This window comes from Emys orbicularis, chromosome 3 (assembly GCF_028017835.1).
Source record: "Emys orbicularis isolate rEmyOrb1 chromosome 3, rEmyOrb1.hap1, whole genome shotgun sequence".
NCBI classification, from domain to species: domain Eukaryota; kingdom Metazoa; phylum Chordata; order Testudines; family Emydidae; genus Emys; species Emys orbicularis.
In genome coordinates this window covers 148,608,619-148,752,797 of record NC_088685.1, presented here as the reverse complement: position 1 = coordinate 148,752,797, position 144,179 = coordinate 148,608,619, and the positions used below count along the sequence as shown (strand labels likewise).

At 46.0% G+C, this 144,179-nt stretch overlaps 3 protein-coding genes across 3 annotated transcripts; 2 read left to right on the top strand and 1 right to left on the bottom strand.

Annotated features, from left to right (window-relative positions):
- Nucleotides 1-34,759: 34,759 nt before the first annotated feature.
- NANP (N-acetylneuraminic acid phosphatase) lies at nucleotides 34,760-41,642 on the bottom strand. Its single transcript, XM_065401106.1, has 2 exons — nucleotides 41,504-41,642; nucleotides 34,760-38,655 (listed from the first exon to the last, which is right to left on the bottom strand). Exons 1-2 carry the CDS (start codon nucleotides 41,591-41,593, stop codon nucleotides 37,930-37,932), a joined length of 816 nt encoding a protein of 271 aa, XP_065257178.1. The 5' UTR covers nucleotides 41,594-41,642; the 3' UTR covers nucleotides 34,760-37,929.
- A 17,243-nt stretch (nucleotides 41,643-58,885) lies between these two features.
- On the top strand, nucleotides 58,886-78,640 carry LOC135876139 (sulfotransferase 6B1-like). The gene is made up of 7 exons (XM_065401335.1): nucleotides 58,886-59,162; nucleotides 62,725-62,846; nucleotides 66,345-66,434; nucleotides 67,195-67,321; nucleotides 72,202-72,296; nucleotides 77,847-78,003; nucleotides 78,510-78,640. Exons 1-7 carry the CDS (start codon nucleotides 58,886-58,888, stop codon nucleotides 78,638-78,640), a joined length of 999 nt encoding a protein of 332 aa, XP_065257407.1.
- Nucleotides 78,641-107,962: 29,322 nt separating this feature from the next.
- On the top strand, nucleotides 107,963-131,374 carry LOC135876101 (sulfotransferase 6B1-like). The gene is made up of 7 exons (XM_065401280.1): nucleotides 107,963-108,203; nucleotides 118,884-119,002; nucleotides 126,796-126,885; nucleotides 127,571-127,697; nucleotides 129,865-129,959; nucleotides 130,649-130,805; nucleotides 131,244-131,374. The coding sequence occupies exons 1-7, from the start codon at nucleotides 108,008-108,010 to the stop codon at nucleotides 131,372-131,374; spliced, it is 915 nt and encodes a 304-aa protein (XP_065257352.1). The 5' UTR covers nucleotides 107,963-108,007.
- The last annotated feature ends 12,805 nt before the right edge of the window (nucleotides 131,375-144,179 follow it).

Sequence of the window (144,179 nt, the reverse complement as noted above, 5' to 3'; positions counted from 1 at the left end):
GGAGCGGGGGATGGGTGGTTTTGGGTGTTGGAGGGGCTAAGGACTGGGGCAGAGGGTTGTGGTGCGGGGGTGTGGGCTGCGGGGTGGAGCCAGGAATGAGGGGTTCAGGGTGTGGGAGGAGGAGGAGGCTCTGGGCTGGGGCAGGGGGTTGGGGTGCAGGAGGGGGTCAGGACTCTGGGCTGGGACTGCAGGCTCTGGGGATGAGGGGTTTGGGGTGCAGGAAGGGACTCCAGATTGGGGAGGGGCTCAGGGCTGGGGCAGGGGGTTGGGGCATGGGGTTGGGGCATGGGCTTACCTTGGGCAACTCCCAGTCAGTGGCACAGCGGGGGTGCTAACGCAGTCTTCCTGCCTGTCCTGGCACCACGGACTGTGCTGCACCCCGGAAGCAGCCAGCAGCAGGTCTGGGTCCACGCGGCTCTCACCTGCAGGCACTGCCCCCCCAACCCCCATTGGCCAGGAACCGGCCAATGGGAGTGCAGAGCTGGTGCTCGGGGCGGGGGCAGCGCGCGGAGCCCCGTGGCCCCCCGCCTAGGAGCTGGACCTGCTGCTGGACACTTCCAGGGCGCAGCGTGGTGTCGGAACAGGTAGGGACTAGCCTGCCTTAGCCAGGCAGCACCACCAACGGGACTTTTAACGGCCCAATCGGTGGTGCTGACCAGAGCCACCATGACCCAGTCCCTTCCATTCCGCGACCCAGTTCTGGGTCACAACCCATGGTTTGAAAACCACTGATCTACAGTACTGGAACCTAATAGACATATCCATCCAGTAAAAACATCCTGCTAGTGCCCAGAATGCAGTGAGCTACCTGATTTGTGCATCAACCATTTTTGGCATAACATGCTGGAAATGTATTGGCTTTAGCCAGATCAGATGGAATTCAGTCTGTTGTAAGAATTTCACACTGAATTCTTTACAGGGTGTTTTCTCGAGCCATTATCATCGGTGCTGATCCTTTGACAGCCACCATTTTGCAATAAAGGTCAGATCTTCAGCTGGTATAAATCAGCATAGCTAAGTCATTTTAGTGTAGCGATGTCATTTTACAGTAGCCACAGTCTGCATGTTCAGTAACTCTGCAGATGATTATCATCATTTGCTATATATTCAATTGCCACCATGATTTTTTGGCTTAACTAGCACAGGCACAGGTGCTGCAACAGTCTGACTGATGTTTGTTTCTTGGAAGGGGGTTTGTGGATCCTCCGAACCCATCAGAGACCTGAAGATCTCTCCATTTTCTCTCTTTTACTGCCCTGTAGGGTGACCAGACAGCAAGGGTGAAAAATCGGGTCGGGGGTGGGGGGTAATAGGAGCCTATATAAGAAAAAGACCCGATTTTATAGGGACAGTCCCGATTTTGGGGACATCTGGTCACCCTACTGCCCTGCACCTTTAGATGCACAATACCACAGGACTCTTCCCACCTGGGAGGAGAAATGGACAAAGCTCCCTTCAGAATCCACCATAGAACTTGATTGTTTAATTTGTTAGTTTAAGGTTTACAAAGTGATATGGAGGCTTGAATGATATAGGTTACCGGAGCATTAGAAGCTCCTAAGAAAGATAGACAGGTATTCAGATAAAGAGTTATATACAGTAAGCGCTAAGTATAATTCTCCATGTCACTCCTTCATGAAAACGCTTCCTAGCCCTACGGTCTGACCTTGCTACCTCCCCGTCACTGCCAGCCTCTGAAGGCCCAGAAGAGACAGACAAGTTCGGACCCAAACTCTGATATTCCTCTTTGTGGTGTTGCACTGTATGGCTAAGCCGCAGCATAGCGTGACTGACTTGTTAAGATCAAGGTGTAGCATGCCAGGAAGGCTGCCAAGGCTTTTGACTATGTCTTTGTTGTCTTTTAGCAGGTAGTTTGCCAAGATATGCGGTTTGGCTGAGTGGAAGTACTTTTTGTTTCCGTATGTCAACATAGTAGGCTGGTTGATCAAAATAAATTATTTATAAGTTCCTACATGCATGGGATACTGGCAGATAAAGTGGTTTCCATATCCTTTCAACAACAGGATGTATTCCTGGCCCTGATGTTTGCTTTCAGCTCACACTGGATTTAGGAATATTAGCATGATTGTAACTTTATAGCCTAGACTTAGAGCATCAAGGTCCTGGGGAGGAGAAAATGTCCTTGATGATGATGTTTGGGGTTGAGAGGAAATGAGGATGTCAGCCACAGTTCTTAGCAGCAGGGTGATTTATTTAAGAAACCTTCAGGAATTAAAAATATATAAACAACTCTTAAAGATTTATACCCAAATGATATAGACATTGTTCTCTTGAACTCCTAGAACTAGAGAGGCATTAACAGGTCATATAGGGATTCCTACAAATGCAGGGATCTTGCTTTGGTTAATGACTGCTTTCTGCCTCCTTTTGCCCTCCAGTCATTGCCTCGCCACGAGGGCCCTCTACGTTGGTCTTTTGTAGTCCCTTTTCCAACGCCTTCCTACATGCCCACTCCTCTGCCTGCTGCACTGTAATTAAAGTTGAACTATTTGGAGCTTTTTATAATCCAATCTCTGTTCAAAAGCTCCTGGGCAGAAGCAAATGCAGCCTCCTTTTCTCTAAAGCTCCTTTTCTCATCAATAAAAATAGAAGGTTAAAACATCTCTGAGAGAAGCCGGAGTTAGAACTGCACTGATTTAGAATAGGACTGTCATTTTAAAAATTCTGATTGTGTTTGTGTTCCATTTGACTAATATTCATAAATACGCTGACTGTGAGTGGACTAGGTTTTGATAATGCTACTAAAAATTGTGTTACAAGCGAAACCATGGGGCTACGGGTTTACATGCTTGAGTTCAGTTTCCAGCTGTAGTTTTCACTCCCCTACCCTTCAGGTACTGGAAATTCTGTACAGACTGTGCAGTCAAAGGCTGGAGGCTGGAAGAGGGAGTGACTAGCGTTGCTGCCTTCCAGAAATCCTTTTGTCTGATCTGAGATTAATACCGAGAAGTCTGATTCACCCTCATTTCAATTTAAAAAATGCCATTACTCGGTCTTTCAAGGATAGAGGATAATCTGCTCCAAAACAAACTAACTAACAAACAGATAGAGTTAGGCAGTAGAGAACTGATCTTGTTCCTATTGACGTCAGTGCTAAAAGTCATATCAATCAATATGGCACATATTAAATGGATTAAATTCTGGCAAACTGATAGATCTCAAAATGTAATTGTTAATGGGGGAATTATCGGCTAGTGGGGAAGCTTCTAACCGAGTCTCTCATTGCTGATAAAAAGTTGTAGGTGGCACACAGGAGTGATGAATAGCAACAAAGACAGGTCACTGATTTAGCATGATCGTGTTCCCTTGGCTAGGTGGGTGCAATCATACAACATGCATTTTAATGCAGCCATATAGGAGGCCATGCATCTGGGAGAAAAAGAATGTAGAATGTATTTGCAGGACTGGGGACTGCATTCTGGAAAGCAGGTGACTGAAAATGACTTAGGGGCCATTGCAGATAACCAGATGTACATGAGCCCCCAGGGCAATACTGTTTGCCCTTTTTTGCTACACGACACTAGAGATTTTGCATCAGTCTTTTTTCTCCCGTTTTTCCACTGAAAAGGGATAAAGGGGATGGGAAAAGAGAGAGAAAAGGAGGAAAAACCCAGAAATTGAAAAAAAAATTGTTTTAATCAAAAATCAAAATGTTTCATTTTCTGAAAAAGGACAGCTCTCTCTTGGCTATATTAACAGGGGAATATGGAGTAGGGGTAGGAAAGTGAATGCTTTGTACACAGCATTCATGAGACCACTGCAGGAGCTGTATCCAGTGGAGGTGTTTACATATTTAAAAGAATATTGAACAAATTAGAAAGGGTTCAAACAAGAGCTACTTGAATGATTTTTGGCCTAGAAAACATGTCTGAGAATGAGACCAAAGGAGCTCAATCTGTTTAGCTTATTGAAGGGAAGGCTAAGAGGCAATTTGACCAGTCTATAAGTACCTACGTAGGGAGTAGATATCTGGGACACTACAGGGCTTTTTAATTTAGTAGACACAGGCCATGCAAGATCCAACGGTGGGAAGTTGAAGTCAGCAAAGGTCAAACTAGAAATGAGATGCGAATTTTTAACAATGAGAATAATTAGCCACGGAAACCAAAGGATGTGATAAATTCTTAGTCTTTAATAGACTTTAAATCTCTCAAGAATATGCTAGAGTTCAGCCACAAATTGTGGGATAGATGCAGTAATAACTATGCAGAAGTCAGACTAGACTGGGGACTGCATTCTGGAAAGCAGGTTCAGTAGCAGGTTGAGAATTATTCAATAAGAGTCTAATATTATTGTTATTTATTTGTATGGGCCTCGGAGTCCCAGTCATGGACCTACTGGGCTAGATGGTGTTGTACAAACACAGAACAAAAAGACAATTCCTGCCCCCAAAGAAATTTTTCCCACCAGTTGATATAATACTACATGTAAAAGAAATTGACTTCTCTTTCTCTCCTTTGAAATATACCTGCTGAAGGATTAAAATAATATTTAAAACATCATTTACCTGATCTCCAGAAATAAATTATCTCAGAAAGATAAGTTAATTTTTGTTTTCCTTTTTCATTAAGTAGTAGGAAACACATTATAGGAGTCTGTCCAAATGGGTGTGTTTGGCTGTTCTTCAAACTAAAATGAGCCTTGGAAGATTAAAGTGGAGTTTGATTCAGGATCAGGTAAATCAACATGTATATAATGCCACTAAATGGCCTGCAGGACAGTCTTCTGTTCTACAATTACACAAGCTCGCTATGCAAAGGAAGTTATTTCATTTCTTTATCTGATACAATTGAATATGCTGTGTGATGAAACTGCTGAATGTTTCTTTGAGACATCTAAGACTGTGTAAGTATTAAGAGTAAAGTTACACAAGACAACTTTCAGTTGATATATGGTCTTGCAGTTAAGGCAGAGGACCGTGTAAGGGGTACACAGAACAGATATGCTTTGAATGATTAATAGCTCTTGATTCCTTCTGGCCCTCAAAAACTCAAAAAGCACACTGAGTGGACTAAGAGATGAGTGGGGGAAGCTGTGAGTGAAACAAACTAGAAATAATTGGCGGTGAGACTGAAGGTCAAATAGGGCAAACTGCCTGTTACTCCGAGAAATCTAAACTCCATGTTTTTCACCCAAATTATAAACTGTATGTTTGTTTGCCATTCTAAATCAAATATAATATGAATAATCGATTTTGTCCAATCAATGTCTTTCACTCTGAATTAGAAGCTGCTCCTTTCTCTGCCCTATGAATCAGATAAACTCTCTCTGTGTGTGTTGATAATGTCTTTGTTCTATTGTAAGCCCTAAATAATGTGAAATGCTTATATACAGTCAAAGAATGGAGTATATCGACCAAATTTAGAATACTATGATTGATTTTGGTTTTTCTTTTCTTGGTAAATGATTGTTGCACTCTGGAAGTGATAGGCATTGTATAGTATAAAAAGGAAGGCTGAAAGATAAAATCACCTGACCTGCATTATTAAAAGAAATTGCTTAAAAGGGTGAGAAACCCAATTAATGACATAGGCGAATACTGAAATAAAATCCTGGGAATAAATTGTCACAGAGTGCCAGGAGCCTAAACCTATCCAGCTCTGGTCATTAAGGGTGCTAGCTGTTGCCCTCCACCCCCATGAGTGGATTTAATTAGGAGATGGCTGCTTAATGACTTAATTAGGCAGAAGGCTAATGAGAACAATCAACCCATCAGCTGGGAACAATGAGGTGAGGAAAAAAGACAAGGTAAGAGACTGGTAGGAGCCAGGGGATACAGGTTTGCAGGAGGATGAGATCTTTCCCTTTCTGGGCTAAGGGGAAAGTTAATGTCCACTTGTATGTTGTTGTACAAGGCAGTACTGGTGGTGGGGACCTAATAAATAACACACTGGTGCTTATAACCTGGAAAGTGCCTCGCTTCTTTGTGGTGGTCTAAAGGGCAGAGGAAGGAGCCCTGCCACATGAATCAAACATAAAAAGCCTCCGATAAGAAAAGGACTGAAGAAACCTGTTCTACACCAATGCCATCTGCTGGATACCAATGGAAGCAGCAGAGAAACTGAGAGCTGAGCACTCAGTTGGCAAATGGCCAGTGGAAATCAGAGGTGGGTGGTGTTTTATTTCATCTAAATATGAAATGGGCTAAACACATTCACATAACCCAGTCACTGTCCAACATTAAATAGTTAAACAAGGTTTGCTATACAGAGATCTCAGCCTGCTTATTACCATGGCAAACACACATTAAAAGCCCTTTTAAAGATACAAAAAGACAGAAAATTCAATTCTTCAATTCCCCATCAGTAAATCTGGGATACTACTTCCTTTCTCTCGCCTTTGCCTGTCTTGTCCTTTTAGTCTGTAAGCTTTTTGGGTAGAGACTGTCACCTACTATTTGTATGTGCAGCACCTAGCACAATGGGGACCTGATCTCATTTGGGCCCTCTAAGCATTTTAAGTAATTAATACAAGTGGAAGGAATGTAATGCAGGTTAGCACTCAGAAAACTTGGGCATGGGTGTGCTATAAGAACCTTGAAAGTTACATTAAAAGAGAGGAATTACTTATTAATTAGTCTGTTTTTAATTCTTGGATAAGAAATGAAACCTGCAATTGAGAAAAGGGTTTGGGGCTAAGAATATTTTTAAAGAAGAAAAGACAATTTCTAACCATTTACACAAATGGCATAGAAGTTGCTGTGCCACAGCTGCAGATCCCATCCCAAGATTTTTGCAAGAAAAAATAACTTCCAACACATGTCATGCTGTGGCGCAGGAAAAAGCGGAGACGCATGTGTTGGTTCCAACCCTAGTAAGTGATTTATTACTGGTAACCTGGAAGTGACATAGATCATCAACACTACTTCCTGGTGTAGTGACAGTGTAAGCCTTTTAAGAGCCTTCTCTATCATCTCCCCTCTTTTTTAGTTTTAGAAATGCTTACTAATATTGGGGGGGGCTGGGGGGGGGGGAGGCCATTTGAGAGACACCTGTACTTTGACGGTAGATGAGGCCGAATCCCAGAACCTTTGAGCCGGTGAGAGGATTAGCCTGCTGCAGATCCATCTGGCTTTCTGTCAGTGTACTGCTTCTTTCTTCTCTGCCTCTCCATTTTCTCCTCCTTTTCTGCTGGAGTTTGGGCTTAACTTTTCACTCTTTAATCATTTTACCTGTAGGCCTGGACTCTCCTTTTTTTCTTTTTGACTTTCACTTTAGAATGGGTCTTTTTCTTTTGCTCCCTTTGGACTTTAGGTCTGATCTTTTCTTTTCCTTTTTCTTTATCTCCTCCTTGACTGTAGGCCTAGTCTCTTCTCCCTCCCCATTTCTGGCTCTTTACACCCTTCAAATAATTATAGACTATTATGCATCCATTCCCTTCACCCCTCACTGATGTTTTGCCAAGAAATACCTATATGGCTTTTTAAATCTTTCTTTCCCGTTTTATTTAGCGGTTAATTAGATTGTGCTACGTACTCCCTCTTGCAGATCATTGTTAAATAACGCTGGACCTAACCCTCTGGAATCGCATCCAATATCTCCCTGAAACTCAGTGCAACGCCTTTTACAATTGCCTTCAGCCACTGTTGATCTACATGATTGTTCGTATCCAAACCAATTCAATTTAATTTTTTTGTAAGATTTTGTGAGTCATTAAATACTTTCCTAAGATCCTGATCAAGTTACATCTCCTCTGTTCCCCTCACACAGTAAACCCTGCCAGATCATCACTTTTTTTTCTTAGGAATAATTGTTTCCTAACCATTTTTATCATATTATTGTTCTTTATTCTTGTTTCTAAACTCATATGAGATTTAAATGTACTGAGTATTTTGTCTGCTTATTACCCCCCAACCATCCCCCAACTTTTTATGAAGGCTTGCGGTATTACAATCTAAGTACAGTGTAGTCTCATCTCTTGAACTTGCTAAATAACCTTTGCTAAATCCAAAGCATCCATTCAAAGATATCTTGTCCTCTATACTAATACCACCTTGCTATAAAATCTTACTGTATCTTCTGTAGGATATTTTGCAAGTTACTTGTACTTACACAGTAATGTTTTATTCTTTATTGCAATGCAATATAGTTGTCTTTGCCTCAATCATTTGAAACAGCAGAGGCAGAATGCAGCCTGTAGTTTATCCTTGGGAAGTTAGGCCAGTTCGTTATTGCCGCATGCTTGGGAAACATGAAAACAATGTTTGAACATGGGTGGGGATGGGCTGAGATGCACAAACCCATGATTTTCACTGCCCCTAAAGGCTCATAGGGAAGGGAAAGGTGAGTCGAAAATTACAGGCATATATTTTACTCAGAAATTAGCTTTAACAATGACATTGTTACTGCATAATCATATCTCTGGGATCATAAATGAGGTGGGAAGTTCATTAGCGCTGCATGCTCGGACATTTGTGAGCATGGTATTATGTTTGAAAGTTGCCTACAGAGCATAATAAAGTAAAGGGAGTACTTTTTAAATTTTGAGTTTCACCCACTCATATAATCCTACTAGGAGAAGTAGTACTTGACAACTGAGAAGAATGCTGTGAGCATTCAGCTACATTACACAAAGGAAGTAGTGTGTATGTGTGTGTATTGAATTATTGTATCTGTCCATATGCAGTGTACACCATATAATTTATTATTCCAGTTCTGTTCAGGTTTTAGTTTTAGCTCTGTTTCAGCTGCCCTTCTGCTTGACAGGCCTTCTTCAGTGAGTATAATATACCTTTGATGCCTGATTGGATCTAGATCCAATCAATCAAATTCTTATATAGCCAGACTAAATTCACAAGAAAGTAAATAGAAGCCATAAAAGTTTCTGTAAAATACCCTGTACCTTTCATTAACTTAAATGGATGTTGATCAGTAATGAGGTATTGCAGTTAAATGAAAATAAGCCTTGGTAATAGCAAAACCATATCTGTCTTTACAAAGCTTCTTTAGCAACAACATCCCCATAGGAAATCACAAGTAGGGCTGGATCATGGCACAGTCTTACTCAGTGTTTTCCCCAGGAATTGAAATTAGGGGGGATGTTGGACTATTCAGGGGGGGGGTCAGGGCCTACGAGGGTTGAGACCGTGCAAAGGTGGGCTGTATGCCACACCATAGTAAAAACTGAAAAATGTTTCACTACCATTTTATTAGTTTTAACTCCTGTTTTAAAAGCCTTCTATGAAGCACTACATCTATTTCCGTCTTGTTTTTTTGTTGTAATTTTGCAGTCTTTGGTGTCTTCTTGTCTGTCCGTTACTTCCAGGCTTTCATGATATTCTCATGATCAGGCAGAAGGTGACTTCTTTCAGAACACAAAATTCTATTCAATGAGAAAAAAGAATGCTCAACTATCACCATTCTCTCTCTTGTAAATCTACTGTTGAAACCACTTGGGTCATTGATTTCCTCTGCATGATCATAGCAACTAGATAATAAACCTGTTCAGTTTGAGGGAATTAAAGCCAAGTAAATATTTACCTGCACAAATTTTTCTCCTGCGACCAGGCAGAATAGGCACATTAAACTAGCTATTCACTTTTAAAGACTGCATTCAAACCCAGATCAAGCCAGAACTAAAAGAGCATGAAAAGTTTTTTTGCCACTTTATTCCTCAAATTAGAAAGGCCGAGGCCTGGAATAGCAGGAGGAACCTGAACTGTGCCAGTAGCACTCTGATGGACTCTACTCACAGCTACGTTTCAATTTTAAGACCATAGTAATTGTTTTATAGAATGCTTGTGACTGGGAGTAGCACATAGCACAAAGATTGGGTCGAACCACTAGTGAAGATAAAGAAGTTGAAGTTAAATCTTCATTTGTTCGTCATCTGATATTCCACTCTGTGTTCAAAATTCTCTATTCTGTCCTGATCACATGGCAGCCCTATTGCTGGTAGTGCCTCACTCCACTGAATTATAGGTGTTTTATAAGACAGGCATCTGTAAAAGCTATGTGGAGGTTGAGTAGAATCCAGAAATCGCTACTGTAGATTTGTAAGAATCAAGTCTGTGTACTTTTTCAGCTGGCTTAACAAACACTTCTTGTCCTCTTCACTTAAGGAGTCAATATAAATGCCTTCATTAGTCAACTTCTGCACTGAAGTATTTGCTTCTTCCAGTACATTTTCAATTGATATCTCTGATTGATCCAAGGGTAGCTTCTGTTGCTGGACAGAGATCTACTACTGTTGTAGCAGATGCCTGGATGACATTGTTTAATGACCCAAGTGGTTTCAACAGTAGACTTACAAGAGAGAGAATGGTGATAGTCTTCTCTGAACTTAGTAACAAAAGTTACTATTTAGATCTGTCCTATCTTGGTGGATACTTTTCAAAGCCAGTAATAACGGTTGCATTAATTTTAAGACAACAGCCAAGAATCGCTCACGAGACAGCCAGCAGGTATCTTCTATTTGTTTCCAATATGCTGAGTCCTTTTGGATTCTTGCTGAAAAAAAGAGTATTAAAAAAGCCATTACATTTATGGCTTTTTAATTTCTTTTGAAGATTCTGCAGCTTGTACTAGTGCTAGTTGGAGTAGATGGCCTCTGCAGTATGTATAGAAGAGATTAGGGTTACACTTTTCTCTGAGCAAAGCTTGTATGCCACTATGTCTTCCAGAAAAGTTTGTAGCTCCATCAAATGCACAAGCAGCCATCTGTTTGGGGTCCAATTGACAAGCATTTAATTCTTCTAAGATGTCACAGATGCAGCTGATGTGTCTTCTATAACCTGAACATCTAGAATGCATCTACTGGCCTACCACGGATATCAAGATAACATATGCAATGACTTAATACTTGATGCCTATTTGCATTGGAGCGTTCATCAGCCATGTATGCACATATTTTGAATATGGTGACAGAGTTCTTCACTTTTTGAACTGCTGAGTCTTTCACTGTTGCACTGCATGCTTCTAGAGAGTCAGCTGAGTTTTTTTTCAGAAAGATAGCGAGCATTTGCCAGTCTTGGACACTGGTTTCTAACAACTTCAGGATTAACAAGTGACAATGCACTTAACATTGGCCTCTAGTTTGTAGTGTGTGGTAGCTCTTGCTTAAATAGAAAGTATGATGCAACAGCCATGTTGGTTCACATAAACTGAGTTGTGTCTCCAGCATTTTTAACAGCCTCATTAAGTTCTTCTAAAACTGGCTTTGACCGTGACTGGCTTATAAGGCTTTCTGTATATTGATGCAGTCCAGAGACATTGTGTTTTGCAGCCTTTTCATATAGGTTGCCAGTATTGGCTTAGCTGATCAGTCTGGCAAACCAAGCTCCTCCACTTTTAATATATAAATCCATGACATGCCCACAGCTTGAATACTGCGTACAAGTCTGGTCATGCCATCTCAAAAAAGATATATTGGAATTGGAAAAGGAATAGAGAAGGGCAACAAAAATGATTATGGGTGTGGAACAGATTCCATAGGAGGAGAGATTAAAAAGATTGGGACTTTTCAGCTTGGAAAAGAGATGACTAAGGGGTGATATGATAGAGGCTTATAAAATCTTGATTGGTGTGGAGAAAATGAATAAGGAAGTGTTATTTACCCCTCACTTAACACAAGAACCAGGGGTCACCCAATGAAATTAATAAGCAGCAAGTTTAAAACAAACAAAAGGAAGTATTTCTTCACACAACGCACAGTCACCTGTGGAACTTTCTGCCAGGGATGTTATGAAGGCCAAAATTATAACAGGGTTCAAAAAAGAACTAGATAAGTTCATGGAGGATAGGTCCATCAATGACTATTAGCCAGGATGGGCAGGGATGCAAAACCATGTTTTGAGTGTCCTTAGTCGCTGTTCGCCAGAAGCTGGGAGTGGACGACGGGATGGATCACTCGATGATTCCCTGTTCTGTTCATTCCCTCTGAAGCACCTGGAATAGTCACTGTTGGAAGACAGGATACTGGGATAGATGGACCATTGGTCTGACCCAAATGGCCGTTCTTACATAAAAATAATTATAATACTAAAAACGTTTAGTACAGAAACTCTTGAGATAGCGACAATGTGGGATAATGACCTTGGCAAATAATGCATTTTAAAAATCTTGGCCTCCTAGGAAACATATATTTATATAAGTTTCCCAGTCACAAATCTAGCATTCTGTAGTGAAGTCACTAAAACATAATCCAGTGCTCTGGCTGCTGCTGTTTGTCGTGCCACCATTCACTCTACCGCTCCATCCCCAATGGCCCTGCACTGTCACCTGCTGCTGCCACCTGCCACTGTGACCTCTGCAAGTCAGTCTCTTGAGGTTCCACCAGCTCTCAGTGATTTCAGCTCTCAGTGGGGGAACCTCACTGCCACTGCAGGCTGGGCTGTCTTTCCCCAGAAACACCGTCCTGCAGCAGGTCTAAGCACTTAGACCTGATTATCAGTGATTTCAGCTCTAGTGGTCACTTAACAAACCAAAAGACTCTCTATGGAGCCTACTCAGCTCTATCTCTAAACAGTAAAGAGGGGCAGGTCAAATAGTACCTGTGACTCTTAGGCAGAGCCCACACCTGTGCCCCACCCTCTCTCTCTCTCTCTCTCTCTCTCTGCACTAGGATATGGCATCCAAACCTCCTGCTTAGGGAGTGCAGTTCAGTTGCGGGTGACCAGTGCTTAATTTGTAATGAAAGAGGTGCTGGGGCTCAAGCAAGTTTGTTACATTCATAACTGATGGGACAAGCCCAGAGGTCCCAGGACTATGAACCGCCGAGCCTAGAGGTGCCGGGGCTCAGCCCTGGCAAGTCCTAGCACAAATTAAGCACTGAGGGTGACCCCCCCCCTCATGCAGTCAGGCTAAGCACAGTTCTGCTGCCCTTTACTCATACAATAAGGATAACAACATTTCATGACCCCCACATTTAATACTTAAGTGATTTGTAACCAACACCAACCAGATTGATCACTTGGGCAGCACAGCTCTGTCTGCTGGATACCTAGGCAGAGTAGGTGAGTTCATGTAAATACGTCTGGTCCTGAAGCCTTTCCACCCACCACAGGCTCATCACTAGGTGTCAGGGGAGAGCTCATTCACACCTTGCTTATAAATAATAATTTGAAATTATTACGTAGGCCAATATAGCCAAAACAAATGTGCCAACATTGTCATAAATAACAGCTGTATGAGGAAACTAGTTTTTGTTCAGACTTTTCAAACCTATTTCTCAGGTACAAGTATTTTCTCATATACTGCATATGCTTTTAAAGTGTGTATTAATGTTTCAATTTCAATTCAAATTTCCAACCAATGACTAAATTGGCAAAACTGCATGTAACTGGGGGGGGGGGGAGGGGGTTAGGGAAATTCAGGGGGGTCTAGGGAAATCCCTGGGCTCAATCATGTAGGGGCATATAAGGGAGGAACCCTCCCCACCCGCCAAACACATACATTTAACTGTGTGGCCTCCCACCCTAGACTCCAGACCCAGGGGGAAAGTACCCTCTGCATCGCCACCAGCACCCTGCAAGCAAGTGTGCAGAGAGGGGAGAGCGACAGGTAAGGAGTGGAGGGGGCCTTGGCCGAGTCCTCCACTGAGCCAGCCAGCCAGCTGAGTTGAACTGGGGTGGGGTGGAAATAATCTGTGCCTGGGGGGGGAAAAAAAAAAAGCAACATCACCAATTACTTCACCTGGGGCTGGGCTGGCTCAACTACATCTCACCCCTTTCACAGACCACCATGCAAAGGCTCCATCTGAAACTTAAATAGGTCATATTAGCTTTCCTTGTGTTGAAGTCGCTCAAGTCTGAATAGCATAAAAGAGCACAACACTGATACATTGAAATAAAATCTAGGCACTTATTTTTTTTGTAATTATTATGTACACACACACACATACACACCGCCCAAGTACTTAGGCTAGAAAATGAGAGCTAATGCAATGGGATCAGGGCCGGCTCTAGCATTTTTGCCGCCCCAAGCACACACCAAAAAAAAAAAAAAAAAGCCACGATCGGCGGCAGCTCTACCGCCGCTTCATTCTACAGTGGCAATTCGGCGGCAGGTCCTTCACTCCGAGAGGGAGTGACGGCCCCATCGCCGAACAGCCGGACGTGCCGCCCCCCTCTTCATTGGCTGCCCCAGGCACCTGCTTGCTACGCTGGTGCCTGGAGCCGGCCCTGAATGGGATGCTTCATGGCTCTTGGAGGATGAAATCTGCTAGACAGCTTTTGTATTATATACAGTACTGTGCTCAGGCTGGTAAAGTAACCTTGTGCTTCATGGTCATGAAGTTTTTTCCATTTTCTCAAACAAGGCATTAAGTAATTTTACACAGGACATGTACACTTCACCAAATCAATCTACTAAGAGGAGAAATCAGCTGATATTAAACAAATCTACTGGTATTATGATGCATTGCTGTATTGGGCAATTTTACACTTGCGCTGTACACACAAAGGGCCTGTTTCTCATTTATATTAGGGTCCCTTTACACAATCCTGGAAGTGTAAAGGGGCCTTAAGGTATAACTTACACCCATTGCAAGGCCCCTTTAAATTGCCAGAGCAGTGAAAGGGGTATTAATGTAAAGGAAAATCAGGCCAAATAGCAACAATTTCAAAATCCACTCTTAAAAAAACTGCTAGCTGCACTATAAAGACAGAATCTAATAGTCTTTGAGTTTTCCCTGCTTACGTGTAACTAACCTCAGTCTGTTTGCTCTTTTCTTTTTAAAGAAAAACTCAAGAAACTGTACTGAGAACAAGCGAGGTAAATAATGAGCATCTGATCTCCAAGAATATACCTGAAATATAAAAGTCCAGAGAAGGAGAATGAAAATAATTAGGGGCATTAAAAGACTTCCATACAAAGAGATATTGAAGCTAGTAGGACTATTTAGTTTAGAAAGGAGACAAATAAGAGGTGACATAAAGGAGGGAATATAAAATACTGGATCATTTAGAAGTCAGTTTAGTCTCTATTTAGACTTTCTCAGAATACAAGAAGGGATAATATTAGAAAGCAACAAACTGATGTTTTAAAATTGTTTAATATACACAACAGCTGTAATATGTGGAAATCACTGATACAAGGTATTAGGTACAGAGCCTTAATAGCAGAATTCTCAGAAAGGATTAGTGAGACGCACTATTTATACGATTAAGAATATTATCTAGGGTACAATTTATAAGGAGTATCAGTCCTCTTTTGCTTCAGGACATGAGCCAATAAAGCACTGCCAGGTGTCCAGATGAAACTTCTCCCATAAGCATGTTACTGTATAATTGACCATTTTGGCAGCTTTACACTCTCCTCTGCTGGCAGCTGCCAGTCTATGGGGCTAGATGGACCATTGATCTGACCTGCTATAGCAATGCTTGTGTTACTATTAAATTAATCAAACATAATTATGTGTTCCGACAAAATAGATTAGGATTTTGCTCCCTCTTTCTCTAGTAGAGGGATGCAATCATGAGCAAGATTTGAATGTGAAGAGAAATTACCACCAGGGATATATGGCCAGAGCCTCAGCTCGTGTAAATCAGCATAGCTTCACTGACTTCAATGAAGCAATACCAATTTACCCCAGCAGAGTATTTGACCCATAAAATGCAAATTTCCCAAGAGTTGCCAGTGTTTAAGGCTCAGAAGAGAACTGAATAGGGTGACTCTTGACACAGCTCATTATACAGAGTCTTTTAGGTCAGGCACAAAATAAATCAGAGAAATGTTTCTATAAAACAATTGCTATGGTCTTAAAATTGAAACAGGTAGCTGTGAGTAGAGTCCATCAGAGTGCGACTGGCACAGTTCAGGTTCCTCCCGCTATTCCAGGCCTGGGCCTTTCCAATTTGAGGAATAAAGTGGCAAAAAAACTTTTCATGCTCTTTTAGTTCTGGCTTGATCTGGGTTTGAATGCAGTCTTTAAAAGTGAATAGCTAGTTTAATGTGCAAGCCTATTATTCTGCCAGGTCGCAGGAGAAAAATTTGTGCAGGTAAATATTTACTTGGCTTTAATTCCCTCAAACTGAACAGGTTTATTATCTAGTTGCTATGATCATGCAGAGGAAATCAATCTAAAACTAGGTATTATACCAAATCATAGTTGTGGTGGTGGTTTTGGTTTTTAAATATAAGGGTTATCCGATACTTCTAGCTCTAATTAGGTAACCCTTTTATACATTTTTTGGAACAAGAAAAAGCAGGGTTGTTAGCTCATGGAATGGTCTTTAAGTTTCAGAGCCTATTTAATGTGCTGAATGAAGCTCTTTTCTTGTTAATATGTGCAGCCTATTTACCATAATCATCTGCTATTTCAGTTCACTAAACTAGGTCTTTATTTCCTATCTGCTGGATTCTAAAAATAATAATAAAGTGAATATTTTAGCCACTATGAAGGTAAATTATTTTCAGCAGGGGGGAAAAGAGTTCAAACACAGACTAAAACAAACTTAGGATCACATTGTGGTTCCAACATACAGGTGCAAATAGCATATTATTTACACCACATTGTAATTATCTATTTAAAAGAAAATAGTGAGTAGATTTTAGTGGCCCACAATGTTAAAGTTGATTTTAAACAGACTTCCTTTTAAAAACTTCTCTCTGCTTGTGGCTGGATCTGTTGTAGCTGAGTTGGATGACATATCCTCGACAGTTTGAGAGACAGCATATTTTTTTTAAGCATTCAAAATCTGAGAACTGCTAGCGTACAGGATAAGGTGTTTTATTTTGCTCAGGAATAGTCGAAAAACAATTATTCAGTTATTGATTAGGTATGAGATGGCCGTGCCAAAGATCTGTTTTGTTTTGTTTTTATAAATCATAGAACAGTCTGAATTGTAGAGTTTTGTCTATTTAGAATTTATGCTCCTCGGGGCAGGGACCATGTCTTATACAGGATTGAACATATTGTTGATGCTTAACAAATATAAATAATTGCTATTTCCAATATGTAAAATAGGAATTCCTATTGTCAGCTTCTGAATGACAATTGGAGTTATTTTATTGTAGCATTAGAACGACATGTTTTCTATAACTGTTTACCTAACCCACTGATCGCAGAACATATTTCTGTTCAATCCTAAAATGTCACACTAAGGCCTGGTCTACACTACGAGTTTAGGTCGACTTTAGCTGCGTTAAGTCGACGAAGCCCTTTCTTTCGACTTAAAGGGCCCTTTAAACCGGTTTCTTTACACCACCTCGACGAGGGGATTAGCGATAAAATCGGCCTTATGGGGGTCGGAATTGGGTAGTGAGGACAGAATTCGACATTAGTGGCCTCCGGGAGCTATCCCACAGTGCTTCATTGTGACCGCTCTGGACAGCACTCTCATCTCAGATGCACTGGCCAGGTAGACAGGAAAAGCCCCGCGAACGTTTGAATTTCATTTCCTGTTTGCTCAGCGTGGAGAGCACAGGTGACCACGCAGAGCTCATCAGCACAGGTAACCGTGATGGAGTCCCAGTCCCAGTCCCAGGATCGCAAAAGAGCTCCAGCCTGGACCAAACGGGAGGTACGGGATCTGATCGCCATCTGGGGAGATGAAGCAGTGCTGGCCGAACTCCGAAACAGTAAAAGAAATGGCAAAACATTAGAAAAGATCTCCAAGGCCATGAAGGACAGAGGCCATAACAGGGACGCACAGCAGTGCCGCGTGAAAATTAAGGAGCTAAGGCAAGCCTACCACAAAGCCAGAGACGCAAACGGAAGGTCCGGGGCTGAGCCGCAAACATGCCGCTACTACGAGGAGCTGCATGCCATTCTAGGGGGTGCAGCCACCAGTAGCCCAAGCGTGTGCTATCAGTCCCTCTCTGGAGACAGGGAAGCGGGTTCGGCGGACGAGGAAGATGAGGATGGAGAGAACATCATAGATAGCTCACAGCAGCAAGGAAGCGGAGAAACCAGTTTCCCCAACAGCCAGGATATGTTTGTCACCCTGGACCTGGAACCAGTAACCCCCGAACTCACCCAAGACCCTGTGGGCACACAGGGGACCTCTGGTGAGTGTACCTTTGTAAATATTACACATGGTTTAAAAGCAAGCGTGTTTAATGATTAATGATTAATTTGCCCTGGCAATCGCGGCCAGTACAGCTACTGGAAAAGTCTGTTAACGTGTATGGGGATGGAGCGGAAATCCTCCAGGGACATCTCCAGAAAGCTCTCCTTCATGTACTCCCAAAGCCTTTGAAAAAGGTTTCTGGGGAGGGCTGCCTTATCCCGTCCGCCATGGTAGGACACTTTACCACGCCAGGCCAGTAGCACGTAGTCTGGAATCATTGCATAACAAAGCATGGCAGCGTATGGTCCCGGTGTTTGCTGGCATGCAGACAACATCCATTCCTTATCGCTCTTTGTTATCCTCAGGAGAGTGATGTGATATTCACGGTCACCTGGTTGAAATGGGGCGATTTTATTAAGGGGACATTCAGAGGTGCCCCTTCCTGCTCTGCTGAACAGAAATATTCCCCGCTGTTAACCACGCGGTGGGGGGAGGGGTGAAGTGACCATCCCAGAGAATTGGGTGTGTGGGGGAGGGGAGTTAGTTGGGTTTGTGCTGCATGTTAAACCTGAAACCGCAGCCCCTCCTTTTACATTGCAAACCCATTTTAAATGGCCAACCCAGCGGGTGCTTGGTATGGTTAATGAGAGCAGTACTGTTTTAAACCATCCCCACTTGTTAACAAGGTTAAAAAAGCCAAAAGACTGTGTCTTACCATGGCTGCCTGCAAGCTGAAATCTGTGGCCTGGAACTGCGTGAGTGATCTCTCACACCAAACCGGCAGGCCCTCAATATAAGAGGAAAAATGCGACCTTGTAACGAAAGCACATGTGCTGTGTGATGCACGGCAAAATCTAAAGTGAAAGAGTGTACCCATTGTTCTCAAAAATGTATCTTTTTTAAACAACTCTCCCTTCTCCTCCACCAGCTGCAAATGTTTCACCTTCACAGAGGCTAGTGAATATTCGAAGAAGGAAGCGAAGGACGCGTGACGAAATGTTCACTGAACTACAGACTGCCTCCCACGCTGACAGAGCACAGCAGAATGCGTGGAGGCAGTCAATGACTGATTTTAAAAAAGCCCAATATGAGCGAGAGGAGAGGTGGCGGGCTGAAGAGGAGAAGTCGCGGGCTGAAGAGCAGAGGTTGCGTGCTGAAACGCGGGCTGAAGAGCAGAAGTGGCGTCAACTTGTACTCATAAAGCAAGAGTCGATGCTCCGGCTGCTGGAGCATCAAAGTGATATGCTCCTGCGTATGGTTGAGCTGCAGGAAAGGCAGCAGGAGCAGAGACCGCCGCTACAGCCTCTCTGTAACCAACAGCAGGAGCAGAGACCGCCGCTACAGCCCCTCTGTAACCACCAGCCCTCCTCCCCAAGTCCCATTGCCTCCTCACCAGACGCCCAAGAACACGGTGGGGGGGCCTCCGGCCACCCAATCACTCCACCCTAGATGATTTCCACAGCAATAAGTTTTAAAGTTTTAAAGTGCAGTGTGTCCTTTTCCTTCCCTCCTCCCCCACCCATCCCGGGCTACCTTTGCAATTATCCCCCTAGTTGTGTGCTGCTTCCCTCCTCCCCCACCCATCCCGGGCTACCTTTGCAATTATCCCCCTAGTTGTGTGCTGCTTCCCTCCTCCCCCACCCATCCCGGGATACCTTTGCAATTATCCCCCTAGTTGTGTGCTCAATTAATAAAGAATGCATGAATGTGAAGTAACAATGACTTTATTGCCTCTGCAAGTGGTGCTTGAAGAGGGGAGGGTAGGGGAGGTTGGGGTGCTTGGTTTACAGGGTAGTAGAGTTAACCGGGTGCGTGGGGGGGGCTGCGATTTCATCAAGGAGAAACAAACAGAAGTTTCACACCATATCCTGCCCAGTCACAAAACTAGTTTTCAAAGCCTCTCTGATGCGCACCGCGCCCTGCTGTGCTGCTCTAACCGACCTGGTGTCTGGCTGCGCGTAATCAGCGGCCAGGCGATTTGCCTCTACCTCCCACCCCGCCATAAATGTCTCCCCCTTACTCTCACAGATATTGTGGAGTGCACAGCAAGTAGCAATAACAATGGGGATATTCTTTTCGCTGAGGTCACAGCGAGTCAGTAAGCTGCGCCAGCGCGCTTTTAAACGCCCAAATGCACATTCCACCACCATTCGGCACTTGCTCAGCCTGTAGTTGAACAGGTCCTGACTCCTGTCCAGGCTGCCTGTGTATGGCTTCATGAGCCATGGCATTAAGGGGTAGGCTGGGTCCCCAAGGATCACGATAGGCATTTCAACATCCCCAATGGTTATTTTCTGGTCCGGGAAGAAAGTCCCTTCCTCCAGCTTTCGAAACAGAAGAGAGTGCCTGAAGACGCGAGCATCATGTACCCTTCCCGGCCAGCCCACGTTGATGTCGGTGAAACGTCCCTTGTGATCCACCAGGGCTTGCAGCAGCATTGAAAAGTACCCCTTGCGGTTTATGTACTCGGTGGCTTGGTGCGCCGGTGCCAAGATAGGGATATGGGTTCCGTCTATGGCCCCACCACAGTTTGGGAATCCCATTGCAGCAAAGCCATCCACTATGTCCTGCACGTTTCCCAGAGTCACTACCCTTGATATCACCAGGTCTCTCATTGCCCTGGCAACTTGGATCACAGCAGCCCCCACAGTAGATTTGCCCACTCCAAATTGATTCCCGACTGACCGGTAGCTGTCTGGCGTTGAAAGCTTCCACAGGGCTATCGCCACTCGCTTCTCAACTGTGAGGGCTGCTCTCATCCTGGTATTCTGGCGCTTCAGGGCAGGGGAAAGCAAGTCACAAAGTTCCATGAAAGTGCCCTTTCGCATGCGAAAGTTTCGCAGCCACTGGGAATCGTTCCAGACCTGCAACATGATGCGGTCCCACCAGTCTGTGCTTGTTTCCCGGGCCCAGAATCGGCGTTCCATGGCATGAACCTGCCCCAGTAACACCATGATTTCCACATTGCTGGGGCCTGTGCCTTGTGAGAGGTCCATGTCAATTTCCTCATCACTATCGTCGCCGCGCTGCAATCGCCTCCTCCTCCTCAGCTGGTCCTCCTGGTTTTGCTTTGGCATGTCCAGGCTCTGCATATACTCCAGGACAATGCGCGTGGTGTTCATAGTGCTCATAATTGCCACGGTAATCTGAGCGGGCTCCATGATCCCAGTGCTAGCTATGGCGTCTGGTCTGAAAAAAGGCGCGAAACTAGTATCTAAAGACCAGGGGAAGAAGGGAGGGAGGGAGGGGCGGGCGACTGACGACATGGCGTACAGGTACAGGGAATTAAAATCAAGAAAGGTGGCTGTGCATCAGGGAGAAATACAAACAACTGTCACACAGAATGCCCCCCCCCTCAGAGATTGAACTCCTAAGCCTGGGTTTAGCGGGCCGTTGATTTGACGGAGGGAGGGGGGAAGGAAATGAATACAGAACAAATCTATTTTTTACATCTTAAGACGACAGTGCAGCATGACTGATAGCCCTCGGCATTTTCTGGGTGCTTGGCAGCAAATACTTGGCAGCAAATAGTATACTACGACTGGTAACCATCATTGTCCAACGAGGACGGTTAAAGGCAAGTATTGTCTGCCAGCACCCAGATCGCCCTCGGCCTTTTCTGGGTGCTTAGCAGACAATACTTGGCAGCAAATAGTATACTACGACTGGTAACCATCATTGTCCAACGAGGACATCTATGAGCATTTCAGGCAACCTGTAAATTTACTTGCTTTCAGACCTGAGGAAAGCTCTTCTTGCAGATCTGCTGAGCACCCAGATCGCCCTCGGCCTCTTCTGGATGCTCAGCAGACAATACTGACAGGACGGTTACCAGTCGTAATAAACCATCTACTGCCAAAAGGCAAGGGGCTGGTGCAACGCAGCCCTACGGCTGCCAGCCCCACAGCTACCAGCATCCCGAGCGCCGATGAAGGCTACTACTCATGCTGCACCGTCTACCGCCAAAAGGCAGTAAGCTGCTGCTGCTGTTTAGCAATGCAGTCCCACGTTTGCCGGCACCCGGAAGACATATGGTGATGGTGAGCTGAGCTGAGCGGGCTCCATGCTTGGCGTGGTATGTTGTCTGCACAGGTAACCCAGGTAAAAAGGCGCGAATCTATTGTCTGCCGTTGCTGTGACGGCGGGGGAGGGGCGTGACGCAATGTACCCAGAACCCCCCGCGGCACTGCTTTGCATCATTCGGGCATTGCGATCTCAACCCATAATTCCAATGGGCGCCGGAGACTCCGGGAACTGTGGGATAGGTACCCATAGGCACCCATAGTGCAATGCGCCGGAAGTCGACGCTAGCCTCGGTACTGTGGACGCGGTCCGCCGACTTCATGCACTTAGAGCATTTTATGTGGGGACACACACAGTCGGCTGCATAAAACCGGTTTCTATAAAACCGGCTTCTATAAATCCGACCTAATTTTGTAGTGTAGACAAGCCCTGAATGTGTTACATTACTGCAGGAATTTTACTACCAGATCTGTATTAGCCCTACTAAAAATCCAATAGGCCTATGAAATTAGTCAGTGAGAGCCCATGCCTATATGTTCCAACCCATTTGTTGTCCTCATTCCTCTGAACAGTCTTCTTCACTACTTTGTGGTTGTCTGCTCATCTCCTCCTTCAAAGCCTGCACTCTCATGTCTTAGGACTTGGCTACACAAACGCTTTGTTTGCAGCTAACTGGAGGGGGAATGTACCCTGCATAAATCTGCCACCTACAAAGTATCTGTGTGGACCCTGCTCCCATGCATTAAAATTTCCCTAGTGCATTTTGATCGAAATTGGGAGTAGATCAAAGTGTACTAGGGAATTTTAGTGCATGCCAGCAGGGTCCGCATGGGCACTATTTAACTAAATCAGTTTTTGAACTCATTTAAAGTTAGTGGGGTGACTTTGAATAGAGACATGGCCTAGAGAAAACAGCATAGCATCAGTATGAGTTTGGAAGATTCAGGACTTTCCTTAGCCCCCAGAAGGCTAGAAACTTTATTCTTAATGAAATCTTGGATCCTGAAGAAGTTGATAGATTTTTCCTGGGAAGCTTCCTCCTTGCCTTGGATGACTGGAGTTTTCCATCCCTGATTTGTACTGTTGCACTTCATCTCAACAACCCTTAAACTATATCCAAATAATTTATTTAAAAAAATAAAAAAGGGCTTGCTGGCAATTGTACAGTTCTCATGAAGGAGCATGTTATCTCTAAGTTTAAGTCATTTTGGGTGTTTTTTATTTTTTAAACTGAAGTTTATTTACCCCAACATTTAAAGAATCTGACTTGTGTATATGAAAAAGCTTTTTAATCAATTACTGCTGAATCGCTCTGTTCCCAGGAATGCAAAGGGGAGATCTAGTGAACAGTAACAGAGCTTTGCAGATGCTACTGGCTATCAGACAACAGAATTAGCGTACCTGTAGCTTTTTGCCAGGGAATTTCGGTCTTTCATTCCCACACTAAGCCGTGACTGACAAAAATGTCTGTGTAATTCTCAACATTTGGAAACAGTAGCCATATCTGTCTTTTCTTTAGGAAAGTTCTTGTTTATCGCTGTGTGATGTAACTATGTGATTGCATGCTAGGCAGATACTGGGAGTGCTGTGAGTTAGCAGACACTAGCTGTTACTATAACAACAGGACTAGTTCACAAGTGCTACTAATTGCTACTTTCATGCCTCATTCCAGAGAACTACAGACATCTAATATAATTTAGCCCTAAAAAGATACATTGGGAGACCACTGACTCGCAGCATCTAGAAAATGACACTAGCAAAATGTCAGGAGAAGCTAGGTGTTCATAAACATGTAAGAATGTGTTAAGATGGCCCGCTTCTGAGGAATCAGCTATTAATGTTATTACTCAAATCCTAGTCTGGGGTGGCATTGTATACAATCCCATCTATGCCAAGCACAGAGACAGGGGTGGCAGAGAGACTGTGCTTCAGCAAAGTATGCGCTTAACTTTAAGCCTAACGTTAACTTCAATGGGACTAAAGCACCCGTGGAAATCTTTGCAGATTCAGGGCTTAAAAGTGTCCTGATGTTCAGCACATCTGAAGTGGGACTAGCATTGTGAATAGGTCTTGTGCAGAATCTCCGCACAGGGCAAACTTCACTCAAAGCCTTCAAATACCGTGCAGGGTAAGAGGTGTTCCTTTATGGAAATAAATTTGTATGGGGTCTTTAATGATGAACCTTATAACATTACTCTATAACTTACAATGTACCCTTTTCTATACACTGATAGGATAATGGGTCTCCTTCCCCACTAGCTGGATTGCAGGTGGGTGTGGTTTGAAGGAGAGGCTGGGAAAAGGGAAGTGAAACAGGTGTGGGTTGGTGGGTTTTTTTGTGAGTGTAGAGGCTGCCTGTCCTCAGCTCTAGAGGACGGAGATGCCATTGTGTTAACTCAATAAAATAAAAAAATCCAACAAGTTTTAATATAGACAATGTGATCTTGCCATATTCATTCAGATATCTGTGATGCTATATTTTTTTTACAAATTACAATACAAGGTGTAAGAAGGAACTATGAAGCAGTTGTCAAATAATTACAGGGCAGAATTACAATATTTGGTACACATAAGACCACCTTTTAACTTTAAATAATAATCACCAGCTCTTCTATAGTTATTCATGGGAGACATATATTTGAAATCTGGCAATGCTACATTAACAGGGCTAAAACTTCAGCTGGAGGGTATATGAAGGGATAATGAAGTTTTTAAAAAAAAATCTTATTACTGGGAGAGATAAGCATTGCATTCCAGGATAGTCATCTCTTATCTAAGCACTACATTAGAGAACAAAAAGGGTCACCATAGCAAGCCACTATCTCACCTTTCAGTAGTATTTGAAAGAAGTACTCCAAAATAGTGGGGTTGAGAGGGCTAAACTCCATGGTTGATTGGACATGGAAGTCAGTCATAAACTGGGGTATAAACTTGAGGTTCCCTGTCAATATGACTGACCTTAGGTTGTTTTTGTTTACTAAGGCCCCAGTTCAGCAAGGTACTTAAACCATACCAGATGCTTAACATACTTAAAGTTAGGCACATGCTTAAGTACTTTGCTGAAATGGCCTTCGCAGTGTTGCCAGTTGTGCTTGCAAGTTTTGAGATGATCAGGATGATGGCTGTTCAGAGGTCATAAGCACTGCATCTGAAATGCCACAACGTTCTAGTCTACCTCCCGAGCTATTCAGTTCACAGGATATGGGAGGTGTGATGAAATAACTTCTAAACGAGAGGCAGAGTAAAATCAGTGTTAATTATATAAATTTTGTTTGCTGCCCTGAGGGTTTTGCTTTTAAGTGTTTGGAAAACGTTGCTAGATGTACATGTAGTTGCCTTGTTCTAAGCTATGGAAGTTCTGAGGTCTTCACGATGTAGGAATTCTCCATCTTCTCCCCCAACAATGGATCGAACACTGTTAGAAGCAGTATACCAAGTTAAGGAACTTAGTATTAAGAGAAGACTCAAGAGCATATTTGTTTTTCTGTGCTACAGATTGTTGCATTCTGATTGAGTAGTTGCTGCCTGCCAGAAGTTATGAGTCTTGTCACGGGGAATTCCAGGTGAGCGTGATCTATGTTTCTTAGAGGTAACAGCTGCTTCTTTTGCTCAAAGGGAATTCCCACTGACTTTGATTTGTTACAAAGAGCATGACCCTCTGGTTTTGTTTTGACACGGACTTTGATCTGTAAGGGATGGCACTGTTTTTGTTTTGCTAAAATAAGACCTGATAACAGAGAAATATTAGTCAACCACAAGCAATGAAGGTACTTCACAAGCAGAGGGCCTGATCCTCCTTTCACTTACACCAGTCTTACACCTGTGCAACTTTAATGGAGTTGCTTCTGGGCCACGCTGGTATAAATGAGACCAGAATCTGAGCCAGACAGAGCGAAAGATAAGGACACCACTAGCAAATGCTACTGCTTTGCCTGGCGTAACCTATCAATGTTGGAATGGTACCACTTGGCCTTCTATAAGTCAACAAAACCTACTAAATTTGCCAACTTCAGCACATAGGACAAGTAAAGAGGACTTTAAGTTGGCCCACTTTTCAGCATCCAATGAAGAAATACTGTATACCAAAACTAAACACTTACGTTGTGGTAATGCTTACCAGTCAGTCAGGCTGGGACCCCGTTGTGTTAGGTGCTGTAAAAACATCTAGTAAATAAGCCTTTGTCCCAAAAAGCTTATAATCTAACTGATGAGACCTAACAGGTGAATGAAACAAACAAGTGGGTTGGGTGGATGATGGAAAAGATGAGGTAACTAAAATATTAGGATTCACACAATTCTTAGCTACTTAGAATCAGTAATCAGTCTTCTGCAATCTCAGTGGATCAAGGAAATATAGACCATTAATAAAAAACAATTCCAAATGTTTCCCATCAAACTTCAGATACTGAATGTTGCTCTGAGCTCCATTTTCTTGCAAAGGCACAAACACGAGTAAAGTTTCAAAAGAGATTTCCCTAAGTGCATTCCATGTGTTAAACAGCTAGCCCTGGTCTACTATATGAATTACTTTGGTATAACTATAACTACATTGCTCCGGGGTGTGAATAACCTGCACCCTTGAACGACTTAGTTATACTGACTTAAGCGCCACTGTAGACAGCGCTATATCAGCCGGAAGTGGATTAACTAAGCCGCCGGGAGAAACTCTCTCTTTGGAGGGCTTGAACAGTGATGGCACGCAAAGCTGCAAAATGAGCTACGGCTCTGTCCCGCCTGGCAAAGTGGGAGAGGAGCTTTGTTGTCACAGAATAAGTTAATGGTGTGGATAAAATCCTAACTTTTGAGTGTTTGTTTTCTCAATCTTAAAATTTAGCTCAATGAAGTATAATGGAGCATAATATAGTTGGAACTGTTTGGTCTTATCCCTATATATTTTGGCTGGTACTTAGGGCCAGATTGTGTTGTGGCCTATGTGCCTGCACAAGTCATAAGGAGGATTTTTTTTACTCCCTCTTATTTCCCTGCATGGGCTACTTTAGGTCCATCTGAGTAGATTGAAGTGGGCACTGCATACTCACTAGTCCCCCCAAAGCAGGTGGATGGGGTGTGGGGAGGAGAGAGGAATGGATGGCGCTTTGCCCAACTTGGCAATGCACAGTTGTCACAGCTCAGCCAACATGAGAGGAGCAGGGTGCTATAATTTGCTACTGGTCTAGCCAGCAGCAGCTAGTGTAGGGATTGTTCTGTGTTTTTTCTGCTGAAAAGTCAATGGAATAAAAGATTGGGTGTGTGGTTCCTTTTCTATAAACAAACACTGTTACTATAATAAAATAAAACATTCCTAAGGGATTTTTGGGGCATCTGCCTGTGGGGAAAAGAATATTTTTGCTCACTATTTGTACAGCACCTAGCACAATGGAGTCTGGGTCCATGATTTAGAGCTTCTATGTGCTATTGAAATATCAATCAATTTTATCTATAGCTCACTTTAAGATTTTGGCATCCTGAACTATAATGCAGAGATAGTAGCAAGATAATTGTATAAAACTCTCAAAATAAAAGTTACTTAATATATTTGTCTACCTCTGACCTCACCCCCAAAAACCCCAAACAAAATTTCTTCATTTAATTTTAGTTGAAAATCAACTAAGTGGCATAGCTTGTATGAAATGTTTGGGGGGACATAACTGGTAGATCTTAAACTATATTTATAATCATAGTTTACATACACTGTGTTAGTATGAAATTTCCTTCCTTCAAAGAATTTATATAAAATCTGAAAAAGGAAATAGAAAAATGAAATATTACATTTTAATCCCCTCATTTTGAGAGGATTTGCCAGGAAATAACTGTGCCTATATTTAAATTTTTAAAAACTAGAAGGTAAGTCCCCTTTGTATTAGGTGCTCACTGCATAAAAGTAGCCTCATAGCCAAGAGACGACTAGAAAAATGTTTGCCACTTGTATTAAGCATGAAACAGAAAATTAATCCTAAACTGCCCCCTGCTGTGTATTAGGAAAAATGCAGTAAACATTACATCCAGTTCTCAAACTTGGATTGAGGAAGTTTAATTTAGGAAATCAAACTTCCTCCATCCATATTTTAGGAACCAAAATGAAAGTGGATAGTTTTGGGAGGTGCTGAATGTTCACACTTCCCATTGAAGTCACTAATGTTTGTAAGTGCTCAGTACTTCTGAAAATGAAGCCAATTTGTTAAAGGTGCCTGTCAAGGTTACTTCCCCACTCTGAACTCTAGGGTTCATGAGAACCTCTAAGCTTAACTACCAGCTTAGATCTGGTTTTGCTGCCACCACCCAAATTATTTGAGTCATTTGGGAAACTCTGTCTACCTCCGCCCAAGAATATCTCCCTCCCAAGTACTATAACCCTTCCCTGGGTAGCCTTGAGAGACTTTTTCACCAATTTCCTCTGGGTTTAGACTTGATATCTGGATTAAATTCTTAGCTCTACCTGATTTCCTGTGTGACCTCGTGCAAGTCATTTAATCTTGTTGCACCTCTGTTTCCTATCTTGTCTAGTTAGATTATAAACGCTTCAGCACAGGGATTATTTTACTACATGTCTGTACAGTGTCTAGCACAATAGATCCCTGATCTCATTTGTGGCTTCTAGGTGTTGATGTAACACAGACAATAGAGAAGAAAAAAGAAAAGAACAATAGATGTTAGATCTAGGTTATACCTAAAATTTATAACTTTCTGACCGCACCTCCTGACGCAACCCTGTAAATAACAATATTCAACAAGCACCAAATGTGACACACACACTACTGAAATATTCTTCTTGGTCTATTTTCAAATTCCTGTAGTCCGAACATTGGAATGATTTTCAGAAAATTAGGTGAGAAATTGTGAGAATAGTTAAAATGAGTATGTGTGTAAATCTGTTATTTCTGCATGCCAATAGCCAGTGAGATATCTGGGGCCATCTGATTTGAACCTGAGAATGCCAGAAGTCTTTGCGAAACCATGTCTAACTGGATGTGTTTGGAACAGAATCATATAAATTAGAGGTGGAAAAGAGTTTAGATCATTCAGCCCATCTTCCCACAAATGCAAAACTTCTCCCGAGCACACTGTCTGTCACCAATCTAGTGTTAAAAGTCCCAAATGATAGTGGCTTCCATAACTTCCCTTGGGAAGCTATTCCATAAGCTGGAAGTTTCTCCTTATACACCGCTATCTCGATATAATGTGACCCGATATAATACGAATTTGGATATAACGCGGTAAAGCAGTGCTCCGGGGGGGCGGGGCTGCGCACTCCGGTGGATCAAAGCAAGTTCAATATAACGCGGTTTCACCTATAACGCGGTAAGATTTTTTGGCTTCCGAGGACAGCATTATATCGAGGTAGAGGTGTATTCAGCCTTCATTTTCTCTTATTCCTAGATTTACTACTTCTTAAGGGCTACTCTAAGTTGTGCTGGCTAGAATAGTCCACTAGGGCCTGCACTGCTGACCACAGATCAGATGGAGCACTGTACATATCCCTTTCTGGCATGCCCATAATGGAGCAAATAGGGGGAATCCTCAGCTGTCTGCTTAAGGTAGCTTTAAATGTCCTTTGTGCCACTAGTGTGGCACAGATCGCTATCAAGAGTTGAGGATGTGACCCTAAGTAATTGTACACATAAATGAAGAGCACTCAAATGAATGCATGCAAATGTGTTGATCTATTTTTTAAAAATGTGGCCCATTTAAAAATGTCTAAACAGGGTAGAGCCTACACTTTGCTATACCAGTTTTACACCGGCATAAGTCCACTGTTGTCCTGGGAGCCATGCTGTTGTAAAGGAGTGGAGAATTGGACCCACTACAGCTACTGAATTTATTACTGTATTGTGTAATTAATTGTTCAGTTAATTCCAATAATCACACAATAAAAAAATACATTAAATTGCACTTGCTCACGCTCAAATTGAAGATAGAAATTGTTACAGGGAAAATACTGTCAGCCTAAATACTACCACTGCCTAAAAAGTTTGAAAAACATAATTATAACAGGTTAGAAACTATATACACCTCTACCCCGATATAACGCTGTCCTCAGGAGCCAAAAAATCTTACCGTGTTATAGGTGAAACCACGTTATATCGAACTTGCTTTGTTCCGCCGGAATGCGCAGCCCTGCCCCCCGGAGCACTGCTTTACCGCGTTATATCTGGGTAGAGGTGTATTAAGTTTTCCAGATTCCACATATATCTATTGCCTCACATTCATGCTGTAAATACTCTCAGAGGGATCACACATAGGTAGCCCTATAGACACAAGAAATGATGGGTAGAATGTAGGTAAACAAGCTGATGGAACAGTCAAGATGTTTAGAAAACCATGACAGTTAACAGATCTGTTGTTGCAAATGAATGTATTTCTAAGATAGGGGTGCTTATTTTGTGTCCAGTTACCAAAAAGAATATAACACAGCAGGAATGATGAATCTGTGACTGAAATATAGGCAGATATTGACCGGGACATGGAAAGTCTCGCAAACTGACATAGAAAGGAAATCAATGTTTCTAAGACATCGAGATGGTAGGTACCTTTTAAATACCTTAGACAGAAAGAAAAATAAACTGTCACTGATCTCTTTTCTTACTGAATGAAAAGAGGACTTAGAATGTTCCAGACCCTTCTCTTTTAAATATGTGAAACAAAACACAATGGAAGACATCAACAGTTTGGAAAACAAAACCTATCAACTCATCCACTGCAGCTATCCTGATAAATCCTACCCCTCCTCCTTCCATCCTGTGAGATTTTACATGCCAACAAAAATATGCCATGTTAACACCACAGAGCATCTTATCAGCTATGGAAATGATACCGTGCCAAAAAACAATGTCTATAATAATGTTTTTTTCCAGAAAGCCTGGACAATAATATATTACTGCTTTGATCAAAATGTGATATTAACCCCTTTGACATTACATTACATTACCATATGCAATATACCATATTCCTTCAAAAGCAAAAAGTACTAGAACAGATGGAAATTGTTGCAAGAATTATCCATATTCATTGATCCTACAGATCCATTTTTGAAACCAGTTAATCTGCAACATTTTGTTTGAAATCATAGGGAAAAACATCTAAACTGTAATCCTTTATACTTGTCTGCTGTGCCTGGATACCCATTGGTTGACAGCAGCTATTTGCCACAAAAAGGTCAAATGTGCATAGGCTGTATATTATAGAGAGAAGCCTTTTAAAAAAATACTACTTGCAGCCAATACTAGCCAACCAGCTGATGATAAATTCAGAGGCTCATCTCCTCTCTGTGTGAGTGGGGTTTCTCCCAATCATTCTTGTTGCAACTTTCTGCCACATTTTTTCCTCGGGCGCAAACTGTATTTCTAGTTCAGTGAGCAAGGGGAATACGGTTGATCATACAGAGAACTGAGAAGCATTAGCAAAAGTTGGAGCAAAGAGGGGAGACTTGGAAATCACCTGTCTGTACCAAGGCCCTGATCCTTCAAAGACTTATGCACACTCTTAATTTAAATGCAAGTAGTCCAACTGACTTCAGTGAGACTACTTACATATGTAAAATAAGGCCTATGTGTAAGTTTCTGCAGGACCTGAGCCTGTCATTAGATCTGGGCATTGCTAATAAATCTCTCATTCATAAGGACTGAAAATTCAAATAAAATAAACACCCACCAGACTCTTTATATTTTTTTAAAAGATCCTCGCTCTAGCCCTTGAGCTGAGTTCATGTGGACGTTAGAAGTCTCCTATGCAACTCCATTGCAATAATGTGGGATAAGTGGCCAAATTATATTATATAGCAAGGACCCTATGCAATGCTGTATGTCTGGGTTCCTAACAACATAGGCACAAAGCTGCAGTTTTGCTTTAGACACAGCTGACATCAAGCCTGCATTGTTATGTCTCTTGTATGTACACAGTGAGATCTAGAAAGTGAACTATAATGGGGACAATCCACTACAAGGTTTGGTAGAAAAATAAAAGCTATGCACAAAAGAATGGAAAAACACTATGTAGAACACAGATATTGTATTTCTGTTTGCGTGTTACTTCTGATAGCTTGTCATCCGGGAAGCAACTGCAAACAATCAATCTTCTGGGTAAAACCCTTAAACTAATTTTGCAGTTAACTTTGAATTTTGTTTTTGTTTTTAAGGTTAGACTTCAAAAACAAAGACCCTACATGTAGGTACAATCAACGCCCCCTGGACAACCACAACTCTAGTCCTGGATCATTTCTTGAGAACAGCCAGAAACATACAATGAACCAGAGTCTACGCCCACAGGATATATGTAAGTCTCATTGACTTCAGATGGAATTACTTGTATGCTGCCATGGAAGAATCGTGCCCCATTTGATCCTACTTCCAGTGAAGTTAACAAGAGAAGAACTGGAAAGAGTCAATGTCCTGTTATCAATGACTGCAAAAATTAAGAATGCATCTTATTAGACTACCTTATACAATCTTATGACTGTACATAGCTATTCTTTTAGACTGTAAGCTGGTTGAGGCATGGACTGGCATTACTATAGGGATGTACAGTGCCTAGCACAATAGGGTCCTGACCTGCTTGGCCTCTAGGCACTATGGCTATACAAAGGTTAAACAATAAATATTTATACCAAGCTGCATCTGTGTTTGCACAACTGTTTGATGTATCCTGGCTTCTTCAGGGCCACATGAAATCCCATTAGAAATGCACACTTGGCTACTTTGTTCCCAGTATATATTTTTTTGGTTCATAATCATTGCACACCCCTTCCCCACAGTTCTTATGCTTCAATATAGTTGTTCACTCACCTATTGTACCAACACATACATGCCTCATACCCATGAAGCCATCAGTCAACCTTTGGAACTTTTTTTTTTTTTTTTTTTAAATCTTGGCCTTAATGATTCCTCAAAGCACCTATAGCTAGGGATAATCCATTTTTTTTTATGTTAAATCAAAATAAATAAACTGAGAAATGAAGGCAAGGAGTCCAAAACATAGTTTCATAGGATAAATATTTTGCTAGCAGTAAATTAAAGTGATTGTTTAAATATTCTGCTAAGAATTGTTAAAAGGAACAGAGATGATCTAAAAGGAAGGTAAACACTTTGCTACAGATCTCACATTTGAAAGAATAACATATTTCAATATTTTTGGGCCTGGTCCAAATCCTTCTGAAATCAGTGAGAATCACTCAACTGACTTCTGTGGGCTTTGGTTTAGGCTCTTTATGCTGAAAGTGGCATCTTTTGGAAGAGACAAAATGAAGATCATCTTATTTGGGCCTTGATCTTGCAAAGACTTACTTACACATGGTATGTAATTTTACTTACTGTGATTAGTGACATGGGGTTACTCATAATGCATAAAGTTAAGCATGTGTGTAAGGTTTGGTGCCTTGGTCATGAAAGACATCATGGATCTTTTTGTAAGTGTGGCGGTGTTAACCTCAGTGTCCTGCCATATTCTAAAAATCAGATAATTACCAAGTAAATTTTGCCTATCGTTTACAATGCCTGCCATGAGTAAGCTAGTATGACAAACTAAAAAAGCAAGAGAAAAACAAGGATGAGGGATATTAATAAAAAATTAATGTTGGATAAAAAGACTTTGCTCATTTCCTAGGAGCAGAAATTAACATGATGGATCAGATCAGTGGCTCATCTAGTCCAATATCCTGTCACTGACAGTATCCCGTACCAAAGTATTGGAGGAAGATGGAAGAAAACTGTTAGTAGACAGAGATGGAATAAACTATCCATAGGGAAAGCTTCTTCCTAACTCCTAATAATTAAAGACTGTTTTAGTCCCTCAAGCATGAGATTGTTATATCCCTTCTAAATCTAATTGTAACTGAATGTTCTTGTTACCTATAACAACATCCAATCCTTTTCTGAATTCTGCTAAATGGCAAAGTTTTCAAAAGTTTGTGTGTTAACAGTTATAAAGCTTTAACTTTTTGAATCTCAACCTCTGTCATTAAATAGTCTGCCCCCCATGATTTCCCACAACTGTGAAAATTTAAATCAATAAAAATCTGTCAAAATTATTTAAAAAAGAAAATTGAATTCTGCCAAGCCTATCTATGTAGTTAGTATACAAAAAGTGCTTTTGCTTCTTTTCAGAGAAAGGTGCTATGTAGAGCTTAATCGTCAGATCTCTACACAAAGTTCATCTTTTGGGGGGGCTTAGCAAGTGATCAGATGTATAATTATTATGAGTGAGTTGTTTTGTGATTTGTATGGTTGGTCCAGTATGCATCTGTATAGTTTTTATTTTTGTAATTATACATTTTAGTTTCTCTGAAAGCACGCAGGGCAAGGGATAGGTACTTCAAATTGAAACCAAAACAAAAATAAATTACTGTAATGGCAATAGGCTAGAAATCTGTTTCAAGCAACTTGTTACAACAGAATAGAGCTCACTGGAAAGCATTACAATATTTGTAATATCCTGTGTGCTAGCAAAAAATGTTTGTTTACCCCTCATAGAGCTACTCGTAAATACTTGTAATCCACAAACAACATAATGCATTATCAAGACAAACATGAAACTTATGTCCACTGAAATTAGTAAATCAGTAATGGTCCAATGATTAGAATTGTTGATCACCTACAACTTTATCTGAAATCAATGGAAAACACACCTATTCAGCACTTGTGAAAAATCAGACCCAAGGATTCAGGAGCCTAACTTTGCTATTTTTGAAAAATAGGCCCTGTTTAAAAAAATCAAACCAAACAAAAAATACCTTATTGGTACCATTTCTATCTACAAAGAGCCAAGGAAAATATGCTTTAAAAACAGGAGATTTTATTTGACAAGTACATCATTTATTTTAAATTAACAATTAAAAACCCAAAGCATGTCATTTATCAGTGTTAAACAAATGTTCCAGATCAGCATTTCACAAAAAAATCAAAAGAATTTCAGAGTTCAAACTATTTCAGAATATGCCTCCCATAAGGAACATTATCTCCCAAAGTAAACGTTTTTAGTAAAAGTGCAGGTGGAATTTTAGTATATTTTGACAGTATATTTTAAACAAAGGAACCTTTTTATTTTGTTTTTTAATTGCCTGGTTATATTAATAAAGACTTGGCAAAACCAGAACTCCGCTGAATACAGACTGTTACACTGTCCTGTTTTGCTGTTTTTCTCATAAAAATGATCCAGATGGTTTTTTTTTTTTCTTTCAATTTCACTAGGCATTTTGGAAGAGATCAATCTCAAGAAAACCAGCCTGCCAGTTTAAGACATGCAGATAACCTAGATATGACGACATACTCTGAAAGCACGTTAGATAGGAAAAAAGAATGTTCTACATTCTTCTTGTTTTATAGCAGCATAGTAATAATTAATAGTAGCCAAAGTGCACACTGGTAGCTACATGTATCCTGGTACAGTACTCCGCAATGAAGGAAAAATATTTGTGTGACCCCTCTGTAGCGGAGTTACTGTGCTTTCTTCTTGTTTCATTGATCATTTTAAAACACTGTCCATGTGCAAAGCAGAAATAACAATGTTCCTCTCTAAAGCAGAGTGAGACCTTCCAAATAAATAGGCCAGTAGGCGCAGCAGCCCGAGGCAGAATGGTGGTGCATTATTGGCAAAAAAAAGTATTAGACAGATCCTCAATTTGTATAAATAGTTACAGTTTCATTGAAGTCAAATTTACAGCAATTGAGGATCTGGCCTTATGGCTCCATGGATATCTGCAGTCCAGAGCCTCATCCCATAATTATGGATTGTTTTTTATTACACTAGCACTCAGAGGCCCTTATCAGACTGGGCTTCCATTCTGCTGGGTGCTGTACAAACAATAGATTTTTAGTGTAACACATCTTGGAAGGCTGTGGTAACACTTTTTTTTTTTTTTTTTAAACAGTCTTCATTTACAGAACCAAGCCACCAGTCTAAAGTAGTTGAATACTTGGTGACACCATCTAACCTTTTGTATACATTTTATTGCTCGACAAAGACCTCATTTAATGCTTAGCCTTCCTTCTTAATTTTTCCCCATAATTATGTTAGACTTAGGTGGTGCCTGCTTTTCTTTAACTGATTGTTCTGTATGGCTCTGGAAGTTTGCTCCTTGAGGTCCCCCCTTAGCGCTTGTCTAAATGAAGAAGTTGAACTTTTCTTTTAAAAATCAATTTAAAGTGCAAAATCCTTCATGGACACTTATTTCAGTTTAGGGATGACATTTTGATTTAGCTTAACTCTGTTGCCAATCAATTTCAGTTAAACCAAAAAAGCCTCATTTAAACCAAAAGAAGTCTATGCAGGGCACTGCACTAGTTTAAAATAGGTTTAAATTCACACCTTAGCTGCATTAGTTGAACCTTTCTCATGTAGACATGTCCTTCCACACCTTCTGGTAGGTTTCCTTGCTTTATGGTGTTCTATGACTCTCCAACTCTGAAATGTTTTTATCCTAACTCACAAACATATCCAAAATATAACTATCAATTGTGATGAACATTTTTTTAAAACATGAAATTTGTGATCCATCACATAATGACAGACAGGCATGGGTGTTAAAATGTGCAATACTTCCAATAAGTGTATTAGTCCCAATTTCTAAAAATATGAAAATTAAAATCTGATGTTCCCAAATGTTCCTATGTTTGAAGTGTGAGAAAAGTTACATTCTTGAAAAAAAGAGGTGTTTTATAAGGAGGGAAATTAACTGACTGTCACAAAAGGAAATGAAGTACAGCAAAATTAAATAAATGTGTGGAGGAAGAGTAGTGTTATAATATGGCATAAACAGGGTAATCTAAATCCAGCGTCAATAGTATACACTGCAAAGCTATTTATCCAGTATTACATCCTATACCTGAATTCAAGTTCCTGGAAAAGTTATGCAAACCACTTATTTTTTACTACTATACAATTTTTGGAAATACAGATGAAGTACATGTAGAAGCTAGAACTTGGAAAGGTTCTACAGCAATGGAAGTAGTAGCCAAAAAGGCTGCAATCCTGTTACTGGCTCCAAGTGGGTAGACCCCTGCACCTTCCTGAGCCAACTGCACGACCAAAGTTTGATCAAAATTCACTAATAAAAACCAAACAGAACTTAAAGCTCATGCAGTTGAATATTAGACAAAACTGAGCAAAGACCATTGCAAATGTCCAAAAAAAAAAAAAAAAAAAAAAATCAGTTAACTCACAATATAGTGCAACGTAAATCATAATCTGCATTACAAATACTGTTTTAGTGCAGATACATGTATGTGATTAAAACAAAACTCTATCCATGAAGTCCTGCTGATAAATGGTCCCCTATACATACGCAAGCTTTCAGGTGTACATATATATTTTTCTGACAGGGATTTGGGTCTTATCATTTAAGAACAGTCACTGCAAAATTTGAGAAAAGTCACTAGCTTCCAAAATTACAAAGTCAATAAGTTTGCCCAAAAAGCAAAGTCAAAAATTTTAGAATGGGCTGCTTTATGTACTAGATCCAATCACTTTTTCAAATGGGGAAATTCAATTTAATCCTTATTGAGAAATCTATGGATTACATTGGGAAGAATCTAGAATTCTACCATATTCTCTTCCACCTTCTATTGTTTTATACACCACAAACAATCTTTTATTACTGAAATTCCTGCTAAATTTATAAGCCAGCAAACCAAAATGAAAATCAAAACATGGAGTTTTTCCTTTTTCGTTGTAAAAGCAAAAGACTGATGAGCAGAGTTGTCTCTGACCTATGCTAAAAAAAAAGTCTCTCAGTAATTTCCAGATGTAGAGCATAAATTTAAGACAATTGCACTTATGCTTCATTTCTTTTCAAAAAATTTCCATCAACAACAAGATTCACTTCAATACTTTTCTTCTATTGAACTCCACTCATAAATAACTCACCCATCCACTGTTTGAGTAAACATGTTTACGTGTGTAAGATTTTAGGGCCAAACTTTCAACAAAAACATTAGCAGGCTAAGGACTTAGCATTTCTTAGATTCTATATTGGCACTGTCATGTACGTCATTAATACTAACCATTTTGTCAGTTTCTAAGTTAGCATTCATTTTGTGGTCCATATTCTGTAAGAGTGCTGGAAGATCAAGAACAGAAGAAATTATATAATGAGGTACTGGGGAAGTGTTTACTGGCATTGTCATTGTTTTATTTATCCAGACAGTTGCTTTCAAACCTGCATTCAGGCCTCCTTGAATATCTGTGTCTAGTGAGTCACCAACCATCACACAGTCCCAAGGCTGTACCCCAAGCAGATCACAACAATGATGAAATATAGATGGTGCTGGTTTCTCTTCTTTCTGTTCTCCACCCACAACAATGGCATCAAAGTATGGTTGACAGGCACACGCTTCAATCTTCTCCCTCTGAGTGAGTTTGTCTCCATTAGTTAATAAAAGCAAGCGGACCATTTTTCGAAGTTCTGTAAGCATGCTTCTTGTCTCCTCTGTTAGGGTTAGATGCTGGAGGCGTGTAGTTTTCCAAAGGAAATAACATTCTGCCGCCATATTTCGATTAGCCTCACCACCCTTTGTTTCTTGTATTGCTTCTTCCCAATGTGAGATCCTTAAATCAGTAATGCACACCTTAGCTGGATCATGACACTCTTTGAGGAGTTTTTCTTGGACCTTATTACAAATCATGTGAGCTTCTCCTTCATCACACTGATGTTTTGATTGCAAGACATTTATTACCTTTAACAAATGTAAAGGGAAAGGAAGGTTACAATAAGGCATTAAACACTAAGGGCCAGATTCTGCCACCCTGGCTTATATGAAGTATTACTTTCTTCCACAGCAGTCCCACTGAAATAAATCGGGATACTCCTTGAGTAATGTATTATTCAACATTAGTAAGGATGGCAGAATGTGGCCCATAGTTTAAAGTGACTTAACACTGAATTCTTTTAAAAACTAACCCATAAGCATAGCTCCACTGCATCAGCAAGAGCCTTCAGAAGGCACTATGCTTTGGCTTCCCTCTAACACCAGAGGGTAGGTGGGAGGGAGCAAAAGAGAGTAAATTACTTCACCCCTGAGTGTAGCATACACATAATATGCCCATGTAAGGTAGGGGTGGGCAAACTTTTTGGCTAAAGGGCCACATCTGGGTATGGAAATTGTATGGTGGGCCATGAATGCTGATGGAATTGGGGGTTGGGGTGCAGGAGGGGGTGCAGGCTCCAGCTGGGGGTGCAGGCTCTGGAGTGGGGCCAGAAATGAGTTCAGGGTGCAGGAGTGGGCTCTGGGCTGGGACAGGTAGTTGGGGTGCACATGGGGGGATGAGGGCTCTGGCTGGGGGTGCGGGCTCTGGGGTGCAGGAGGGTGGGACTGAGGGGTTTGGAGAGGAATCAGGGCTGGGGCAAGGGGTTGTGGCACAGGAGGGGGTCAAGGGTGCAGGCTCCGGGCCACGCTTACCTCAAACAACCCCCAGAAGCAACGGCATGTCCCCCCTCTGGCTCCTACGTGGAGGTGCGGCCAGAGGTCCGCAGGTGCTGTCCCTGCAGCTCGCTTTAGCCCTGTTTGCTGGCCAATGGGAGCTGCAGGGGCAGCACTTGGGGCAGGGGCAGCGTGCGGAGCCCCCTGGCTGCCCCTACATGTAGGAGCAGGAGCAGGGATGTGCTGCTGCTTCTGGGAGCTGCATGGAGCAAGCCCCCGACCCAGCTCCCCAGCAGGAGCAAAACGTCTGAAGGGACGTATGTGGCCCCGGGCCATAGTTTGCCCACCCCTGACGTAAGGGGTACCTGGGTGGGAGGTTAATCCTTCATACTCCCACAATCTAATGCTAAATTTGTGACGGTGTGATGTTCAGACCCATGGTCTAAGTTGTAATAAATCTCTGAAGAAACCGGTTAATACTCTATCAATAAGTGATCACAGCTTCAGAGCCTTGTAATTACTGCTACAAAATCACAAATAGTAACAAACAGCCTAATTATGCAACCTTTATTTAGGATGACTAAAGTAAGGCCTCAGATATTACAGGGATGGGCACTACTGAAACCCCTAAGCAAGGAATGGTGTGTAAGTTGCCCCTCGCCAGAAATAGCCCCAAGCAGCTTCATACACGCACCTCCCTCTTCCGCATTGCTTTGGTAGATCTACAGACACCTGCCGAGTCAGCTCAGCAGCACTGGCCGGTGCACTAAGCCACCACTCGGCCTACTCCCCACTGCTTTGTTCCTGGGCCACCTAGAGGAGACACCGCCCCCATCCGTGTGCTCTGACCCAGGTAGCCCACTCGGGGTGCAAGTGAACTTGTTATTTCCCCTTAATCCTCTGCACAGCCATGTAGCCGCAACCCGCCCAAGGTGGGTAATGTCGGGTGTCCCCCGGCCACATATCGCTGACTGTGTCCTCCCCGTGTAGGACATGGCCACGCCAGTACCTTACAGCGACCCCAGGACGAAGGGGTTAGTAATATTACGGGAGAGAGGGGCCTATGGAAGAGCACATGATGCGGTCCCCACGGTAGCATTTCTGGGGCTGCCGTGCCCGGGGGCTTGGGCGGGGAGAGGAGAGGGGGCTGCCGTGCCCGGGGGCTTGGGCGGGGAGAGGAGAGGAGAGGGGGCTGCCGTGCCCGGGGGCTTGGGCGGGGAGAGGAGAGGAGAGGGGGCTGCCGTGCCCGGGGGCTTGGGCGGGGAGGGGGAGGGGAGAGGGGCTGCCGTGCCCGGGGGCTTGGGCGGGGAGGGGGAGGGGAGAGGGGCTGCCGTGCCCGGGGGCTTGGGCGGGGAGGGGGAGGGGAGAGGGGCTGCCGTGCCCGGGGGCTTGGGCGGGGAGGGGGAGGGGAGAGGGGCTGCCGTGCCCGGGGGCTTGGGCGGGGAGGGGGAGGGGAGAGGGGAAGGGGGCTGCCGTGCCCGGGGGCTTGGGCGGGGAGGGGGAGGGGAGAGGGGAAGGGGGCTGCCGTGCCCGGGGGATTGGGCGGGGGGGGAGGGGAAGGGGAAGGGGGCTGCCGTGCCCGGGGGATTGGGCGGGGGGGGGGGGAGAGGGGAAGGGGGCTGCCGTGCCCGGGGGATTGGGCGGGGGGGGAGGGGAGGGGGGGCTGCCGTGCCCGGGGGATTGGGCGGGGGGGGAGGGGAAGGGGAAGGGGGCTGCCGTGCCCGGGGGATTGGGCGGGGGGGGGGGAGAGGGGAAGGGGGCTGCCGTGCCCGGGGGATTGGGCGGGGGGGGGGGGAGAGGGGAGAGGGGGCTGTCGTGCCCGGGGGATTGGGCGGGGGCTGCCGTGCCCGGGGGATTGGGCGGGGAGAGGAGAGGGGTTGCCGTGCCCGGGGGATGGGGAGGAGGCTGCCGTGCCCGGGGGATTGGGCGGGGGAGGAGGGGAGAGGGGTTGCCGTGCCCGGGGGATTGGGCGGGGGGAGGGGGCTGCCGTGCCCGGGGGATTGGGCGGGGAGGGGAGGGGGGCTGCCGTGCCCGGGGGATTGGGCGGGGGGAGGGGGCTGTCATGTCCATGCGCGGGGTGTAGGGAACAGGTGCGGGGACGGGGGGCAGCCCCTCCCGGAGTTGGTGGTGTCACCCTTGCGCGCCGAGCCAGCCCGGCCGGTACCTGCTCTATGGCCCGCCGGCCCGCGGCGGCCGTGTCAACCAGCGTGTTGTCCAAGTCGAAGAACACGGCCTTGACCCCCTGCAGCCCCATCGCAGCCTCGCTCCAGCGCTGCTGCTGCGCTCGGCCCGGCCGCGCGCTCATCTACATCTCGCGAGAGTTGCTGGTCTCTCAGGGTATTCCTAGCAGGGCGGCCGGGAGAACGGGAGCGGGGCGATCAAAACCGCGCGAGAACTCGTACTCTCGGGTGGCGTGTGCTCAGTCAGTTTATGTGGTTGCGCGCGCAGCGGGTCCTAGTGGGTGCCGGTTCCGTCCCTCGGGGTGGCGGTGGCGGGTTTCCTGCAAACAACCTTCTCGCCATACACACGAGCTGGCGCCGCCGCCCCGAAAACGGGTGGAGCGGTGATAAGGTGCTAGTCTGCCGTTAGGGAAAGAGCATCGCCATGGCAGCCTCCACGCCCTGCCCTGGAAACAACCATGGGAGCTCCCGCCACGCACATCCCCTGCCCTAGGCACAGCCGTGGCAGCCCCCCCCCCTCCCTGCCCTAGGCACAGCTGTGGCAGCCCCCCCCCACCCTGCCCTGGGCACAGCTGTGGCAGCCCCCCCCCCCACCCTGCCCTGGGCACAGCTGTGGCAGCCCCCCCCCCCTCCCTGCCCTAGGCACAGCCATGGTAGCCCCCATCTCTCCTGCTCTGGGCACAGCTATGGCAGCCTCTCCGCCCCCCACTCCCTGCCCTGGGCACAGCCAAGCGCCTGACAGCCCTGCCCCAGCCCATCCATCCCCTACTGTGCCCATTGAGCACAGTAATGCCAACATTTGCCACATTTCCTCTGACCTCTTACTGAGCACAGCCACGACCACCTTGCTCCATACCCAGTCCAGAGCACAGCAGTGCCACCATGTGACAGCCATGGCAGACCTTGTGGTCATGAAATGGGCCCCTCATTATTGCTGGGTTCCACAGTTTCCCAGTCATGTGAGGTGATGCCCAGTAAGATGGAGAAGCTTGGCCTCAGGAATCTTTCATGTTCTCAAGGGGAAAAGCACAAAAGAGCTGAATTCAAGTAGCAGAGCCTCTTTTAGGTGGGTACAAAAGTAGCTACTTTTGCAGGGGAGACGGGTCTGTATATATCTTTGTTTTACTTTTTGGAGGTCCAAAGATCCAGGAATTTCTGGAACAATGGGAATTGGACAAGGAGTGGTTACTGGGTAAGTTATTGCATACTAGTGAGGCTCGGAGCATAACTGAGAGGGGAATTCTGCGCCTTAACAACGCATTTCCCATAATTTGCACTACACTGGTGGCAAGCTGCAGATGAAGACTGAGAAGGTGTGCTTAAGAGTTATTGCTGCTTGTATGTTCCTCAATGTGGCCTGCCTTTGGAACATCTAAGCCCAAGTCAGCTGGCCCGTGCCAGCTGACTTGGGCTTGCGGGGCTTAGGCTGTTTCACTTGTGTGTGTAGATATCTGGGCTCAGGCTGGAACCAGGGCTATAGGACCCAGTGAGGTGGGAGGGTCCCAGAGCTTGGGCTCCAGCACGAACCCCAGAAGTCTACACAGCAGAGTAGAAACAGCCCCACTGCAGCCTGAACCATAGGCACCGACTCTGTGAGTGCTCCAGGGCTGGAGCACCCACAGAGACAAAATGGTGGGTGCTAAGCACCCCCCGGCAGCCCCCCCATCAGCTCCTCCCCAAACCCCCAGCGCCTCCCGCCCGCCGGCGGGCCCTGCTGATCAGCACCTCCCCCTCCCTTCCTGCACCTCCCGCCCACCGCAATCAGAGCTGTTTCGTGACATGCAGGAGGGAGGGGGGAGGAGCAAGGATGCGGCATGCTCAGGGGAGGGGGCGAGGCTAGGTGGGAAGAGGTGAAGCAGGGGCAGGAAGAGGTGGGGTCTGGGTGGGACCTTGTGGGGAGGGGTGGTGTGCAGGCAAGACCTGGGGCGGAACTGGGGATCGAGCACCCCTCGGCACTTTGAAAAGTCGGCGCCTGTGGCCTGAGCCCCATAAGTCTGGTCTACACTACGAGTTTAGGTCGACTTTAGCAGCGTTAAATCGAATTAAGCCTGGACACGTTCACACGACGAAGCCCTTTCTTTCGACTTAAAGGGCCCTTTAAACCGGTTTCTTTACTCCACCTCCGATGAGGGGATTAGCGATAAAATCGGCCTTAGCGTGTCGGAATTGGGGTAGTGTGGACGGAATTCGACGTTATTGGCCTCCGGGAGCTATCCCACAGTGCTTCATTGTGACCGCTCTGGACAGCACTCTCAACTCAGATGCACTGACCAGGTAGACAGGAAAAGCCCCGCGAACGTTTGAATTTCATTTCCTGTTTGCTCAGCGTGGAGAGCACAGGTGACCACGCAGAGCTAATCAGCACAGGTAACCGTGATAGAGTCCCAGGATCGCAAAAGAGCTCCAGCATGGACAGAACGGGAGGTACGGGATCTGCTCGCCATATGGGGAGACGAATCAGTGCTAGCTGAATTCCGAAGCAGTAAACGAAATGGCAAAATATTAGAAAAGGTCTCCAAGGCCATGAAGGACAGAGGCCATAACAGGGATGCACAGCAGTGCCGCGTGAAAATTAAGGAGCTAAGGCAAGCGTACCACAAAGCCAGAGAAGCAAACGGAAGGTCCGGGGCAGAGCCGCAAACAGGCCGCTTCTATGCGGAGCTGCATGCCATTCTAGGGGGTGCAGCCATCACTACCCAAACCGTGTGCTATGACTCCCTCACAGGAGAAACACACAGGGAAGCGGGTTCGGGGTACGAGGAAGATGAGGATGGAGATAATGTAGATAGCTCACAGCAGCAAGGAAGCGGAGAAACCGGTTTCCCCAACAGCCAGGATATGTTTATCACCCTGGACCTGGAACCAGTAACCCCCGAACTCACCCAAGGCGTGCTCCCAGACCCTGAGGGCACACAGGGGACCTCTGGTGAGTGTACCTTTGTAAATATTACACATGGTTTAAAAGCAAGCGTGTTTAATGATTAATGATTAATTTGCCCTGGCAATCGCTGCCAGTACAGCTACTGGAAAAGTCTGTTAACGTGTATGGGGATGGAGCGGAAATCCTCCAGGGACATCTCCAGAAAGCTCTCCTTCATGTACTCCCAAAGCCTTTGCAAAAGGTTTCTGGGGAGGGCTGCCTTATCCCGTCCGCCATGGTAGGACACTTTACCACGCCAGGCCAGTAGCACGTAGTCTGGAATCATTGCATAACAAAGCATGGCAGCGTATGGTCCCGGTGTTTGCTGGCATGCAGACAACATCCATTCCTTATCGCTCTTTGTTATCCTCAGGAGAGTGATATCATTCACGGTCACCTGGTTGAAATGGGGCGATTTTATTAAGGGGACATTCAGAGGTGCCCCTTCCTGCTCTGCTGAACAGAAATATTCCCCGCTGTTAGCCACGCGGTGGGGGGAGGGGTGAAGTGATCATCCCAGAGAATTGGGTGTGGGGGGGGAGGGGGGTTAGTTGGGTTTGTGCTGCATGTTAACCCTGAAACCGCAGCCCCTCCTTTTACATTGCAAACCCATTTTAAATGGCCAACCCAATGGGTGCTTGATACGGGAAATGAGGGCGCTGCTGTTTGAAACCATTCCCACATGTTAAGAAGGTTAAAAAAGCCAAAAACTGTGGCTTACCATGGCTGCCTGCAAGCTGAAATCTGTTGCCTGGCACTGCGTGAGTGATCTCTCACACCAAACCGGCAGGCCCTCAATATAAGAGGAAAAATGCGACCTTGTAACGAAAGCACATGTGCTGTGTAATGTGAACAGCAAAATTTAACGTGAAAGAGTGTACCCATTGTTCTCTAAAATGTGTCTTTTTTAACCAGCTCTCCCTTCTCCTCCACCAGCTGCAAATGTTTCTCCTTCACAGAGGCTAGTGAAGATTAGAAAGAGAAAACGGAGGACGCGGGACGATATGTTCACAGAGCTCCAGATGTCCTCCCACGCTGAAAGAGCACAGCAGAATGCGTGGAGGCAGTCAATGTCAGACTACAGAAAAGCACAATATGAACGAGAGGAGAGGTGGCGGGCTGAATCGCGGGATGAACAGAGCAAGTTGCGGGCTGAAGATGATAGGTGGCGTCAGCTTGCAGACAGAAGGCAAGAGTCGATGCTCCGGCTGCTGGAGCATCAAACTGATATGCTCCAGCGTATGGTTGAGCTGCAGGAAAGGCAGCAGGAGCAGAGACCGCCGCTACAGCCCCTGTGTAACCAACAGCCCTCCTCCCCAAGTTCCATAGCCTCCTCACCCAGACGCCCAAGAACATGGTGGGGGGGCCTCCGGCCACCCAGTCACTCCACCCCAGATGATTGCCCTAGCATCAGAAGGCTGGCCTTCAATAAGAGTTAAAGTTTTAAATTGCAGTGTGTCCTTTTCCTTCCCTCCTCCCCCACCCATCCCGGGCTACCTTTGCAATTATCCCCCTAGTTGTGTGATGAATTAATAAAGAATGCATGAATGTGAAGTAACAATGACTTTATTGCCTCTGCAAGCGGTGCTCGAAGGGGGAAGGGGAGGGTGGGGTGGTTGGCTTACAGGGAAGTAGAGTGAACCGGGTGGCGGGGGGGCGCGGAGGGTTCATCAAGGAGAAACAAACAGAAGTTTCACACCGTAGCCTGGCCAGTCACAAAACTCGTTTTCAAAGCTTCTCTGATGCGCACCGCGCCATGCTGTGCTCCTCTAACCGCCCTGGTGTCTGGCTGCGCGTAATCAGCGGCCAGGCGATTTGCCTCAACCTCCCACCCCGCCATAAATGTCTCCCCCTTACTCTCACAGATATTGTGGAGCGCACAGCAAGCAGCAATAACAATGGGGATATTCTTTTCGCTGAGGTCTGAGCGAGTCAGTAAGCTGCGCCAGCACGCTTTTAAACGTCCAAATGCACATTCCACCACCATTCGGCACTTGCTCAGCCTGTAGTTGAAACAGGTCCTGACTCCTGTCCAGGCTGCCTGTGTACGGCTTCATGAGCCATGGCATTAAGGGGTAGGCTGGGTCCCCAAGGATCACGATAGGCATTTCAACATCCCCAACGGTTACTTTCTGGTCCGGGAAGAAAGTCCCTTCCTCCAGCTTTCGAAACAGAACAGAGTGCCTGAAGACGCGAGCATCATGTACCTTTCCCGGCCATCCCACGTTGATGTTGGTGAAACGTCCCTTGTGATCCACCAGGGCTTGCAGCAGCATTGAAAAGTACCCCTTTTGGTTTATGTACTCGGTGGCTTGGTGCTCCGGTGCCAAGATAGGGATATGGGTTCCGTCTATGGCCCCACCACAGTTTGGGAATCCCATTGCAGCAAAGCCATCCACTATGGCCTGCACGTTTCCCAGAGTCACTACCCTTGATATCACCAGGTCTTTCATTGCCCTGGCAACTTGGATCACAGCAGCCCCCACAGTAGATTTGCCCACTCCAAATTGATTCCCGACTGACCGGTAGCTGTCTGGCGTTGCAAGCTTCCACAGGGCTATCGCCACTTGCTTCTCAACTGTGAGGGCTGCTCTCATCCTGGTATTCTGGCGCTTCAGGGCAGGGGAAAGCAAGTCACAAAGTTCCATGAAAGTGCCCTTACGCATGCGAAAGTTTCGCAGCCACTGGGAATCGTCCCACACCTGCAGCACAATGCGGTCCCACCAGTCTGTGCTTGTTTCCCGGGCCCAGAATCGGCGTTAGAACATAAGAACATAAGAACATAAGAAAGGCCGTACTGGGTCAGACCAAAGGTCCATCTAGCCCAGTATCTGTCTACCGACAGTGGCCAATGCCAGGTGCCCCAGAGGGAGCGAACCCAACAGGCAATGATCAAGTGATCTCTCTCCTGCCATCCATCTCCATCCTCTGACGAACAGAGGCTAGGGACACCACTCTTACCCATCCTGGCTAATAGCCATTTATGGACTTAGCCACCATGAATTTATCCAGTCCCCTTTTAAACATTGTTATAGTCCTAGCCTTCACAACCTCCTCAGGTAAGGAGTTCCACAAGTTGACTGTGCGCTGCGTGAAGAAGAACTTCCTTTTATTTGTTTTAAACCTGCTGCCTATTAATTTCTTTTGGTGACCCCTAGTTCTTGTATTATGGGAATAAGTAAATAACTTTTCCTTATCCACTTTCTCAACATCACTCATGATTTTATATACCTCTATCATGTCCCCCCTTAGTCTTCTCTTTTCCAAACTGAAGAGTCCTAGCCTCTTTAATCTTTCCTCATATGGGACCCTCTCTAAACCCTTAATCATTTTAGTTGCTCTTTTCTGAACCTTTTCTAGTGCTAGAATATCTTTTTTGAGGTGAGGAGACCACATCTGTACACAGTATTCGAGATGTGGGCGAACCATGGATTTATATAAGGGCAATAATATATTCTCAGTCTTATTCTCTATCCCCTTTTTAATGATTCCTAACATCCTGTTTGCTTTTTTGACCGCCTCTGCACACTGCGTGGACATCTTTAGAGAACTATCCACGATGACGCCAAGATCTTTTTCCTGACTCGTTGTAGCTAAATTAGCCCCCATCATGTTGTATGTATAGTTGGGGTTATTTTTTCCAATGTGCATTACTTTACATTTATCCACATTAAATTTCATTTGCCATTTTGTTGCCCAATCACTTAGTTTTGTGAGATCTTTTTGAAGTTCTTCACAATCTGCTTTGGTCTTAACTATCTTGAGTAGTTTAGTATCATCTGCAAACTTTGCCACCTCACTGTTTACCCCTTTCTCCAGATCATTTATGAATAAATTGAATAGGATAGGTCCTAGGACTGACCCTTGGGGAACACCACTAGTTACCCCTCTCCATTCTGAGAATTTACCATTAATTCCTACCCTTTGTTCCCTGTCCTTTAACCAGTTCTCAATCCATGAAAGGACCTTCCCTTTTATCCCATGACAGCTTAATTTACGTAAGAGCCTTTGGTGAGGGACCTTGTCAAAGGCTTTCTGGAAATCTAAGTACACTATGTCCACCGGATCCCCCTTGTCCACATGTTTGTTGACCCCTTCAAAGAACTCTAATAGATTAGTAAGACACGATTTCCCTTTACAGAAACCATGTTGACTATTGCTCAAGAGTTTATGTTTTTCTATGTGTCTGACAATTTTGTTCTTTACTATTGTTTCAACTAATTTGCCCGGTACCGACGTTAGACTTACCGGTCTGTAATTGCCGGGATCACCCCTAGAGCCCTTTTTAAATATTGGCGTTACATTAGCTAACTTCCAGTCATTGGGTACCGAAGCCGATTTAAAGGACAGGTTACAAACCTTAGTTAATAGTTCCGCAACTTCACATTTGAGTTCTTTCAGAACTCTTGGGTGAATGCCATCTGGTCCCGGTGACTTGTTAATGTTGAGTTTATCAATTAATTCCAAAACCTCCTCTAGTGATACTTCAATCTGTGACAGTTCCTCAGATTTGTCACCTACAAAAGCCAGCTCAGGTTTGGGAATCTCCCTAACATCCTCAGCCGTGAAGACTGAAGCAAAGAATCCATTTAGTTTCTCCGCAATGACTTTATCATCTTTAAGCGCTCCTTTTGTATTTTCATCGTCAAGGGGCCCCACTGGTTGTTTAGCAGGCTTCCTGCTTCTGATGTACTTAAAAAACATTTTGTTATTACCTTTGGAGTTTTTGGCTAGCCGTTCTTCAAACTCCTCTTTGGCTTTTCTTATTACACTCTTGCACTTAAGTTGGCAGTGTTTGTGCTCCTTTCTATTTGCCTCACTAGGATTTGACTTCCACTTTTTAAAGGAAGTCTTTTTATCTCTCACTGCTTCTTTTACATGGTTGTTAAGCCACGGTGGCTCTTTTTTAGTTCTTTTACTGTTTTTCTTAATTTGGGGTATACATTGAAGTTGAGCCTCTATTATGGTGTCTTTAAAAAGGGCCCACGGCATGAACCTGCCCCAGGAACACCATGATTTCGACATTGCTGGGGCCTGTGCCTTGTGAGAGGTCTATGTCCATGTCAATTTCCTCATCACTCTCGTGGCCGCGCTGCAATCGCCTCCTCGGCTGGTCCTGGTTTTGCTTTGGCATGTCCTGGCTCTGCATATACTCCAGGACAATGCGCGTGGTGTTCATAGTGCTCATAATTGCCACAGTGATCTGAGCGGGCTCCATGATCCCAGGGCTAGCTATGGCGTCTGGTCTGAAAAAAGGCGCGAAACTAGTATCTGACGGACCAGGGGAAGGAGGGAGGGAGGGAGGGGCAAGTGACGACATGGCATACAGGTACAGGGAATTAAAATCAACAAAGGTGGCTGTGCATCAGGGAGAAACACAAACAACTGTCACACAGAATGGACCCCCCAAAGATTGAACTCAAAACCCTGGGTTTAGCAGGCCGTTGATTCACGGCGGGAGGGGGAAGCAAATGAATACAGAACAAATCTATTTTTTACATCTTAAGACGACGGTGCAGCATGACTGATAGCCCTCGGCATCTTCTGGGAGCTTGGCAGTTAGTGTACTAAGATTGATAGCCATCATCGTCAAGACAGTTCAATAGGACTGAGCATGTCTGCCCAGGTGCCTCTGATCGAACCGCAATATGACGACGACAGATATCAATCTTAATACACCATCTACTGCCAAAAGGCAAGGGGCTGCTGCTGTGTAGCAATGCAGCCCCACGTCTGCCAGCCCCACGTCTGCCAGCACCCAGATCGCCCTCAGCCTCTTCTGGGTGCTTAGCAGAAAATACTGGGCGATTGGCAGAAAATAGCATACTACGACTGATAGCCATCATCATCAAGACAGTTCGATAGGACTGAGCATGTCTGCCCAGGTGCCCATGATCGACAGCCACTGCAGTACGATGACGACGGATACCAGTCGTAATATACCATCTTCTACCAAAAGGCAAGGGGCTGGTGCAATGCAGCCCTACGGCTGCCAGCACCCAGATCGCCGATGAAGGCTACCAGTCATGCTGCACCATCTACCGCCAAAAGGCAGTTAGCTGCTGCTGCTGTGTAGCAATGTAGTACCACGTCTGCCAGCACCCAGATGACATATGGTGACGGTGAGCTGAGCTGAGCGGGCTCCATGCTTGCCGTGGTATGATGTCTGCACAGGTAACCCAGGTAAAAAGGCGCGAATCTATTGTCTGCCGTTGCTCTGACGGAGGGGGAGGGGCCTGACGACATGTACCCAGAACCCCCCGCGACACTGTTTTGCATCATTCAGGCATTGGGATCTTAACCCAGAATTCCAATGGGCGGCGGAGACTGCGGGAACTGTGGGATAGCTACCCATAGTGCAATGCTCCGGAAGTCGACGCTAGCCTCAGTACTGTGGACGCGGTCCACCGACTAGAGCACTTAGAGCATTTTATGTGGGGACACACACAATCGGTTGTATACAACCAATTTCTATAAAACCAGCTTCTATAAATTCGACCTAATTTCGTAGTGTAGACATACCCTGAGTCAGCCAGCTGTGAGTTTTTCTTTGCTGTAGACATACCCTAATTGAATGAGGAGCTCATGCTGGAGGATGACAGTGACTTCATGGCTATTGCTGAGGGCGGTGTTAATGAACACGCTGTAGATTTAAACAGGCAAGGACATGAGTTCCAGGCTTGCATTGTGGAGACTATTCTTTTTGACTGTATTTAGTCTTTTGAATGAGTGTCTTGACAAACCTGGAGGGACATTAGCTCACTGAACCCAAACCACTATCATTTCTTGGTCTTGGGAGGAAATAGAAGAGAAACGTAATGCCACGTACCAAACAATATAATGCAAATAAAACAGTTCTGCCATCCTTACTAATGTTGAATAATACATCCGAGACAAAAAGAGAGGATATAATGAAATCCACATCCTTACCCCCTCAAGCATCACAAGCCAAAAGCGATGGAGTTCATTGAAATAAAGGTTGGTCGTCCAATCCCAGAGTCAGTCCAGCAGGAGCGTAGGTAGGTAACAATATTAGGGCTGATCCACACTACCTGCCTGATTCGGCGGGTAGAGATCGATCTTCTGGGATCGATTTATTGCGTCTCATCTGGACGCGATAGATCCATCCCAGAAGCGCTCCCCCGTCGACTGCGGAACTCCTGCTCGCCGAGAGGAGGAAGCGCTGTCGACGGGGGAGCCTGCCTGCGCCGCGTGGACCCGAAGTAAGTAAATTTAGTTCGATCTAGGAAACGTCGACTTCAGCTACGCTATTCTCGTAGCTGAAGTTGCGTTTCCTAGATCGATCCCCCGCCCCAGTGTGGACCTGCCCTTAGTGTCATCACCATGCAGTTTAGTTTTTCTGATGATGGGCCTAGAACCCTAGATCAACAATCATGATTGCTGATCTTCCCTCTGCTGGTGCAATATTTAATTTGATTGAGATCTTTACTTGATTGATTGTGGCTTTGTCCTTATGGCTCGATTTCTGTATGTGCTGGGGCTGTGAAGATATCAAATATTTGAGCATGTTTTGTGCTGTATGCATGCTGTATTTAAATACATTAAACTTTCTTATATCACTATGTAAGATGTAATTATAGTATCCTCATTGAATTGAAATATGCTGCATAAACTTTTGTGTTGTATCACATAATTTTGTTGGGACAAAATGCACAACTACTAGAATATAGACATCCACGTAAATCCAGAGATCTTTCTGTCTAGCTCTGGATTTTTCACACTGTCTACAGATCCAGAGGAAGAAGGAAGCCAGAGAGCCCTTAAGAAGAGGAAAGAAAGGGTAGTAGAGTGAGAGCCCAGGTGATTGGTTGGGAAGCAGTAGGCGAAGTAGTGGGGGAGGAAGGATGAGCTGTGAGAAAGCCACCAAAGAGGAAGTGATGGAGGGGCAGGGGGGAGGCACACCATCTGCAGAGCAAGGAGAAAGAAGAGGGAGGGAGAGGAGAATCTTCAGGGAGAAGAGAGTGAAAGGGGAGGGTAGGTGGTGGGCAAGAACCTACAATAGTATATAGAGAGGTGGGGATTGTCTGTGGGATGGGGGAGCAGAGAATGACACTGGTAAGATTTTATTTGGAAAGTGCTTGTTCTATTTTAATAGGTGTGATCTCTGGGCATTGATAGCCAGTTTCAGATCTTTGTTCTGAGGGTCATGTAGGGAATTTATCAGTCATTCTGAAAAGCTGATTGCTGTTGCAGAGAGCTAGGAAGAAGAGAGACATGTTTGCATTTCGCATTCATGTTAAAATTGTAAATAGACTACTAATTTACAAGACCCTAGTTACCTAAAAATAAAGTTTGAAAGTCAGTAATCTGGAGCAGGGGTTCTCAATCTTTTTCTTGCTGAGGCCCCCCTCAACATGCTATAAAAACGCCAGGGCCCAGTGCGGGGAGGGGGGTGGGGGGGAAGGGGGAAACTCGGGGCTCCAGGCCGACGGGGGGACTCTTGGGCACAGGCATAATTTTACTTCTGGTTGGGGGGGGACTTCAGCGCTGGGGCTCAGGGCACCGGGGTTCAGCTGCAGGGCTCCACGGCCCCCTGAAAGGGCTCACGGACCCCTGGTTGAGAACTACTGATCTAGAGTATATTGCAGCTTAAAAAATCCTGAGCTGCAGAAAGTCTGGAAATTCTCAGTTAAGTTACCAACTCTAAATTCATCTTTGCCTTTGTTATCTTTACTTATTCTCCACTTACTAATGGGCAAACCCCCACTACTTGCTATAAAAATATAGACAAACAACCCAAAGCACTTGACTTGCATCCCCTGCGCACCTCATTCTTTGCACCTCAGACAACAAAAGGAAACCGCTTTTGGACTCAGGGAAAGGAGTCTTGACCTGACAGTTTGGTCAGTAATTTGCTGAAGCATGTGGTGAGAAAGTTTGTTTTGCAACTAAAATAGTGTCGTAAGTAGATATTAGTACATGTTTTAATTTTTATTTTTCTTGTAACCATTTCTGACTTTTATGCCTCATTACTTGAACTCACTTAAAATCTCTCTCTTTGTAGTTAATAAACTTGTTTTACTGTTGAATCTTATGCAGTGTGTTTAAGTTGAAATGTCTGGGTAGCTATTTAAGGTAATACGTTGGCATGTTATTCCATTAAAGGTATAATGGACTTAATATATTTGTACTGTCCAGGAAAGGGCTGGGCAGTACAGGACATACATTTCTGGGGAAGATACAGGACTGGTGGTGTGTTGGGGTCTCCCTGCAATATAACCAAAACCAGTGCTTAATTTGTGATGAAAGAGGTGCCGGGGCTCAAGCTCGAGGTGGCAGGATGGTGGGACTCAAGCGTCACGCAAGCAGCCATGCAGTGCTCCACGGACATTCCTCTGGCAGCTGAGTGACGGGTGAGTGGAGGTGGAGGGTTGCGCTGCTGCTTGAATCTCTTGCGCACATGAAATAACTGATGCGGTAAGCCCAGAGGTGCTGGGGCTATGAACTGCCAAGCCCAGAGGTGCTGGGACTCAGCCCCAGCACAAATTAAGCACTGACCAATACTGGTGAGAGCCCGGTGTAGCTAACAGGCTGCAGTTATATGCAGACACTCAAGGTGTGGCTTGCATGCTGGGAGACTGTTTGTGAGTGGCCCAGGTAGGAGCTGCTACGGCAAGGCATCGTAAGGCACCCAAGGTTGCAGGGCAGGGATGACACAACCCCCACTAGTCTGGATTCTGCCACGGTATGTCACAACTGGACATAGTAAAATTGATTTCTGACCTACATCTTAAGTGTGGAGTCTCTGAAGAATACTGGTGAATGGGCTTGATTGGATTCCCTTGTTGAGTCCCTTGTGGACAGTAACAGATTTTATGTGGAGGGTTAATATTAGATACTGGAGTATCCAGCCTTTACAGTGAGGGCTGTTTTGTTGGTTTTACTTAAAACCCTAACTTGGGCCTTGGCTACACTTGCGAGTTACAGTGCTGTAAAGGCTCCCCCAGCGCTGTAACTCACTCCCCGTCCACACTGGCAAGGCATTTGCAGCGCTGTATCTCCGTGGTTGCAGCGCTGCATGTACTCCACCTCTCCGAGAGGAATAGCAAGTATTGCGCTGCCGCTGCAGCGCTGCGGCGCCAGTGTGGCCGCCCAATGCGCTGTGAATGGCCTCCAGAATTATTCGGCAGTATCCCACAATGCCTGTTCTAGCCACTCTGGTCATCTGTTCAAACTCTATTGCCCTGGCCTCAGGTAACCAACCATGTGACCCACCCTTTACATTCCCCGGGAATTTTAAAAATCCCCTTCCTGTTTGCTCAGCCCGGCGTGGTGTGGAGTGCTATCAGCGAATCTTTCCAGGTGACCATGCCTCCATGTGCCAAGCGAGACCCAGCATGGAGCAATGGTGAGTTGCTGGACCTCATCAGTGTTTGGGGGGAGGAATTACGATACCTTCGGGAAGGTATCAAAGGACATGATGGAAAGGGGCCATGACCGGGATGCCCTGCAGTGCAGGATTAAAGTGAAGGAGCTGCGGAGTGCCTACCGCAAAGCCCGCGACGCAAACGGCCGCTCGGGTGCTCTCCCCGCGACCTGCCGATTCTACAAAGAGCTGGATGCAATACTTGGGGTTAACCCCACCTCCACTCCGAGCACCACCATGGACACTTCAGAGCCGGTGGGGGGGGAGGAGGAGGAGGAAAACAGGAGTGATGGTGGTGGGCCGGATGGAGACACCCCGGAATCCCTGGAGCCATGCAGCCAGGAGCTCTTCTCGAGCCAGGAGGAAGGTAGCCAGTTGCAGCGGCCGGTACTTGGTGGAGGACAAACAGAAGAGCAGGTTCCCAGTAAGCGGTTTTTTTTTCCGGGAAGGAATTTTTTCGGTGCGGGCTCTTTGGGAGAGGAGGGTTAGGCATGTATGCCTAGATGCGGAATAGTGCATTGATGTGGTTTATCACATCGCGGTAATCGGCCTCGGTAATCTCCTTGAATGTCTCATCCAGAACGTGTGCAATGCGCTTGCGCAGGTTTATCGGGAGAGCCACCGTGGTCCTTGACCCAGCCAGGCTAACGTGTCCACGCCACTGTGCCGCGAGGGGCGGGGGGACCATTGCTGCACACAGGCAAGCTGCATATGGGCCAGGGCGGAAGCCGCATTGCAGTAGAAGACCCTCCCTTGCTTCCCAGGTCACCCTCAGCAGCGAGATATCGTCCAGGACGAACTGTGGAAAATGTTGGGACAGTGTTCAGTGTAAGTGCCCCCTGCAGCTGTTGGCTCTCCCCAAGGCACAGAAACCCAGAGGACAGTGCAGCCCTGAAACAATCAGTCCCCCTTACTCACCATTTTGAGGCTCCCGTGGGATATGTGTGCTCTGTTTCGGACGGGAAAATTATGCTATTGTGTAGACCCTGTGTGTTTTCTACTCCTTAAGTGCGGGGGGAATCATTACTCTGTCTGGTATAAACAATGCTGCCTCTGTTAAATGTTGCATTTTGCCTATACAGCTGCATCAACCTTGAGACCTCAGCCGTCCCTCTTATCGCCTGCTCAGAGACTGCAAAGACTCAGGAAGAGACCACGAAAAAGCAAAGAAGACATACTGCAAGAAGTGATGCGGCAATCTATTAAAGAGAATGAGAAAGCACAGAACTGGAGGGAGAGAGAAAGCAGGATCTGCCAGGAAAACGCAGCGCACCGGCGGCAAAGCACCGCGCACCGGCAGCAAAGCACTGATAGGCTCATAAGCATCCTGGAGCGCCAAGCAGACGCTATCCAGGAGCTGGTAGCCATGCAGAAAGAGGAGCAGTACCGCAAACGCCACCCCCCCACAGCCCTTGTCCCAAAACTCTTTCCGTTGTGCCCCACTGTCACCTCCAACCCACTTTCCCCAACTTCCGTGTTCTTCACGCCACCCGCTGCCTCCAACACCAGTATCTTCACCACCCAGCCCTGAAAACCACGACCCTTACCCTCTGCACTCAACCCCCATCACTATGCAGTATAGCTGTCCTGAAGTGCAGCACTCACTGCACAGCACACCAGACAGGACATACGCGAATCTGTGATTGTACTGTTCCCCACTCCACCCCCTTGTTTCTTTTCAATAAATAAATTTTTTTTCTTTCGAATAAATGGATTTTTTGGCTTTGAAAACATTCTTTATTATTGCATAAAGTAAAAGACTCCTTAGCCCAGGAAATAAACAGGCACTGCAAGTTTGCTTGTTTGCTTAGCAAACACTGATTCCTAAAGATTGGAACTACTGCACTTCACTCCCGTGCAGGGCACCAGATATCACTGCTGGTTTTCAGCCTCAAATTGCTCCCTCAAGGCATCCCTAATCCTTGCAGTCCCGCGCTGGGCCCCTGTAATAGCCCTGCTCTCTGGCTGTGCAAATTCAGCCTCCAGATGTTGAACCTCAGAGGTCCATGCCTGAGTGAAGCTTTCATCCTTCCCTTCACAAATATTATGGAGGGCACAGCACGTGGATATAACCGCGGGGATGCTGTTTTCAGCCAAGTCCAGCTTCCCATACAGAGATCGCCAGCGGCCCTTTAAACGGCCAAAGGCACACTCCACAGTCATTCGGCACTGGCTCAGCCTGTAGTTGAACCGTTCCTTGCTGCTGTCAAGGCTCCCTGTGTAAGGTTTCATGAGCCACGGCATTAACGGGTAAGCGGGATCTCCAAGGATCACAATGGGCATTTCAACTTCCCCTACCGTGATCTTCCGCTCTGGGAAAAAAGTCCCGGCCTGCATCTTCCTGAACAGCCAAGTGTTCCGAAAGATGCGTGCGTCATGCACCTTTCCAGGCCAGCCTGTGTTAATGTCAATGAAACGCCCACTGTGATCCACAAGCGCCTCGAGAACCATAGAGAAATACCCCTTCCGATTAACGTATTCGGATCCTAGGTGGGGTGGTGCCAGAATAGGAATGTGCGTCCCATCTATCACCCCTCCACAGTTAGGGAACCCCATTTGTGCAAAGCCATCCACTATTTCCTGCACGTTACCCAGAGTCACGGTTCTTCTGAGTAGGATGCGATTAATGGCCTTGCAAACTTGCATCAACACGATTCCAACGGTCGACTTTCCCACTCCAAACTGGTTTACGACCGACCGGTAGCTGTCTGGAGTTGCCAGCTTCCAGATTGCAATAGCCACCCGCTTCTCCACTGGCAGGGCAGCTCTCAATCTCGTGTCCTTGCGCCGCAGGGTGGGGGCAAGCTCCTCACACAGTCCCATGAAAGTGGCTTTTCTCATCCGAAAGTTCTGCAGCCACTGCTCGTCATCCCAGACTTCCATGACGATGTGATCCCACCACTCGGTGCTTGTTTCCTGAGCCCAAAAGCGGCGTTCCATGGTGCTGAGCATGTCCGTGAATGCCACAAGCAATTTCGTGTTGTACGCGTTACGCGGCTCGATAGCATTGTCGGACTCCTCACCCTCACTCTCACTGTCACTTTGGATCTTAAGGAATAGTTCGACAGCCAAACGTGACGTGCTGGCGAGACTCGTCAGCATACGCCTCAGCAGTTCGGACTCCATTTCCCGCAGACAGATCGCACTGCACAGAAACCGTTGAAAGATGGCGCCAAAGGTGGACGGAAACAAAGGGATTTCTGGGATGCAAAGCGATGCATCACGGGGCATTGGGACAGGACCCAGAATGCCCCGCACCCACGCCCCCTTCCCACAACCCACGGTGCCAGAATGGGAAAAGGTGCTCTGTGGGATAGCTGCTCATAATGCACCGCTCCCAATAGCGCTGCAATTGCTGCAAATGTGGCCATGACAGAGCGCTGGGCAGCTGTCAGTGTGGACAGACTGCAGCGCTTTCCCTACTCAGCTGCACGAAGTCAGGTTTAACTCACAGCGCTGTACATCTGCAAGTGTAGCCAAGGCCTTGGCTATCAGTATTAGGCTTATAGGAAAAAGTTAGGCACAATCTTTACTATGAAGAGATCCCAATCTCTCTGTTGTAAAACCACTGTAATCCTGAAAGCCTGAGAAGCAATTAACCCATCTCCCTTTAGTCCTCTCTCTTTCCTATTATTGTGATGATTCATCCAGTTTTACAACTTCTAGTTCTCACGCAAACAGCAGCATGATTCTACATCAGCAATTCCCAGGTTGCTTAAGAGATCACTTTACCTTAGGTGGAAACTTAACAGCAGGGGGTTAGGTAGGTGAAAGAGTGTTATCATTCCACATGGAGGCTGAGGGGCTGAACAAGCACAATTTGTTTCTCCCCCTTATCCCACTAGCAGTTTCTGTTTACTTACTCCTCCCATTACTATTCATGCCAAAGAAAAGCGGAAGTTAAGTGTAATCCTCAACACTGGCTGAAATCAGTAACAGTTCATGACCAAGAGTTCACACGCACCCGGAGCTTGTAATTCAAGACTTCTCTTAGTTGTGATTTCCCTCATTGGGCAAGAGAGAGACAGAGTGAGGCAATAGATAAGCCAGTGAGTTCATATGTCAAAGTTTCTCATCAGCCTCCTCCTAGAGACATTGTTTAAGGGCAGAGTCTGGCAAAAGGCAAAGCAAACTTCAACCATGGCTATGGACAGCATTGTTAGGGGAATAGACAAAGCTTTTGATGCAGCTAAAGGGAAAAAACCTGAGGAGCTGCTGGTCATGTACAAGGGGGTGCTATACCCTAGTGGGATGTGTTGCCCTGAGACCTTCCAAGCATTGGACATCATGGAAGTTAGAAAAGATGATGTGTTCCTAGTTGCTTATCCTAAATGCGGTAAGTCTGGATTTTTTTGGTGCAAAATTGAAAGAAAAAGTGCTTAGATGTTAAATATGTGTGATTATTTTCTAAGAATGCAGAAAAGCACTGAAATTCAAATGCTACATGCAGTAAATCCTCATTTGTCACAGGGAAGCACTGTGCTAGTGAGCCGTGTGTTTTCCTCTTCTATAATTTCAGATGTGTGTTTAATCTAGCCATGACAGGCATGCTTCTGGCTGTAGTAAATTAAATACAAAGAATCATGCAAGATTATGGAGAGCTTAAATACACAAGTGTCAGGATATTTTAAGCTCTTTGATTCCTATAGCTGCTGTAATTCATCTTTTTTGTGCATATATACCGCATTATACCTTCATATATATGGTGAAGATGAAGAGAATTCAGAGCCAGAACAGAATCTGAACTGCCCCAAAACTTTGTTAATAACACACTAATGGCAGGCTTGGAGCTGTACACAGGTATAAAGAGGCACGGTCCCCACCACTAATTTAGAACAGACAAGACAGTTCACACACAGGTCACGAAGGATGGGATTTTCAGAAGCAATCAGCACTAGCCTAATTCTGCTCCCATTGAAGTCAATGGGTGTAAAGATAGGCCATTGCTAAGCACTTTTGAAAATCCCACTGTAAGAGATGGTATGAACTTGAGATGGGAATAGGATCCTACAAGGAAAGATATTATAAGAGATATATTTTGAAGAGGGCTCTGAAGGAAGAAAGGAGTTTACTTGATGCAGGAGAAAAGGAAGATTCTTCTAAGCAAACTGAAAAGAAATCTTGATTGGCTAATAGGTGATCTCCATTCAAGTTATATAGGAAATATAACCAGAGTATCTATAAAAAAATAAATTATACTGTTGGCCTTGCAGTATGTAGGCAGGAATGAGAAAGCACTTAAATTATAACTCCATTTACTAAATAAACTATTCTTGGAGCTGAAAGTTTTTTCTGGCAGAGCCATAGGCTGAGCAATTGCAGAGACAGTTCATAGGAGATCCAGGTAAAATCAATTGAGAGATTTCCAATTTATTTATAGGGTTTTTATTCAGCCAAAATAACACAAATCAGGAATATCCATGGCCACATTCTCTTAATGTAGCTTAACAGTAAACTGTAAAGAAACAGGAAAGGCCTCTCTGATACCTCCAGAGCGCACTGTCCTGGTGTTTGTTAGCAAAACCCTGTCTCCCCTTCTTGTGAAAATAAATCAGCCCTCTTCTTTTTTATGAGTCTGAGCTTAATTAGGCTCCTGATTGCCTTGGCTGTGGGGGAGACTCCCAGCTGGGGTACCAAAACCCATGATGGGATTTAACCCTCATGTTCCAACTTGTGGTCCTGCTTGGCAGAATCTCCCCCCTCATGCACCATTAGGTTAAGGGTGAAATAGCACCACTTTTGGGGGATACATGCCATTCAATACCCTTATCGAAGTTGTTCTCAGCCCAAGGCTGATGATTTTTTCAGAACACTTGGTAACAGGTTGGTGTCTGTTTGGCCCAGATCCACAAAGGAATGTAAAAAGCAACAGAGGGTCCTGTGGCACCTTTAAGACTAACAGAAGTATTGGGAGCATAAGCTTTCGTGGGTAAGAACCTCACTTCTTCAGATGCAAAGGAATGTAGATGCACAAACTCCAGACTTAGGCACCAAAGTCCTAGTTTTAGGCACCACTCCAATTTACAAATCCCCAGTTCAGCTGCTGCCTATCCTGTAGACAACTAAATTTACTCACCACCTAAATTTTTGCTGTAAAAGTCTCCTAGACACCTGTGTTTCTTCCTCTGGGCAAATACACTGAAGGAGGCACCCAGAAGCCTACCTCACACCTAAGCCCCATCACAATCTTCAAGCCAGAGGCAGATAGGCACTGTCCCAGCTATCTCATCTGTAGGGTCTGATCCAGTAGGTGTACTCAGAGGCAGACTAACTCTGCACAAAATGACTTTGGGGGGGAGGAGGGGGACAGATTATGTTTTTCTAAAAGATATGTTCTAGGAATTATCTGGGGGATGTTTATGGCCTGTGTTATACAGGAGATCAGACTAGATGATCACAGTGGTCCCTTCTGGCCTTGGAATCTATGAACCTTTAGCCTAGTCTTTAGGATACTCACCCGGGATGTGAGAGATTCCCAGATGAATTTCCTCCTCTTTCTGATGAGAAGGGACTTGAACTGGGATCTCCCACCACTCATGATAGTACCCTTGCAGGGATTGTGTGATCGTTGGACAAAGCTCTTCCTCTCCCAGTAATACTCTTTTTTGCTACAGATAGCTACTCCTGAGCCCAGCTCGTGCTCTACTCTTCCCTGCCAAACCAAAAGGAAGCATATGTGTAGTAGCTGAGCTGACTGGGGCAATAGAGGAAAGAGCAGGTGGCAGTTTGAGGATGTTGCAGGGAAACCTCTTAATCAGTTATCTTCACTTCTCTGTTCTTCAGTCTTGCAACAAAGATGCCCTCCTCCTTCCCCATGAAGGAGAATTCTGTGTAGCAACAGGGTCTGAGCCGCAATTGGTACATCTACACTGCAATAAAAGACCCACTGCACCAAGTCTCAGAGCCCAAGTAAATTGATTCAGGCTTGCAGGACTTGGGACACGGAGCTAAAAATAGCAGTGTACATAGGTGCCGACTTCCCCTCTTTCCGGAGGATGCTCGACCCCCCGTCTACCTCTAGCGCCGCCCCAACTCTGCCCCTTCCCCCGCACTCATTCCAACCCCTTCCCCAAATCCCTGCCCCAGCCCTGCTTCTTTCCCGCCTCCTCCCCTGAGTGTGCCACGTTCCTGGCAGAACGTGCAGAACAGCACCACAGCTGTTTGGCGGTGGCTGGGCGGGAAACACTGGGAGGTAGGCGGAGGAGCGGGGACGTGGCATACTCAGGGGAGGAGGAGGTGGGGCAGAGGGTGAGAGGGGAGCTTGGCTGCGGGTGGGTGCAGAGCACCCACTAATTTTTCCCCATGGGTGCTCCAGCGCTGGAGCACCCACGGAGTGGGCGCCTATGGTAGTATAGACGTTTGTGCTTGGGCTGGAGCCCAGGCTCAGACCTTCCCCCATTGTGGGGTTTCAGAGCTCAGGCTCCCCTGAACCCAGATGTCTACTCTGCTATTTTTAGCTCCTTGAGCCTGATTCAGTTGACCTAGGCTGTGAGATTCAGTTGACCCAGGCTGTGGGTGCCATATCCTTACACTGTGTTCACAAGCTGTACGTAGCAGAAGCAGCAGCCTTAAAGCGCTTACAAGGGTTGCCATTATCTGCACATAGGCAATATAAATAAAGTACAGTAGTTCAGGGGATATATAACTTAACTTATAATTGCCAAAGTACAGGATTTCATTCTCACCCCCAATGTTGCATTAAAGAGACCCTCTCAATGTAAAAATCATACTTCTGTCTGAAAATTATGTACCTACAACTGTTACACGTTATATGGAACACCTACAAGTTATATGGAGGACTAGTATAATGACTCTTTAGAAAGTTATGCTAGATATTTAACAGGCTACAGTTCTGAAATTCCTACTTGGCTCCTTCTAACAGTTATTTTATGTTTCAGGAACAAATTGGGTTCAACACATTTTAAATGACTTGACATCTGCAGTTTCAAAGAATAAGGAGGAGGTACCACCAACAGAGCATATTCAAATGCTTGAATTTGGAGTGCCAGAAAAATTTCAGGTCAGCATGGACTAATTCATGAAGCTTATTTTTAGCATATAGTATTTTTTTAAATGTCTATTTTACAGTATTTCATATAAGTACAAAACACTTTACAGATAGGCTATACACTTCCACATCAAGTAATTTGAAGTTAATTCTCTCAATTACTTTTTGTATGTGGGAATATATTATAAAATATTAAAACACAGGCAAACAAATGTGATTTGAAATGAAATTGACTTTTGTGTACTAAAAGAACAGAAGTTAATTTTAACTCTAATCTGGACCTCGTACTGCTGTATTAGAATTTCAAATGCTTAGTGTAAATTTTGAGTGCAATATTTTTAAAATGTTTTGAAAAGAAAAAGGTTAATGAAATCATTAGCTGATTATTCCTGATTTCTATCTATCCTAGTTTAAGGTGTGACTTTTCCAAGGTGAAGTTAAGCATATGCCTAAGTCTTTGCAGGATCAAGGGAATGTGTGATTCTAACTGTGTGTGTGTGTGTGTGTGTGTGTGTGTGTGTGTGTGTGTGTGTGTGTGTGTGTGTGTGTGTGTGTGTATAATGTTATCATTGCAAACCATGAGTAGTAACACCTGATGGACTGTTACTTTTCTTTAGGTGGTTTTATAAGTAATGCACAAGATTGGGAGTCAGAGTTAGGAGATCTCTAATCACAGCTCTGTGTCTGGCTTCAGGCGAGACATTTAATCTCTCCTTTTCAGTGTCCTCATTTGTAAAACAGAGATATTACTTGTTTTTGTCACAGAGGTGCTGTGAGACTTAATTCATTAGCGTTTGAAAATATTTAAGAACCTCAGTTAAGACATCATATGGGCTGATAGCAATGGAGCAAAACCTGAGTAAAATCTGAGACAGTGTTGCAGGACTAAGGGTATGTCTACACTGGCAGAGTTACAGTGCCAGCAGTTACAGCGCCGCTCAGAGAGCACTGAAGGGGAACCGCTGTTGTGTGTTCACACTGTCAGCTACCTGTGTAATAGCATGTTCACACCTACGACAAGGCACGGGAGGCAAACTGCCGCTCCGGTGCTGTGCCCACGAGCTGCCGGTTCTACAAAGAACTGGATGCGATATTCGGTGGCGACCCCACCTCCACTGCGAAGGCCACTGTGGATATTTCGGTGGCTCACGTGCCAGCCAAGAGTGGACCGAGCCAGGAGGAGGAAATCTTGGACGAGGATGTGGACAGGGAGGGGGACCCAGAGGCAGAGGACGACTCGGAGGTCAGAGATGCATGCAGCCAGGAGCTCTTCTCTACCCTAGAGGAGGATAGCCAGTCACAGCTATCGGAGCTTGGCAAAGTGCAAACAGGAGAAGAGGCCCCTGGTAAGTGGCTTTGATTTTGGAAATAGCTGAAGCGAGTTGTTGGGGGCAGGAGGGTGGCAGAAAGCAGGCTTGTGTCTGTATGATGCGCGTACCACCACATGCCTAGTCTGAGCGGCAGAACAGGGTGTTGATTGACTCCCTCACTTCACGGGAATCTGCCTCAGAGATCTCCACAAAACTCTCATGGAGATACTGGGCAATCCGCTGCCGCAGGTTCTTTGGCAGAGCTGCTTTGTTTCTTGCCCCATGAAGGGTAACTTTCCTGTGCCACTCTGCCGTCCTGAGGGGGGGAGGGGGGACCATTGCTGCACACAGGCGAGCCGCATAAGAGCCAGGGCGGAAGCCGCAGTCTTGGAGAAGACCCTCCCTTCATTCCCTGCTAACCCTCAGCAGCGAGATATCTTCCATAATGAACACAGCCTGTGGAAAATGTGGGGACAAGAATGATTATAAGCCCCCCTGGTGCTGGCTCTCGCCAAGAGCCACATCCCCAGTGTACAGTACGGTTCTTGAATACTGATTTCCTACAGTTACTCACCATTTTGGGGCTCTTGTGGCTCATGTGTGCTTGCCTAGGGTCAGCCAGTTAGTGACAGGTATGTGAATAGCGGCTGTGTTTTAAATCAGTGGTCTGTGTGTTGCAAACAATACTGCTTCTGTAAAATGTTGCATTTTGGCTTCACAGATATGACCTTGGGAGCCCAGCCTCCCTCTTTGTTATCGCCGGCTGAACGGCTGCGCAGAATTAGAAAGTGGCCATGAAGAACTGAAGAGGACTTTCTGCGTGAGGTCATGATGCACTCCACGGCCGAAAAACAAGAATTGAAGGAGTGGAGGGACAGCGAGAAGAGGGACTGAAAGGAGAACACGGAGCTCCAGAACGAAGCCACGAAGCAGCTCTTAAACGTTATGGAGCGCCAAGCGGACATGCTCTAGGACACTTTGACCCTGCATTGCAGAGTGTCCCGTCATGGCTCCTTTCTGTCATGCATCGTGAAATCTGTCCTACAGCTGGAGTGCAGCTGGGACTGGACAGCCGCCTCTCCCCAAATGCTGATGAGGTCCAGCATTGCTCCAAGCAGGAGATCACCTGGTGTGTAGAGCAGGCATGATCACCTGGAAAGATGCGCTGAGACCACTGCATGCGTCACCGAGCAAACAGGAAGGGGACTTTCAGAATTCCCAAGGAATTTAAGGGGTGGGGATGACGGTTGGTCACCTGAGGGCAGGGCAGTAGAGTTCAAACTGATGACCAGAGAGGTGAGAACAGGCATTGTGGGACACCTCCCGGAGGCCAATCGCAGCGCTGTAATTGACCAGGATGTCTACCCTGGCACTGCAGCACTGTACTCCTGGCGCAGAAAGCTGTACGCCTCTCGTTGGGGTGTTTTTTTGTTTTGTTTTTTACAGCGCTGCAACTGCGCAGTTTCTGCGCACTAAGTGGCTTGGCAGTGTGTACACCGAGAGTTACACTGCAGAAAGCTGCTTTACTGCGCAGAAACTTGCCAGTGTAGACAAGGCCTAAGGGAAAATCCCTAAACAGGAGGAGCTGGTGCACAGCAGGAAAGCAGTGGCTACTACAAGATACAAGGGACTGGCCAATATAGCCTGTTGTTCTCCAGTTTACTACATGAGAAAATTCACTGCTCATGCTTATCTCTGCCATGATCTACCCTGGAACTCTTGTCTACAGTGCACAGGAGGGTGTGGAGTCCTTCTGTGTTTGTGTGTGTGTTTTCTGCAGCGGCAGCCACTGGTGCATGCTCTTTTTCTTTTGCTTTGGGCCTAAATATTGCCACGTAAAATGGCACAAAAGCTAGGGCTATATAATAATAATGAATTAATAGCAAGAACAATACAAACAGCTTTCTTTCTTTAACTCTCTGGCCTCCCTATGCTACCTGCTTTGGAATGATTTTGAAATCTGCTAAAAATGATACAGTTTTGCAGAAATTAGGCTTTAATAACAATGCCATCTAGATGACATCATGAAGGACGAGAAGAACCAAGAAGAGAGACTACAATTTAACAATTACCAATAAAAATTCTTTCCATGCAAAATAGATGTTTAGAGCAAATGTATACATATTGTAAATTGTCAGCATATTTGAGGTAGAAATGTTGTGGTTCCTTTTTTTCACATGTACTTTTTGTTTTGATTTAGAAAATAAAAAGTTTTCCTTCGCCACGTGTTTTTACCACACATCTCCATTATGATAATATTCCCAAGGCTGTTTTTGGGACTAAAGCAAAGGTAAGTGAGCATTTCAATAATGTTTGATATTATCCACTTTCTAAGCTACTCCCAGTTTTCCCCTAGCAGAAGTTCTCTATAGGATTGCCTGGAAAACAGGAATTCAGTTTCACAAAAAAATTCAAGGTTTCAGCATTTGGTTTTGTTTGGCATTGGGATGTAACCAAGAACTTTTGATTTTTTTTGTGAAAAACCAGAGAGAGAAAGAGCAAGGACTTGAACCTGGGTCTCTGATGTTCCAGGTTAATGCCCTAACTGTTGGGATTTTGGCTATTCTGGGATATGTGTGTATGTATGCCTCTTTCTCTGCCATTTTAACCAGAAATTAATAAGTTTCTGGGAAAACTTTTGGCCAGTCAGCATTTTCTGGTGAAAAAACATTTCACTGAAAAATTCCTGACCAACTCTAGTTCTCTGCTTAGCTTTTTCAGATCCCACAATCTGACATCTTTCACTATAACAGTGGAATTCAGTTTTTACTGGTTGTTGTTTGTAATTCACACAAAGAGGTCGAATCTTAGATCCCAGCCCTGCAAGGTGATCTGTATGGGATAGCCCTTATTGCTCCATGGAGCCCCCATGAAGCATAGGGGCTCCAGGCACGTGTAAGGTCTCCCCACACAAATCAATTTGCAGGATTGGGGCCTCACTTTCCAAATTTCAGTTCCTGTAAGAGTTGATATGTTTTTAATGCAGGACCCTGGAGATCAAAGGTTATCTTAAAATACCAAAGACTCATTTGCCTTTGCTGTTTTAAAAGGTACTGGTGGTATTTCGAAATCCAAAAGATGCAGCTGTATCCTATTACCACTTCTACAACAAAAATCCTGGGCTTCCAAATGTCAGCTCCTGGGATGAGTTCTTTCAGAAGTTCATGAGTGGAGAAGGTACAGTTATTAGATCTTGGCATGTATAAACACTCTAGTACAATGTTCTCAACTCTTCTTTGGTCTGCAGTCCAAAAAGGGAATCTGTGATCATCATGTTAAAATTAATCCCAAGTGGATTCAAACTAATGATCTGGGTTGAGGAGGCAGGGGACCTGGTGCTGAGGAGTTGAAGGTGCTTCTCTCTTCTTCAACCCTGAGCAATGCTCAGCACTGGGAGTATTGCTGTGGAGACATTCAAATGGTCAGGATGGCACAGTATACAGGGATTCTACTTCATCCCCAGCACAGAAAGGGTAAACTCCAGCTTTCCTTTTCTTTCTGCAAGGCATTATCCTTCTTGTGATTTTGCATCTTAACAACTGGATTTATGAGTGAGCCTCTCCCCCTTTGTTCTTAGCTCCTTTTTTCTCTTGCTTTCATTTGCATCTCAGAGCAGGGGTACACATTTTTGATCAGCTCAAAATAAAGGTTTAGGATAAAAAATTTAACAGTATAGTGACTTAGGAGTCTAACCCTCATTGACTTTCAGTGAGACTTAATCACCTAAAGGCCATATTTTTAAAGGCATATAAGTGCCTAAAGATGTAGATAGATGCCTAGTGAGATTTCAAAAAGCACCTAGGTACCTAATTCCCATAGACTTCAAGCACTTTTGAAAATTCCACCAGGCACCTATCTGCCCATAATATCAATCACTTTTGAAAATGGGATTTAGGTTTTCTAAGGCCAGGTCTACACTACCGCGGTAGTTCGACAGCTGGCAATCGAACTTCCGGGTTCGATTTATCGCGTCTGGTCTGGACGCGATAAATCGATCCCGGAAGCGCTCGCCATCGACTGCGGTACTCCAGCTCGGCGAGAGGAGTACCGCGGAGTCGACGGGGAGCCTGCCTGCCGCGTGTGGACCGCGTCTGAACCGCGGTAAGTTCGAACTAAGGTATGTCGACTTCAGCTACGTTATTCACGTAGCTGAAGTTGCGTACCTTAGTTCGAATTTGGGGGTTAGCGTAGACCAGGCCTTAGTCTCTTAGGCACTTTTGAAAATTTGGCCCTTTATTTATAATTGAGCAGAGGTTTGAGCTACAACTGAACTAGATAAACCCCTTTCTGTAAACTGAAGAACCCTGCATTTCAAGTGAAGTTCTCTTGTAAAGGGGAAAAAGAGATTGTAAAAATGGCATAGTGGATTTTGTGCACATCTCTTTATTACTTCCAGATCAGAAGTGCTAGGCTTATAAATAAACAATGTTTTATGTAACTGCCAGCTCCTCAAATTCCATCTGGGATTTGTGAATCAAATTGGGCTCTTTCCTTCTTCAACACTGCCACCAGCGATAAGGACTCTGCAGGCCAAACTGCACTCTTAGTAACATCTGTACAACCCCACTGGCCTGTCATTCCAATTTGGCAAGCTATTTTGATGATGATGATGCACAAGCTGGAATAGATTCCAGCTTGGACTCTCCTAACTGTGCTGATTTGGCAGAGTTAAAAAGAGTGAAAAGCATTAAAGATGCTTTTTATTTCCTAAAGTAAGCAGAGAGGGCACTGTATACACTCAGGGAAACAAGACCTGTTTAGTAAGAGGGTGCCTTGTTTTACATACTCATTTTGCAGAAAACTGCATTTTAGCAAAATATTGAGCCAACCCCTATGTCATACTAGCTGCTCAGACACTGCGGTGCATTTCAGGGATTTTGAGAAATTGCTGACCGTACAGTACAGTGTCTATGTACAATATAAGTGAAGTCTCTTTATTTCATCCCTTTTTGTGCAGCTCTGTCAGGAAAGAGGCCAAAAATCAGCTGGATCTGTCCAGCTGAGAAATCCCCTGATGTAGGCGAGCTCTCCATGGATGGAAAGCTGGCATACTTGATTCTTGTACTATTCCGCCGCTATAACCAGCACAGGGGTGGTGTCAAAAGACTAACCTTAACTGATGAATAGTTCCTTGGGGACCTTGCTGTGACGGGTTGGATCACAGAAACCCCCTTGGGAACTGCCACCCGATGTGCAAAGACTACCCCTGCTCCTGTTTTCCCTGCCAGCTCAGGACTCCAGCACCCTGTCTTGCTGAGCCAGACACTCCCGTCTGGCTCCAACACAGACCCAGGGTCTGAATCACTTGCCCCAAAGCTGCAAGTTTACCCAAAAACAGCTCACAGAAGTGTGCTTGTCCTTAGCACTCAGATGCCCAACTCCCAATGGGGTCTAAACCCAAATAAATCCGTTTTACCCTGCGTAAAGCTTATGCAGGGCAAACCCAGAAATTGTTCGCCCTCTATAACTCTGATAGAGAGATATGCACAGTTGTTTGCTCCCCCAGGTATTAATACATACTCTGAGTAAATTACTAAATAAAAAGTGATTTTATTAAATACAGACAGTAGGATTTAAGTGGTTCCAAGTAGTAACAGACAGAACAAAGTAAGTCACCAAGCAAAATAAAATAAAATGCGCAAATCTATGCCTAATCAAACTGAATACAGATAATCTCACCCTCAGAGATGCTTCAGTAAGCTTTTTCTCAGACTGGACACCTTCCAGGCCTGGGCACAATTCTTTCCCCTGGTACAGCTCTTGTTCCAACTCAGGTGGTAGCTAGGGGATTCTTCATGATGGCTCCTCTCTCTCTCTCTTCTGTTCCACCCCTTTATATATCTTTTGCATAAGGCGGGAACACTTTGTCCCTCTGGGTTTCCACCCCCCCTCACTGGAAAAGCACCAGGTTAAAGATGGATTCCAGTTCAGGTGACATGATCACATGTCACTGCAAGACTTCATTACCCACTTGCCAGCACACACATATACAGGAAGACTAACAGGTAAACACAGTAATCTGCAGACAATGGTCCTTGTTAATGGGAGTCATCAAGATTCCAAACCATCATTAATGGCCCACACTTTACATAATTACAATAGGCCCTGAGTTACATTTTATATTTCTAGTTTTAGATACAAGAGTGGTACATTTATACAAATCAGATGATCATACTCAGTAGATTATAAGCTTTGTAATGATACCTTACAAGAGACCTTTTGCATGAAGCATATCCCAGTTACGTTATATTGACTTATTATCAAGTTTTTATAAAACCATATAGACTGCACAACGTCACACTTGCCACTTACCATAGGTTAGAGTAGCCTCTAGGCTGCTTGAAGTTACCTTGGAGCCAGGTCTGAGCTGGGCAGGGAATCAGGGAACCATAACCATAAGCTGCCTGACAGCCCCTGCAGCAAAAGGAGGAAATTTAATACAGCAAAGAATCTGTGCCATATTCTAGTAAACAATTATTGAAAAATAAAGTATACTCATAGAAACTAATTGTTAATATTTTGTAAGGGCCTACCTCTGCAAACACTTAGGCATGTGAGTAAAATTTACTCACATTAATAATCCCACTAAAGTAAAAAAAATTATTCTTATGGTGAGTGTTTGCAGGACCTTAAATCTATGTTGTTGGGGTTATTTTTTAACTTCGCCATTTCATAAGTGCAATGTTAGCCTGGTTATGTGATGGATTGAATATACACACGGCTGTGTTACTGATTACTACAAAATGTATTCAAGAATTAATTTATTGTAAACAGATTTTTTTTTAAACTTATCATGTAGAAACTGTATAGCTTGATTATGAAAAAATAGTTGGAAGAAGAAAGTGAAAAGTCAAGTCTGAAGTGAATGACTTCCAAAATAACATCTGTCCAAAAAAAAAAAAAAAAAAAGAACTAAGTACAGAGAAGGACTAAGAACAGAACTGAAGGATTAGAAGATCTAAGCTCTCCAGGACTTTATATTGAAGTTAGCCTGAACATTTCATCTTGGGGCCATTTAAATATACTTTAAATCAGGGGTCTCAAAGTCCTGGCCCGCGGGCCATCTGCGGCCCGAGAACTTCCCCAGTGTGGCCCGCGGGGCTCCAGCAATTTTGGGGCCGGGTCTTTCCCTTGGCCCCGCCTGCTGCCCCTGGGCGCTTCCCCCCCCCCCCCGCGTGTCCTCTGGGCGATTTAAAATGGCCCGGGGCACCGGCCACCACCGACAGCACAGCGGAGCTGAGCGGCTTCCTGCGCTTGCTCCACGTGGCTGCCAGCCCCTCCCTGCAGCCCCAGGGCGGGGCTGTGCCTCCGCGCGCTGCCCCCACCCCGAGTGCCCCTGCGGCCAATTGGAAGCTGCGGGGGCGGTGCCTGGGGGCAGCAGCGTGCGGAGGCCTCCTGGCCTGCCCCGCCTTGGAGCCCCAGGTAAGCACCGCACCCCCCGACCCCCTCCCAGAGCCTACACCCCCTCCCCACACCCCCACCCTTCCCCAAACTCCCTCCCAGAGGCTGCACCCCCTCCCCACACCTCCCCCAGCCCCCAAACTCCCTCCCAGAGCCCGCACCCGCTCCCCACACACCCCCTCCCCCAAACTCCCTCCCAGAGCCTGCACCCCCCTTCTGACACACCCCCTCACGCCCCTAAACTCCCTCCCAGTGCCTGCACCCCTCCTGCCTCCTCCCTCCCAGAGCCTGCAACCCCACCCCCTCCTCCTGCACCCCCATTCCCTGCCCCAGCCCAGAGCCTGCACCCAGCACCCAAACTCCATTCCAGAGCCTACACCCCAGACCCCCTCCCCCACCCAAACTCCCTCCCAGAGCCTGCTCCCTGCACCCCAATCCCCTACCCCAGACCTCCTCCACCACCCAAACTCCCTCCCAGAGCCTTAGGTAGGTGGGCGGTGGAGTTGGGGTGGGCAGGTTCTGGGCAGCATGAGCGACATTATTGGCCCGCTGGGAGGATTTGAGGACTGGCACTGACCCTAAGGTAAATTGAGTTTGAGACCCCTGCTTTAAATTATCTTCTGTTTTTTGACCTGTCTGTCTTAACTTCATTTTAGTCTGCTGGAGCTCATATTTTGACCATGCTCTTGCCTGGAACAAATACATGGATGAAGAGAATATCATGATCATCACATATGAAGAAATGAAAGAGGTAAATTTGTGTAGAAATTTAAAAATGGAAAAGACTTATTAGGTCATGTACTCAGTTCTGATACAGAATTGCTCCCTTCAGTATATTCTCAAGCATCTTGTCCCATCCAGTTTTCATTTTGTCCCAGGCAAAACCTTATTGTGCAGAGAACAGGTATATGATGTTGCAGCCTGTTTTCCCACTGGCTACTAGCCCTTCTATCTGCAGCCCAATTCCCTCCTCAAGCACGAAAGCCTTGATCCTGCAACATTAGCACGTGCATGAGAGTGGTCCCATTGACTTCAGTGAGACTGTTCACATGCTTAAAGTTAAGCATGTCCATGTTTGCAGTTTGAGGATCTTAAACTGTAAATTCTCTGGGTTAAATAATGCCAGTGCTTATATAGAACAATACTAATTGATGTGGCTAGATAAATGTTATCAGTAGTAATTAATACTAAAAGAAAGAGATCCATGCAGAAGATTGAGAGCATTCACTTAACACATTGCCATTTGGGCAAGGGAGGCACATTCCAAAATCTTATCAAAATTAACCACCATTCCTGCAACCTCCTGCTGCTGAACTTAATATATTCCTCTAAGGGTATGTCTACACTACGAGAGTAGTTCGATTTTACTTAAATCGAATATGTGGAATCGATATTACAAAGTCGAACGTGTGTGTCCACACTAAGGACAGTAATTCAACTTTGTGAGTCCACACTAACGGGGCAAGCGTCGACATTGGAAGCGGTGCACTGTGGGCAGCTATCCCACAGTTCCCGCAGTCCCTGCTGCCCATTGGAATTCTGGGTCGAGCCCCCAATGCCTTCTGGGGAAAAAAATGTGTCGAGGGTGCTTTTGGGTAACTGTCGTCATCCAACCGTCACTCCCGCCCTCCCTCCCTGAAAGCGTCGGCGGGAAATCAGTTCGCGCACTTTTCTGGTCAGTGACAGCGCGGACACCACAGCACTGCGAGCATGGAGCCCGCTGCGACCATCGCTGCAGTTATGGCCGTTGTCAACACCTCGCACCTTATCATCCACCTTTCCCAGAGGCAGATGCTGAGAAATCGGGCGAGGAGGCTACGGCAGCGCGGTGAGGACCTGAAGTCTGAGAGTGGCACAGACCTGTCACAAAGCACGGGACCCCGCGCCGAGGACATCATGGTGGCAATGGGTCATGTTGATGTTGTGGAGCAGCGATTCTGGGCCCGGGAAACAAGCACGGACTGGGGGGACCGCATAGTGCTGCAGGTCTGGGATGAATCACAGTGGCTGCGAAACTTTCGCATGCGGAAGGGGACTTTCCTGGAACTTTGTGAGTTGCTGTCCCCTGCCCTGAAGCGCAAGGACACCCGGATGCGAGCAGCCCTGACTGTCCAGAAGCGAGTGGCCATAGCCCTCTGGAAGCTTGCAACGCCAGACAGCTACCGGTCAGTCGCGAACCACTTTGGTGTGGGCAAATCTACCGTGGGGGTTGTTGTGATGCAAGTAGCCAACGCAATCATTGAGCTACTGCTCTCAAAGGTAGTGACCCTGGGAAACGTGGAGGTCATCATAGATGGCTTCGCCGCGATGGGATTCCCAAACTGCGGTGGGGCTATAGATGGAACTCACATCCCTATCCTGGGACCGGACCACCAGGCCAGCCAGTACATTAACCGAAAGGGCTACTTTTCAATGGTGCTGCAAGCACTGGTGGACCATAGGGGACGTTTTACAAACATCAACGTCGGATGGCCGGGCAAGGTTCATGACGCTCGTGTTTTCAGGAACTCTGGTCTGTTTAGACGGCTGCAGGAAGGTATTTACTTCCCGGACCACAAAATAACTGTTGGGGATGTGGAGATGCCTATAGTGATCCTCGGGGACCCAGCCTACCCGCTAATGCCCTGGCTCATGAAGCCCTATACGGGCGCCCTGGACAGTGAAAAAGAACTCTTCAACTACCGGCTGAGCAAATGCAGAATGGTGGTGGAGTGTGCTTTTGGACGTCTCAAGGGGAGATGGAGAAGCTTACTGACTCGCTCTGATCTCAGCGAAACCAATATCCCCATTGTTATTGCAGCTTGCTGTGTGCTCCACAATCTCTGTGAGAGCAAGGGGGAGACCTTTATGGCGGGGTAGGAGGTTGAGGCAAATAGCCTGGCTGCTGATTACGCCCAGCCAGACAGCCGTGCGATTAGAAGAGCCCAGCGGGACGCGCTGTGCATCCGGGAGGCTTTGAAAGCTAGGTTCCTGAGTGAGCAGGGTAACCTGTGACTATTAAGTTTGTTTACAGAGAAGCTGAACCTACCCCCGTTTCTTTACCCGGTTAATGTTCACTATCCTCTCCAGTTACATACCCCGTTCCCCCCGTTCCCCCGCTTCCAACACACGTTTAAAAATAAAATCACTTGAAATTTGTTAATGAACACCGTTTTCTTTATTACTGTTTTCGCGGTAAAGTGTTGAACCTGGGACGCAGACTGTGGTGGGGAGCGGGTGTAGTGTACTGATGCAAAGGACGCTTCTAAACTCGAGGAATGACAGGCTCCGCACTGGTGGACTGGTTGTTTCAACGGAGCCTGCCACCCCTCCTGTTCGGGACTCTGTGTGTGGGGGCTATGTGACTTTGTGGCAGGGGGAGGACGGTTACAGATCCCCTGCTGCGTGGCTCTGTGATCCAGGATAAGGACCGCTGCATAAGATCTCTAACCGCCCTCCCCCGCCACAAAGTCACATAGCCCGCCCCCCACACAGAACATGAAAACCACCTCCCAGACTGACCAGGGTAACTAGTGACTGCAATGTGTGTGTGCCCTGCTGCTGAACCTGCCCCCGCGTCTGTACCCTGGTAAAGATGACTGTCCTGTCCAATTACCAACCCCCTTCCCCCCCCTTCAAACAGACTCTCCTCTAAAAGAACATGATGGAAACAGTAATTAACAGAAACGTATTTTTTATTAGCAACTACACATGAAACTGGGGGATGAAACTGGGACGGGGGCTTGGGTGAGGCGGGAAGGAAAGGACTTATCAAATTTTGGGGAATGAGAGCCCTCTGGTACTTGAGCAGTCTGCAGGGGTGGAGTGAGAGTTTTCACGGACTCTGCTGCCCCTCCTTCTTGGGACTTTGGGTGAGGGGGGTATGGGACTTTGTGGCGGGGGAGGGCGGTTAGAGATAGACTGCAGCGGGGCTCTGTCCTCCTGCCTCCGGTCCTGCAGAACATCCACAAGGCGCCGGAGTGTGTCCGTTTGCTCCCTCATTAGTCCAAGCAGCGTTTGAGTCGCCTGCCGGTCTTCCTGCCGCCACCTCTCCTCCCGTTCAATGTGTGATTGGTGGATTTGGGACAAGTTCTCCCTCCACTGGGTCTGCTGGGCTGCCTGGGCTCGGGAGCAGACGATAAGTTCCGAGAACATGTCCTCCCGTGTCCTCTTCTTCCTACGCCTAATCTGCGCTAGCCTCTGGGAGTGTGATGCCAGGGTAGGTTGGGAGACAGTCGCAGCTGTGGGATGGGAAAAAGGGAGTGAATTCCTCAGAAAGATAAATTTTTTTGTGAACAAAGAACATAGTCTTTCTCTGTGAACAAGACCATGCACAGCACCTATCACATGCGCACTCAGGACAAGGTCGAATTTTCGGCCTTCGCATTCAGTGCCTGGGGTCTTGCAGTGCAGATCAGACAAGCGGGGCAGGACAGCGGAATTTGGGTAGCAGGCCGACATGGTAAGCCATAGACTTGTGGCTGCTTAAAACTTTAATAATAGCACTGCCCTCCTTTCACGTTCAAAGCAATGCCAGTCCCTGCTGCCAGCAATCCGGCAAGCATGAACTCTGCCCCTGTCCCACCCCCTCGCGGCTGTCCCAGGGAAAGATCCCTGTATGCTGCCCCTCTCCCGCCTCCACCGCGTGGCTGTAAACCGCCGGTTACAGTTCTGTAAAGGAACAGGCAAGCAGTCCCAATACTAACATTCCCCTACCTAATTCAAAGCAGGTCACCATTAGCGACATCACTCTGATGAGGATTTCAGAGACGGAGAAAGAAAGGATGCTTCGGGAAAGCCTGCAAAGACCAGGGCCGTATGCCGCCATGCTCTGCAAGGCAATGATCCCCAAGTACTTGCTTGTCTCCTGGCACGGAAACGTTTCCTACCACGGAGGACCCAATAAGGCCGCTCTCCCCAGGAACCTGATGCAAAGGCTTTCCAATTACCTCCAGGAGAGCTTCGTGGAGATGTCCCAGGAGGATTTCTGCTCTATCCCCGGACATATAGACCAGATTTTACTGTAGCTGCACTGGCAGGGACTAAACAGTAGAGCGCCTAGGGCAAACCAATCATGTTAAAGCGGACATTGTTCGATTTTTTTTCAGTAGTTGCACTGCCAAGGACTGAAACGTTAAGCGCCTAGGGCAAAGTAATCATGAAAAACCCATTGTTAATATTGTTAATATTCCTGTTCTGTTAAAAATAAATGTTTACATGTTTAAAACACTTACCGACTGATCCTTCCCCTGATTCTGTGTCCGGGTTAACGCCTGGGGACGGTTGGTAGGGGATCTCTGTAAGGGTGATGAAGAGATCCTGGCTGTCGGGGAAATCAGCGTTGTAAGCGCTGTCGACTGCCTCATCCTCCTCATCTCCTTCCTCATCTTCCCCGTCCGCTAACATGTCCGAGGAACCGGCCGTCGACAATATCCCATCCTCAGAGTCCACGGTCAGTGGTGGGGTAGTGGTGGCGGCCGCACCTAGGATGGAATGCAGTGCCTCGTAGAAACGGGATGTCTGGGGCTGGGATCCAGAGCGTCCGTTTGCCTTTTTGGTCTTCTGGTAGCCTTGTCTCAGCTCCTTGATTTTCACGCGGCACTGCGTTGCATCCCGGCTGTATCCTCTCTCTGCCATGGCTTTTGAGATCTTCTCGTAGATCTTTGCATTCCGTTTTTTCGATCGCAGCTCGGAAAGCACGGACTCATCGCCCCACACAGCGATCAGATCCAAGACTTCCCGATCAGTCCATGCTGGGGCCCTCTTTCTATTCTGAGATTGCATGGCCATCTCTGCTGGAGAGCTCTGCATCGTTGCCAGTGCTGCTGAGCTCGCCACGCTGTCCAAACAGGAAATGAGATTCAAACTGCCCAGACAGGAAAAGGAATTCAAATTTTCCCGGGGCTTTTCCTGTGTGGCTGGTCAGAGCATCCGAGCTCGGACTGCTGTCCAGAGCGTCAACAGAGTGGTGCACTGTGGGATAGCTCCCGGAGCTATTACCGTCGATTTCCATCCACACCTAGCCTAATTCGACATGGCCATGTCGAATTTAGCGCTACTCCCCTCGTTGGGGAGTACAGAAGTCGAATTTAAGAGACCTCTATGTCGAACTAAATAGCTTCGTTGTGTGGACGGGTGCAGAGTTAATTCGATGTAACGCTGCTAAATTCGACATAAACTCCTAGTGTAGACCAGGCCTAATGTTCTGCCCTTTGTATGGATGAGAATAGTATCCACTACATTCATTTGACAAGATAGAGGGGAAATGTCTGACATGTTTGCTTTAACTCATACATAACTCTATCACATTCTTGTTTTTCAGAACTTACTTGGAAGAGTGAAACAAATAGCTGAATTTTTGGGGTTCTCTCTGCCTGAGGAGAAGATTCAGTCTATTGCAGAGAATGCCACATTCGAATCAATGAGCAATAAATCTCAAGAAACACATGGCAAATTTGGTTCCATCTTTTTCAGAAAAGGTACATTTATACAGAGTGATGATAGTCATAGAGTTTAGAGCAGGTATCCAAATTGGTCATGGGAGCTAATTAACATTTAAAAGGCTTGATAAATACATGACTGTTGTGACCTTTTCAGGAGCTCCCAAATGCAGAATTAATGTGTTTAATTCATAGCTGATCATGAATTTTCTTCTCTTGAAAGTGGACATCCCTAGCTAGATGATCACTCAGGCACTGAATGCTGTTCTTTCAAAATGTTAGCTCTGTGGAAAATCCCTTGGTTGTAAAAGGTGCATGCATATATACCTGCAAAATGTAGTGCAAAGGGTTTTCTTTAACCTAAAATTTTAAGAACACCATCCACATCCATAAAGATTTCAAGCCTCATATTGATTTGAAATGTGGCAATAAGTTCAGTCATTCCAACTGTTTGTGTCAGCATTTCATTGTTATCTACCTCTACCTGACATGTTATCTTATACTTCCAGGAATAGTTATTAGTTTATTTCATTGTTCTTTTGCAGGTACTGTTGGAGATTGGAAGAATCTGTTCACTGAGGCTCAAAGCCAAGAAATGGATGCCAAATTTGAAGAATGTTTAGCAGGAACAAAACTGGGAGCCAGGCTAAAATATGATAAATACTGCAAATACTAAATCTTTGTCTATCAGAATGACATTAGCATTTACTCAGAGACATCATCTATTTTACTACCTTTTGTTTGAGAATGCAGAGATTAAAATAATTAGACTTTCACACAAGGATTTGCACACAAAAAAACAAAAAACAACCAAACCCGAGATACAATAAATAAGGCTAGTGGTCCAAATACTGCCCATCTATGACTTATTTAGACTTAGAATCTCCTGTGCATAGTGGCACATGAGGTAACCCACTTTTCCTACTGCTGCCTGTCCAGAGCAAGATGTTTGACTCAATTGTAAATTGTCTCCATGATGGCAACAACTTTTGCAATTGTCCTGTGATAGATCATTTTTTATCCTTCATGCCTTCTCTTCCCTCCAGGTGGAATCCAATATAAGGCTATGGCTACACTACGCAGCTTTTAGCGACACAGCTGTGCTGCTAAAAGGCGCGCAGTGTAGCTGCTGTTTGTCGGCAGGAGAGAGCTCTCCTGCTGACAAAAAAATTCCACCCCCAACGAGCGGCAGCAGCTTTGTCGGTAGGAGAGCGCTCCTGCCGACAAAGCGCTGTTCACACCGGCACTTTTCGTAGGTAAAACTTTTGTCGTTCGGGGGGGTGTGTGGTTTTTTAACACCCCTGAACGACAAAAGTTTTGCCAACGAAGTTCCAGTGTAGACACAGCTAAGATATACCTTGTGCTTCTGCTTTGAGGTAGCCTGATGACATTGCCAAACCACCATAGTCATCTATGTTTAACTGAGTCCACAGTCTGTTGACTCGTGCCGTACAACACTTACATTGGAGAGATTGTGTAACCAATGAGTTTCCAAAATTCTTCTCAAACAAAGCTGGTGAAATGCATTCATCTTTCTGTTTGTATACTTCCAACATCTGCCACATTTCTGACACGTACAGTAGTGTCGGAAGGGTACAATCTCATTTCAGTGTGTAGATGTATCTTCTTACTTTTCCAGGTGTTTGACAAATGAGAAAATGTTCCACTTGCTTTGCCAATTCTTTCTTTCAGTTCTTTAGTAAGCTAGCCATTAGAAGATATTGTACTTCCAACATAAACAGTCATCAACTCTTTTGTATTTTTCTCCATCAATTGCACATCTGCCATTGTTGACAGTATTCTCTCCTATCTACATAATCTTGGACTTCTGCATACAGATACCAAGTCTCACTTAGGCAGCTTCTGCTTTTATGCTCATAACAAATCTTTTCATTCCATCCATGCTGGTATCCGGTATGACTGTCATCTGTTAAATCTAGGTTCTCCAGCTTATCTCTTGCTCAAAGAACAGCAATATCCTCAGCAACAACCATCACTCTTCTCATCACAAAAAGGAAGTTCAGAAGAGAAGTGGGGATAGTATGCAACCTTGCATTACACCAGTAATAATCTTAAACCATTTTATTTCTTTGCTAATTTGATAAAAACTTTGTAGGCCAAGTCTGCAGACAGCACCAGGACAGACAGTAATCTATTCTGGAATGTCTCAGGATCTTCCAAAGGACTTCTCTGTGGACACTATCAAGTCCTTTCATAAAATCAATGCAATTTAAAACTGTTTTCTGCTGGTATTCTAAGCCTTTCTCAATAAGTCTTCTCAAGGTGAAAAATCTGATTTGAACATAACTTTTTATTGAAATCTAGCCTGTTCTTCCCTGAATACTTTTTCAACAACCATTTCATCCTATTCAAAATGATAATGCAAAACACTTTTTCAGGTACAGATAGGAGTGTCACTCTTCTCCAGTTATCACAAATAAACTGGTTCCACTTTTCAGGGATTATACAGATAACGCCTTTTCGCCAATCTTTAGACTAGATCTCCTTTTCCCAAACCATTCTGTACAACCTTCACATGTAATTCAAATCACTTTCTTTTCAGCTTTTAACATTTCAGCATCTATTTTATTATAGCCTGGTGCTTTACCACTCTTCAGTTGGTTTATGGCCTCAGTTATTTCTTCAAAGATGATTACTTCTAGTGATATAGGTAAATCCACTATTTCTTCACATCTATCAGTGTACGTTTGTGGTTCTGGCTGGCTGAACACAAATTAGAAATGTTCCATCCACCAGGCTCCTTGTCATTCCTCTGTGGTTTAAAATCCTACCATCTCATGTCTTCACAATGCAACAGTGGTTTGAGAATTGTGATGTCAGTCATTTAGATGCTAGAAAAAGTTTTCTGTACACCTCCTTAGCTTGTCTTGCTTTGTTTTCCAGCCATTCTCTCTTTTCCCTTCCAACTGATATTTTAACATTTTTGTGTTTGACCACATATTTTTGTTGTAGAACAACTCTCTTCTTTAATTCTTTCCTCTCTCCAACAAGTCTCCATGTATTTGGTTGGAGCCACTTTGCTTTCTTAGACCTTCTCATTCCCACTATAATCCTGGTTGCATCCACATGCACTTCTTTGTAAAGCTGCCATTGTTCTTCTGTCATTGGTCAGTGTATGTAACTCTTCGAATCTGTTGTTCATCTGCAGCTTGAAATGCACCTTCACTGCTGGATGTGCTAACTTTCTAGTATCATACATACCCTCTGCCTTGCCTGGTGCTGCCTTCTTTATTTTTATTTGGATCATCCCAATAACAAGATGGCGTCACTTCCAACATCAGCACTCTTATACTGTTGGAAGCTAGGGTGTGATCTTTTCCAGCTCCAAATAATGGCAACATAGTCTAGCTGAGGGGAAGTCGATTATTTTTTGTCAAAGTATAATCAAGATCTGGACTCTAGAGAAAATAACAAAAATAATAACAACAAGTAAATAAAAAGATTTCGGGGTCTGTTCAAAAGCATCTGGTGGTCCAGATTTGGCCCGTGGTCCGCCTGTTGACTACTCTAGTCTAGCTATTTCTGGGTGAAGCCATCATTTGATCTCCATGTCAGTTTTGTCTTTCCTTTGGGGCAACATTATTTCCACACATCTATATGGGTGTAAGAGGTATTTGGCTGAATATGCAGAACCCATGAATGGTATGCTAGAGTGCCTATGACTATTTCAGTTTAATTTTTTTCATAATCTGTTATTAATTCAGGTTGATTCCTGCTCCAGATCCAAATTTTCTGAAAGTCCAAGGTTCTTGAGCATCCTGGGGTCTTGCTTTGGACTCATTTCTCATCTTCAGTCGTTAATTTGGTCATCTGTGTATCCTCTATTCTTTGAGGCCTTGTATGAAATTCTTGTAGAGTCCATTGATTTGATGATAAATCATCCTGGCAGAAGGTTAACAGGAGACTGCATCAAGGGTTTTGTACTAGATCCAATGATGTTTAATATAATTATTAATGATCAGGAAAGATATGTGAGTATGAGGTAGCAAAATTTGCAGATTGAACTGAGTTATTGATGTTAATGAAGACCAGAGAGGACCGTGAGGAATTTCAGAGACATTTAAACATGCTAGGTGAGGGGGGAAATGAAGTTTAATATTGATAAATGCAAAGTAATGCACACTGGAGGAAAAAATTTAAACTAGTCACACACATTACAAAGTTCTTAATTGTATTAATGCAGGACAGGGACCTGGGTGTCATTCTAGACAGCTCAATGAAGACCACTGCTGAATGTGCAGGTGTTTTTATTTAAAAAAAAATGCAAATATGAGGATATGTATGCAATGGAATGGAGAATAATATGGAAAATATTATAGTGCCCTTATATAAATCAGTTGTGCAGCCTCATCTGGAATATTGTGTGCAAATACTGGTCACCCTGTCTCAAAAAAACGTATTGCGGAATTAGAAGGGATTCAGAGAAGGGTGCAAATGATGATTAAGGACATGAAAAATCTTATCTGAAGAGATTGGAAAGGTTGGGATTGTTTACCTCAGGAAGGAGTATATAAAATAATGAATGGCCTAAAGATGGGAGACCTGGCCCTTCTCTTCAAGCTGTCCTGCTATGCATGTCTCAAGAGTGTGAATACCACCATCTGGGCAGACTGTTAAGAACCAGGGCACAAACCCCAAATTGGTTGGGAGTTTTATACTTAGATTTCACCAACCAATTATCCAGTATACACTCCTCAGGCACTATAACAGCCTTAGCATGGAGTAACAGACAGTATGCTGATCTATGTTGCAATCCAGGTAAGCTTACATTTGTGATCGATGGTCCCTTACATCAAAGATCACAGCAATATTCATGTTTCTCCCAGTCCCAAAGGACCAGTCACTTACCCCAGATCAATTACACCTTAGATCTTACACCGAAGAGAAAGCTTGTAGTCAGTGCTATAGTAAACTATCTGAAGATTTATTATATAAGAAAAGGAAACGAGTTATTTACAAGGTTAAAGCAGGTAAACTGATATACACACAAATGAGTTACAATCTTAAATTCCAATAAGTAATAGAAACGTCTAGAATAAGCAAGCTCTGTGGGTACATTTACCCTAGAATAGAAAACCCATGCCATGATCACAGCAGGCTTGGGTCAGCTGACGGGCTTGGGCTGCAAGATTAAAATTGCTGTGTAGACGATCAGGCTTGGGGTAGAGCCAGAGTTCTGGGACCCTTCCCCATCGTAGAATTATTGTATTATAAACTCAAATACTTAATTATTACCTTACAATATGGACTACAGATGTTATAAATTAGAGTAATGAATGCGGCAATTTACCACTATTCAATAAAGTCTAAACACTACGCACATTTTTATAACTCTAATATGTATTTTAACAATACTAACACACAGGCAAACCAGAGCGATTCCGGCTATGTTCTGATCAGTATCCAAGTGAGGCTTGGGGACCTTGGCATGAGCTGACACCTGGTTTGCTAGCATCACACTTCTGTTTCCCTGTCTCATAAGAAAAGGACAGTGGGAAATTCAATGAAATTAAAAGGTAAAAAATTCAAAACTGATCAAAGGAAATCGTTTGTCACACAGTGCATGCTTAGATGGTAGAACTTGCTGCCACTGGAAGTAGTTGACGTCCCCACACTGGCTGGTAAAGCATTCAATGTATTTAATGAAATGCCAAGTGAACAGGCTTTGAAATATGCTGAATTTAAAAAGGGTGTATTGCAAAAGTTTCAAATGACCCCTGAGGTGTATAGAATGAAATTTAGATGTCTCAAAATGCATGACAAAAAGAGTTACAGAAAATACTCGTATAAATGTGATTTGATGAAAAAATGGGGGAAGGGGAAGGGGCAGAGAATTATCATCAGTTGTTCGATCTTTTTGCACAAGAACAATTCCTGGGCATATTTTTTGAAGAAATCAGATAAGCTCTTTGTGGTAAACCCCTGGATTGGTTCAAAAAGCTGTGGCTCTTGCGGACATATATATTATAAGCTAAAGCATCCAGTGACCGCAAGCATAGAGGGAAGGACAGAACCCCAGTGTTAAGGTGGGCCCTGTTTTGTCCCTGGGAAGAGAGAGGGTGGTTGGGAGTGCAGGCACTCCCCTCCCCAGAACAGATCATCCCGTGGGAATCTCACTTGCAGACTCCCTGTACAGGAGAATAGTTCAAGAATGTGTTTTACCTGTGATTCTACTGAGCGCCTGAGGAAAGAGAAGTTAAGCCCACACCCTGTCCAGCCCAAGTTTAACGCACCTGTTCTTAACATATTTTTATTGGGAGTGGACTACAGCCACTCTGATTGAATTAGCCCTGTCAACATTGGTAAGGTAACTCCCTTCTCTACATGTGTCAGTGTAGCGGGGTGGTCACCTGCTCCTGCCCGGAAGGGCTTAAAACAGCCCTTGGAGAGAGCTGTGGCAGGGGAAAAGCTGGGCTGATTGGGGGAAAACAGCCTCAGCTGTGGCCACGCCCCAATCAGGGCCAAGCTGGTCCTATAAAGGCTTGAGCCTGGCGTTCCAGCAAACAGTTTCTGTGTTCAGAGAGAAGGGCCTGGCTGCAGGGAGCTTAACCAAGTACCTGGAGTGGAGCAGGGCTTGGGAAAGGCCAAGAGAGCTGGGGAGCTCTGGCCTAGGAAAGCCCCAGGCTGCAGGCCTGGTAAGGCCTATTAGGTACTGGATTGCAGGGGGCAGCCCATGGATAGGCAGAGGCAGCAGGTCTGAACCCCTTTGCCTGTATGAGTGGCTGATACTGCAGTCTGCCCAGTGAACGGGGGCTAGATGGAGACTGGGAAGTAGCCAAGACTGAGACAAAGTGGGGATAGTGGGTGGGGGATTTCCCTGGGAGGCGGAGACCCAGAACTGTGGGGGTACTGGTGGGGGGGCAGCACCCAGTTAAAGGGGCACTGGGGTCCTGGGAGGGACACGGGGGGCCAGTGGCAAGGCAGATCACTGGCCTGCAGAGGGCGCTCCAAGGCTGGGAGAGCTAATTCCTGAGGACAACCAGCAGGAGGAGCCGCAGGGGTGAGTCCGCACTGTTACAGTCAGTATAATAATGCCTGCATCTGTAACTTTCACTCCATGCATCTGAAGAAGTGGGTTTTTTACCCACGAAAGCTTATGCCCAAATAAATCTGTTAGTCTTTAAGGTGCCACTGGACTCTTCATTGTTTTTGTGGATGCAGACTAACACAATTACCCCCTGATACTTGTTCTTAATGTAGGATCCCAAGAGAGATCTGCAGGTCATATGATTGATTTTTGTGAGATCTGACCTATTGGGGGTAGAGATGGAATTTGTTAAAACTGCCAAGGTAAATGGCAAAGAATGCCTTGGGTGGAGAGACACTAGTGCACATATTTCTCTAGTCAGGGGAAGCACGGTTAAACAGTCAGACATACTCCTTGGAGAGAATGCAGAACTAGCATTGGGATGAGAAAGTCACTGTACTTCTGGCTAAAGTACATATGGTGTGTGAAGGGCTGGAGTGAACTTTGAAAACTGGTGCGCTGAATAGTATTTTAACAGCAATTCTTATGGGAAATGATATTTTGTCTATAGCTAAAACAGTTAATATAGTAACTTGCAGCAAAAAAGAATATTCTGTGATCTCAAGAGAATTGCTTGGACAAAGAAGCAGCTATGGGCGAGGGGATGATCCTAGCCCCAGCTTATCAGGAAAAAGCAAGTGCTTTCAGGTGTGGAAGGGGCCAAGGCAGAGGAGGATAGCCCGCATACAGAGCTAAAAGGGGAGTTGCTGTCTCCTATAACTAGAGGTAGCTCAGGTTGCCTGTAGCCAAGGTTTTGCAAATAAACAGAGAGCAGACCCTATGCTAGAAAGCATCTGTGGGTACATCCTCAAGGGGACCCCCAGTAAGGAGAAATGGGGAAAGGTTTTTGTTGGTTTTTTTTTTTTTTTTTTTTTTTGGAAGAAGAAGAAAAGTTGTACAGGGAAGGACCCATGGGGAAGGACAAAAGCCTCGGGAAACCTTACAAGCAGCCACTCCAGCACTGTGGGGAGTCAGTGTTGCTACCCATGATTGCCCTTTTGCTGATCACTTGGAGGCACAGAGAACTGACGAGAGGTTAAAGAAGAATTTTTACTGACCAGGGATGATAATGAGACTATTACAGATCTTGTGACTTACGTCAGAAGCAACAAAAAAAAAAAAAAAAAAAAAAAAGACCTGCAGGACCCCAAAAAGTCCCTCTACACCCCTTGCCTGTAATACAAGAGGCATTTTAGAAGGCATCAATGAACATTGGACGCCCTGTGCCATGTCCAACTAAAAAGAGAAAAAATATATCTTGGTTATAGTGGATTTTGCCACCAAGTATCCAGAAGCAGTTGCTCTGGCTATAGAATTGGCTTCTATGTTACTCAATGTCCTTTTCACTATTTTTAGCAGACTGGGTTTCCCTAAAGAGATGTGATCAGATCATGCATCAAATTTCATGTCCCAATCATTCAGTGAGTTATGGAATTTGTGTGGGGAGGATGAAAGATGCCCCTTTTCACCCAGAGACAAATGGGTTGGTGGAAAGATTCAGTGGGATCCTGAAATCTATGCTGGGGATATATGCCAACAAGCGGGTCCAGGACTGGGATGAAAAGTTACCTTACGTTATTTGCTTATAGTGAAGTGTCCCAAGAATCTACACGATTTGCCCCCATTTGATCTTCCATGCTGCAGGAAAGTGAGTGAACCTTTAGAGCTCACCAGAGACTCTTGGGGAAGGGAACACTGAGGCAGAAGGGGCGCCTGTGACTGAATATGTACAAAGGTTCTGGTAAGAGTTAAAGAGCATGATGGATGTGGTTCAGGCTAACCTCAGACAGTCCAAACAAAAGGTCTGGTATGACAAACATACCTGTAAACGCTCTTTTGAAGTAGGAGACTTGGTGTTGGTGAAAAAATACAAAATGTAAAACTCATGGGAGGGACCTTTTGAAGTAATAGAAGAGGAACATGTATGACATATACATATCATGTCAAAAGACGTCACAGTAATCTCACATGCTGCATATAAACAGGTTTAAAGTTTTATCACAGCAGAGAAACAATGGTCAACATTTGTTGTGTTGAAGGGGCAACTGAGGCATCCCACTTCATTGATTTGATGGCTGAATGTCAAGACAATTTATCACTTGAAAGCAATGAATTAACACAGACTGAAGGACATAAATCCACACCGTGTAGAGGTCAAAGCATAGGGGTTTATTACACACAGCGCTGGCGGAGTGTCACCTGGCTTATTAGGCTTGGAGACACTGTCAATCAATTGATTACAATAGAATATATAGATTTTCCATGGGCGGGGGAAGGTGACGGGGTAGGCAGTTCCACACCCCGGGATAGGTTTTGCAGCAAGACAAGATAGCACAATAGCCAATGGTTAAAAGGTTACACAATGTCTCTGCCCATGGTCTCAAGTTAACATTTAATTAAGACTTTGATAAAATGTTATTAGTATAAAATATATATGTTGAATTCTGATTTGGGGTCCATAGGAACAGAGCAACTTCTTTGATTGTCCGACAGGTACATGTCTAGGGGATAAAGCAAAGAAACAGTGAAAGCATATGGAAATAGAGATTGTCTCCTTTATGTCTTAAGGCAGGGCATTGGTCCCTTGAAAGGGAGGTGGAAGGATGCCATATCATTATAGTGACATGTGTCAATTTTTCATAAACTCAAGGTTGGATCTGTGGGAAGACTGTTTTCCCTTCAGGAGAAACACAATAGGAACAGGGATCCTTTGTTCAATTTGAAACATTGGATGAAACATAATTATTCAGTTATTGCCTCAACATCTGGCATTTCTACTGACCAAGCATATCTTAGCAAAGGCAATGTTATCTTGTTTATTCTGCTTTTCTCTTAGCTAATCACTATTTGCACGGCTTCTGGTCTCCAGGCCAAACTCTGGACTTTGGGTCTGAGAAAGAGCTGGCAAATCCATATACCAGGCTATTATATAACATGCACATGGATTTTAACCCTTCAGTCCCTCCTCTTGACCCTAGGGTTCCCTAACCCGCCAGGTCAAATATACCAATTTTAATGTACCCAGCCTACTGCGGAGTCGCCGATAAAGCACCAGTACCATCAGGAATGTTAGGATAGACACTCCCCACATAACGTGACAAAATATCACCCAGATCCATCCCCAGGGGACCTTGTCACCTGAGATGGCATCGCCCATAATCATTGCTTTAACCTCCACTGCCTGGTTCCTTGCCTTTGAGTACTTCACATCGGCCTGGTCCATGGTTTCCCCTATCTGAGTGTAGCTCAGACGGCCTTCTCCAGTGTGCCTCTGGGCCTCGGCCACCAACTCCTCGATCTTCGCCTGCAGGGCCTGTAGACCCTCCTCTAGATACTTACTGCCGTAGTGCCATTCCGGATCCCAGGTTAGGTTACCCGTCATTGGCGGAGTACGGTGGAGCCACGTCCCGTCAACAGTCAGGGTTGACCTTCGGGGGACCGTCATGCACACGGATGGATGTCTTGAGGGGCAGGGCTTTCCATTTAGCTCGATGGAGTGGTTCTGGGCAGTCACACACCAGTAGGTACCATTCATCTGGACCAGCTCCGTGTGCGCCAGTTTCTCAGTAATGGCCACTTTGAACCTAGACAGATTCATTAGAACATTATATGGACATGTACACAGAATTTCCTTATCAGAATGGGTGCAACATTCACTAGGATACAATGCTCTCCCAGCGACCTCAGCGTATGCAACGCCTTCTATTTTAATAACACGACCTCTTCTCCATACTGGCAGGGAGGTCACCATCCTGGCTTGCTGTAAATGAGGGATGCCTAAAGGTACCAGAAGGCTAATGAGAATACTGTTACCTGTCCAAACTGGTCTTTGGACTCTCATTGATTCTCTGTTTCCCCATGCCCACGGAGGGGTACTGGGGAGATAGGGTCCCACCACTTCCATAAGGGCTGGATGGACCCGGCCATCAAGGAGATCGGTTACAATTCCTTGTGTGGTGATAGATAAAGTTTGTCCTGCTCTCCAACAGCTTTCCTCCAGTGCCTTTATTTTAGTCCCGTTTATTAGCAGGCTGGTGACTTCTTGACCCAGGTATTTTGTTATATCTAATGAGGTGGATATAGAGTTTGACAGATCCTTTAAGCTATCTAGAATCAATCGACTGGCCTTAGTAGTATCCAGTCCTCCCCGGGCATTAGAAATTACAGCGTCAGCCAACCTTGATTCCAGCCGGTCCCTCCTCTCAGCTTGGCGTGCTATGGTATAGGTGTTGCCAACAGAATTACCTGCACCAAACCATCCTGCAAGGGTATCTAGTAATCCCCTCTTCTGTCTAGTTAAGCGCTCACCAATTTGGTTTGTTAGGCTAGTAATGTTTCTACTCATTCGAGGCCTGACCTTTGCACATTGTCTGTTCACTTCCTCTAAAGGAATACGCACCTCGACCCTGTAAGTGTGGAATACCACCGAGGTGAGGACCGGTAGGGCTGGTCCTATCATTATCAATCCTGGTTTTGGAACAGGGATTTGTTCAGGGCATGACACACAATCGGGTGGTTCCACTCTGTCTCTGATAACCCAGTTAATTGTTACCAGTCATGGACATTCTAATTTGGGCCATCGTTTAACAAATGTATGCCATGCCTTTGGGGTTACCTCCGTCCGTGCTTTAAGTGGTAAGCCCCATCCTGATTCAGCAGGCCCAACTCCACTGGTACCATGTCAGTATAATTGGCACATAATTGTTCATGAGTGTTTGGTTTCTTTCCCACAAAATCCCACACAAATTCCAGTATCGAGGTCTGTGTGTTTCCTCCCAAGCCATCGTGGCAATATGCCATGTAATTGTGTTCAAATGAGGGATAGCCCAAGACTTTGTAGTCCCCTTCACTAGTAGTACGCAACTGTCCCCTTTTAAAGGTAACTCGGACACTGGTTGCATTAAGTATAGACACTGTCCCTCTAAGAGGGCCACAACATCGTCTAAGAGCGTCACCCTGTTCAAAGGGGTAGCTCATACACTTCCATGATTCCTTCCAAATGCCTCCATGAAACTCCATAATCTCTGGTACTTGACACCAGCGGATAACAGGGCAGTCAGCTGTTATCAAAATTGTAATGTTACTAGCCTCCCTGTTGTTATGAGCATCAGTGTATGATTTTATTTGGACCTTCTTGCGTTCTACTGTGTGCTCATGTCCTAACCACAGTGCCACCTTTACTTCTGGCCAAACTTGTTTATTGGCCACTGCACGTGTCTTGCAAAAGCTAAGTGTTTCCTTAGTGTGGCAATTAAAGCGAAGCAAACCCGGAGGAGGGGGGTTAGTGACCCATTCCCAGTCCTCCTTTTCACATGGCATACTACTTGCGTCCTTCCTCATGCACCACATGGACAGCAGGAGCCACAGCAGAAGCCTCCCCATGGTCGTTCTGGTTGTCCTGGTCACCCTTCAGTCCTTCCTCTTGCTGTTCTCCTGTAGAGACACCTGTGGAAATATCGTTAGTATTGACAGATGCTGATTCAAACAATTTTAACTGATTTTGGTGACGCCAAAATGTTCCCAATTTCCCCCCAATCTTTGCACATGTATTAGTAGTCAGAAGGACCCTCATAGGGCCTTGCCATCTTGGCTTTAAAATTCCTTTAACCTCTGGGTAAATGCGACACATTACCAAATCCCCAACTTTAAATGCAGGTTTGTCCAGACTGCTATTATCATCCAGCTGGGTTTGATTTTCCTTCACCTGATTGTATAAATCCTTCAACTCTCTGTCCAATGCCTTGATGTAGTTTTGCAGCCTGTCTGCAAAAAGCCCTGACTCCCCCGCAGGGAGGATCACAGTGCTAGGCATTCTCATTGCTCTTCCTGTCATCAAAGGGTGTCAATTGAGTCAGCCTATTTGGGCTGCCTCTAATTCGATACAGTACAGCAGGAAGCATACGAGCCCACCCTTCTCCTGTATCCAGTACTGCTTTTGTTAAGGCTGTTTTCATTGTTCTATTCATTCTTTCCACCATTCCCGAGCTTTTAGGGTGGTATGGTATATGGAATCTTTGCTTTATTCCTAGTGCCTTGCATGCCTCCTTCATTACTCGCCCTGTAAAGTGAGTTCCTTGGTCAGAGTCTATTGACAGTGGTAAACCCCATCTGGGTATTATTTCTTCTACTAGGATTCGAGCTACTGTTGTAGCAGTACGGTTCTTGGTTGGGAATGCCTCTACCCATTGGGTAAAAGTGTCAATAATTACCAAAATGTAAGTGTACCCTCTGCTTTGTGGCAAGGGTCCAGTAAAATCAATTTGCAAATTTTGCCATGGTCCCTCTGGTCGTGGTTGGTGATTCAGAGGCACCTTTTTCCTTCTACCCACATTCACTTGTGCACATGTTACACATCTTTTGAGAAATTGTAAAGCATCTTTTTTCATGGCTGGCCACCACCAGTATTCCAAGGCGGCCCTTATTTGTCTCCACCCCAGATGAGCTGGAGAGTGGATGGCATGGAGCAGTAGAGCCCGTATGCACTCTGGGGCTACCAGCTCCTCCGCCCCTGGCCCATACCAGAGGTGATTTTTATATACACAGCCTTGTTTTTCCAATTTACTTTTTTCTTCTGGGCTTATGGTTGCATATAGCTTTCTTAAATTCACTTCCTCTTCTGGCACTCTAGCTGCACAAATCTTAATAGGACTTGCTTGTGCCATTTCTTTGGCACGTTTATCTGCCCAATAATTTCCTTTTTGTTCCTCACTTGAGATCTTATTGTGGGCTTTTATCTTTACTACTGCTAGTTCTGATGGTAGTTTGGCAGCTTTTGTTAGTCTTTGAACTGCTTCCATATTATTAATCAGCTTGCCAGTTGTTGTTATAAAACCTCTGCATGACCACCCGTCCATGTAGTCATGCACTACTCCAAATGCATATCTGCTGTCTGTATATACAGTGAGCTTCTTGCCTTCCCCCACTCTCAAAGCTTCTGTGAGGGCTGTTAGCTCCGCTTCTTGTGCTGACTTTGATCCTTCCATCTGACCTGACGCTATCACTGTCCCATCACTGAGTACCACTGCCCAGCCGGTGTGTGGCACTCCATTTTCATACTTTCTTGATCCATCTACATACAAAACTATATCTGGATTCTCTAATGGCTCTTCTTTAATTCTTCCCAACACTTCCTCTTCTCTATCTATAAGACATTCGTGTACCTCTCCCTCTATGTTCAGACATTCGGCTACATTTATTCCCTTGTCTCTTACTATGGAGTAGTTAGGGTTTTGCAAGCACAACGTTGATTGCCACTGACTCCTGCAGGCATCTGTTACAGATCTTAGTCGCCCGATGTTGAGGAGATCGATAAGTGTATGGGGTGTATGAAGCACTAATTTCCCCATGACAGTGTATGATTCACAAGCTTTCACAGCCCACGTAGCACAATCTAGAGCTGCTACGCACTCCAGTAATCCCTGGGATACAGGGGGGCTTATGGTAGATAGGGATGCTACCAGACGCTGTCTGTCTCCGTGAAGCTGGGTTAGTACAGCAGAATACTGGGTCCCGCTATGGCTACAGTAAAGGTGGAACGGCTTTCCCATATCGGGTAAGCCCAGGCTGGGGGCGGAGGCTAAAGCCTGTTTTATTTTTATAAATGCCTCCTCTTGCTCTGTGCCCCATATTACTAACTCATTTGCAGGCTTTCCCCCTCTAGTGAGGTTTTGAATTGGTTCCACCATCTCTGAGTACTCCGGTATATAGGATCTACAGAAATTAAGGAGTCCCAGAACCTTTTGGACTTCCTTAACTGTCCGTGGTTTCTTTAACCCTCGAATCGCTTGCTTTCTGTCTATTGTGAGTGCCTTTTCTCCCTGTGATATGTTATGCCCTAGGTATAAAACTTGCTGCTGTTGCAGTTGGGCTTTCTTCGGGCTTAATTTAAATCCTGCCTCGCAAAGATACATGAACAGTCTGTTTAGGGTTTTTAAATGGTCCTTTTCATTTGAACTGGCAATTAGCAAATCAGCTACATACTGCAGTATCACAGTATCCCCTTCCAAAGGCACTTGTGCTATTACTTCTGCCATTGTCCTGTGGAATATGGAGGGAGAATTATGGAACCCCTGAGGTACTCGGGTCCAAGTGTACTGCTGGTCTCCTACTGTAAATGCAAATTTCTCCTGGCTCTCCTTTGCAAGGGGAATACTCCAAAACCATTAGCTACGTCCAGGACTGAGAATATTAAATGTCCTGGTGTTAGCAAATTAAGAATCGTGGCAGGGCTTGCCACAATAGGATGTGCCTTTGGAGTCACCCGGTTAAGGTGGGTGTAGTCTATAGTTAACCTCCAGGTCCCGTCTGGCTTCCTGACGGGCCAAATTGGGGAATTAGTTGTGGAGGTGGTTTTTCTAATCACCCCTCTGAATTCCAAATTAGTGACTATATCTTTAACTGCCTCTAAGGCTTCCGGTTTAATTGGGTACTGCCTGTGGGCTTTGTGAGTTGGTCCTTCTACAGATATAGGCTTCATGTTTACTAGCCCACAATCTTGTTTATCTGTTGCCCACACTTCAGGGTGAAGGGAACACAGGGTTTCTACTGGGCTTCCCCCCCACCCACTCTGGTATTATTACTTTATTACTGGCAATTATGGCTATATTTTGAGATGATCTTTCCTGTTTGGACCCTTTGGCCCATTCAATGTAGCTAACTCTGGGGTTGATTACTCCCCCAAGCTCCTTAAGGAGATCTATGCCGCAAATTGTGTCTCCTTGCTCGGGGCAAACCCAGATTTGACTGACTGTGACCATATCCTCAAATTCTATTTCTACCGGCTGGCTAAGGGTTGCTTTTAATCTTCCCCCTCCCACCCCTTCAATCCATATTGTTCTACGGGTGAGGGGGAGATCTTGGCTGGTTATCGATACCGAGGTTCCTGTGTCTATTAACATACTGCACGGTCGGCCCCCCACTCGTGCGTTAAGAAACATCCTGAGGTCGCCTTCGGTTCCAGCCACAGAGGCCACTGATACCTATTTGCTAGCCAGGAGTTTGAGCAACTCCTGGATTTGTTTATCCTTATCTTGTTCTTGGGTACTAGTTGTATCGGTTTTATTTTGCTTGTATGGCCACTGCCCTTCCTTACCCCCTCCGGGGTAGAAGCAGTTGTCCTGTAAGTGGCCGCTCCTTTTACAATTATTGCATGTTTTGATTTTATTTTTACTTTTACAGTCACGTGCCAGATGTCCAGGCTTATTGCACGTGAAGCAGGTAGTGGTTTTGACTGCACGCATAGCTACCACTTCTTCAGAGGGAGCGGTTGCTGCTACCTTCCTCTTTTTTCTGTTTTCTACTTCTGTGGCCCATTTCATTACTGCTGAGTATGTCTCTCCCACTGAGACGCCTAATGCCAGGACAGCCCCTCCTTTAGGATTTGAAGGAATACATCATGGTCTCGGGATGTTATATTCTCCAGACCTGAATAAGCTCGGAATGCATTCCATTTCTTTTCAGCATAGGACATGGCAGACTCCCCCTTCTGCTGAACCACAGACTGCAGAGCCCCCCAGTTAGTGGTCTGGGCTCCTAGAACAACAGATAGTGCATTCCTAAATTCTGTTACAGTGCCTGCGTCTGGGTTTGGGATTCCTGCTGGTTCTTCAGCCTGATCCCCTCCCGCTGGGTTGGGGTTACGATCTTCAGCCCAGCGCCCTGTCTTCCATTTATTATCTAGATTCTCCCACACATCCCTGGGGCACTTGCACTTGACCAGGATGTGAACGTCCTTCCTATGGAGGCCATGTATTTCTGTCAGGCCATCCAGTTTGTCCCAGAACTCAGTATTCTTGTTATCACGCTTGAGTTCGGGTAAATTAGACAGTAGTGCCTGTTTTTCCTGGGGGGTGAAGGGACGGTAAATTTCAGTTGTTTCTGTTCTAAGTCCCCTTACTGGCTCAGCCTCCGCATTAACGTTTCTGAACCTCCTTAACTGTGTTTTGATTGGAGCCATACGCTGTACTTGCTCCCCTGGGGCAATTAATGCTTGTGGTGCTCCTTTATTATCTCTGTGGGTGCTTAAATTTGGTCTGTCATTCGAAGAAATGTATGGAGGGGGTTCTGATTCCTCCCCTCTGCTTTGTGCTGCTGAGTTTTCCCACAGATAATTAATCGGCGGAGTGGTGGGCTGGCAAATGCCAGGAGTTTGCTCTCCCCCTCCCAATCTGGAGGTGTGTCCCAGACATGATGATTCTTTTTCTCTGGGATCTTTTCCAATTTCCAGACAGTTACATATTTTAGAACATAGGCTCTTATCTCTCAGAGCCTGGTTTTGAGATCTTAACGTTGCAATTTCTTTCTCCTTTATGTTAAGAATATCCAATAAAACTATTACTACTTTGTCTGTTTTGTCACTTCTCTGATGATTCCACCAAGTAACCAGAACTGCCTCTGGTCCGGCTGCAGAGTAGTTTGCTTTTTTAGCTGCTGCCTGCCGAGTTTTGACCTGTTTATATTCCAAGTACTCTCGAGGACTGATTATTGCCTCTCCTTTTGACGCCATGGGTTTTTCATCACCCCGGCTGCTGACCTTGAAGGGAACTTGCGTCTTCCCCTCCTAAATGCTTGTCAGCCTTTATGAGGAGTTACTTTTCCCCCTTTTTATGCTATGGTTTCAACTCTCCACAGCCTTGAATTTCATGAGGACGTCTCCCCACCCTTAATACGGCGCGTGTCTTCAATTACACACACATGCCGGACTAATTGGTTGGAGACTTTGTGCTATTCGAAAGCATGTAGGTCACATGCCTGGGGGGGGGGCACTCCCCTAGGACTTGCAATGTTACGTGCAATGAGGAAATGGACCACCAGTTTGCACTGCCTACCGCTTGCGTACCCAGCCAATCCTGGGCTTAACTCACGGCCAATCGCTTGCTGGTGGGTTATTCAAGTCCTCCGTAACACACCCCTTAGTTGTTTAAACAGTACATGACCCTCTTGCACAAGTCTTCCCTCCCAAGTGGTACCCTTATTTAACCCCACTGCTTTGACCACATGTGTCTAAGGCCCTTCACACAAATTAAAAAGGAAACAAGATGTGTCTGAAAGGGGATGAGAGACTTCTATCCCTGGCCTAATGAGGTGGTAAAGTAAACATACTCACCTCTTTTGGATTTCAGTCTCAGATCCTCAGCCAGTTCACAAACTTGCATCCCGGACGAGCCCCCAAACTGAAGGACATAAATCCACACCGTGTAGCGGTCAAAGCATAGGGGTTTATTACACACAGCGCTGGCGGAGTGTCTCCGAGCCTAATAAGCCAGGTGACACTCCACCAGCGCTGTGTGTAATAAACCCCTATGCTTTGACCTCTACACGGTGTGGATTTATGTCCTTCACAGACTTAAAGGGCAGAGATTCTGGCTAATTGAAGAGCCACAAATAGGTTTTCTCCAGCAAGCTAGGGAAGTCCTGTGATCACCCATAAAATTGTCCTCAGCCTGCACTCAGCCGGGCTTATCATAGCACTGGTGCATTGCTAGAGCAAATCCGTACAGAAATACAGAGCATGCTAAACTTGAGGGTGACGAAAGAATCTGAGAGCTTTTGGGCATCACCCATTGTGCTTGTCCCCAAGAAAGATAAACCTTAAGGTTTTGTGTGGGCTATAGAAAACTGAATGCTCTCACTGTTTCAGATGTTTATCCGCTGCCCAGAATTGATGATATGCTTGATATTTTAAGTGAAGCAAGATATCTTAGCACATTTGACTTTGTAAAAGTGTATTCACTGAGTCCTTTGGACCCTGATGCACAGAAAGAAATCTGCTTTTATTACTGATATGGGACAGTATGACTTCAAAAAGTTACCATTTGGGTTAATTAATGCAGGATGCACTTTTCAGCAGCTGACCAACCAAGAGTTAAATGGATTGCAGGATTTCACAAGGGCCTATGTCAATGATATAGCAATGTTCAGCAATTTTTGATCTGATGACAAGAAACACTTAGGGATTGTATTATCAAAGCTCAAAGAGGCAGGCCTGACTATAAAAACCTCTAGGTATAAAATAAGAGAGAGAACATTTCCTTTTTTTAGATCATTGAGTAGGGAATGGTCAAATCTCTCCTGATCCCTTAAAGGTAGAAACCACTTTAAACTGGACTGTGCTCCAAACCAAAAAAACAGGTTCAGTCTTTCATAGGCCTGGTTAATTACTACCACTGATTTGTGTATGGTTTCAGTGACGTATCTGCAATCACAGATTTGTATAAAAAGACAAAGCCAAACAAGGTTGTGTGGACAACTGCCTGTCAAAGAGGGGTTTGATCAGGTACAGAAAATCTTGTCTGAAAAGCCTTTTCTGGCCTGTCCAGATTTTGACAAAATGTTTGAAGTCTGCGCAGATGCATCAGACATTGGGTTAGGTGCTTCTTTTGACGAAGTCAGTGGAAAGTTAAAAAAACCCCAACATACCATTGCTTTCTTAAGCAAGAAACTGACACCTACTGAACAGAATTACTCTGTCATAGAGAAGGAATGTTGTGCCATAGTGCGGACAGTCAAGCAGTTATGGCCCTATCTTTTAACAGGAAATTCAGGTTACTAACTGACCATTCTCACTAGTTTGGAGGCATTAGTTCTAAGCTACTATGCTGGAGCATCACGCTCCAGGAATATGACAATAGGGATTGTATATGTTAAGGGGAAAGAAAATATTGTGGCTGATGCCCTGTCTAGGAAGGAGGGTACTGACCCACTGCATACAGTTCATCCAGTGGCTAATCCTACAGTTTTGTAAAGGGGGAGGTGTGAACCTAAGAACCCCTGTATTCACAGCCTACACACTACTGCAATGATATTTATACAAACTACGCCTTGGGAGGTATCATTTGAAAACTAACACCATACTGGTCAATAGTATAATTGGAGAATATATGTGCCAATGCTGCATGTGGAATTACAGCTGTCCTCTGATATTGTTTTAAAATCTGTATTTGAACAAAGCAGAAACAAATAAAGCAGGGTGACCAGTGACAATGGAATTGCAATTTACACCTGCGGTAAACAGAACCATCAAAGCTCAAAACGTGTTTGGGGAGTCAGCATGTCTGGATCAAAAAGAATTGTGTATTTGCTTGTCTAACCAGCTGGGTCGTCATGCAGAGACAAGGAAGGTTCACTTACACAAAAGGTAAACAAAGCCATCAAACTAACAAGGGAGGGGCAGATAATGACTCAACTGTCAACAAGGGACGGAAACTGCACCCCTAGAAAGCCTCTCTGCTTCTTGAAGCAAGGTCAATGAGCTTTGAGAGAGATGCTTTTCAAAGGTTTACTGAACTATAAAGAGAGGGACAGTGAACCCCTAGATTATCTTTCAGCTAAGAAGACAAACCAACACCTTGTACTTCGATGGAAGGTCCTGATGGAGAGACAGTCGGCTATGCTGAACCAAGGGTAATTGGTGAGCAAAACCATCTTACACAAAGACTGTGTCTTGCTAGATTAAGTTTCAGACTTTTAGCTGCATGTTTTCACTTTGATTTGCCTTTAATTCTTTTACTTGGCAACCCTGAACCTAAATCCTTTCTGTTCTTAATTTTAATCTGAACCAATCCAGTGCTATGTTTGGATTGAAGTAATGGTTAACTCCAGTTAATGTGGCAAGCTGCTGGGTATTGCCTCTTTATAGGACCAAATGAACGTTATTTCTCTGAGTAGTCCAGGAGATGTCTGGATACTCCGGGGTAGAAGTAGGGTGACCAGACGTCCCGATAAAATCGGGACCGTCCCGATATTTAGGCGTTTGTCCTGCGTCCCGATCGATCTTTGGTCGGGACGCAATTAGTCCCGATATTTCGCGGTACTCCTTGCACTCCGCCTTTTTTTTTTTTTCCCCTCCGCCGGCAGCACTCTGCTGTTCTCGGCTTTTTTTTTTTCCCCCTCTCCTGAAAACCAGAGGCTCCTCCACTGTAAACTGATCCACACATTGCTACCAGTCTGGACCCAGCTAGACTTGCATGTCAGAATGCAGAGTGAAAGGAAAAGTTACAGCGGTTGTTACTTCTCTGCTCTGTCATTAGGGTGATGAGCATGGTGTAAATACCTAGACGCTGGCGGTATGCATAGCTAAGGGAGGGTGCATAATCTCCTCTGACTGCCGGCAGCACTGGGCCCCATTAGGGAATTGGGAGAGGGAGCTGTTTCTGTCGTTACACCGGCAGCACTCGGCTTTTTTTTTTTTTTTTTGCTCCGCCGGTGACACCCCACCCCCCCTTGTGTCCCGATATTTTCTTCCTGTCATCTGGTCACCCTAGGTAGAAGGTTTGGGGGAAATTTGGGACTGGGGTGTGTGTTTGGGTCACTTGGCTAGTAGTAAACAAGGCTGGTGGAGACCAGAGTGTGGCTATGATGTAACAAGCAGGCTGCTGGAGTCAGAGTTACTGAACCAGGGCTGCTTATCACACCCACTCAGTGCATGCCTGTAGGCTGGCTGAGAGTGTCCAGACAATGAGCTGCAGCAGCAGAGCATTTTAATGCACTCAGGATTGCAGGGAAGGCAGTGATACAACCTCTCACTGGTCTGGATTGCACCCCAAAACTTGACAACATTGTGCCTGCAAAGATTTGAATCACTTAGGCTATTTCTACACTAGAAACATTACAGCAACACAGTAATGGAAGGGGTTCTTCTGTCCGTGTAGTAAATCCACCTCTCTGAGAGGCGGTAGCCAGCTCTGTCTACACTGGGGCTTAGGTTGTCAAAAGAGCTGGGTCTACCTAATTTTCTAGTGTTGACCAGTCCTTATCCACCAGCTGAAAAGAAATAATACTTCCTTCCCCCATTATCTCAGTACAGTGAAGAATCTGTGCATATTTTAATAAATGATTCTGGGAAAAATAAAGTATACTGGTTGATGGTTAATACCTTGTAAGGACCTAGACCTGAAAACATTTATGTTTGTGAGTAACTTTACACACACAGGTTTCAGAAAATTTGTTAGTCTCTAAGGTGCCACAAGTACTCCTGTTATTTTTACACACACAAGTAGTCTCACTGGGGTAAATTATTCACATGGTGAGTGTTTGCAGAGCCCTAAACAAGTTTTTTTTTTTTAACTTTTAAAAATAATTCACCATTTCACAAGTGCAATATCAGCCAGATTATGTGATAGACTGTACATACATTCTATGGATATACACACACTGCTTTGTTCCTGATTACTTTTAAAATGAATTCAAGAATGAATTTGTTTAACTGCCATGTAGAACCTTGCGGTATGAAAAATATTTGGAAGGAAGTAAAAATTCAAGTCTGCAATGAATTTCTAAAATAACCCCATTCATGAAAGAGAGCAACTATTGAAGGATTAGGTCTAAACTCTCCAGGACACATTAAAATTAGCTTGTATATTTAATGTAAGGGCTAATTTAAATATAGGTCACTGTAGCGAGGCGGTCTGGCTCCCCGCTGCCCCGGAGGGGGACAAGCCCCAGCCGAACTGCCCTACACGTGGTGGAGAATGTGGGCCTTGATCCCCTGATCCTTGTGAGAAGGGATCTGCGGTGGAGCGTGCCCGAGCGACCATGGATATGGACAAGCTTATAAAGTTCTTAGCCGAATGCCAACAACAGCAGCAGGCCGCCCAGCTCCAGCAGCAGCAGCAGGCCGCCGCCCAGCTCCTCCAGCAGCAGCAGCTGGTCCAGCAGCTCGGGACCCAACAGCAACAGCTGATTTTGGAGCTGGGACGCCAGAACCGGGACCACCAGCAGCAATGCCTGCAGCAGTTGGCGACCTTGCTGCCCTATCCTGCGGAGCCCCAGCCTGCGGGTGCCAGTGGGCCCCCCCAGCCTGGCCCCCTCCCATCCGGTTGACAAAGATGGGCCCCAACAACGACCCAGAAGCTTTTCTGGCAACTTTTGAGAGGGTAGCGTTAGTCGCAGGCTGGGCCCAAGACCAATGGCCTACTATTTTGGCCCCCATATCTGACTGGGATCGCCCAAACCGTATATCGGGGCCTGTCCACGGACGCGGCTCGGGACTACACCCGGGTAAAGGTGGCAATCTTAGATGCCCTGGACGTTAACCTGGAGACCTTCCGACAGCGGTTCCGGAGCTTGGTCTACCCTACGGGGGCCCAACCCCGGATGGTAGCCCAAGAGTTGAGGGAAGCCTGCAAGTGGTGGCTACAACCTGAAAGGCAAACCCCGGATGAGCTCATTGAACAAATTATTCTGGAGCAATTCGTCCATATACTCCCATCGTGAGGGAGGGCCTGGGTCCTCCGCCATCGGCCTACGACCTTAACTGCTGCCATCACATTGACAGAGGATTTCCTCGCCGCCGAAGCACCAGTGGGGACCGATCACTCAAGCTGCCCTGCCAGGACTCAAGCACCCTAACCCAAAGAAAAGGGGGGTCATCCGGAGCGAACCACGAAATCTATCACGGGGCCTGGAGCCCCAACTTGCCGAGGTCCCGGTTCGACAAGCCCTGGCACCTCGACCAGATGCCCGAGGGACCAACAGAAGCCCTCCCAGAGGCCAGGCGGGAACACCTGTCCCGGCCTGGGCACTTGGATATCGGGCCCTGTTTTTCCTGTGGGAAATATGGCCATTTACAGCGAGACTACACCGAGATGGATTGCAGCTTCAGCCAGGTCTGCAAGGGAGAAGCCCGCGCCCGATGCCCACAGGCCACCAAGATTACGGTGCCAGTGGTTGTCGCGGATTGCCCAACCTTGGCCCTAATTGACTCGGGCTGCCAGACGCTGGTTCACCAAAGCTTAGGCCTCCAGGCTGACCCACAACTGGGGACGATCCATCTACAATGCATTCACGGCGACGTACGACCCTACCCCAGTGCCCAAGCCCGACTGACTGTGGATGGGGTCACGCGATCGATGGTGGTCGGGCTGGCTCCTCGGCTTGCCTATCCGGGGTGGGACTGGCCAGACTTCCCAGAAGTCCTCCGCTCCAATGCCGACGAGGGGCCCGCAACTACCCCAGTACTGGAAGGGAGCCTCCCTGAGACCCAGTCCGAGGGGGAGGAGGCACCAGCCCCCAATGGTCCGGAAGAAGAGCCTGAGGACTCCCCTCCAGAAGCTGCCGCTGAACCCCTGCTTCACATTTACTTTTGTTGTGACCAAAGGGCAGATCCCACCCTCAGTCACGCTTACAAGCAACTAGCCACGGTCGATGGGGATGTAATTGACCCGCACCAGGCGAAGCAGTGGCCACACTTCGAACTGCGACAGGATCGGCTCTATCGGGTAGAATGGGACCCACGCACTGGAGAACCCCAGAGCCAACTACTCGTGCCTCGATGTCACCGGTGGGCAGCAATGAAACTCGCCCACGACATCCCTGCTGCCGGGCACTTGGGCCACGAGAAGACTCTAGCCCGGATACTGACACACTTCTTCTGGCCCGGCGTGCATCAGGAGGTAAGGAACTATTGTAACTCCTGCCCAGAGTGCCAGCTAGCCGCACCCCCGCAGACACCCAAGGCCCCGTTGGTCCCCATGCCCATAGTCGAAACGCCCTTTGAACGCATGGCCATGGACCTGGTGGGGCCCCTCCCGAAAAGCACCATGGGATTTCAGAATGTGTTGGTCCTAGTGGATTATGCTACCTGTTTCCCAGAGGCAGTACCGCTGCGGAGCATCACCGCCTGAACTATTGCGGGCGAGCTCGTGAAGGTCTTTGCTTGTGTAGGCCTGCCCCGGGAGATCCTCCCGGATCAGGGCACCAACTTTACCTCCCAACTGCTGCGGCAGGTGTGTAGGCTCCTGGGGATCAAGCAGTTGCACACCTCTATTTACCATCCACAAGCCGACGATTTGGTTGAATGATTTAACCGTACTCTAAAAGACATGTTGCGCAAATTCCCCCCGAGAAGAACTATGCCAATGGGACCAGCTACTCCCACCTTTGTTTCTGGCAATCCAGGAGGTGCCCCAGGCCTCTATGAAATTTTCCTCTTTTGAGTTGTTGTAGGGCCACCGCCAACGGGGGTTGCTCGACCTGATGCGCAAAAACTGGGAACAAACTCCATCACCAACCCAGGGCCTCTTGAAGTATGTCCTCCAGCTCCAAGAACGCGCCTCTCGGGCCAGGGCACTCACCTGGGAAAACTTAAGGGTCGCCCAGGAGGCACAAGCACGAACCTATAACCGAGACACGCAGAGCCGCGACTTTAAACCTGGGGACCAGGTCCTGCTTCTCCTGCCATCGAGTGAGTCCAAGCTACTGGCCCGCTGGCAGGGCCCCTACGAGGTGGTCTGGAAGGTGGGGCCCATTACCTATGAGGTCAACCAACCGGACCGACGTAAGAAAATCCAGCGGGACCATGTCAACCTCCTGAAGCCCTGGCGGGAGCATGAGGGCTTATTAATTAACCCTTACCCACCTGAGCCAGAACTGGGCCCCCATGCCGCCCTAACCCAAGACACTGAGGGGCCCCAGCTCGCGGAGACCCTCACGGACGAACAACGCAAGCAAGCCTGGTGCCTCCTGCAGGCATTCCCGCGAACCTTCACCGGCCAGCCGGGCTACACAACCCTGGTTTATCATACCATTCAGACAGAGTCTGAGGTAGTGATCCGAGAAACGACCAGGCCCTTGCCACACCGCATGCGGCAGATCGTCGAGGAAGAAGTACAAGCCATGCTAGAGCTAGGCGTAATTGAACCCTCACAGAGTGAATAGCGTAGTCAGATAGTGCTAGTACCCAAGCCTGATGGGACGCGGTGCTTCTGCATCAACTTCTGACACGTCAACGCCATTTCCAAATTTGACGCATATCCTATGCCGCACGTAGATGAGCTGCTTGGCCGGTTAGGGGAGGTTGGTTTCCTCACCACACTTGACCTCAGTAAGGGCTACTGGCAAATCCCCCTTGACCCCGCTTTGAGGGAGAAGACCGTGTTTGCCACCCCAACAGGTCTGTACCAATTTACCCGGATGCCCTTTGGCCTCCATGGGGCCCCAGCCATGTTTCAGCGGCTGATGGACCGTGTCCTCCAACCCCATCGAGACTATGCGGCCGTTTACCTGGACGATGTGGTCATCTACAGCTGCCACTGGGAGGATCATTTGGTATGGGTAGCTGCAGTCCTGAGATCCCTGCGGGCTGCCAGCTTGACAGCCCACCCAAAAAGATGCCGCATTGGATGGCAAGAGACTACTTATCTGGGCTACACCATAGGGAATGGACAAGTGAAGCACCTCGTGGGAAAAGTCCAGGCCCTGGTGGCCTGCCCGCCGCCCACCACAAAGCATCAGGTGCAACAGTTCTTGGGCCTTGTTGGCTATTATCGGCATTTCATTCCCCATTTTGCATCGATCGCCACCCCTTTGACCGGCCTTTTAACCAAGGACTGCCCGCCGCCCACCACAAAGCATCAGGTGCAACAGTTCTTGGGCCTTGTTGGCTATTATCGGCATTTCATTCCCCATTTTGCATCGATCGCCACCCCTTTGACCGGCCTTTTAACCAAGGACAGCCCTCGACGTGTGGTTTGGACCCAGGAATGCAAGGACGCCTTTCAGGAACTCAAAAAGAGTCTCTGCCATGAACCGGTCCTCTACAGCCCAAATTTCAACCGAGACTTCATCCTCCAAACAGATGCCTCGGAGGTAGGACTGGACGACGTCCTGTCTCAAGAAATAGATAGGGGAAGGCCATCCGGTCTTATATATCAGCCGGTAATTGTTCCCGCGGGAGAAGAACTACACGGTGGTGGAGAAGGAGGCCCTGGCAGTGAAATGGGCTTGTGACGCCCTACGTTATTACCTTCTTGGAGCCCAGTTCACCTTAATCACCGACCACGCCCCACTTCAGTGGATGAACAAAATGAAAGACAATAATATGAGAATACAGCGTTGGTACCTAGCACTCCAGCTCTATGCCTTTACGGTTCACCATAGGGCAGGCAAGGACCACGCTAATGCTGACTTCCTGTTCTGCCTGGGGGGTATGGAAGGGTCTGGCCCTGACGAGCGGGAGCCAGACTTAAGTGTGTGTGTGTGTGTGTGTGTGTGTGTGTGTGTGTGTGTGTGTGTTTGTGTGTAGCAAGGCGGTCTGGCTCCCTGGCGCCCCGGAGGGGGACGAGCCTCCCTGGACACCAAAGTGGGCGGAGCCAGCAAACCCTGCACCCGCCCCTCAGAGGTCAGGGCGCAGGACCAGAAGTATAAACGCCCAGAGATCACTTGAAGCTCAGCCACCGGAGAGACCAGACACCTGTGGTGTAGCTCCCACTGGGGAAACCATGGCGATCGGCGTCCGAACCGAGGACTGTCCAGACCAGCCAATGCCTGATGCTAGCCCGAGCCCAGAGACGCTACCAAGCCTACCGCTCGCCCATTACCCTGAGGAACGGCCAGGCCTACCGTTTGCCAGTTACCCCGAGGAGCTGCCAAACCAACCGCTCGCCAGCTACCCCGAAGAGCCCATGGTGTGTGACCCCATGGAGGATGGTGTCTAGACCCAGGTACATCTAGAGGGGGAGTGTGGAAGTAGCCTGGGGGCAGCCGACCCCAGGCTGGCTGCAGCACTGCCAGAGCCCATGTCAGTGTGTTGCGGTCAGGATCCCCACTGACAGCAGTGAGTCTTCTGCCGCTGCTAGGGCCCCGGGCTGGGACGCAGTGGAGTGGGTGGGCCTGCGTCCCCCCGGCACCCAACTCATCGGTGGCAGTCTCCCCCTCTCCCAGGCCGCTCAGAGCCAGGAGCCTGGGGTTTGCTGTTCAACCTGTTTGCTCAGCCCCTGCCTGAGGGTCTGAGCTACTGACTGCTTGTTGCCCCGCCCTGACCCAGGGCCTGGGCTTGCTACTATTGAACTGTTTGTTCAGCCCCTGCCAGAGGGCCGGAGCTGCTGACGCTTTGCCGCACAGCCAAGCTAATTCCCCGACACACCTGACCAAAGTAGCGAGGCGGTCTGGCTCCCCGCTGCCCCAGAGGGGGACGAGCCCCGGCCAAACTGCCCTACAGTCACGAACAGAAAATAAATTTAAAATGTCTTTTGTATGTAATTTCAGTCTGCTAGAGCTCCTGTTTTGATAATGCTCTCGCCTGGAACAAACACATGGACAAAGGGAATATCATGATCATCACATATGAAGAAATGAAAGGTGAATTTTTGTAGAAATTAAAAAACCTATCAGGTGATGTATTCATATCTGATACGGAATTGCTCCCTAGTAGTAATAACGCTATGCTATTTCATCACCGTATATTTTTAACAGATTTCAATGCCCCCACCTTTTGTCTCTCCCCTTTTTGTCCAATGAGTTGACCCATATGGTTTTGGATGTCTCTCTTACCCTTCCCACCCTCTCTGGGGCCACTAAGTATTTGTTTTGGACTCATGGTTGTTTTGGTTCTGTCAGCCATTTTGGGGAAAATGACATGCTTATTATGCAGTTAGTACAATTCTAAACAATTGTACGAAGTCTTAAAGACAGAAGTGTTAATACACATATATCCCTGCATTTTCTCCATTTTTAGAAATGAAGGTGAGGTGAGGGACAAGAGCCCACAATGGGAAATGGAGATTATTTCTGGAGTGGGTTAGCAGAGTGACACTGGGAAGACTTTCCTTTAAAAGTGTTTGTTCTGCTTTAACAGGTATGACCTTTTGAGCACTGCTAACAGCATTTTGGAAAACAAACCAGCTGGTAATGCTCACCCAGTCTCAGACCTTTGTTCTAACAGCCATGTAGAGAATTAATCAGTATTTCTGAAAAAAACGATTGGTGTTGCAGAGAGCTGGGGAGAGGAGGAATGCCAAATGCAAAACGTTGTCAATGTTAAGACTCTAACTAGACCACTGATTGACCACACTTTAGCTATTTAAAAATAGTAGTTTGAAAGCCAGGAATTTAGAGTATGTTGCAGCTCATAACAACCCTGAATTCCAGAAAGTGTGGGAATTCTGAGACAAGATACTAACCCGAAATTTAACTTTACCTTTGTTATCCTTACTTATCTTCCCCTTACTAATGGGGAAAACTATTACATTACTTTGCAAAAATATGAAAGTCTTCCTTACTGTGTATATGAATTATAAAATGTGTGTTTTGCTGGGCCTTGATATCCACCCTTCTGCACATACCCTGCACAAGGGGATCCCAAACCTGTTTTCCAAGACTTTTTACATGACCTTGGGGTCATGCTGAGACTGGACATAATTAACTTGATTTCTGGCCTATAACTGAGTTATGGAGTCTCTGAAGAATGTTGGTGAATGGGTCTAACTGGGTTATGTTGAGTCCCTTGTGGACAGTGGCAGGTTCTTATGTGGAAGGTTGATATTAGATATTTGGTAGCTAGCCCGAACAATGAAGGTTGTCTGGTTGGTGTTGGCTAAGTTAGGGTTTAGCTGTGTATTATTATTATTAGGCTTATAGGAGAAAGTTAGGACAATCTTTACTCCGAAGAGCTCCCAGTCTCTCCCTAGTAAAACCATTGTAATCCTATAAGCATAAGAAGCAGTTATCCTGCCCCACCTTTACTCCTTTCTCTCTCCTGTCGTTGTGACTCATCCAGTTTTGCTACTCCCAGTTTTCATACAACCAACTGCAAAGATTCTACAGCAGCAAATCCCAGGCTGGCCTACGTAGATAATTTTACACAAGGTGGAAAACTAGCAGCAAGGGGATCAGGTGAAAGTATTCTTATCATTCTGTGTGGAGTCCAAGGGGTTGAATCAGCATAATTTATCCCCCTTCTTCCCGCTAGTAATGTCTATAGACAGTTACTCCTCCCAGCACCACTCACTCCCAGGGGAAGCTAAAGTTCAGTGTAATCTACAACACTGGCTGAAACCAGTTGCAGTTTACAGCCAAGAGTTCACACCAGGGACTGTGTAATTCAGAACTGTTTTTTTTAGCTGCAATTTCCCTCACTGCTGGGCAAGAGCAGCAGAGTCAGACAGTGCATGTGCCTAGAAGTTTGTTTAAAAGTTCCACCTCTGCCTCCGTACCCTAAAGAACGCTAGAGACACACTGTTTAAGGAGAGAATCTGGCAAGAGGCACAGCAAGCTCCAGCCATGGCTAAGAGCAGTATTATTAAGGAAATAGAGAAATATTTCGATGATGTTAAAGGAAAGGAATCTGAAGAGCTACTGTTCTCCTACAAGGGGGTGCTGTACCCTATTGGATTGTGCAGTGCTGAGACCTTCCAAGCGCTGGACTCCATAGAATTTAGACAAGACGATGTGTTCCTAGCGGCTTATCCTAAATGCGGTGAGTGTAGATTTTTTTTGTGCAAAATGAAAAGTAAACATGAATGGTGTCAAATATGTGTGTGATCATTGTGAAGAGTGCAGAAAAGCACGGAAGTTTAAATGCTACTTGCAGTAAATCCTCATTTGTCACAGGGAAGCAGTGTATCAGTAAGCCGTGTGTTTTCCTCTTCCATAATTTCAGATACATGGGTTGAATCCAGCAGTGATTTAGCACCGAGACATAGATGTTGTTGGATGTATTAAGTTAAATGGAAAGAGTCATCCAACATTATACAAAGCTTAAAAATACAGTTGTCAGGAAATATTAGCATATGTCAGTCTCTGTGCTTATGCACGATTATACCTTCGTATACACAAAGTTGGGAGGTATTGCCAATTCGGAGAAGGATCGGGATATCCTGCAGGGAGACTTGGATGACCTTGTAAACTGGAGTAATAGTAATAGGATGAAATTTAATAGTGAGAAGTGTAAGGTGATGCATTTAGGGATGACTAACAAGAATTTTAGTTATAAGCTGGGGACGCATCGGTTGGAAGTAACGGAGGAGGAGAAGGACCTCGGAGTCCTGGTTGATCGCAGGATGACTATGAGTCGGCAATGTGACGTGGCCATGAAAAAAGCTAATGCGATCTTGGGATGCGTTAGGCGAGGTATTTCTAGTAGGGATAAGGAGGTGCTGCTTCCGTTATACAAGGCGCTGGTGAGACTTCATTTGGAGTACTGTGTGCAGTTCTGGTCTCCCATGTTTAAAAAGGATGAACTCAAACTGGAACGGGTACAGAGAAGGGCCACTAGGATGATCCGAGGAATGGAAAACCTGTCGTATGAAAGGAGACTCGAGGAGCTCGGTTTGTTTACCCTAACCAAAAGAAGGCTGAGGGGGGATATGATTGCTCTCTTTAAATATATCAGAGGGATAAATACCAGGGAGGAAGAGGAATTATTTCAGCTCAGTACTAATGTGGACACGAGAACAAATGGATATAAACTGGCCGTCGGGAAGTTTAGGCTTGAAATTAGACGACGGTTTCTAACCGTCAGAGGGGTGAAGTTCTGGAACAGCCTTCCGAGGGAAACAGTGGGGGCGAAAGACCTCTCTGGCTTTAAGATTAAGCTTGATAAGTTTATGGAGGGGATGGTTTGATGGGATAACGTGATTTTAGTCAATAGGTCAATAACGTGCCATCGCAGGTAATTAGTATCAATGGTCAATGCGGGTCTGGCTGGAGAATCTTGCCCACATGCTCGGGGTTCTGCTGATCGCCATATTTGGGGTCAGGAAGGAATTTTCCTCCAGGGTAGATTGGCAGAGGCCCTGGAGGTTTTTCGCCTTCCTCCGCAGCATGGGGCAGGGGTCGCTTGCTGGAGGATTCTCTGCGACTTGAAGTCTTTAAATCATGATTTGGGGACTTCAACAGCTGAGTCAAGGGAGAGAATTATTCCAGGAGTGGGTGGGTCAGCTTTTGTGGCCTGCATCATGCGGGAGGTCAGACTAGATGATCATAATGGTCCCTTCTGACCTTAAAGTCTATGAGTCTATATTGTAAAGAGATGGGATCAACCCACAGAATTCAGAGCCAGACCAGAATCTGAACTGCCCCAAAGCTTTATTGTTAATAAAACACCAACCATGTGCTTAGAGCTGAACAAAGTTATCAAGAAACATTAGCCCTGCGACCAGTCTAGAACAGGCACAGACTAGACAGTTCACACACACACAGGATATTTAGGGTGGGATTTTCAAAGGTGATCAGTGTTAGCTTAACTCTGCTCCCATTGAAGTCCAAGGGTGTAAAGTTAGGCCAATGCTGAGAAATTTTGAAAATCCTACTGTAAGAGATGGCAAGAACTTGAGGTGGTGATAGGGGCTTGCAAGAGTCGTGTTTGTAAAGGCCTTGTAGGACATGTTCTTTGAAGATGAAGATGAAGGAGGAAAGGAGTTTTCTAGATGCAGGAGAAGAAGTTTGTTCTAAGCAAACTGAAAGGAATCTGATTGGCTAATGGGAAATCACCATTACAGTTATATAGGAAATTTAACCAGAGTACCTAAATAATAAATACATTATACTGTTGCCTAAGCAGCATTGTAGGCATATTTGAGAAAGCACTTAAATTATAACTCCCATTACGAAAGAAACTAACCGTTAAGCTTAATTTTTTCCTGACACAGCCATGGGCTGAGCAGCTGCATAAGGAAGATAGTTCACAGGAGACCCAGGCTCAATAAATTAAAAAGAAAAGCAACTCTGAGATTTCCAGTTTATTTACAGGGTTCTTGTTCAGTCAAAATAACATACATCAGGAAAATTCCTGGCTAAGTTCCCTTAATGTGGTTTAACAGTAAACTGTGAACAAACAGGGAAAGCATCTCGTATACCTCCAGAGCTCACTGTCCTTGTTTTAGTCAGCAAAACCTTGCCTCCTCCTCTTGTGAAGATAACCCTTTTTATGGGTCTGGGCCTAACTAGACTCAAGGTATGTCTACACTATGAAATTAGGTCGAATTTATAGAAGTCGGTTTTTTAGAAATCGTTTTTATACAGTTGATTGTGTGTGTCCCCACACAAAATGCTCTAAGTGCATTAAGTCGGTGGACTGCGTCCACAGTACCGAGGCTAGCGTCGACTTCCGGAGCGTTGCACTGTGGGTAGCTATCCCACAGTTCCCACAGTCTCTGCCGCCCATTGGAATTCTGGGTTGAGATCCCAATGCCTGATAGGGCAAAAACAGTGTCACGGGTGATTCTGGGTACATGTTGTCAGGCCCCCCCTCCCTCCCCTCCTCTGTGAAAGCAACGGCAGGCAATTGTTTCGCGCCTTTTTTCAGCCCAGACGCCATAGCACTGGGATCATGGAGCCCGCTCAGATCACTGCGGCAATTATGAGCACTTTAAACACCACTTGCATTATCCTGGAGTATATGCAGAACCTGCCAAAGCAAAACCAGGCGAGGAGGCGACGGCAGCGCGGTGATGAGAGTGATGAGGAGCTAGACATGGACATAGACTTCACACAAAGTACGGGCCCCGGCAATGTGCACATCATGATGTTAATGGGGCAGGTTCATGCCGTGGAACGCAGATTCTGGGCCGGGGAAACAAGCACAGACTGGTGGGACCGCATAGTGTTGTAGGTCTGGAACGATTCCCAGTGGCTGCGAAACTTTCGCATGCGTAAGGGCATTTTCATGGAACTTTGTGACTTGCTTTCCCCTGCCCTGAAGCACCAGAATACCAAAATGAGAGCAGCCCTCACAGTTGAGAAGCGAGTGGCGATAGCCCTGTGGAAGCTTGCAACGCCAGACAGCTACTGGTCAGTCGGGCATCAATTTGGAGTGGGCAAATCTACTGTGGGGGCTGCTGTGATCCAAGTAGCCAATGCAATCAAAGAGCTGCTGCTATCAAGGGTAGTGACTCTGGGAAATGTGCAGGTCATAGTGGATGGCTTTGCTGCAATGGGATTCCCTAACTGTGGTGGGGCGATAGACGGAACCCATATCCCTATCTTGGCACCGGAGCACCAAGCCAGTGAGTACATAAACCAAAAGGGGTACTTTTCAATGCTGCTGCAAGCCCTGGTGGATCACAAGGGACATTTCACCAACATCAACGTGGGATGGCCGGGAAAGGTACATGACGCTTGCGTCTTCAGGAACTCTGGTCTGTTTCAAAAGCTGCAGGAAGGAACTTTCTTCCCAGACCAGAAAATAACCGTTGGGGATGTTGAAATGCCTATAGTTATCCTTGGGGACCCAGCCTACCCCTTAATGCCATGGCTCATGAAGCCATACACAGGCAGCCTGGACAGTAGTCAGGAGCTGTTCAACTATACGCTGAGCAAGTGCAGAATGGTGGTAGAATGTGCATTTGGACGTTTAAAAGCGTGCTGGTGCAGTTTACTGACTTGGATAGACCTCAGCAAAACCAATATTCCCATTGTTATTACTGCTTGCTGTGCGCTCCACAAGATCTGTGAGAGTAAAGGGGAGACGTTTATGGTGGGTTGGGAGGTTGAGGCAAATCACCTGGCTGCTGATTACACACAGCCAAACACCAGGGCGGTTAGAAGAGTACAGGAGGGTGCGGTGCGCATCAGAGAAGCTTTGAAAACCAGTTTCATGACTGGCCAGGCTACGGTGTGAAAGTTCTGTTTGTTTCTCCTTGATGAACCCCCGCACCCCTTGGTTCACTCTACTTCCCTGTAAGCTAGCCACCCTCCCCTCCCCCTTCGATCACCGCTTGCAGAGACAATAAAGTCATTGTTGCTTCACATTCATGCATTCTTTATTAATTCACACAAATAGGGGGATAACTGCCAAGGTAGCCTGGGAGGGGTGGGGGAGGAGGGAAGCACCGGGTGGGGTGAGGGAGGAGGGAAGGACAAGGACACACTGCACTTTAAAACTTATTGAAGGCCAGCCTTCTGTTGCTTGGGCAATCCTCTGGGGTGGAGTGGCTGGGTGGCCAGAGCCCCCCCACCGCGTTCTTGGGCGTCTGGGTAAGGAGGCTATGGAACTTGTGGAGGAGTGCTGTTGGTTACACAGGGGCTGTAGCGGCAGTCTGTGCTCCTGCTGCCTTTCCTGCAGCTCAACCATATCATAGAATCATAGAATATCAGGGTTGGAAGGGACCTCAGGAGGTCATCTAGTCCAACCCCCTGCTCAAAGCAGGACCAATTCCCAACTAAATCATCCCAGCCAGGGCTTTGTCAAGCCGGGCCTTAAAAACCTCCAAGGAAGGAGATTCCACCACCTCCCTAGGTAACGCATTCCAGTGCTTCACCACCCTCCTAGTGAAATAGTGTTTCCTAATATCCAACCTAGACCTCCCACACTGCAACTTGAGACCATTGCTCCTTGTTCTGTCATCTGCCACCACTGAGAACAGCCAAGCTCCATCCTCTTTGGAACCCCCCCCTCAGGTAGTTGAAAGCAGCTATCAAATCCCCCCTCACTCTTCTCTTCTGCAGTCTAAACAATCCCAGTTCCCTCAGCCTCTCCTCATAAGTCATGTGCTCCAGACCCCTAATCATTTTTGTTGCCCTCCGCTGGACTCTTTCCAATTTTTCCACATCCTTCTTGTAGTGTGGGGCCCAAAACTGGACACAGTACTCCAGATGAGGCCTCACCAATGTCGAATAGAGGGGAATGATCACGTCCCTCGCTCTGCTGGCAATGCCCCTACTTATACAGCCCAAAATGCCATTAGCCTTCTTGGCAGCAAGAGCACACTGTTGACTCATATCCAGCTTCTCGTCCACTGTGACCCCTCGGTCCTTTTCTGCAGAACTGCTACCTAGCCATTCGGTCCCTAGTCTGTAGCTGTGCATGGGATTCTTCCGTCCTAAGTGCAGGACTCTGCACTTGTCCTTGTTGAACCTCATCAGGTTTTTTTGGGCCCAATCCTCTAATTTGTCTAGGTCCCTCTGTATCCGATCCCTACCCTCTAGTGTATCTACCACGCCTCCCAGTTTAGTGTCATCTGCAAACTTGCTGAGAGTACAGTCCACACCATCCTCCAGATCATTAATAAAGACATTAAACAAAACCCGCCCCAGGACCGACCCCTGGGGCACTCCGCTCGAAACCGGCTGCCAACTAGACATGGAGCCATTGATCACTACCCGTTGAGCCCGACGATCTAGCCAGCTTTCTATCCACCTTACAGTCCATTCATCCAGCCCATACTTCTTTAACTTGGCGGCAAGAATACTTTGGGAGACCGTATCAAAAGCTTTGCTAAAGTCAAGGAATAACACATCCACTGCTTTCCCCTCATTCACAGAGCCAGTTATCTCCTCATAGAAGGCAATTAGGTTAGTCAGGCACGACTTCCCCTTGGTGAATCCATGCTGACTGTTCCTGATCACTTTCGTCTCCTCTAAGTGTTTCATAATTGATTCCTTGAGGACCTGCTCCATGATTTTTCCAGGGACTGAGGTGAGGCTGACTGGCCTGTAGTTCCCCGGATCCTCCTTCTTCCCTTTTTTAAAGATGGGCACTACATTAGCCTTTTTCCAGTCATCCGGGACCTCCCCCGATCGCCATGAGTTTTCAAAAATAATGGCTAATGGCTCTGCAATCTCATCCGCCAACTCCTTTAGCACCCTCGGATGCAGCGCATCCGGCCCCATGGACGTGCACATCCAGTTTTTCTAAATAGTCCCGAACCACCTCTTTCTCCACAGAGGGCTGGTCACCTTCTCCCCATACTGTGCTGCCCAGTGCAGCAGTCTGGGAGCTGACCTTGTTCGTGAAGACAGAGGCAAAAAAATCATTGAGTACATTAGCTTTTTCCACATCCTCGGTCACTAGGTTGCCTCCTTCATTCAGTAAGGGGCCCACACTTTCCTTGACTTTCTTCTTGTTGCTAACATACCTGAATCAATCAATTTGATGCTCCAGCAGCCGGAGCATTGACTCTTGCCTTCTGTCAGCAAGCTGACGCCACCTATCCTCTTCAGCCCACCATATTGTGCTTTCCTGCACTCTGACATTGTCTGCCTCCACGCATTCTACTGTGCTGTGTCAGTCTGGAAGGACAGCATGAGCTCAGAGAACATTTCATCCCGAGTGCGGTTTTTTTCACCTTCTAATCTTCGCTAGCCACTGGGAAGGAGAAACATATGCAGCTGGTGGAGGAAAAAAAAGGGAGAGTGGTAGTTAAAAAGACACATTTTAGAGAACAATGGGTAGACTCTTTCACGTTAAACCTTGCTGTTCACATTACATAGCACATGTGCTTTCTTACAAGGTTCGCATTTTGCCTCTTATATTGAGGGCCTGCTGGTTTGGTGTGAGAGATCACTCACGCAGGGCCAGGCAACAGAATTCGGCTTGCAGGCAGCCATGGTAAGCCACAGTCTTTTGGCTTCTTTAACCTTCATAACGTGTGGGAATGGTTTCTCCGCTTCCTTCTGTGTGCTATCTTCAATCTCTTCATCATCATCTTCCTCGTCCCCAAAATCCGCTTCCGTGTTGCGTGCTTCTCCATTGATGGAGTCAAAGCACAAGGTTGGGGTAATGGTGGCTGTACCCCCTAGCATGGCATGCAGCTCATCATAGAAGTGGCATGTTCGGGGCTCTGATCCGGAGTGGTCGTTTGCCTCTCTGGTTTTCTGGTAGACTTGCCTTAGCTCCTTAATTTTTACACGGCACTGCTTTGCATCCCTGTTATAGCCTCTGTTGTTCATGCCCTTGGAGACTTTTTCAAATGTTTTGGCATTTCGTTTACTGGAATGGAGTTCAGCTAGCATAGATTCGTCTCCCCATACGGCGATGAGATCCTGTACCTCCCGTTCGGTCCATGCTGGAGCTCTTTTGCGATCCTGGGACTCCATCATGGTCACCTCTGCTGATGAGATCTGCACTCACCTGCACCTTTCCGTGCTGGCCAAACAGGAAATGAGATTCAAAAGTTCGCGGGCCTTTTCCTGTCTACCTGGCCAGTGCATCTGAGTTGAGAGCGCTGTCCAGAGTGGTCACAATGGAGCACTCTGGGATAGCTCCCGGAGGCCAATACTGTCGAATTGCGTCCACACTACCGCAAAATCGACCCAGTAAGGCCGATTTCAGCGCTAATCCCCTCGTCGGAGGTGGAGTAAAGAAATCGATTTAAAGAGCCCTTTAAGTCGAAAAAAAGGGCTTTGTTGTGTGGACAAGTCCAGGCTTAAATCGAGGTAACGCTGCTAAATTCGACCTAAAATCGTAGTGTAGACCAGGGCTTAGTTACACCTGACTGCCTTAGCTCAGCTCCTGACACTGAAGCCCCCGATAGGATTTAACCCTCATGCTCCAACTCCCCACCTGCTTTAGCAACATCTACTCCTACACGCATCACTGGGTTAAGGGTGCAGTAGCACCTCTTTTAAGGGGATACATTCAATGCCCCATCTCATTTGTTCTCAGCCCAAGGCTGATATTTTTTTTCAGAAGATTTGGTAACGGTTTGTTGACTCTTTGAGCCATTCACTCTTGTAAAGATTTCAGGTATTTTCTTTGCACTTGAATTACTCAAAAATAGCTTATGTTTAGAGTGATGGGCGGGACCAAAAGTAGAGTCCTCTTCCAGACACTGCAATTTTTTCAATAGAAATTAGTGATGGGAGAGATCTATTAAGTTATTAAACTAGTTAATGGTGGAAGAAGAAGTAGTGATTCTTTGATCCACCAAAACATCGAGGATTTCTCTAAACATTCCCAACTTCTTTAGTTTTCTCCTGTTTGTCCTATGCTCTTTCCTTCCATCTGTCTTCCTCCATCTGAAACTCTTTGCCCTCAACCCCATCATTTTTTTTTTCTCCCCAGATATCCCTTTCAGTACTACCACTACCACACTCACACCACATCTCCTCCTCCTGAGCTCTTCCCTGCTCACCCTGTCAGGATATGGAGTGGAATCCACCTCCCGACTCTTCAGCCTTGCAGAGGTCGCATGATCTTCCTCCAAAGACCTTACTCTCTTACCAATGCGCTCTTTGTTGCCTTAGATAGCTGCTCCTGGGCATAACTCCTGCTCTACTCCTCACTACCAAACCAAAAGAAAGCAGCTGAGTGGAGCAATGGAGAAAGAACGGGTGTCATTTTGCGGGACCTTGAAGCAACACCTCTTAATCACTTGCCCGCCCTTCCTCTCTGTTTTTTAGTCTCCTGTCCTGTCCTTTGCTAAGGAGAATTCTGTGTAGTAGCAGGTCTAAGGCCCAGATCCACAAAAGTGCTTAAGTACCTAAACCCCAGTTTTAAGTTCCACGCCAATCCACAAAACCTGCTTCCACCTAATCCTGTAGGTGCCTAACTTACTCAGTGTCTAAAATTCCACTGTAAAAGTTTCCTAGGCACCTACGTTGCTGCCTCACTCTTGGCATCTGGATGCCTATCTCCTACTTAAGCCCCAGAGCAATCCACAACTGGAAGAAGACAGGTGTTCCCTCTACCTAGCTCACCCATAGACCCTGTCTGGTAGGTGTGCACGGAGTCTGCTTACTGTATCAGGCCCTATTCAAAATCTGGCCAGAGGATGTGGTAATGCTGTCACCACCACCCATCTTATAACTTTTAGCCCAGCACTTATGTGGGATACCCAACTTCAATTTCCTCCTGCGTTTGATGGGAAGAGAAGATTTGAACAGGGGTCTCCCCCCCTCAGGAGAGGTGCACTAACCGCCAAGCTACAGGAGATTCTGATATGTGTGTGGGGGGGCTCCTTCAGTCTCCTCTGTTGAAGCTGTTCATAAATAATTAGCCATTAGAGCAAGGGCACTGTACCCTGGGTCTCCCAACTTCCAGGTGTGTGCTCCGACCACCAGGCTAAAGAGTCATATTCTCTCTGGTCAAATGACTAGGTGTTAGGTGCCTAAATTCCTCTGAGGATCTGGGTCTGCTGTACAAAAGGAGGAGAAGATCTGGGCCAAAATGCCTACCAGGGCTGGTCATTACATGCACATAGCAATGTAGCTAAAGTATGGTTTCTCTGGGAATATCTAGAACAGTGGTCACCAACTGGTCAATCGCCATTGACTGGTCGATCCTTGAGGATCTCCCAGTCGATCGCAATCTCCAGTGGCAGTGCAGTGTGGCTGCCACTAAGGCTACTCCTGCCCCACACTGCTCCCTGAAGCGGCCACTACAGCCCCGTGGCCCTGTGGGGTGGGGGCAGGGGTCTCCCTCCGTGCACGCTGCTCCTGCATGCAAGCACTGCCCCCACAGCTCCCATTGGCCAGGAGAGCTGCGGGGATGGTGCTTGCAGAGAGGGGCAGCGCATGGAGCCACGCTCCCCCACCTCAGGGGCTGCAGGGACCCATTGGCTCCTTCCAGGCACAGTGTGGGGGCAGGATAGGCAGGGAGCCTGCCTTAGCCTCGCTGCGCCCGCCGCCAACTGGGAGCCGCTGGAGGTAAGTGCTGCCCGGTGGGAGGTTGCACCACAACCCCCATCCCTGAGCCCCCTCCCGGAGCCAGCACCCCATACCCCCTTCTGCACTCTGAACCCCTTCCTGCACCCCAAGCCCTAGCCCTGACCCCCCTCTCAGCCAGCACCCCATAGCTCCTCCTGCACCCCAACCCCCTGCCCCAGCCCTGACTCCCCCTTCCAGAACCAGCACCCTGTACCCCCTCCTGCACCCCAACACTCTGCCCCAGTCCGGAGCCCCCTCCTGCACCCAAACTCCCTCCTAGAGCTTGCACCCCTCAGCCCCACCCCCTGCCCCAGGCTCAGCCCAGAGCCCCCTCTCACACTGCGAAACCTTTGGCCCCATCCCACACACCCCCCGAACCCCAGCCCGGTGAAAGGGAGTGAGGGTGGTGGAAAGTGAGTGACAGAGGGGGGGGGGATGAAGTGAGCGGGGCAGGGCTTTGGGGAAGGGGCAGGGCCTCAGGGAAGGGGTGGGGTAGATCCTGAGTTGCCCTTAGATTCAAAAAGTGATCTTGGGCGTAAAAAGGTTGGAGACCACTGATCTAGAACTTGTAGCTGCACAAAACACACGAAATCCATTGTCACCTGCAATGTTTCATTACAGAGACACAATTTAAGATTACACTTTTGTTTGAAACTTATGTACGTGCTACTGTTACAGGTTATATGAAGCACAAGAATAATAACTATTTTGAAAGTTGTGATGGATATTTAACTGCCTGTGGTTTGAAAATTCCTGTTTGGTTCCTCAACACACTTATTTTATGTTTCAGGAACTAATTGGACTCAACACATTTTAAATGACGTGATAAATGCACTACCAAATAATAAGGAAGTATCACTATTAGAACGTATCCATGTGCTTGAATTTGAAGCTTCAGAAAAATTTCAGGTCAGCATGGACTAACTCGTGAAACTTACTTTTAGCATATAATATTTTGAATGTCTTTATTTTACTATAGCTCATATAAGCATAAAACAATTTTCAGATAGTTTATAAACTTCTGCATCAGAAAATTTGATTTTAATTCTATTTTAATTACCTTTTCTGTCTAAAATTATATTCTAAAGTATTGAAACACAAATGAACAAGTGTGATTTGAAAGTAAATTAACTTTTGTAAACAAAAAGGAAAAAAAGTTCATTTACCCCTGTAAATGTTGTTACTCATGTACTGGAATTTCAGAGTCTGTTGTTCTTGTGAGTAAATTTTGAGTGCAAAAGTTTTTTTTTAAAAGTTCCTTCTTTAAAAAAAAAAAAAAGTTAATGAAATAATTTTCTGGTAAACTGAGGCTAGAAAAAAATGAAGTAAGAGGTTTGATTTTTTTCCAGTTTAGCACATTGTTACACCCCCAATGGCCGCCTCCCCTTAGGGAGTTCCCCCCCCCCCCCCCCGGGAAGGTAGATCAGCACTGTATATTGCTAACGCTGTTGCAAGCATCGCAAAGCATTTTAGGGAGGGCCAAAGGTGTGTGAGTGGAAGGTTTTTTGTAGGTTATAAGAGGCCGAAAGCGGGGGCGGGGGGCGGGAAGAGAAAAGAGCAAAGAACGGGTTACCTCAACACTTCAGCTAGCAAGCTCAGTCCGAAGATAAAACGCTGGCTTCCACCCAAGGACACTGCTCGCAGCCGAGACTTGGCTGACAGCCAGGAAAGACGGGGGCTTGAAAATTGCCCAAGCGGCCGTGAAAAACCAACTACACAGACCTGCCCCTGCAGGACAGCGAAAACAGTAGAGAGGAAAATAAAGCCCAGGGCTGCAGAGTCTAAAAACACAAACGAGACAACCAGAGGGGGAGCCAGGCATCCCTGAAGCTGGGATGTGTTGGGAAAGGGAAAAAGACCATAGCAAGCCTGTTTGGACTGGTCCAAAGAGCACCAGGAACAGAGGGCCTTGAACAAAAACACCCCCAAAGAAGCCCAGGACTTAAAACCCTCCTGAGAGCTGGAGCAACTTGGAGAGCACAACAGATTCTTGGATGCCCTGGGCCCAGGACAGCACTCCCATCCACCTTTCCCCTTCTCTTCTTCTGACGTTACACCCACCCTTGGCCAGTCTGGGTAGTGCGGGTGTGAGTATGAAAGTGGGTGGGTTAGGGCCTGGGGGCATTAACACTTTCTTTCTTCCCGAGTGACTTTAATAAAGCTTTAAAATTTAAACACTTGGTGTGTTACGTCGTCTCCTCCCCAAACGATCCTGCAGCGTCAGCCTGATCACCTGACGCTCCAGGCAAATTGGTAACAAAAATCTGTCACAGTTTTGGTGGAGAATTACGGAGGGGGGGAGCCCTGCGGAGCGCACCAACTGTTCTGCCCTTGGTATTTCATGTTTGCTCTGGCTGGCACTGTTGGTATTGCATGTTGAGGTTTTTATAATAAAGGTGGTGCCCACCCTCAGCCGTAGTATGCCTGAGAACTGGAGAAAGGTTTAGCATTCCTCTCTTCCCCCCTGGTTGGCAGGGGAAGGGTGCTGGTGGGTATGCCCCCGGCTGTAGAAGTCCCGGGTATTAGGAGGAGGACTTAAGAGATTCTCGCTCCAGGTGGACAATTCTCGGTTCATACACACTCAGCCGTAATATGCCTGAGTGTAGGAAAAGAGCTTAGGGTTTCTCGCTCAGCCCGAGAGGGGCACTTGAAGAGGAGAGCTTTGGGTTTCTCGCTCAGCCCAAGGGGGCACTTGGTATATGGACCCTCAGTGGGAACGGACCCAGTAATACAGAGGGAGACTTAGCATCTCTCCCTCCGGCCTGGGAAGGGTGAGCATTGTAAGCCCCGGTGTCAGTCGGTAAGAGCTACGTGAAATCTCAAGTAATTAAAAGATCTTGAGAGGTGTACTGAGGTATTGTAATAACATGTTCAGGAAACAGAAGGGTACAGCTGCGGACTCGGGAGTCCCGCAGTCGTGGGTGATGACATCAGCGATGGGTTCATGCCTAGACATACGGGCATTTGGGAGTACGAACGCGGTAGTCCAGCTGCCCAGTCAGTTGGCATCACGGGAGGCAGGTGAACCTGATGCCCGAGCCACGGGAGAGGCAGCAAAGAGGGATGGGACCCTGCTCTTTCAAAGGGGGGGTAAAAACCTCTCCCGACTGGAGAGGGCTCTCACCAAGGTGGAATACAATCCCCGGGATTCCATGATGGAGCTTCAAAGCAGTGTGCATTCTTGGCAGGATTTGTTAGATCTATATGCTAAGTATGAAAAGTAGAAGGGCAAAAACCTAGGGGCAGCTGTGGGATTAATTTGGACTGCAGCAGCCATGTGGTATCAAATGTTGTCGGGACAAAAAGAGGAGTTGGGAAAAAGGGAAGAGCTGGTGGAAATTAAGCAATTGAAAGCGCAGATCACTAACCAGGCAGCAACCCAAGCCAATGCCCAGGACAAGTTGCAAGCCTTAAGACAGGACTTCCAGGCGGAAAAGGCGGAACGCACCCACCTGGAAGCACTGGCTAAGCAAGTACCAGTCCTTCAGGGACTTGTCAAAGATTTGACCATTTGTGCTCTGCATACACCGCAACGGCAGTGTGCTCGCCATTAAAAAACAAACAAAAAAACAGTTAAAACGTCAGCTAGCCGTGCGTTCTGTCCAGGTGGCGAGCCTCACGGGGGATGATTCGGGTGACCCTTGTGAGGCTGGCTTTGATCTCTCCCTTTGTGAGGAGCCTCAATTTTGGGCGGAACCTTGTTGCACCCCTATAGCGGCCCTCATTAAGACCGATGAGAGGTCCAGCGGGTGAAGGGGGAAGAAGGTCGTATGTACGGCACCCCCAGCTATGAGAAAAACATCCCATGGGGTAATTATAAAAAGGAAAGGGACCAGAAGGAGTGGGGGCTAGTTGAGGAGCCCACCCTCCTTGCTGACTTGGTAGTGAAACAAAGCCTGTGCCCATGGAAAGGGACGGTTCAATTAAAAAAAAAAAAAAAAAAAAAAAGGATTGGGCCCAGACAAGCAGGCAGGGAACAAATAAAGAAATTGGAAAACAGCCTTAAGGGCATAGTGGCAAAAGTAAAAAAAATAAAAAATAAATGCAGACATAGGGAATTTAAATCCCTGAAACAGTACTTGGAATGGTAAAATCTGAGTTAGTGTCATTTTAAAAAATAAGCAAATAATTAAAAAAAAAAAAAAAGTAAAAAGTTAACTCTGCAGAGACTGCAGGGAATTAAGTAATTAAACATTGTAACAATATTAACAAAAAAAAAATCCAATTTTTTTTTTCCGTTTCTTTGCAGCCATTCTGAAGGAGAAATGTCCAAAAAAATGTCTGTAAATAATCCAGGCAAAAAAGATATCTAAGTAAAATCATTTAACTATGAACAAGTTAGTCAAATTTGCTAAAAGAACACTCCGGATGTGTACAATCTTTGTTTTATAGGTTTAAAATAAATTAGTATTGTTTTAAATAATACCACTAAAATCCATTTAAATTTTCCATTTAAAATTGCAAAACCAAGAAACACTTTTGCCGGACATAGGTAACTAGTATTGTTTAACTTTGGTATTTAGCATTTAACCCTGAAGGTAACTCAATGCTTTACAAAATTTAAAATGTTTTTAAATAAAAACCAAAGTCATGGCTGCAGCAGGGAAGTCAAAGCCAAAAAAATAAAAATAAAATAAAAATTTAAATCTGTTTTTTAGTAACAAAATAGCAAACAAAAGCTATTATTAAAAATAATAATAATAAAAAACAAACCATGCCCCCACACCGAGCCTTCAGGTGGCTCTGTGTAATCAAACTGTCACTTGGCCGAAGAGAGCCACGATAGGTTGTGTTTTCCTTTTCAAATCACCGTGTGTTTTAAAAGCAAAAATTAAAAGTAATCAAAACTCTGGTAAAAGTTGATTGTGTCCCTTTTAAGAGAGTCTCTGAGCTACTAATAGCTTTGAATCCAAATGCAAGCTAGAAAGCATCTATATTACTGCAAATTACCTAACTAATAAAGGTAAAAGCCATTAAAACCTGACCTGCCTATAAAACAAACACAAAATAATATGAGGGTAATTCCTCAGTTTTGCCTGCAATCAGCAAGGGTATGTGTGTGTATGTATGTATGTATGTATGTATGTATGTATGTGTGTATATATATATATATAGCAATAATCTGCCACCCCCAAAGGGGGTAAAAACATGTTCTTTTTGTCTTTCAAAAAAACCAAAAAAAGCTAATACCAGGTAAAAAGCAACCCAAAATACCATAAAACTACTGTCATAATAGAAATTGTGTTTTATGTTGTGTCTTGTGTCGTTTGTCTTGTTGCTAGCACTGTTGTGTAGTAAATTCTGCAAAAAAAATCCTTAGACAGCAAACAACATATTGGGAGAAATTGGTTTTAAAGCAAAAATTATAAATACTGTAAACTTAAAAATAAATTAAGCTCTCTGTCCCAGCTACAGGACAACCTAATACAAAAATACATACAAATAAAAAATCATACTGCTATTGCACATGGAATATACTAAAATGCAAATACTTGCTTTGTCCACCTTAAAATACAAAATATTTTGGGTAATATAAAAAAATACTAAGGTTTTAAGAGACTTGCTAAAGGAAAGCAAAAAATCACTGTTTAATACTTATCAATATAAACAAATGCAGTATGTTTCTAGCATAATAAGGCCAGACCTTTTAATTAAAAAAAATTGTTGTTAAAATCATACATCAATAGGCTCTGGAAGCAAAAATATAAAAATCTAGCACACTCCCCATATTGCACATGGAATCCTTCTGGTTACCCGGGACCTCGAGCCAGTGGGCTAGGGAGGGAGGGAAGCAATTAAACACCAGAGGTTGTACCGAGTGGACTCCTTAAAAGTGGGTGTGCTTGTCCTTGCCTATTGCTCCAAAGCCCTGTAATAAAAACATTTAATTATAAAATTAAAATACTATATAATAAGCAATAAATATGTTAATTCCTAAAAAAAAGTATTAAAAAAAATAAAAATATTAGCAACCTGCTAATAAGCAAATATAATATAAATATTATATTTACCAATAATCACATTTACTGTTGGCCACAACCAAAAAGTCTCAGCTTTGCCCAGTTGAGGAAGGAGCTATGTAAAACCCATGAAGCCGTAGAGACCGCTTTAAATAAAAAAAAAAAGGCCAAGCGTAAGAAAATCGTCAGTAAAGACGTCTGGGAATGGCAAATTAAAAATAAGGTAATGTTGCAAAAGCTAGGGAAGGCGGCCCACACTCTGAATGCCAAGTGGGTGGGTCTGTACTCCATTGTGAATCGCGTCTCCCCAGTAGTGAACCAGCTTCAGCTACCAGGCAAATTAAAATGGGCGTGTGCCAATCAGCTCAAAACATATGTTTCTCCCTAGGTTTCTGGTCATGGCGTCGTGGGCCTCAGTTGTGGACCAGCCACCTGCCTGGACCATCCGGGTTTCCAGCTGGCTATAAAATTATCCAAATAATCATAATTATATATATAAAAAATACCCTCAAAAGGCTCTCCCTGACTCGAGCTGCTAATGGGGCTCGAGCCATAGTGTGGCAGGAGGCTGGAGGGGAGGAGCCTTAAAAACAGTGCATAGTCCGAATAAACACAGCAGGGCCACAGCAAAATACCTGGTGGGTGGCCCCAAGCCTCCCTTGGATCCCGTTAGGACAAACCCTGTTCCTCCTGTGGTGCCCTAAAATAAAAAGAAAATCAAAAGCCCTTTGGCAAGCAATAGCAATTACTAATCTTAAAATGTAATATGGTTGTTGTAACCTCCTAAACCAGGCAAACAACATCCATAACAAAAGCCAGGGCTGTAACAAAACAACTAATAATTTAGAAAGTTGTCATCCATGCCTCAGTTTCCCAATAGGTGCATTTGTGTTGTTCTTTTCCTTTCCCTCTTGCTTTGTTACCAGGACAAAGCAGTAATAGCAAAAGCCCAGGGACACCCCGAACAGGGGTGGTGGGACCGCTCTTGCTGCTTCAGGCCTGCAGAATTTGTTGGTGTAATACAATGTATGTATGGTGGCACATATCTATGGGAATCCTCGGGTGTCCCCCTTTATTAATTTTACCAGTGTCCAAAATTGGCCCTGGTTTAAAAAAAAAAAAAAGTCAATTTTTCATTAGCGAGCGGGACAATTGTAGCTTAGCATTCTAGGAATGTGGCATCACATGTTATCTGGGATTGGGTGGTCCATCGTGACGTGTGGAAGGTGGCTCCCTCCAATGACATGGCTAAGCGGTATGTGCTGACTACATCTTCTATCAGCACATATGAATTGCAAAGGGCAACACTTGGCAGCTGTGGCCTATAAAGCCCCCTCAAATAGTATGTAAAAAAAAAAAGGCAATGCCAGGCCGCTTTTATAAGGTAGGTCAACACATCTGCTGGGAAGGGGAGTCATCGGAATATGTTACACCCAGACTTGGCCAGTCTGGTTAATACAAGAGTAAGTATAAAAGTGGGTTAGGGCCTGGGGCATTAACGCTTTCTTTCTTCCCCATAGTAACATAAAAACAGTCCCAGCACTCTCTGCTGTATTTTATTAATAAAGCTTTAAAATTTAAACACTTGGTGTGTTACGTCATCTCCTCCCCAAACAATCCTGCGGCGTCAGCCTAATCACCTGACGCTCCAGGCAAATTAGTAACAAAAATCTGTCACAACATGACTAAATTTTTGCAGGATCGGGGCATATGTAATTCTGCTAATGAATATGGCGAAATCTATCTATCTATCTATCGAGAAGTGATAATTGCAAATCATGAGTAGTGACACCAGCTGGACTCTTACCTTTCTTTATGTGGTCTTATGATTAAAGCACAAGATTGGGATTAAAGAGTTAGGAGATCTTTAATCACAACTCTGCTATTGGTGTATTATCTGGCTTCAGGCAAGACATTTAACCTCTCTTCTTCATAGGTTCATAAATTTTAAAACCAGAAGGCACCATTGTGATCATCTAGTCTGACCTGCTGTGTAACACAGGCCATAGAACTTCCCCAAAATCATTCCCAGAGCAGATCTTTTCGAAAAACATCCTATCTTGATTTTAAAACTGTCAGTGATGGAGAATCCACCATGACCCTTCATAAATTGTTCCAGTGGTTAATTACTCTCACCATTAAAAATGTACACCTTATTTTGAGTAATAAATGTCACTTCAATGACATTATGAATGATAAGAAGTAAGAAGAGAGACTACAATTTAACAATTAATTAATATATATACACACACACACACACACACACACACACACACAGTAACTCCTCACTTAACGTCCTCCCACTTAACGTTGTTTCAAAGTTACGTCGCTGCTCACTTAGGGAACATGCTCATTTAAAGTTGTGCAATGCTCCCATATAACGTTGTTTGGCTGCCTGCTCTGTCCACTGCTTGTAAGATTCTGTGGAAGAGCAGCGACTTTACAAGGGAGCATTGCATAAGTTCCTCTTCTCCTCCACGTCCCCCTCCCTCCCAGCGCTTCCCCGGCAAAAAAATTTCCTTGGAACCTAATCCCCCGCATTTACATTAAAGCTTATGGGAAAATTGGATTAGTTTAACATCGTTTCACTTAAAGTTGCATTTTTCAGGAACATAACTACAATGTTAAGTGAGGAGTTACTGTATTAGTTTTTTAGGGTAAATGTACAGATACTATAAATTGTCAGCATCTTTAAGATAGGGATATTATGGTTCACTTTAGTCACTTTTTGTTTTGCTTTAGAAAATAAAAAATGCACCTTCTCCACGTCTCTTTTCCACGCATCTCCATTATGATGATATTCCCAAGGCTGTCTTTGAGAATAAGGTGAAGGTAAGTGAACATTTTAATAATGGAGGGCACTATCCACTTTCCAAGCAACTCCCAGTTTTCTCTGGGAAGTTATTAGGTTTAGGGCTGCCTGGAAAACAAGAATTCTGTTTTTGCAAAAATTTCCAAGGTTTTGGAATTTGGTTTTGTTCCACAGCCAAGACCTTATTTTTTGTGAAAAACCTAAGAGGAAAAAGCAAGCAAGCATCTGAACCTGAGTCAAAATAGAGACTTGAACACGGGTCTCCCACATCTCAGATAAGTGTTTAACCACTAGGCGATTGATTTATGTAATGATTTTTCTCTCTTGTGTATATATATTAATCAAAAATTCCAGCCTGGCCAAAAATTCCAACCTCCAGAGGTTGGAGCTACAATCAAAATAGAATTTAATTTTTACTGATCACTGCAATTGATGTAGATTTACTGATCAATGTAATTCAAACAAAGAGGTCAAATCTTAGATCCCAGCCCTGCAAGGTGATCTGTATGGGATACCCCTTATTGCTCCTTGGAGCCCCCCTGAAGTTAGTAAGTTGTTCTCCTGTTCCCTACATTGCAGGATTGAGGCTTCATTTTCCAAATTGCAGTTCCTGTAAGAGCTGATAAGTTTTTTTTAATGCAGGACCCTTGAGCTCAAAGGTTACCTTAAATACCCAGGACTCATGTGACTTTGTTGTTTTAAAAGGTACTGGTGGTATTTCGAAATCCAAAAGATGTAGCTGTATCCTATTACCACTTCTACAACAAAAATCCTGGGCTTCCAAATGTCAGCTCCTGGGATGAGTTCTTTCAGAAGTTCATGAGTGGAGAAGGTACAGTTATTAGATCTTGGCATGTATAAACACTCTAGTACAATGTTCTCAACTCTTCTTTGGTCTGTAGTCAAAAAAGGGAATCTGTGATCATCATGTTAAAATTAATCCCAAATGGATTCAAACTAATGATCTGGGTGGGGGACCTGGTGCTAAGGAGTTGAAGGTGCTTCTCCCTTGGCCAACCCTGGCAGAGTCCTCAGGAGTGGGAATATTGGTGTGGAGCCATTCGAATAATCAGGCTGATACATTTTACAGGGATTCTACTTCATCCCCAGCTTTACTCTCCCTCCAGAAGGCACCTCCTCCTTGTGATTTCACATCATAACAACTAGATTCGTGAGTCTCTCCTCCTTTGTTCTCAGCTCCATTTTTCTCATTGTTTCATCTGCACCTCTGAGCAGGTGTATCTGTTTTAGGCTATGTCTACACTGTGAGCTAGGGGGGTGATTTCCCCCTCTCATGTACACGTACATATTCATGCTAGCTCTCATCAAGCTAGTGTGAGTATAAACAGCAGTATAGCTGTGGTAGCACGGGGAACAGCAGCAGGGGCACAGCTAAGCTGTGAGGAGTTCATACTCCCCATGGGTTTGTACTTAGTGCTGCTCAGCCATGGCGCCGCTGCCACGCCTCGTGCTACCACGGCTACACTGCTAGTTAGGCTCACCCTAGCACAATGAGAAGTGGCACAAGTGGACATGAGCAGGGGAATCAGACAGTGCAAACATAGCCCTAGAGACACTCCAAATAAAGGTTTGGAGTAAATTTTCAAAAGTACCTCAGTGACTAAGACTCCTAACTCCCATTGGCTTTCAATCAGGCTTACGCTTCTAAGGGCCAGATTTTAAAAAGTTTTTAAACGCACCTAAAGATGCAAATAGATGCCTAGTGTGGTTTTCAAGAAGTGCCTAGGTGCCTAACTTCTACTGAATTTAAACACTTTTGAAGATTGCACTAGACATATTTAGATGCCTAAATACATTTAAATATCTGATCCTAAACGTTGTTACTTTTGGAAATGGGACTTAGGCTTCTAACTCTCTTAGGTGCACCCTAGAACTTATACCCTTTATCTATTTATAGTTGCGCAGAGGTTGGAGCTACAATCAAAATAGATAAAACCCCTTTTCTAAACTGAAGAACTCCATTTTTTATTCTATCATCTGTTGCCAAATAGTTCCAATTTCAAAGAGAGTTTACCCTGTAGGGACAGTCATGAGTGGCAAATTTCCTGTCAGGTCAGGGAGCTTCATAGCAATCAGGCTCAAACAGACCCAATGAAAACAACAGTGAAAGCAACCCTGCATTTCAAGTGATGCTCTCCTGGGGAAGGAGGAGGCAAGAGAATGAAAAAATGGCATTGTGGATTCCGTGTGTGTGTCTCAATTGCATCCAGATCAAAGAAGCTAGGTTTACAATGTTTTATGTAACTGCCAGCTCCTCAAATTGTGAATCAGGCTGGGCTCTTTCCTTCTGTAGCATCGCCACTAACAATAATTAAGGCTGTGAGTTTGTCACAGAGGTCATGGAAGTCACGGACTTTCCGTGACTTTTGCAGCGGCCGGTGCGCCTGGCAGCTTAGGCAGCCCCTGCGCCTGTCGCACCGGCTACTACTGGGGCAGTCTCGGGCCACAGCCCCCGCCCCCCACAGCAGAAGAATTTGGGTGTGGAAGGGGCAGGTGGTTGGGGCACAGGACGGGGTGAGGTGGGCTCTGAGGGAACTTACCTGGGGGACTCCCCGGAAATGGCGACATCCCCCTTGCTCAGCTCCTAGGCAGAGGAGTGGCCAGGCAGCTCTGCGTGCTGCCTCCACCTGCAGGCACGCCCCCACCGTGGTTAGACAATACAGGTACTCTATGAATATACATTACTTTTGTTTTAGTAATTTAATTTGTTGTATACTTGCCATGTAGAGTCTTGATGTATGGATTTATTCTGAAAAATATTGCAAGGAGAAAGTGAAAAGTCAAGTCTGGAGTGAATGACTTCTAACAATCCATTTCATAAATGAAGTACGAAGAGGCAGTTGAAGGATTTAAAAAATCTAATATCTCCAGGACTCTATATTGAAGTTAGGCTGTACATTTAATCTCAGGGGTAATTTAAATTTAAATATACTTTAAAGTGTGTTCTTTTTAAACCTATCTCCTGTATTTCATTTCAGTCACCTGGAGTTCATATTTTGACCATGCTCTTTCCTGGAACAACCACATGGATGAAGAGAATATCATGATCATCACATATGAAGAAATGAAAGAGGTGAATTTTTGTAGAAATTAGACATGGGAAAAACCTGTTTGTATACAGAATTGTTCCCTTCAGTACATTCACAAGTATCTTGTCCAGTCCAGTTTTCACTTTGTGCCAGGCAAAACCTTATTGTGCATTTCAAAGACTAGGAGAAGGCAGGCATATGAAATAGCAGTCCTTTTCTCCCACTGGCTACTAGCTCTTCTATCTGCAGCCCACCTTCATTCTCCAGCAAGAAAGCCCTGATCCTCCTTAGACATGGGCGTGTGAGTAGTTCCATTTGCTTCAATGAGACTATTCATATGCTGAAAGTTAAGCATGTGCAAGTTTGCAGGATGAGGGCCTTAAATTTTTGGGAGCAGGTAATACCCATGTTTGTACAGAACAATACTAATTGATGCTGCTTGATAAATGTAATCAGTAGAAATAAATACTAAAAGAGAGAAACGCAAAAGACTGAGAGTATTCTCTTAACACATTTCCATTTGGCAAAGGTAGGCAGATACCAAAATCTTATCTAAAGTAACCACCCGTTCCTGCAACCTCTTGCTGCTGAACTTAATATACTCCTCTAATGTTCTGCTCTGTGTATGGATGAAGATAAAATCTACTACATTCATTTGACAAAAGAGAAGAGGAAAATGCCAGGCATATTTTCTTTGACTCGTACATAACTCCAGCAAATTCTTGTTTTTCAGAACTTACCTGGAGGAGTGAAACAAATAGCTGAATTTTTGGGGTTCTCTCTGCCTGAGGAGAAGATTCAGTCTATTGCAGAGAATGCCACATTTGAATCAATGAGCAACAAATCCCAAGAAACACATGGCACATTAGCTCCCATGCTTTTCAGAAAAGGTACATTTATACAGAGTGATAATAGTCATTTCAAGGCTTAGAACAGCTATCCAAATTGGTCATGAGCTAATTAACATTTAAAAGCATATGCCTCTTGTGGCCTCTGTGATTAATGTATTTAATTCATAGCTGATGATGAATTTTCACCTTTAGAAAATGGACATTCATAAGCAGCTGATCAACCGGGCACTTGCTGTTCTGTCAAAATATTAGCTCTCTCTTTTCAAGGGTGTTTACACATATACCTATAAAACTTACTGCAAGGCTTTTTCTTTAACCTTTAACTGGAATTACCCCATCCACATTCATACAAGATCCAAGCCTTTTGTGGGTTTGAAATTTGGCAATAAGTTCAGTCATTCCAGCTGTTTGTGTCAGCATTTCAATGTTATGTACCTGACCTGTGATGTTATAGTTTATTTCATTGTTCTTTTGCAGGTGATGTTGGTGATTGGAAGAATCTCTTCACTGAAGCTCAGAGCCAGGAAATGGATGCCAAATTTAAAGAGTGTTTAGCTGGAACTAAACTGGGAGCAAAGCTAAAATATGATAAATACTGCAAATACTAAATCTTAACTTCATTCTGATGCTACATCATCACCTATTTCACTACCTTTCACATTTGAGAATGCATAGATTAAAACAATTTAGATCTTCACAAAATAAAGAAATCATGAGAACCTAGTAAATAATGGGTGAAATTCTGCTATTGGGCCTATATAGATTTAAGAGAAGAATTTGGCTGAACACGTAGAACATATGAATAGTATACCAAAGTTTCTGTGCCTATTTGAGATTATATTTTTTCTTGATCTGCCATTAATTCAAATTGAGCTCTGCTCCAGAGCCAAACTTTCTGAAAGCTCAGGGTATTAAACTCCCTGGGCTTTTTCTTTGGGCTCATCCCTCAGCTTCAGTAGTTGATTTGGTCCTCTACACTCCTATGGTTTCTGCGGCCTTGTATGAAATTGCTTTAGAGTTCATTCATAGAATCATAGAATCATAGAATATCAGGGTTGGAAGGGACCTCAGGAGGTCATCTAGTCCAACCCCCTGCTCAAAGCAGGACCAATTCCCAACTAAGTCATCCCAGCCAGGGCTTTGTCAAGCCGGGCCTTAAAAACCTCCAAGGAAGGAGACTCCACCACCTCCCTAGGTAACGCATTCCAGTGCTTCACCACCCTCCTAGTGAAATAGTGTTTCCTAATATCCAACCTAGACCTCCCCCACTGCAACTTGAGACCATTGCTCCTTGTTCTGTCATCTGCCACCATTGAGAACAGCCGAGTTCCATCCTCTTTGGAACCCCCCCTCAGGTAGTTGAAGGCTGCTATCAAATCCCCCCTCATTCTTCTCTTCTGGAGACTAAACAATCCCAGTTCCCTCAGCCTCTCCTCATAAGTCATGCGCTCCAGACCCCTAATCATTTTTGTTGCCCTCCGCTGGACTCTTTCCAATTTTTCCATATCCTTCTTGTAGTGTGGGGCCCAAAACTGGACACAGTACTCCAGATGAGGCCTCACCAATGTCGAATAGAGGGGAATGATCACGTCCCTCGCTCTGCTGGCAATGCCCCTACTTATACAGCCCAAAATGCCGTTAGCCTTCTTGGCAACAAGAGCACACTGTTGACTCATATCCAGCTTCTTGTCCACTGTGACCCCTAGGTCCTTTTCTGCAGAACTGCTACCTAGCCATTCGGTCCCTAGTCTGTAGCTGTGCATGGGATTCTTCCGTCCTAAGTGCAGGACTCTGCACTTGTCCTTGTTGAACCTCATCAGGTTTCTTTTGGCCCAATCCTCTAATTTGTCTAGGTCCCTCTGTATCCGATCCCTACCCTCTAGTGTATCTACCACGCCTCCTAGTTTAGTGTCATCAGCAAACTTGCTGAGAGTGCAGTCCACACCATCCTCCAGATCATTAATAAAGATATTAAACAAAACCGGCCCCAGGACCGACCCTTGGGGCACTCCGCTTGAAACTGGCTGCCAACTAGACATGGAGCCATTGATCACTACCCGTTGAGCCCGACGATCTAGCCAGCTTTCTATCCACCTTACAGTCCATTCATCCAGCCCATACTTCTTTAACTTGGCGGCAAGAATACTGTGGGAGACTGTATCAAAAGCTTTGCTAAAGTCAAGGAATAACACATCCACTGCTTTCCCCTCATCCACAGAGCCAGTTATCTCCTCATAGAAGGCAATTAGGTTAGTCAGGCATGACTTCCCCTTGGTGAATCCATGCTGACTGTTCCTGATCACTTTCGTCTCCTCTAAGTGTTTCATAATTGATTCCTTGAGGACCTGCTCCATGATTTTTCCAGGGACTGAGGTGAGGCTGACTGGCCTGTAGTTCCCCGGATCCTCCTTCTTCCCTTTTTTAAAGATGGGCACTACATTAGCCTTTTTCCAGTCATCCGGGACCTCCCCCGATCGCCATGAGTTTTCAAAAATAATGGCTAATGGCTCTGCAATCTCATCTGCCAACTCCTTTAGCACCCTCGGATGCAGCGCATCCGGCCCCATGGACTTGTGCACGTCCAATTTTTCTAAATAGTCCCGAACCACTTCTTTCTCCACAGAGGGCCGGTCACCTTCTCCCCATATTGTGCTGCCCAGTTGATTTGTGCTGATGTCCAATTTTCATCCTGGCAAAAGGTTAAAGGAGAACTCCTCCAGGTTCTGTACTAGGTCTAGTGTTGTTTAATATAATTATTAATGATAAAGAAAGGGGGGTGAATAATGAGGTAGCAAAAGTTGCCAACTGAACTAAGGTGTTGATGTTAGTCAAGACAAGAGAGGACTGTGAGGAACTTCAAGAGATCTCAACTAGGGTTACCATACCTCTGGATTTTCCCGGACATGTCCGGCTTTTTGGGCCTCAAATCCCCGTCCGGGGGGAAATCCCAAAAAGCCGGACATGTCCGGGAAAATAGGGAGGGAGGGCTCAGCAGTGCTCGGCCTGGGCGGCTGGGGCTGGGGCCGGCGGTGCTCGGCAGGGGCCGGGGGTGCGGGGCCGGGGGCGCGGTGCTGGGCCGGGGGGCGCGGTGCCGGGCTGGGGGCACGGTGCTCGGCCGGGGGCTGGGGGCGCGGGCACTTGGCCGGGGGCCGGCGCCCCAGGGCCCGAGCCGGGCGGGAGACGCCGGGGCCAGAGCCTCTTGGCCTGGGCCAGCCGGCCGCCGGAGGGAGCCGCTCGGCCGGGGGGCCGGACTGGGCCGCGCCCAGCCCCAGCCCCAGCTTACCTGCTGCCTCCCTGTTTCAGGCTTCCCGCGAACATTTGATTCGCGGGAAGCAGGGGAGGGGGAGGAGCAGGGGGCGGAGCGTTCAGGGGAGGGGGCAGAGTTGGGGCGGTTCTGGGGGCGGGGAAGGGGCGGAGTTGGGGCGGGGCCGGGGCCCCATGGAGTGTCCTCCTTTTTAAAAATTAAAATATGGTAACCCTATCTCAACAAGCTAGGTGAATGGTTAAGTAGAAGTTTTTCTCCCACCTGCTAGGGAGAAAAACCTCTACTTACCCCTATCCATCTTAGCTGTTGGAACATAATCATGCATAGTTTTAAAAAGGCAATTATATGTCTGTCAATAGAAGGCCGTGGTCGTACCTGACTGATGCTTCTGCAGCTATAGGGACAGTTATGGAGTCACCTCATTCTGAAGAGGGCACTGTGCACACTACTTGAGCTGTTAAGAGATGTGAATGAGAGAGGGTAGGGTATGAAAATAGTGCTGAGATAAATATTCATCAGATAAAAATAGTGAGTGGAAGTCCTATGTAGGAAGCACATCTAGCAGTGAAGAAAGGGGAAAAAAGCATTTCCAACCATTCTTGAGGCACTCTTTTACATGGGTGTTGGGGGTGTGGCGGCACCTGCTGGCTTGAAGTGGTTTCCATCATATACAGGGTTTAGAGTTTTGTTCAATGGCTTTCAGCACTTCCACTATTCAAATTGTTCCAGAGCCACTGCTCTCTTATCAAAGGGTCCCAGGGCAGTTACACCAGGGGTCATCAACCTTCAGCACACGGCCCATCAAGGTAATCCGCTGGCAGGCTGTGAGACATTTTGTTTATATTGACTGTCCGCAGGCATGCCCTCCCCCCCCCCCCCCCCCCAGCTCCCAGTGGCTGTGGTTCGCCGTTCCTGGTCAATGGGAGCTATGGGAAGCAGCATCCAGCATGTCCCTCTGGCCCGCTGCTTCTCACCGCTCCCATTGGCCGGGAACGGCGAACCATGACCACTGGGAGCTGCTGGGGGTGGAGTGGGGTGGGGTGGGGAGGGCGTGCCTGCGGACAGTCAATGTAAACAAAATGTCTTGTGGCCCACCAGCGGATTACCCGGATGGGCTGTGTGCCGACAGTTGCCGACCCGAGTTACACAAATATATTAGCAATGGTTTGTCATCTCTGTGTGGTGGTGGCAGCAGCAGTAGTGATGTTTGCCTGTGAACCACTACCCTCTGCTGGACAGAAACAGAACTACTATGTGTGACTACTGCTAGTTTCTCAAAGTTCTTAAACCGAGTGTGTATCCGAGAACTCTAAAATGTGTGGCAATGGGACAAACTTAACAGCATTCTTTCTTTCTTCTTTTCCTGGTGAAAGGAGGGCAGGAGCTGCTGTAGTTATCTAAAATTGATCTAATGGTATTTTTGGGGTCTTAAAATCCATGAATTAGCTCATTATATCACTCTTGTTACATGTTTAGGGCATTAATTTACAGTACCTGTAAGTCTGGTTTAATGTTTCCCTGCCTCAGAATAATAAATCAATAGGAGTTTCTAGGTCTTTACCTTAATTTACACTGTATTTGCATTTTTTTTTTTTTGCTTTAACTCAACCAAATAAACTTATAGAAACTGAGGTTACTTTTGCCTGTTTGCAAAGGGCTGTACATATCTATGATGGTGTTATGCAGACAAAACTACACAGGGATCGTTTCAGGGGGCAAGACAAAGATGCCACATTTATTATGATAACACAATTTGATTTATGACCAATAACTAATACCTATACACACACACACACACACACATAAAATGTTCTGCAGCTGCTGCATAGTTCTCAGTCCTGAATGTAGCTTGAGTTCGTGGCTTGATTTTGCAGCTTGGGTTCGTGGCTTGTGGCGGCTAACTGGCCAGGAAAGCCGGGCACAAGGAAGGGCTGGGTCTCTGTTGGGCAAGCACCGATGCCCTTCCATGTTGGCAGCAGAATGTTACCCTCCAAAGTCTTCCATTTCACCCATCCTTTTTGTAGGCTTTAGTTTGAATCCAGAGTCTATAGGTCTTGCTGTGTCACGCTGCCTCTGGGTTTGGTGATTGATCACCCATCAATTGCAGACATGACTTTCAGCCTTGGACCTGGCTTTGATCTTCCTTCTATTGTACCTTTGTTCTTTTCTTTTTAGGGTGGACTCTTCTTACTTTGTTAGGGCTCTTGTCTGCATCTTCAGCCCTGGGTGTTTGAACTCTGTTTCATCAGGACAGGCTGGTGCTGGAGGTTGATTCCATCATCCATACATACCTCATTCACACATCTCAACTAAACTAATGAGATTACAGCAGGGTTTGCAAAAATGAAGGTTGGAGCCAGCTTTTACGAACTGGAGTAAGCGTTTTAAAATGGGGTTTGAATTACAATATGGCAAACAGTGACCAGAAGTAGACAAGTGTAGTGAAAGGCAAACAGTGAACAGAAGTTACAATATAGACAAGTGTAGTGGATGGCAAACAATGAACAGAAGTTACAATGTAGGCAAGCACAATGAATGGTGAACAGAAGTTACAATACTGAAACAGTGCAAGTCTCAGTGATTTAAGCAGGAATTGGATTAATAGTGAAATTTACAAAGGCAGCAGGCTGAACAACTGTGGCTCTTAACAAGCATCTTAATTGTCAATTAGCCAGTTATTGGGGTAACCGGTTTTATGAATGAATGTTGTTTCATTCATAAAACTTTATTTATGAAGTTATATTAATAAAGTGAACAATTAAAAACAATTCATTCATCAGTTCTACAATGGAAATGTAAAAATCCTTATTTGTGTAGCCCAAGGTCCAGTATGATTTAACAGCAGATGTGGGAACTACAAAGTGTGGAATGCTGGGAGAACTTCCTGGTTCCCCCCAGGATGTATCCTTTGCCATTTCAGCACTGGCTGAAGCTGGGAGCAGGAGGTAGGCAAGCAGAGAGGAAGCTGCTGGACTGTAATCTTGTTCTATGTTTCTTTATAGGTAGGACCAAAAAGGGCTTAAAGAGCATCCTGAGAGGAGTTTAAATGACACAAAAGGAGAACATGGGCTTGTTTGTTTTGAGGTTTAGTTATTCTGGGAGTTAGAACATGTTTGTAAGGGGGTTGTGTTATACAAAGTCCCCTCTGCCCTCCCACCTGGAAGTTTCAGCACTGACTGAAGCTGGGAGCAGGAGGCAGGCAAGCAGAGAAGATGCTGCTCTCCTGTTCTCTGTTTCTTTACTAAACCTAAAACTCTGTTCCTAGTGGTTTGTCTGAGGGTATGTCTACACTACGAAATTAGGTCGAATTAATAGAAGCCGGTTTTATAGAAATCGGTTGTATACAGCCGATTGTGTGTGTCCCCACATAAAATGCTCTAAGTGCTCTAGTCGGCGGACCGCGTCCACAGTACCGAGGCTAGCATCGACTTCCGGAGCATTGCACTATGGGTAGCTATCCCACAGTTCCCGCAGTCTCCGCCGCCCATTGGAATTCTGGGTTGAGATCCCAATGCCCGAATGATGCAAAACAGTGTCGCGGGGGGTTCTGGGTACATGTCGTCAGGCCCCTCCCCCTCCGTCAGAGCAACGGCAGACAATAGATTCGCGCCTTTTTACCTGGGTTACCTGTGCAGACAACATACCACGGCAAGCATGGAGCCCGCTCAGCTCAGCTCACCGTCACCATATGTCATCTGGGTGCCGGCAGACGTGGGACTGCATTGCTACACAGCAGCAGCAGCTAACTGCCTTTTGGCGGTAGACGGTGCAGCATGACTGGTAGCCTTCATCGGCGATCTGGGTGCTGACAGCCGTAGGGCTGCATTGCACCAGCCCTTGCCTTTTGCCTTTTGGCAGTAGATGGTGTATTACGACTGGTAACCGCTGCAGAGTCTTCCCTGAGCAGCAGATCGTGCAATAGGCCTGAAGGCCATCGTCATCATACAGGAAAAATGTGGCTATCAGTCTTAGTACACTAACTGCCAAGCGCCCAGTATTTGCTGCCAAGCACCCAGAAGATGCCGAGGGCTATCAGTCATGCTGCACCGTCGTCTTAAGATGTAAAAAATAGATTTGTTCTGTATTCATTTGCTTCCCCCTCCCTCCGTCAAATCAACGGCCTGCTAAACCCAGGCTTTTGAGTTCAATCTTTGGGGGGGGCCATTCTGTGTGACAGTTGTTTGTGTTTCTCCCTGATGCACAGCCACCTTTGTTGATTTTAATTCCCTGTATCTGTACGCCATGTCGTCACTCGCCCCTCCCTCCCTCCCTCCCCTGGTCCGTCAGATACTAGTTTCGCGCCTTTTTTCAGACCAGACGCCATAGCTAGCACTGCGATCATGGAGCCCGCTCAGATCACCGCGGCAGTTATGAGCACTATGAACAGCACGTGCATTGTCCTGGAGTATATGCAGAGCCAGAACATGCCAAAGCAAAACCAGGACCAGCCGAGGAGGCGATTGCAGCGCGGCGACGAGAGTGATGAGGAAATTGACATGGACATAGACCTCTCACAAGGCACAGGCCCCAGCAATGTGGAAATCATGGTGTTACTGGGGCAGGTTCATGCCGTGGAACGCCGATTCTGGGCCCGGGAAACAAGCACAGACTAGTGGGACCGCATCGTGCTGCAGATGTGGGACGATTCCCAGTGGCTGCGAAACTTTCGCATGCGTAAGGGCACTTTCATGGAACTTTGTGACTTGCTTTCCCCTGCCCTGAAGCGCCAGAATACCAGGATGAGAGCAGCCCTCACAGTTGAGAAGCGAGTGGCGATAGCCCTGTGAAAGCTTGCAACGCCAGACAGCTACCGGTCAGTCGGGAATCAATTTGGAGTGGGCAAATCTACTGTGGGGGTTGCTGTGATCCAAGTTGCCAGGGCAATGAAAGACCTGGTGATATCAAGGGTAGTGACTCTGGGAAACGTGCAGGCCATAGTGGATGGCTTTGCTGCAATGGGATTCCCAAACTGTGGTGGGGCCATAGACGGAACCCATATCCCTATCTTGGCACCGGAGCACCAAGCCACCGAGTACATAAACCGCAAGGGGTACTTTTCAATGCTGCTGCAAGCCTTGGTGGATCACAAGGGACGTTTCACCAACATCAACGTGGGATGGCCGGGAAAGGTACATGATGCTCGCGTCTTCAGGCACTCTGGTCTGTTTCGAAAGCTGGAGGAAGGGACTTTCTTCCCGGACCAGAAAATAACCGTTGGGGATGTTGAAATGCCTATCGTGATCCTTGGGGACCCAGCCTACCCCTTAATGCCATGGCTCATGAAGCCGTACACAGGCAGCCTGGACAGGAGTCAGGACCTGTTCAACTACAGGCTGAGCAAGTGCCGAATGGTGGTGGAATGTGCATTTGGACGTTTAAAAGCACGCTGGCGCAGCTTACTGACTCGCTCAGACCTTAGCGAAAAGAATATCCCCATTGTTATTGCTGCTTGCTGTGCGCTCCACAATATCTGTGAGAGTAAGGGGGAGACATTTATGGCGGGGTGGGAGGTTGAGGCAAATCGCCTGGCCGCTGATTACGCGCAGCCAGACACCAGGGCGGTTAGAGGAGCACACCATGGCGCGGTGCGCATCAGAGAAGCTTTGAAAACGAGTTTTGTGACTGGCCAGGCTACGGTGTGAAACTTCTGTTTGTTTCTCCTTGATGAACCCTCCGCGCCCCCCCCCCCTACACCCGGTTCACTCTACTTCCCTGTAAGCCAACCACCCCACCCTCCCCTTCCCCCTTTGAGTACCGCTTGCAGAGGCAATAAAGTCATTGTTACTTCACATTCATGCATTCTTTATTAATTCATCACACAACTAGGGGGATAATTGCAAAGGTAGCCCGGGATGGGTGGGGGAGGAGGGAAGGAAAAGGACACACTGCAGTTTCAAACTTTAACTCTTATTGAAGGCCAGCCTTCTGATGCTCGGGCAATCATCTGGGGTGGAGTGACTGGGTGGCCGGAGGCCCCCCCACCATGTTCTTGGGCGTCTGGGTGAGGAGGCTATGGAACTTGGGGAGGAGGGCTGTTGGTTACACAGGGGCTGTAGCGGCGGTCTCTGCTCCTGCTGCCTTTCCTGCAGCTCAACCATACGCTGGAGCATATCAGTTTGATGCTCCAGCAGCTGGAGCATCGACTCTTGCCTTCTGTCTGCAAGCTGACGCCACCTATCATCTTCAGCCCGCAACTTGCTCTGTTCATCCCGCGATTCAGCCCGCCACCTCTCCTCTCGTTCATATTGTGCTTTTCTGTAGTCTGACATTGACTGCCTCCACGCATTCTGCTGTGCTCTTTCAGCGTGGGAGGACACCTGGAGCTCTGTGAACATATCGTCCCACGTCCTACGCTTTCTCTTTCTAATCTTCACTAGCCTCTGTGAAGGAGAAACATTTGCAGCTGGTGGAGGAGAAGGGAGAGGTGGTTAAAAAAGACACATTTTAGAGAACAATGGGTACACTCTTTCACGTTAAATTTTGCTGTTCACATTACACAGCACATGTGCTTTCGTTACAAGGTCGCATTTTTCCTCTTATATTGAGGGCCTGCCGGTTTGGTGTGAGAGATCACTCACGCAGTGCCAGGCCACAGATTTCTGCTTGCAGGCAGCCATGGTAAGACAGTCTTTTGGCTTTTTTAACCTTCTTAACATGTGGGAATGGTTTCAAACAGTAGTGCTCTCATTTCCCATACCAAGCACCCGTTGGGTTGGCCATTTAAAATGGGTTTGCAATGTAAAAGGAGGGGCTGCGGTTTCAGGGTTAACATGCAGCACAAACCCAACTAACTCCCCTCCCCCACACACCCAATTCTCTGGGATGATCACTTCACCCCTCCCCCCCACCGCGTGGCTAACAGCGGGGAATATTTCTGTTCAGCAGAGCAGGAACGGGCACCTCTGAATGTCCCCTTAATAAAATCGCCCCATTTCAACCAGGTGACCGTGAATGATATCACTCTCCTGAGGATAACAAAGAGCGATAAGGAATGGATGTTGTCTGCATGCCAGCAAACACCGGGACCATACGCTGCCATGCTTTGTTATGCAATGATTCCAAACTACGTGCTACTGGCCTGGCGTGGTAAAGTGTCCTACCATGGCGGACGGGATAAGGCAGCCCTCCCCAGAAACCTTTTGCAAAGGCTTTGGGAGTACATCCAGGAGAGTTTTCTGGAGATGTCCCTGGAGGATTTCCGCTCCATCCCCATACACGTTAACAGACTTTTCCAGTAGCTGTACTGGCCGCGATTGCCAGGGCAAATTAATCATTAATCATTAAACACGCTTGCTTTTAAACCATGTGTAATATTTACAAAGGTACACTCACCAGAGGTCCCCTGTGTGCCCTCAGGGTCTTGGAGCACGCCTTGGGTGAGTTCGGGGGTTACTGGTTCCAGGTCCAGGGTGATAAACATATCCTGGCTGTTGGGGAAACCAGTTTCTCCGCTTCCTTGCGGCTGTGAGCTATCTACATTTTCTCCATCCTCATCTTCCTCGTACCCCGAACCCGCTTCCGTGTGTTTCTCCAGTGAAGGAGTCATAGCACACGGTTGGGGTAGTGGTGGCTGCACCCCCTAGAATGGCATGCAGCTCCGCGTAGAAGCGGCATGTTTGCGGCTCTGCCCCGGACCTTCCGTTTGCTTCTCTGGCTTTGTGGTAGGCTTGCCTTAGCTCCTTAATTTTCACGCGGCACTGCTGTGCGTCCCTGTTATGGCCTCTGTCCTTCATGGCCTTGGAGACCTTTTCTAATATTTTGCCATTTCGTTTACTGCTTCGGAGTTCAGCTAGCACTGATTCGTCTCCCCATATGGCGAGCAGATCCCGTACCTCCCGTTGTGTCCATGCTGGAGCTCTTTTGTGATCCTGGGACTCCATTATGGTTACCTGTGCTGATGAGCTCTGCGTGGTCACCTGTGCTCTCCACGCTGAGCAAACAGGAAATGAAATTCAAACGTTCGCGGGGCTTTTCCTGTCTCCCTGGCCAGTGCATCTGAGTTGAGAGTGCTGTCCAGAGCGGTCACAATGAAGCACTGTGGGATAGCTCCCAGAGGCCAATAACGTCGAATTCCGTCCACACTACCCCAATTCCGACACGCTAAGGCCGATTTTATCGCTAATCCCCTCGTCGGAGGTGGAGTAAAGAAACCGGTTTAAAGGGCCCTTTAAGTTGAAAGAAAGGGCTTCGTCGTGTGAACGTGTCCAGGCTTAATTCGATTTAACGCGGCTAAAGTCGACCTAAACTCGTAGTGTAGACCAGGCCTGAGTGGGTCTGGTCTGAGGTGAATACACATTGACATACAACCGGGGCTGGCTCTAGGCTCCAGCAAACCAAGCATGTGCTTGGGGTGGCACATTTTCAGGGGCGGCATTCCGGCCATCTTTTTTTTTTTTTTTTTTTGCTTCAGGCGGCAACAGCCTAGAACCGGCCCTGGCAGCAGCGCATCGTGGACGGGGGCGCCCTGGGGCCACTCTGGTTCGCGCCATGAGGGAGCAGTGCTCACACCTTGTGGCTGGGCCGGGCAGGCTCCGAGCGGGGGACACTCGGGCTGAGGGCTGCCCCATGGGGCACTCGGAGCCGCCTGTAGGTGCCGCAGGGCGGACGTCCCCCAGCGCCGCAGTCGGGGCTGGGCGAAGCGGCCCGAGCCACCCAGGGACTGCGGCAGGGGGCTCAGAAGCAGCAACGGGGCCATAGAGGGCGGAGCGCTGCCAGGCGGGGCCCGCGTCCTGCTCTCCAGGGCTCCGTTCCCTCTGGGGCTACCCTGCCCCGGCTCCTCAGCCCCCTGCCGGGGCGGTCCCCCGGCTCTGCCCTCCCGGGTCCCGGCTGGTCCTGGAGGCAGGAGCCCCGTCTGGAGGGACCCTGGGCTGAGGCGCGACCCGGGAGCCCTGGTGCTTACCCTGACCCTGACCCTGACCCTGCCAGCGCCGGACTGGCTGGAGGCGAGGGGGGAGCAGGCGGAGTCAGCAGCGGTGCAGGGGAGCCCAGCGCTGGGGCAGCAGGGGGTGCGGGTGCGGGAGGGTGAGAGCCCAGGGCTGGGGTTGAGGACAGCCAAAATTTTTTTTTGCTTGGGGCGCCAAAAAAACCTAGAGCCGGCCCTGCATCCAACACAGAGCATACAGAGGAACCCCAAGCCCAAAGTTTCCCAAAGTTGTGTAAAAAGCCACAAGGTAGACTTACCCTATCTTGAACAACCTCACGCTGAGCCAGTGGACAGGAGAGGGGCTACATTTCCATAACCAAACTCCAATAATGTGATTATATGCATAGATCATTCCTACCCATGTGGTACAAATGTTGGGGTTTATTTAGAGTAGGCAGGTTTAGTCTTAAGGGATCCATCTCCTAAACACACACTATAGATGGGAGGCATATTTCACACTCTTTCCTTTGAGAATCTGTTGCTCCTGGCTGTTGTGCTCCTCCATTCTCAACACATCTCCTTGTCACTAGTTTTACTGGCTTTATCCAATGTTCTCCTCCCTCATTCCTTAAGATAAGTATGGTCAAATCATGGCACCTCTAGTGTTTGATTAATTTCACTAATATTTGTCAAATAGTAGTATTGATTAACACATGTTATAGAATCAGCCAACTCACTAGCTGGCCAAAAGCTACCCAGGAAATATATTAGGCTGATGGAATTCATTAGATATAGTCATTGGCTAGAGTTAGGTGGCTCCCCCCCAGCGTGCTGGCTTTGGGGATCACATTCTAAGATGCCCATCTCTCCCCATTCATTACAGAGGGGTTAGGCACCTAACTCAGGCTTTGTGGATCCTAGTGTTGTTCCTGTGATTTTGTAAGAGCCTGGCTCCCTTTTGCGGAGCTGGGCTGTTTTTTCTTTTCCTTATAATATTGTCAGATTCTCAAGCCATTGCAGGTTCAAGAAAGCCAGTAATAGCTCTAATCTTGTTGTAGATGGCTGTGTATTGACTCTCTTTGATGCTGTGCAGTTGAAACCCATATTTTATAGTGTAAGCATTTCCTCTCCCCCCCCCCCCGCCCCCGGGAAGAAAGGGAAGCAGTGGAAGGGGATGAATGGACTTGCTTGGGTCCATTCCTGCACGTACCAGGGCAACTTCGCTAGAAGGGCCTATGTCACAGGATGTCTGACCCTTTCAGTGACAATGGGGCCAGCTCCACCT

Excerpts from the sequence above, each read along its gene's own strand:
- LOC135876101 (XM_065401280.1), top strand. The coding sequence starts at position 108,008 with ATGGCTAAGAGCAGTATTATTAAGGAAATAGAGAAATATTTCGATGAT. Across the intron at positions 129,960-130,648 it reads CATATGAAGAAATGAAAGAG|AACTTACCTGGAGGAGTGAA; the intron begins GTGAATTTTTGT and ends CTTGTTTTTCAG. Across the intron at positions 130,806-131,243 it reads TCCCATGCTTTTCAGAAAAG|GTGATGTTGGTGATTGGAAG; the intron begins GTACATTTATAC and ends GTTCTTTTGCAG.
- LOC135876139 (XM_065401335.1), top strand. The coding sequence starts at position 58,886 with ATGTCAAAGTTTCTCATCAGCCTCCTCCTAGAGACATTGTTTAAGGGC. Across the intron at positions 72,297-77,846 it reads CATATGAAGAAATGAAAGAG|AACTTACTTGGAAGAGTGAA; the intron begins GTAAATTTGTGT and ends CTTGTTTTTCAG. Across the intron at positions 78,004-78,509 it reads TTCCATCTTTTTCAGAAAAG|GTACTGTTGGAGATTGGAAG; the intron begins GTACATTTATAC and ends GTTCTTTTGCAG.
- NANP (XM_065401106.1), bottom strand. The coding sequence starts at position 41,593 with ATGGGGCTGCAGGGGGTCAAGGCCGTGTTCTTCGACTTGGACAACACG. Across the intron at positions 38,656-41,503 it reads GCCGGCGGGCCATAGAGCAG|GTAATAAATGTCTTGCAATC; the intron begins GTACCGGCCGGG and ends CATTTGTTAAAG.